The sequence below is a fragment of the Saccopteryx leptura genome, chromosome 10 (genome assembly GCF_036850995.1).
Source record: "Saccopteryx leptura isolate mSacLep1 chromosome 10, mSacLep1_pri_phased_curated, whole genome shotgun sequence".
In the NCBI taxonomy this organism is placed as follows: domain Eukaryota; kingdom Metazoa; phylum Chordata; class Mammalia; order Chiroptera; family Emballonuridae; genus Saccopteryx; species Saccopteryx leptura.
The window spans coordinates 34299001-34443179 of NC_089512.1; the positions used below are offsets into that span (position 1 = coordinate 34299001).

The following is a 144179-nucleotide window of genomic DNA, read 5'->3' on the forward strand; positions in this document are numbered from 1 at the left end:
CCTGGGGTGGCTATTGTTTTAACATAGTACTTATTAACACATCTCTTCTTCATTCACTGCTATTTTTTCCTTCTCTCCATCCACTGTCAGTAGGATTGCAGCCAGGGGTCCTGTCTGTGAACTGCCTTTCATTAGCATTGTCTCAGATGTGCTTTGTCTGTTGTGATTCCAACTACACGTGACCATTGATGGAAGGCCAATGATGTACACATGGATGACTAGGAAAAATAATTACAAAACACTATTAGCAACATTGGTTCATTTCCTTTGTGTGGGTCTAGGAACACATAGGTGTCTCTGCCTTTCTCTGAATGTCCTATGATACATATCAGAGAAGTGTGATCATTGCTTCTATTTGCTGGGACTTTCCACTTAGCCATTTCACTCAGTCCAATAATCATTCAACTCAGCTGTGAGCAATTCAGTCCTCCACAAATTGCCTTCCAAAGAAGTCACTAACAGATCTCACCAGCTGAATCATATTGACAAGAACTCAGCCTGAGAAATTTTTCTTGTCCAGAAGGCAAGCTCTTTTGGACTCATTTGTTCTAAGAACCAGCACCGGGGAAGCAGCTCAAAAAGCACCACAGAAACATGGGGAAGAACTGAATTGTCTCGCTTCCAGACAAGAGCTGGAGGGGTAGCTTCCTCCCAGTCAGAAGTTTTGCATTTATTATTACTATGTTTTAAAAACAACACTGGGTGGTCATGTTCAAAGAGTACTGCCTCCATCTCCCGCCAGCATTCTGCTTTTATTGGGTTGTATTGGTGTTTCTCTTTGGGGACTGGTGAAGGGGGTCATGTTTGTCAGTCAGAATATGTCTGGCGGGTGGTGCCAGGAACAGTGAATACTCACCTCCCCATTCCCCAACACACACACACACACACACACACACACACACACACACACATACCTGTGAGAGACGAGCCAGGTTTCTGTTCCGTGCAGAATATCCCATAATCCTAACTGTGCTAAGTGCATTCCAGCAGTTCAGGACGCATTTGGCTTAAAGCAAATATACCATTTTCTGAGGAAAACCACTTCCCCCCTTGTAATGCTGGAGGTTGAGGCCAGGCAGGTTCGCATTGAATTCAAACCAACAATAGAGGAACTGCAGAGCCTGAAAGCATTGGACCATACCTGTTTATTGGAGGCTCACAGAAACAGGCAGGTGAATGAACAAAGGAAAACCTGCTTTTCACAGAGGAGAGAAAGGGATCAGGAAAACTGCCCCTCATGGTGGCAGCTGAGGGTATAAGGCAGGGGTCCCCAAACTTTTTACACAGGGGGGCCAATTCACTGTCCCTCAGACTATAAAAAAAAAACTATGAACAAATCCCTATGCACACTGCACATATCTTATTTTAAAGTAAAAAAACAAAACGGGAACAAATACAATATTTAAAATAAAGAACAAGTAAATTTAAATCAACCAACTGACCAGTATTTCAATGGGAACTATGGGCCTGCTTTTGGCTAATGAGATGGTCAATGTGCTCCTCTCACTGACCACCAATGAAAGAGGTACCCCTTCCGGAAGTGCTGCGGGGGCTGGATAAATGGCCTCAGGGGGCCGCATGCGGCCCACGGGCCATAGTTTGGGGACTCCTGGTATAAGGGAACTGCACCTTGCAGTGGCAAGAAAGCAATCTAGGAGAACTGCCACTAAGGTAAAGCACCCATAGCTTTTCATAGAGACACACACGTGGCTTTCTGCCACATGCTCACGCACTAATTGTGCAATGTGCTTGCAGCTGGAAACCAGTGAGCTAGCCTAACACAGCTGTTTTCCCCACACCCCTTTATTAATGGATGGAAGGAAGAAAGGAAGGAAGGAAGGAAGGAAGGGAGGAAGAAAGGAAGGAAGGAAGGAAGGAAGGAAGGAAGGAAGGAAGGAAGGAAGGAAGGAAGGAAGGAAGAAAACCAGTTACTAGTTTAAACATTTGTTTCTCCTTGTTAAAAAATAATAATAATAATAATAAAAAGTCTGTCCTGCTGGTCCTCATTCAAATTCTTTTCATCCTTCCAACCCCTTTCCTTCTGAAACAAACATGGAAACTTTCTACTTAACTTAGGAAGCAGTTCCAGAATTAAGAGGCTTGGTGCCCCAGAAGTCCTTGCTGTTTCTTCTTGGTCTTTGAATACACTTCCATCAGTGTAAATAATTGCAGCTTGTCTCTTCATGGACAGCATGATGAAGCTGACAGGCTGAATTCAATGGCGCAAGCCAGGAACATGTTTACTCATAAAACCCCAACTGAATGCATGTCCCTGAAAAAATAAACAAGCCCACGTCTAAGAATAGGCAATGCTTTCCAAGTTTTTCATCGTGATCTCTGCTAAATCACATGTTCATTTCTGCGGCCTGCTCCATTTCCTGACCCGTCTTTCTTGGAAGTTGCTGGAGAGAACTCCTGCTCCCCTGAGCATAGGTGCTCTCTCTTCAAGCCCAGCTTCCCCCATACAACCTCCCATTGGGCATTTTCTCTGGTACTCAGCAGGCTGGCTCTCAGGAAACTGCTGAGTAAACCACTGGCACTAACTAGCGAGGCCTCAGCCCAAACAGCAGCAGTGATCTCAGCTCAGTGGCTGGCAGATTAAAGGTTGCCCTGGATTTCTGAGGAACTTCTCGTCAAGTTATTTTGGCAGCCCGCACTGTCCCCCAAACCGCGGCCAGCCTAGCCGCTGTGGACGAAGCCAACAGGCAGCTGGAGCATCTCTGGACGCTCACTGCAAAGCCCGCAAAGAGTTAAAAACTCCAGCCCGTAGGGGCCAGCCAGGCCAAGGTCGATGGGGTCAGCGCCGGCTTAAAAGGGCGGCCCCGCGCACTGGGCCTGCGCTCTGTACCCACCTGCCAGCGGCGCAGCGTGGACCCCGTCCCGCGCGCTCCCTCCTGCTGTCCGCCGAGAGCTTACAGCCCCGGGCGGGCGCGCTGCAGCCCTCTGGAGAGCTGGGGGCCGTCTCTAGGGTTCTGAGTGTCCCCGGACACCGGGAAAAGTTCGGTGAGTGTGGGGAGCGGGGTCTTAGGGCCTGACGTGAGTGGAGGAGGGCGCTGACGGCAGGGATGCTGGTGTGCTTAGCTATTACCCCTTTTGGTTGTTTTGCACCTGCTCTAAAAGTGAGGACTGAAAAGAGTTTTGCAAGAGGCTGACACTAGATTTAGATTCTCAGAGTGTTGAATTGGAAAGGACCTTAGGGCAGTGCTTATGGATGTGTAGTCCAAGGACTATTAGCATCTCCATCCCTTGGGACCTTATTAGAAATGCAAATTCACGGGACCTGTCCAAGGTGTGCTGAACCAGAACCTCTGGGTATGAGGCCCAGGAATGTGTGTTTTAGCGTGCCCTCCAGAACATTCTCCTGCAGCTAAAATTGGATAACCACTGAATTAATTAGAGGTTATTTAGTGTACCACTGGGGTCCCTCCTTCACTCCATGCGGGAACCCTCAAATAAACAGCAATGGGTACATAGACCTGGAGCATAAGGCATTAGATGCAGGGTCTATTTACATATAATAAGAACTTTGAAATGCTCACGATTTGTGGCAATTGCTCTTCTTTTTCTCACTGTGAACTGTGATCTGTAAAATTTCCTCAAAACTGCAGCCATAGTTTAACAAACATTTCTGAGTTTCTACTATGTGGAAGGCTCCAAGCAAGGTTCTTTTAAAGTGGAGGAGGGTGTTATGTACTCTTAAATCTCCAGCCTGGTGGCGGTATATCTTTACTTCAACCAAGATCTTTGTAATTTGGTGGGGTTAACCCAGAATGCCAGGTTTGATATTTTGAAAGAGATGGATTTTCTTTGTGAGTTCTAAACAAAAATCCTTAAGAAAAATTCACATTGGCAAGACATATTTTTTGATCTTGGTATTGATTTTCACATGATACATTTTACAAATTGAATGGAAAAGGATCCCGAGATTTCTTGTGAATCAAAGTGAGAAAGACAATTTGTCATCTTCTCTGACGAGTCCGGTGCCAAAGCTCATGCAAACTCTGAGAAAAATCAGTTGCTATGGTAAAGCCTCTTAGAAACAAAGATGGATGCCCGGTAGACCCCAATTATGTTGTTCCCTGTTTTCTGAGGTTCTGAACCATTCCTGAGGATGAGGTAGGTTCGTCATCACTGCTGAGAGTACCTCACTCATGAGATATCTGATGAGAAAGGGTCTGTGAATGGTTTACTATTGGTTATGATTTTTTGGTTCGTCTTCTTTGGTGGCTTAGCATAAATATTAAGTCTAACTCCACCATTGACTCATTCTGAGACTCTGGAGCAAATCTGCAGGCATTTCTCAGTGTTCTCCTCTTTTCAATGAGTGGAGGCAGGATGTATGATTTTGATGTAGCACTTGCTAGTATTATTCCAAAGTTTCTCACCAGAGTTCCCTACTTGTTATAGGGTTACAATGGTGAATCTTTATTAACACTTGAAAGGAGAGAAGATACTTAATACAATGATCACCTATTTAATTATGTTTTAAATAAAGTATCCAAAATATTTGTTTACAGATTTTGAAGACTAACTTCTGTTTGAAAACAACTTTGGAAATGTTGGTAAAATTGCAAGCCATTGCTAGGAATGTCATGAGCCTGTGAAAATAAACTTTGCCACTCTAAGGAGCCCCCCTCCTAAATTATGGCTGCCCACAAAGTTTGTTCATAAGTAATATAAGGGCATATAGTTAGTGTTCTTCTCTAATGAAATATAAGGTTTATAAATATGTCTTGTTTTCACAGTTATTTTATGTTGTGTTATTCCTCCTTCAAGTTCAAATCATTTTCCAAAAGGGAATAATTTTTTTTAACTCTGGAACGTTTACCCAGAACCTCTACCTCTGACAGTGGAGGACAGGAATTCACTAGAGATGTGACCCTTTCATGGCACTGCAGTTTGTTTTGAGGATGCCTTTGTCAATCTTGTAGGATCTCAGATCCAGGTCCTCTCTGAGCATGTGCAGAAGAGGAGGCAGTGGGTACTGACCACAGCTGGGGCCTAAGAAACAAATGAGATGCATGCCTACCTTATTATGAGGAAGGGCTAACTAGTAAGGCATTGGCATTTGCCTGCATTTTTGTCACCCCTGTCAATCCCCAGTGCCCTGTTATGCCTTAGATCCCTCTGACCGGTGTGAATTCTGATCCTTCAAGCCACTTTTTGGGTGCTACTGTCATTCAAGACTTGGTCTGAGAGACCATTGTAAAATTTCACTGTAAAGTTCCATTGTAAAATTTGACGGGCCCAGGTGACACCTTGAGCTTTCTACCTTAGCATGGTAAATTAATAATTATCCTGGACAATAATAAGACAAAGAGAGCAGAATAGTGGGATGTGACCTTTATAAAGTATAGCAGAAAGAACACCACCTGTGCAGTCAGATTGTAAGTTTTGGGGCCTCAGTTTCTTCATCGGTAATATGAACATAAAACAATCTACTTTTTCTGTGGGGTCATCCATCTTCTGAGTATATTTCAGTGACTAACTTTAGATACAGAGAAGGTTTGAAAATGAGCACATTGCCCTATCCATCAATATTAGAGGTTTTATTGATTAAAAAAGAGAAAATATTGTGTAATGAATAGGTGAGTCAAAAATCTCTGCAACATGGATGCAGGACAAGAATGGTTCTTTGGAAAATGGCAGGTGACAATGGTTGTGGTGGGTAGTGGTATGTACATGTGTGCGCACTGAGGAATAGAAAATGTGATAATAGGTTTCTGGGCAACTCAATGGCTCAAGGATGTTCAAGTCAAGCAGATAGGCTCCTGAAGTAGGCACCTAGGTGTGAAATTGTAGTAATATTCATATCTCTGTCTAGGTCTTGAAGCAGTTTATATAAATGGTTATATTTAAATCTGACAGTAATTCTTAGAGGTAAAAAGATGTGTTTATTACCACTTCGTTGATGAGAAAGTTGAGGCTCAGAATTATTAAACCCTTACCCAAGAACACATGCCGTTAGTACCGAGTTACTCTAAACCTTAGCTTTTTGGACACCCAAGCAATCTCCTTAACAAAGAGTGGGGAGGTTGTAGAAGAAATGAGAGGATAAAGATAATTTTGCAAACTTTATGTTAACCATTGCAATATAAGAAACATAATTTGGGAAGGGGGAGATAACAATCAAGTTTTGCCACCAGTATAATGATTTAAAGAGCCCACCTACCTGAGTTCAAATCAGAGTTTTATCCCTTACTTCCTGTGTGAACTTGGGTGAGATACTTAACATTACTTTTTTCCTTCTATCTCATGGGCTAGTAGTACTCACCTCATAGAGACTTTTCAAAGATAAAGAACAAAGTCTAGTGATAGGCATGTAATCAGAAATATGTAAGTGCTAGCTATTTCAGATAGATTGTAGTTAAGAGAAACAATAAAAAATTGAGTTGAGATAGCTGACTACAAAATAAAATTTTTAAAAATCAATAGCTTTTCTATAAAGTAGTGACATAGTGACAAGCAACTTAAAGTATAATGAGAGGAAAATGTCATTGTCAACAACAATGAAGTACAGAGCAGCTGAGAACTATAAAAGTGAAATGCGTAGGACCAACTGTTGCATCTCTGAGCCTGAACTTGACTCTCCCCACCGCCCCAAACACACATTCAACAGCTGCACAGAAATTCCAGCCCTGGCCGGTTGGCTCAGCGGTAGAGCGTCGGCCTAGTGTGCGGAGGACCCGGGTTCGATTCCCGGCCAGGGCACATAGGAGAAGCGCCCATTTGCTTCTCCACCCCTCCGCCGCGCTTTCCTCTCTGTCTCTCTCTTCCCCTCCCGCAGCCAAGGCTCCATTGGAGCAAAGATGGCCCGGGCGCTGGGGATGGCTCTGTGGCCTCTGCCTCAGGCGCTAGAGTGGCTCTGGTCGCAATATGGCGACGCCCAGGATGGGCAGAGCATCGCCCCCTGGTGGGCAGAGCGTCGCCCCATGGTGGGCGTGCCGGGTGGATCCCGGTCGGGCGCATGTGGGAGTCTGTCTGACTGTCTCTCCCTGTTTCCAGCTTCAGAAAAATGAAAAAAAAAGAAAAAAAAAAAAAAAGAAATCCCAGTGCATCAGTATGGGTCTTACGCAACAATACTTTTAATTGAACGGAAAGCATTTGTTGTATGTTAAACAAAGATTAAGAATTATTCCAGGAAACAGAAAACAATGACACCAAACTCGACAACATTAGAGAACCCAGGTTTTTTTTTTATAAAGCAGGGACTCAAAGAAATGCAAGGGATAACGGAAGGCAAAGCAAGGGAAGCAAAAACAGGAAAATAATAAAACTTTTAAAAAACCCAAACCCAAATTAGGAGCAGCTGGATGCCAGTCAAAATTGTAGAAAATTAAATTTTGACTTAGAGGACAACTTTGGGAAAAATCTAATAGAATGCAGAAAATCAAGACAAAGAAACAAAAATGATTAGAAAGAATAATAGTGATGAGAAACAGAGACACAGCATAGGACTATGTGGACTTCTGGTGGAAAAAGATGACAAGAGGAACTATAAAACATTGTATTTCTTTAATCCCAAATTATTAATTTCAAGATGCACCATTGATTTAAAAATAGCTCTTGGGAAATAAAAAGGAATGCTATTATATCAAATGAATGTGTCATTTATAAGACTTTTTTTTTTTAATTTGAGGAAGACTAAAATTTGAAAAAAAGATATCTTTTAATTGAAGAAATATGGAATTAGATGAAAGGCTTCCCAAAGTAAAAGAACAGGAGAACTGGCAGATCGGAAGTCTCATTATGTTTCAGAAAAATAAATTAAGATTAGTATGGTGTTATTTAAGGAGAAAGGATAAACTATTTGAGCAGTAAAATAAGAAATAAATTAAACTGGCCATGTATATTATCTCAGCACCATCAGATTCCAGAAGACAATGATAAAGAGCTTAGAGGGAAAGTGAAAGGAATGAGACCCCTGAATTCCACAGGCACCTCTCTATAGGACTCATACTGTATTTTTCTTAGGCAGCACTGACTTAGAGTGCTGTAGATGTCAAGTTGGAAAGCTATCAGAAAGACATTCTCAGTTATGCCAGACCTCAGTAAATGTAGACTGATCTGTTGCTATCTAGTGCTTTAGGAGCACCAGCATCCTCTCAGAGCTTGTTAAAAATGCAGGACCTCAGGTCTCACTCTAAGAGCGATAGTATACGGAGCCTGCGTTTTGACCAGAGGCACAGGTAATTTTTGCACACATTAAAGATTGAGAAACAATGTGTTAATTAACCAGCTCCTAAAAGTCATCCAGCCGAAGGCTTCCTAACTGCTGTGTGTTTTATGGAGTATAGATGTGCTTGAGATATTGATCTCTTTAGCCTGGGCTGCGGGGTGGAAGACATTGGTTCCAAAGACCTGAAGAAGATTGTCATTTTCTGTGTGTACAGTGATCTGTAGTTGTGCTGTCCATTATGGTAGCCACCCACCACTGGTGGCTACTGAGCAGTTAAAATGTACCGAGTCTGAATTAAGACGTGCTACAGGAGTAAAACATACACCGATATTGAAGACTTAGTAAGAAAGATGAATGTATAATGCTCAATATTTTTTTAATTGTTTACATATTAAAATTATAACATTTTGGATATATTGAGTTAAGGAAAGTATATTATTTAATTTCATCTATTTCTTTAGTAATGTGGCCACTAAAATTTTTTTAAATTACACATGTGTCTGGCATTATGTCTTAATTGGACAGTGGTAATCTGGTCACTTTAGGTGGCAAAAGGAAGAATCAAAATAAAGAACTGAAAGCCTGACCAGCGGCACTGTGGATAGAGAGTCGGCCTGGGATGCAGAGGACCCAGGTTTGAAACCCCTGAGGTTGTTGGCTTGAGCGCCGGCTCATCTGGCTTGAGCACAGGCTAACCAGCTTGAGTGCAGGGTCGCTGGTTTAAGCATGAGATTATAGCCATAATCCTGTGGTCGCTGGCTTGAGCCCAAAAGTTGCTGGCTTGAAGCCCAAGGTCACTGGCTTGAGCCCAAGGTTGCTGGCTTGAGCAAGGGGTCACTGGCTCAGCTGTAGCCCCCACCCCAACCCTGGCCAAGGCACATATTAAGAAAGGAATGAATGAACAACTAAGGTGCTGCAATGAAGAATTGATGCTTCTTTTTCTCTCTCCCCTTTTGTCTATCTGTCCCTCTCTCTGTCTCTCTCACTAAAAAAAATAAATAAATAAACTGAAGAATGTATATGGACTTATAGGGCACATTAATTCCATAAATTTAAAGAATTCTACAGTTCTTTAAACTTAGAAATAAAATGGAAATAACTGTGGTATTGTGATCACAAAGCAAAAAGTATAATTCTTGAGAGAAAAACTACAGTGTGAAACACCTAAAGTTTAAAAAAATATTTTTATGATAATAGATTGGGAGTCTCCCCTAGCCCCCATAAAATACAACAACAACAAAGAAACACAAAACAAAGAAGAGGAAGGGAATGTAAGCAGACTAATTTTCATATCTTTCATGGGTGGGGGTCATGAATATTATTGTTTCATTTCTTTTTGTTTGTTTTTTAATTTAGAAAATTAAATTTAATGAGGTAGCATTGATCAATAAGAGTACATAGGTTTCAGGTAAACATCTCTATAGCATTTGAATTGTTGATTGTTTTGTTTCTAAAGTTGATGAATGTAGTAATTGAAGTTGAAACATTTTATTTGCAAATAGTTTTACGTAGTTTGCTCTAAGTAAACAGCTGATATATAACCTTGCAAATTAATGGTTAATGAAGGAGAAATAGAATAAAATGAAAATAGATGACAAGTCAAAGAGATTAAACAAAAGAAACAGTAGGGAAAAGTAAAGGATAATATATAAAATAGAGATCACAGAAGTAAGCCCAAACATATACTGTATAATATAAAAATAAAAAATTTAAATTTTCTTCTTAAAAAAAAGATTTACATATTGGATCAAAAAGCTGAATCTAGCCAAATGTTCTTTTATGTTTTATTTTTTTTAAATTTTATTTAGAAAATGAAATTTAACAGGGTGACATTGATCAGTAAGAATACATAGGTTTTAGGGTAACATTTCTATAGCATTTGAACATTTGATTATGTTGTATACCCGTCACTCAAAGTCAAATCATTTTGTTACCTTATAATTGTCTTGCTTTACACCCTTCCCTCCCCTTCCCCCATTCCCTCCTCTTATACTTCCCTCCCCTCTGGTAACCACTTCATTTTTATCTATGTCCATGAGTCTGAGTTTTATATCCCACCTATCTGTGAAATCATATAATTCTTAGCTTTTTCTGAGTTACTTATTTCACTCAATATAATGTTCTCAAGGTCCATCCATGTTGCCATTAATGTCACTATGCCATCATTTCTATGGCTGAGTAGTATTCCATTATATATATGTACCACATCTTCTTTATCCAATACTCTATTGAGGGACACTTTGGTTTTTTCCGTGTCTTGGCCACTGTGGATAATACTGCAATGAACATACAGGTGCATATGTCTTTATATACCAGAGTTTTCAAGTTTGGGGAGTAGATACCCAGTAGAAGGAATGCTGGGTCATAAGGTAATTCTATTCTTAATTTTTTGTTTTCTTCCATAATGGTTGTACTAATTTGCATTCCCACCAGCAGTGAATGAGGGTTCCTTTTTTTGCCACAGCCTCTCCAACACTTGTTATTACCTGTTTGGTTGATAATAGCCAATGTAACTGGTGTAGGGTAGTATCTCATTGTAGTTTTGATTTGCATTTCTCAAATAGCTAGTGAAGATGAGCATCTTTTCATATATCTGTTGGCCATTTGTATGGCCTCTTGGGAGAAGTGTCTGTTCAGGTCTTCTCATTTTTGAATGGGGTTGTTTGTTTATTTGTTGCTGAGCTTTGTGAGTTCTTTGTATATTTTGAATATTAACCCCTTATCAGAGCTGTTGTTGTTCTTTACCAGAGATACATCTGAAATAAAGAGTTTTGGTAATTGACATTAGTGATTTGTAATCCAAGAGAAAGCAGGAATTATAATGTTATATCAGATAATGTTGTGATCGATAAAAAATGTATTAAGTGAGGAAATTGTACATGATTTTTTATGTCTTTCTTTTCCTTTCTTTGTGTTTCTTTCTTTTTTTCTTTTTTTTTCTTTTTGTATTTTTTTGAAGCTTGAAACGGGAAGAGACAGACTCCCGCATGCGCCCGACCGGATCCACCTGACACGCCCACCAGTGGGCCACGCTCTGCCCACCAGGGGGCGATGCTCTGCCCCTCCAGGGCGTCACTCTGTCGCGACCAGAGCCACTCTAGCGCCTGGGGCAGAGGCCAAGGAGCCATCCCCAGCGCCCGGGCCACCCTTGCTCCAATGGAGCCTTGGCTGCGGGAGGGGAAGAGAGAGACAGAGAGGAAGGAGAGGGGGAGGGGTGGAGAAGCAAATGGGCGCTTCTCCTGTGTGCCCTGGCCGGGAATCAAACCCGGGACCTCTGCACGCCAGGCCGATGCTCTACCACTGAGCCAACCGGCCAAGGCTCTTTCTTTTTTTTTTTAACCATTATGATTTGGGAGTTGACTATTGACCAAGCAACAGTGGAGACTGAAGAGACCTCAGTGATCCAAAGCAGGTAGCCTTCTCTGATCAAACTTATGATCCAGTGGTAGCTTAAACTACAGTCAAAGCTCACATAATAATGGCCAACAAATGATGATATAGTCCACAGTGACTATAAAACTGTCACAAACCTTATGAAATAACTAGCGTGGTATAGAAAACTATAAAGCAAAAACTGTAGGAAATAAGAGGGAATCAATAAAAATACAGTGTAGGGGAAATGTTGAGGCACTTATCCTAGCCCTTGAGAAATTTGATAGGTAAAAATAAATACTCATGACCTAATAGATTAATAAAGAGCTCTAATCATCAGTTTTAAAAAAAAGGTATTACCAAAAAACATGCACTTCCCAGCCACCAGTTGCAAACCAGCATCTGCTTAGTGTGGCATGAATGTAATGCAGTGGCCTCAGGAATTATCCAGCAAGTAGCAGTGCTGAGAATATTGTTCCTGAACTCTAATACCAGTTGTTTATAATTCTGCTATTCAAGTTTTAAGAAAATAATAATAGCTTACAAGTATGGCACAAAATTTTGGATTTATTCTTGGAGCCCTCAGATTTGTACTACGGTGGGGCTAGTTTAGCTCAGTCCTCAGGTTTGACTCATTTTAATTTTAAGACTCAGTTGACATTCAGCTAATATAGATTATAACTCACTGATGCATAGGAAATCTTCAAGAGGAATGTATGCCAGCAAACAGGTATGAGCTTTACCTCTAAGCAATGGGAATATAGGTCAGATGGTTTATCAACAAGGAGGTGTAATGGAGGAATTCATGCAGCTAGGAAGGAACAGATTGTTAATGACATTGGTTAGAATGGCCAGTTCATTGGGATAATAAAAAGCAGGACAAGTTGGTTTTATTATTGTTTTCAATGTCTCTGTGCACCTCTTCATGTCTATCTGTAGCCTAGACTACTCCCTCCACCTTCCCTGGTATACCAGTCTTATGACCACATAATTTATCATTCAAACTGGGTATTTAAAAATTATATATTTATTGAGGTATAATTTATATACTATATAATACATTCATTTTAACTGTACTATTAGAACTGTTTTGGCAAATGTATACTTCTGTGTAACCCTAATCAATACACAGAGTATTACCATCATCCTAAAAAAGGTCCCTCATGCCCAAACTAGGGCACTTTTTTTAGGTTCACAACAAAATTGAACACAAAGTAGTTCCCATATGTCTCTTGGACCCACACATGCACACACATAGCCTCACACCACCAAAGCTATGCATTGGTTACAGTTGGTCAATATACACTGACATATAATTATTATCCAAAGTCCATAGGGTACATAGTGTTCATTCTTGGTGTTGTGCTTTCTGTAGTTTGACAAATGTATAATGACATGTATCCACCATTGTAGTATCATGCAGAATAGTTTCATTGCCCTAAATTCTTCTGTGATCTGCCTGTTCATTGCTCTCCCCACATAAACTCCAACAACCACTGTTCTCTTTACTATTTACATTGTTTCCTTTGCCAGAATTTCATATAATTGTAATCAAACAGTACATAGCCTTTTCAGATTGGCTTCTTTCACTTACTAATATGCATTTAAGGTTCCTCCATGTCTATTCATGGTTGATAGTTCATTTCCTTTTAGCTCTTAATAATATCCCATTATGAACCACAGTTTATTTATCCATTCACCTACTGAAGGGCAGCTTGGTTGCTTCCCTTTGGTGATTATGAATAAAGCTGCTATAAACATCTGTTTTTGTGTTTGTGCATGGACGTAAGTTTTCAACTCACTTAGGTAAACACTAAAGAACATGATAGCTGGATTGCAAAGTAAGAATATGTTTTGTATTGTAAGGAAACGCCAAACTGTCTTCTAAAATGGCTATACTACTTTTGCATTCCTACCAGCAATAAATACAGTTACTGTTGCTTCATATCTTCGCTAACATTTTGGTTGTCAGTATTTTGGATTTTTATATTCTTATAGATGTGTGGTGTTATCTCATTCTTGTTTATTTTGACAGAGACAGAGAGAGACAGACAGGAAGGGAGAGAGATGAGAAGCATCAATTCTCTGTTGCGGCACCTTAGTTGTTCATTGATTGCTTTCTCATATGTGCCTTGACCGGGGACTGGGGGGTTGCTACAGCAGACCGAGTGACCCCTTGCTCAAGCCAGAGACCTAAGGATCAAGCTGGTGAACCTTGCTCAAACCAAAGGAGCCTGCACTCAAGCTGGAAACCTCAGGGTCTCAAACTTGGGTCCACCACATCCCAGTCTGACGCTTTATCCACTGCGCCACCACCTGGTCAGGCTATCTCATTTTTATAATTTGCAATTCCTTAATGACATGGTGTGGAGTATCTTTTTATATGCTTATTTGCCATTTAGTGTATTTTCTTTGATAAGGTTTCTGTTTAGATCTTTTGCCCATTTTTTAATTGGGTTGTTCATTTTTTTACTGTTGAGTTTTAAGAGGTTTTTGTATATTTTGGATAACAGTCTTTTATCGGATGTGTCTTTTGCAAATATTTTTCCCAGTCTGTGGCTTGTCTTCTTATTCTCTTGAAAGTGTTTTTTTATAGAACAGAAGTTTTAATTTTAATGCAGTAGTTTATCCATTATTTTTTATGTATCTTGTCTTTGGTGTTGTATCTAAAACGACATCATCAAACTCAATATCATATAGGTTTTCCTCTCTTTTACCTTCTAGGAGTTTCAGTTCTACATTTTACGTTTAGGGTTGTGCTCCATTTTGACTTAATTTTAGTGAAAGGTGTAAGGTCTGTGTCTAGATGAACTTTTTGCATATAGATATCCAGTTGTTCCAGCACAATTTGTTGAAAAGACTGTCATTTCTCTGTTGTATTGCTCTTGCTTCTTTGTCAAAGATCAGTTGACTCTATTTGTGTGGGTATATTTTTCTGTTCTGTTGCATTGATCTGTTGGTTTATTCTTTCACCAATACACTGTCTTGATTATTGTAGCTTTATAGGAAGTCTTGAAGTCAGGAATGTCAGAGCTCTGACTTTGTTCCTCTCCTTCAATATTGTGTTATCTATTTGGAGTCTATTACCTCTGTATACATTTTATAATTGGTTTCTCAATATCCACAAATACTTGCTGAGATTTTGATTGGGATTGTGTTGAATCTATATAAGTTGGGAATAATTGACATTTTGACAATATTGAGTCTTCCTGTCCATAAAAATGAAATATCTCTTCATGTATTTATTTATTTAACCAAAGTTTTATAGTTTTCCTCATTTAAATTTTGTACATATATTGTTAAATTTATTCCTAAGTGTTTAAGATTTGGTGATGCTAATGTTAAGTGGTATTATGTTTTTAATTTCAAATTCCAATTGTTCATTGCTGGAATATAGGAAAACAATTGACTTCTGTATATTAGCTGCAACCTTAGTCTCAGGAGGGTTTCTTTTTATTCTTTAGCATTTTCTAATAGATAATCATGCCATCAAAATACAAGGACAGTTACATTTCTTTCTTTCCAACTTGTATGTCTTTAATTCCCTTTCTTAATGCATTAACTAGGACTTCCAGTACAATGTTAGAAAGAGTGGTGAATAGCACCATTTTTGCCTTGTTCCTAGGCTTAGTGAGAAAGTGTCTAATTTCTCACCATTAAGTATGATTTTACCTATAGATTTTTTGTAGATGTTCTTTATCATGTTGAGAATGATCCCCTCTAAGAGTTCAGAGAGGTGTTTTTTTCCTTATAGATGAGTTTGGATTTTGTCAAATGCTTTTTCTGCCTCTATTCATATGATCATGTAACTTTTTTTAACCTGTTTAGATAATGAATTACATAAATGGATTTTTGAATGCTGAACCAGTCTTACAAACCTGAAATAAATTTCACTTCATCATTGTGTATAATTCTCTTTATATATTGTAGGCTTTGATTTGCTAACATACTTTTTAAAGTATATATTTAAAGGTCTATATTCATGAAAGTATATTTGGTCTATAGTTTTCTTTTCTTGTAATATCTTTATCTGGTTTTGATAGTAGAGTGATTCTGGCCTCATAGAATGATTTAAAAAGCATCCTCTCTCCTTCTAGCTCCCGGAAGAGATTGTAGGGAATTGGTATAATTTTTCCTTAAGTGTTTGGTATAATTCCCCAGTGAACCTAACTGGGCCTGCCTGGTGCATTCTGTTCTGCAAGATTATTATTTATTGATTTGATTACTTTAATAGATATAAACCTATTAAAATTGTCTATTTCTTCTTGTATGAGTTTTGGCAGATTGTATCTTTCAAAAAATTGGTCCATTTCATCTGGGATATCAAATTTGTGAGCATAGAGTTGTTCATACTATTTCTTAACCATTTTTTTGATGACCATGGGATCTATAATGATGTCCTCTCTTTAATTTCTTTCTTTCTTTCTTTCTCTTTCTTTCTTTCTCTTTCTTTCTTTCTTTCTTTCTTTCTTTCTTTCTTTCTTTCTTTCTTTCTTTCTTTCTTTCTTTCTTTCTTTCTTTCTTTTTATTAAGTGAGAGGAAGGGAGGCAGGGAGGCAGAGAGACAGACTCCTGCATGCGCCCAGACCAGGATCCACTTGGCAAGCCCCCTACAGGGCGATGCTCTGCCCTTCTGGGGCCACTGCACCATTGCTCAGCAACCAAGCTATTTCAGAGCCTGAGGTGAGACCATGGAGCCATCCTCAGCTTCCACATGCCAGGCTGCCAGGCTAATGCTCTACCACTGAGCCAGCTGGCCAGGGCCTCTCTTTAATTTCTGATATTAGTAATTTGTGTTCTCTCTCTTTTTTTCTTAGTTAGCCTGGCTAGAGGCTTATAGATCTTTTTTAAATTGCCTGACCGGTGATGGCGCAGTGGATAAAATGTTGACCTGGAAATGCTGAGGTCGCCGGTTCAAAACCCTGGGTTTGCCTGGTCAAGGCACATATGGGAGTTGATGCTTCCAGCTCCTCCCCCTTCTCTCTCTCCCTCTCTATCTCTCTCTCTCTTCCTCTCTCTCTCCTCTCTAAAAATGAATAGATAAAATAAGATGAAATTTAAAATTTTTATTTACTGATTTTAGTGAGAAGAAGTTGGGGAGAGAGAGAAAGATAGAGAGACAAAGAGACAGGAACATTGATCTATTCCTATATGTTCCCTGACTGGGGATTGAATTGGCAACCTCTGAGCTTTGGAACAATGCTCTAACCAACCAAGCTATTCAGCCAGGGCTAGAGGCTTATAGATTTTATTTATCTTTTCAAAGAACTGTTTTGGATTTTGCTGATTTTCTATTTTCAATGTTATAGATTTCTGTTCCATTTTTAAATGATTACCTTTCTTCTACTTACTTTGAATTTAATTTTCTTTTTTTCCCCTAAGGTGGATGTTTATATGATGTTTAAATGACTGATTTTAGATCTTCTTTTCTGATCTCTGCATTCAATACTTTAAATTTTCCTCTAAGAACTGCTCTTGATGCATCCCACAAATTTTGGTAACTTGTTTTTCTTCTTCTCGTGTTGTTCAAAATATTTTTAAATTTTTATTAAGGTTTCTTTTTTGACCTATGTAAAAAAAGCCATGTTAAGAAGTTATTTAGAAGGATATGGTTTGATCTTCAAGTATTTGGAATTTTCTGGGTATCATTCTGTTATTGACATCTAATTTAATACACTGTAGTCTGAAAGCAGGCATTGTATGATTTCTAGTTCTTTAAATTTATTAAAGAGTGTTCTGTGGCCTAGAATATAATGTATCTTGGTGAATGTTTCATATGAGCTTCAGAAGATTGTATATTTTGCTATTTTTGGATGAAATATTTGATAGATGTCAATTATATCCAGTTAATGATGATGCTTATTTTTTTATTTTATTTTTTTCAGAGATAGCGAGAGAGTCAGAGAGAGGGACAGATAGGGATAGACAGATAGGAACAGAGAGAGATGAGAAGTATCAATCATCAGTTTTTTGTTGCGACACCTTAGTTGTTCACTGATTGCTTTCTCATATGTGCCTTGACTGTGGGCCTTCAGTAGACTGAGTAACCCCTTGCTCAAGCCAGAGACCTTGGGTCCAAGCTGGTGAACTTTTTGCTCAAACCAGATGAGCCTGCGCTCAAGCTGGCGACCTCGGGGTCTCGAACCTGGGTCCTTCCACATCCCAGTCCGATGCTCTATCCACTGCGCCACTGCCTGGTCAGGCTGATGATGCTTATTAAGTTCAACTATGTCCTTACTGATTTTCTGTGTGCTGGATCTGCCCATTTCTGATGGAGGGATGTTGAAGTCTTCACCTCTAATAGTAGATTCATATACTTCTCCATCTAGTTCTATTGGTGTCTGATAGATAAATGGTTACTCAGCAGCCATCCCAAGAACAATGCAGGCCTGGAGGAGGAAGAAGGGCTTGAAACAGAACATTCTCATCTATCACTGTAAGGTTATAGTTAATTTGCTTGCTATATTTTCTTAAGGGTGTCCTGGCCTCCCCTTTGAAATGCAGCAAGATGTTTGTGTTCACAGCAGGACCTGGGAAATGTCCTTGGGAGTAAACGTTTGGGAGGAACCTGACCTTAAGGTTAGGAAAGGAGACAGCCAGTCTTGAAGGAGGCTAAATCAGGAATCTTAAATCTTTACTTTGTATCCTGAGAAAAGTTCACAGATAATTCCCAGAGGTGCCAGGACCTGGCTGTTCCTGAGAGACACCTGACCCTGGCTATCTTGAAGATTTACCAAGGATACTAGATAGGACCATGTTGATTAGGCCTGTGCTACATTGGAAGAACTTGCAGAGGAGGTTCTGAACCCCCACCTCCTACTCATCAAGTTAGTGATCAAGGCCATAAACCAAGATATGCTAATCTGTCCCTAGCCCTGATATCTAATGCTCCCTCCCACAGCTCAGGGAGGACACCCTTTGCTGGTCTCAGCCTGCTTGCACCCAGGGGCTTTTTAAATAAATTTTCTTTTTTGAACACACTAGCCTCATGTTTTCTGTTCAGCCCACATTTTCTGCCTTTGAGTGTCTGCCTCTCGTATTTTGATACTCTGCTTTTAGATGCATACACATTAAGGATTGCTATGTTGTCTCAGAAAATTCACCTTTTATGATTACATAAGGCCCCTCTTCATCACTGATAAATTTTCTAGCTCTGAAGTCAGCTCGTTTGAAATTAATGTAGCTACTAATATTTTGTTGTAATTAGTGTTAGCATGGTATATCTTTGCCTATTCATTTTCTTTTAATTTATATGTAATTTAGTACATATACTAAATTAAATTTAATATAAATTTTATTGAATTTATATTAAAGTGGGCTTCAACAACATAGAGCTGTCTATCCTTTTGATATACTCTAATAATATTTCTTAGTGGATATAGTTAGGCCACTGACATTTAAAATGATTATTGATATAGTTGGATTAATATATCTACTATATTTGTTAGTTTTCCATTTGTTGTTCTTGTACCATGTTTGTATTTTTGTCTCCCACTCTTTTTCTGCCTTTTGATGTTTTTATAATATTGCATTTTCTCTCCCTTTTTAGCATATCAATTATCCTTCTTTTTATTTTATTTTTATTTTTTGGTTATCCTTCTTTTAAAAAAAGTATTTTTTTTAGGGTTGTCCTAAAATTTGCAATGTACTTTTATAGCTAGTCTTAGTTCACTTTCAAATAATACTATTTCACTTCAAGGGTACTTCAAGCACCTTATAATAACCAATTATCCTTAATTTCTTCTTCCTGTCCCTTGTATCGTTGTTGTCATTCATTTCACATATATAAACTATAATCATCAAATGCATTGTTGTTATTGTTTTGAACAAACTATTATCTGTTATATCAATTAAGAATAAAAAAATAAAAGTTTTTCTTTTAATTTCATTTATTCCTTCTCTTGTGTTATTGTCTTCATTATAGTATTTTCTCATTTTCTGGCATCTGGGGTCTTACAGACTAGGAAGGACTGCCACTCTCCAGAATAAGCTAATTCCTAGGGATCCTTAAAGGATTTGTCTGCAAGCACTCCTTTGATATGCAAACCAATGAATCCTGAGTCCATACTCTCACCTGCTTCTTCTTAATTAGGTCTTGAATTCTGGGACACTCTCCCCCTATCCTAATTGTCCCAGTTCAAGGTGTTTGGCAACTAGGGATCACCTTTACAGCCCAGATCCTACTGAAATTACCCAAACTATCTATTCTAAGTCTGTTTAGCTTGCTTACCTTGCCTTACCCATTTCTTCCCAGGAAAACCACAATAAATGCTCCTGCCCACAATTCCTCTCTCTCTGTCTACTCATCAATCCTCAGTTCTTCCCAATGTGGCCCTGCATGATGTGCCTTGCTTCCTATTTCTAAGGGATTGTGAGTAAAATAAAAACTTCTTCCTTCATGATAATTATTTTGCATCTGGTACATCTTAGCCAATGAAAACAAATCCTAGGTACCATTAAAACATGAATCTTTATGTAGATCCGAGTTTCTGATCTATATTATTTTGCTTCTCTCTAAAGAGCTTCTTTTTTTAAAAAAATAATTTTATTTTTTTAATGGGGCGACATCAATAAATCAGGATACATATATTCAAAGATAACAAGTCCAGGTTATCATGTCGTTCAATTATGTTGCATACCCATCACCTAAAGTTAGATTGTCCTCTGTCACCTATCTAGTTTTCTTTGTGCCCCTCCCCCTCCCCCTTTCCCTTTCCCTTTCCCCCCTCCCCCTGTAACCACCACACTCTTATCAATGTCTCTTAGTTTCACTTTTATGTCACACCTACATATGGAATAATGCAGTTCCTGGTTTTTTCTGATTTACTTATTTCACTTCGTATCATGTTATCAAGATCCCACCATTTTGCCGTAAATGATCCGATGTCATCATTTCTTATGGCTGAGTAGTATTCCATAGTGTATATGTGCCACATCTTCTTTATCCAGTCATCTATTGATGGGCTTTTTGGTTGTTTCCATGTCCTGGCCACTGTGAACAATGCTGCAATGAACATGAGGCTGCATGTGTCTTTACGTATCAATGTTTCTGAGTTTTGGGGGTATATACCCAGTAGAGGGATTGCTGGGTCATAAGGTAGTTCTATTTTCAGTTTTTTGAGGAACCACCATACTTTCTTCCATAATGGTTGTACTACTTTACATTCCCACCAACAGTGTATGAGGGTTCCTTTTTCTCCACAGCCTCTCCAACATTTGCTATTACCTGTCTTGTTAATAATAGCTAATCTAACAGGTGTGAGGTGGTATCTCATTGCAGTTTTGATTTGCATTTCTCTAATAACTAAAGAAGATGAGTATCTTTTCATATATCTGTTGGCCATTTGTATTTCTTCCTGGGAGAAGTGTCTGTTCATGTCCTCTTCCCATTTTTTTATTGGATTGTTTGTTTGTTTGTTGTTGAGTTTTATGAGTTCTTTGTATATTTTGGATATTAGGCCCTTATCTGAGCTGTTGTTTGAAAAGATCATTTCCCATTTAGTTGGCTTTCTGTTTATTTTGTTATCATTTTCTCTTGCTGAGCAAAAACTTCTTAGTCTGATGTAGTCCCATTCATTAATTTTTGCCTTCACTTCTCTTGCCTTTGGAGTCAAATTCATAAAATGCTCTTTAAAACCCAGGTCCATGAGTTGAGTACCTATGTCTTCTTCTATGTACTTAATTGTTTCAGGTCTTATGTTTAGATCTTTGATCCATTTTGAGTTAATTTTAGTACAGGGGGACAAACTGTAGTCCAGTTTCATTCTTTTGCATGTGGCTTTCCAGTTTTCCCAGCACCATTTATTGAAGAGGCTTTCTTTTCTCCATTGTGTGTTGTTGGCCCCTTTATCAAAAATTATTTGACTATATATATGTGGTTTTATTTCTGGACTTTCTATTCTGTTCCATTGGTCTGAGTGTCTATTTTTCTGCCAATACCATGCTGTTTTGATTGTCGTGGCCCTATAATATAGTTTGAAGTCAGGTATTGTAATGCCCCCAGCTTCATTCTTTTTCTTTAGGATTGCTTTGGCTATTTGGGTTTTTTTATAATTCCATATAAATCTGATGATTTTTTGCTAAAGAGCTTCTTTTAACCTTTCTTGTAAGACAGGTCTACTAGTAACAAATTCTCTCAATTTTTGTTTGTTTGAGAAAGTCTATTTTTACTTTATCTTAAAGGATAATTTCACTGGGTGAAGAATTTCAGGTTGATAGTTTTGTTTCTTCTCTCAACCCTTTATTCCACTCCACTTTCTTTTTGCTTGCATAGTTACTGAGAAGTTTGATGTAATTCTTATCTTTGGTCCTCTATAGATAGGGTAGTTTTGTTTTGTTTTTTGTTTTGTTTTTGTTTTTGGTATTTATTTTGCTTGGTGTTCTCTGAGCTTTCTAGATCTGTGTTTTAGTGTCTGACAATAATTTTGGGGAAATGCTCAGTCATTATTGTTTAAATATTTCTTCCTTTCCTTTCTTTCTTCTCCTTCTGGTATTCCTATTACACATATCTTGCATTTTTTGTAGTTGTTCCACCATTTTTGCATATTCTGTTGTATCTCTGTGACCTCACTTTTGATGAACATAAGAAGAGTTGATGCTTCTCAGTTTCTTCCACTTTTTACCTGCTGTTAGGAGGACAGAAAATGACTTCCAAATCCTTACATGCAAGATAGAAAATTGGAAGTCCCAGGACAGTTTTAAGAGAGAAACAAGGTACTGTTTCATTACACCGAGATGGAAGTCATAAACTAGCATTCTCCTGGGAAACCACATTATATATTTGAGATGCTTAGCTCTTCAATTTTATGTTGCTTATCCTCCACCTCACATCCAAGAAATAAATGCATTTGACATTTTTTAATAATTGGAGCAACTCTATATACTCAACTGCATTTACCCCTAAGTTACTATATATATTTTATTGAATTTAGCAAGTGTTTACTTGCTTGGCATTGTATTAAGAGAATCCCAAATAGAAGGAAACATGGCCTATTCTCTTAAAACTTACACTAAAGCTGGATGACAAAACACATACACAGAAGTAAATAATATGGCTGAATAAAATATACACCCCAGCTCTTTGAAACATAGAGGTGTGGACTGAGTGTTGGGAGCAGACGGGAACCTGAAAAGTGGATGTGGCTACAGTAGTCAAGGTATAGTAGCCTGGGTAGGTCTTAAAGTGTAGTTGGGATTTGAAATTGTGCATGAGACAAGACTGTTCATGCTTGAGGCAGAGGAAAAACAGTGCGGATACCAGTGGTGGGATTCAGCTGGTTTGCACTGGTTCAGCAGAACCAATGCCTGATTTTTTGTTGAGTTCGGTGAACCGATGCTACAACGAAGAATTGATGCTTCTTATCTCTCTCCCTTCCTGTCTGTCTATTCCTGTCTAGCCCTCCTCCCCTCAAAGAAAATAAAAAGAAGCAAAATGGAAATATCTTAAATAAAAGTTTAACTGTATTTTGTCAGATATTAATATTTTTAATTAATATTTTAAAACTATTATAATATAGTCTTGTGTACCTCTTTTATTGTTCTTATTTAAATATTAAATGCATGAAATAGTGAACTACCTTTTGGTATATCTTTTTTTTATACTTAAAATGGTCATTAGGGCAGAAAACTGGTTGTTAGGTTATTTGAATACCACCACTGGTGGATACCATGGTGTTTGGTCAGCTCCAAAGTGAAGGGGAATTTGAAATTCCTCTAGTGAGTCTGGTTCTGGGGAGTTGCAGCAGGCACAAAGCATCATAGAGACCCCAATCTTGGATTTCCCAGTAGGCCTGGTATCCAAGCACTGTCATTCATTACCAAATGTATACTGTACAGGATTCTTTGGCATGGGAATCATCAAATGGGTCAAGTACAAATGGGAATTATTAGCTGAGGTACCTAAAAATGTCTAGGGGGTGGGCAGACTGATCAAGATGTTGATGTCGCCCTGGCCGGTTGGCTCAGCGGTAGAGCGTCGGCCTGGCGTGCGGGGGACCCGGGTTCGATTCCCGGCTAGGGCACATAGGAGAAGCGCCCATTTGCTTCTCCACCCCCTCCCCCTCCTTCCTCTCTGTCTCTCTCTTCCCCTCCTGCAGCCGAGGCTCCATTGGAGCAAAGATGGCCCAGGCGCTGGGGATGGCTCCTTGGCCTCTGCCCCAGGCGCTAGAGTGGCTCTGGTCGCGGCAGAGCGACGCCCCAGAGGGGCAGAGCATCGCCCCCTGGTGGGCAGAGCATCGCCCCTGGTGGGCGTGCTGGGTGGATCCTGGTCGGGCGCATGCGGGAGTCTGTCTGACTGTCTCTCCCCATTTCCAGCTTCAGAAAAATACAAAAAAAAAAAAAAAAAGATGTTGATGTCATCCCAAACATGTTTCTCTCAATCTTGGTGCTCTTCTTCATGGTAGCAAGATGACTCCAGACACTGTGAGCTTTTGTGGAGTTCACATGAGGAGATGACTTGACCTTTAGTTCTCACCATCTTTCATGGACCTCTTGCTCCTTTGGCTGCAAAAAGAGAGAAAGAGAAAAATTAAACTTTGTTGTTTTAGAATGTTATTTGTACCATGTTTGATTTAGGATTTAGCAGTGTAAACCTCTAAGAAACTGTTTACATACTTATTTCCAATCCAGCAGGCTCAAGACTTACACCAGTGCCTTTGATATGTTATAATAACTTACTAAATGATCACTTTTCTTTTAGTGTTTGAACCTGTAAACATGGCAAGCTTTGCAGTGCACCTTTGTAATTTCACTAAATTAAGCTTTTTTTGTTTTCCTACATTATCAAGTCACTTTTAGAGCTCACGTCTTATATTATGAAACAGACTGCCCCATAGAAAATACAGTTTCTCATTTGGAATGTGTGAGGTTTTTCTTCACAGATGTTTATGACCAAAGGAATGTAATCAAGAGAAAGGAGGTAATTCATCATTATTCCATTATTACTCTGATTTTGTCTCCTGGCACTGGCTGTGGAGTTCCATTCCCCAGCTCCATGTGGCTGGCCTACATGTGTGGACCATCCCCACAGGAAGTAGCGAGGCCGGCTGGGTGCTGCCCAGTGTGCAACGTGTGGAGCCTCCTCCTGAGATGTGCAGTTTGGCCACTGATTCCCTCTGAAGCAGGGTTGAGGTGCCCTCCCCTCTGAGATGATGCTACCTTTGAATTCTGATCAGCCTGTGAGAGTTTGAGTATTTGAGTATTTGGAAGTGTGAGAATGGGCAGGTTAGTTCACTTGGCAGCTACTTGAACTTGGAGCTTCTCTGTGCCCTGCGTCTGGTTTGGGGTATATGGTATATCCTCCAAAATGGCCAGTTAACTTCCCCAAGGTATCATTTGTTCATGCTACTCTCTGCTCCAGAACCTCCCATCATGGCATCAAAGAATGAGACTTTGGGGTTCGGATGAACCTTAGAGATGTGTTTCAACCCTCTCTTAAGTGCTGGGCCTCCCACTCTGCCGTCTTGGGACCTCTACACCCCCAATATTTCCTTCACTTTCCAATTTATTTTGGAAAAGTTGCTAATTTAGTACTGGCTGCTGGCTTCCTGTACTACTCTCAGTATGCCACAGGAGAGACACAGGGAAGTTGAGCCATCTAAGAACCAAGCACCATTGAAGGGTGACTGCAGGAGAATGAATACAGGGTCTGGGATAGATGTGCTGGGTGAGGGTGGGAGCCTAGATCCCAGCACTGCAAGTTTCCTGTTGTGGGGAGACTGCCCTCTTTCATCCCGTCTCATCTGGAGGGACACGAGCTGTCCGCCAGTCCTCGGGGATAGTGGTAGCCCAGGGAATAGACTCAAAAGTTAGATTTCTCTTTAAGGTACAAGCAATATGAAGGCTAGACAAATCAGAACAACATACACTGAAAGAAGCAGAAGTAATGGAAAAAGCAAATTAAAGGTTTAGTCCAAAATTTTAAAAAATAAAGGTTTAGTCCAGTGGTTTTTGTCCACTAGCCCGTGGACTGGTGCCAATCTGCCAGAAATTTTATGCCAATCTGCAAAAGAGTTAACAACCCTGATGTTGTCTGAAGATTAATGTCTTAACTTTTTTTTTTCCCACAGAGTAGAAGCAAGAGACCTCCACTAACAAAATGAAGAACCTGATCATTATATTTGTCCTAATCCTTTGGACTAAAACATTGGCATACCAGAGCCCAGGTACTGGTATATTTAATGCTTATTATTATTTAAGAAAATAAATACTTTTATGTCTCAACAAACCTTTAATAAATAGAGAGAAACAAGAAATTTATTCATTTACTATCAATCAAAATTTGTTGACAGCCGATATTTATTTCATATCAACTTACTATTTGATTTAAATCAGAGTAGACATTACTTAGTTGTCACTTGAGGTATACAATATTAAGATAACTTAACCTTTCAAAGATGACAGAAAACCAAGGGCAAAAGTAATGAATTATGCTGTACCTGGCTAGAAAAAACTTCAATTATTCATTGATTTGCTTAAGCCCCAGTGTTTCCTGTCTCTATGAATAGAGTCAACCCATTTGTTCTGTAGGTCAGTTTGCATCTTGGCCTCAATAAACCGAAGAAAAAATGCAAAATGAGTCCCACATAGGAAACACATTCTATCACCTTCTTTTTCTTTTACAATCATAAAATAGGGAAGGGACATGGGTTCTGTATACAGTATATATTCCATATATATATACATATATGTGGAGTCTGCCCTCTTTCCACACACACACACACACACACACACACACACAACGAGAGAGGATATAAAAACTAGGCTTTCTACTCTCCTGCTACCCTAGGATTTCCTGATGAATTTCTGAGTTACTTTGAAAGAAAGTTGTTAGACATTGACCAGAACATCAGTAATCTGGAGAATGGCGGCAGCTGACCATGACTGCTAACCTAGATGCTGGTGGTGCATCCCCTGGCCCTGGCCCTGGCCCTGGTGCTTTTTATCAGGCTGCTACACCGACCCCTGCCCCCACACCACCAGCTGCTGTGACCATTTTCCTACAACAACTCCCATCTGTACCTTACTTTCTCGGGAGAATTGCTCTCAGTTTTCCCAGAGCCGCCTTACTCAGGAGGTTACGTCCGTAACCCTCTGATCCTCCCCTCCAGTTCCTGACAGGAGAATCAGTGTGGCTGACAGGAGAGTCCAAAAGATGGTCTCTCTTTTCTCAAAGTGTAAGTAATAGTCCAGTACCCTTCGATCAGGACAAGGGTGGACCTCCTGCTTTACTCCCCTCCTGCTTCCCTCACCCTGTTTCTCCTCAACCTAGCCCTACTCCAAGTCCCCGACTCAGGTCTGCTTCTAAGCTTCCAACCCAAGACAGCTGCTTACTTGATCCCATTTCTAAAAGCTGCCATTACTCCACAGACCACATGCAGACTTTCTGGTATCATGTTTTTCCTTTAGTACAATATCAGAGGTTAGGGTTCGACAACCGAAAATAAAAAAAAAATAAACACGTCGATTGCTTCCAGCATAGAGTTGAGAAAGAAATTTATTGGCTAACTTTACTGAAGTCCTTTTGTTTGACATTTTAACAAAAACAAGTACATCCAGAAGATACTTTCCTTGGGGTTCTAAGTTACCCTTAACATCAACTAGGACGTAGTCTCAGATGAGTACTGTGGTATGAGATGTAAAGGCTGCATAATCACCTCGTTGGGGTTTGTCATTTTGTTTTGATAGACCCAGGACCTCAGTATGGAGATGTTGTGTTTCTGGTGGACAGCTCTGATCACCTGGGAATTAAGTATTTCCCTTTTGTGAAAACGTTCCTCAACAAAATGATCAACAGCCTCCCCATAGAGGCCAACAAATACCGCGTGGCCGTGGCCCAGTACAGCGACAGGCTCCACAGTGAGTTCCAGCTGAGCACCTATAAGAGCAGGAACCCCATGTTGAACCACCTCAAGAAGAACTTTGCGTTCATGGGCGGCTCCCTGCGGTTGGGAAACGCTCTCCGGGAGGCTCACAGCAGCTATTTCTCTGGCCCTGTGAACGGGAGGGACAAGAAGCTGTTTCCCCCGATTTTGGTGGTCCTGGCTTCGGCCGAGTCCGAGGATGACGTGGAAGAGGCTTCCCAGGCTCTGCGGAGAGACGGGGTGAGGATCATCTCCGTGGGGCTGCAGGCGGCTCCTGAGGAGAACCTGAAGGCCATGGCCACCGCTCAGCTTCATTTCCACCTCCGGACTGCCAGAGACCTCAGCACGTTCTCCCAGAACATGACGCAGGTCATCAAGGACGCGGCTCAGTACAAGGAAGGAGCCGTTGACACCGACCTAAGAGGTGAGAAAGCCTTTGGTTGAGCTGTGCCCAGGCCCCGTGTGATCAGATCTGCATCTCTCTCTACCCTCATCTCTTCCAGCTCCTATTCTGGTTTTCATAAAGAGCCAGACTGAAGAAGCACTGGAAATTCCTAACATCGTTGTCTACTCTTACTCGCTTCTGCTTTTTGCTTGTGCCCTTTTCTCTGGCTCAAATCGTCTTGTGCCCCTTTGTGTTCTTATAGCTTGGATCACTTGTCATCATTTCAACCTCAACCATACAGTCATATTCAAGTCTTGGAAGGCTTTCCTTTCAAATTTCTTTTTGGGTCCCACAGTTCCTTGTGCACATTTGATGACAGCAGCACTTCCTATGCTGTGTAAATTCCCATTTCTGTGTTCGTCCCCCAACCAATGGACTGGTAGCCCCTTGAGGGCAGAATTGGAAACTTATATGTATTTATCTCCACATTCTTTGGGCGTACACAATGCCTGACAGTGAGCTGGTGATATATTTCTTAATGAGTGAATACAAGAGTCTTACAGGTAAGAAAATAAGATGCTTCGTCTGTTCCCTTTCTCTCCTAGTCCTGGCAAGGTGTGAAGCATGCAGTAATTCTATAAACGCCTGTCAATTAACAGAGAGTGACACTAAATGGAAAGAGTATGATTAGAATGAGGCCAGGCAGAGAAGGAAATACCCTCAGCTATAGTGGTGCCACAGAAGGGCTGCAGTCATGACTCCTACATATGCTGTGCTGGCTCATCCCTTCCTTCACCATTTTTTCTCCGTTAGATGTAAAATTTCTCTAGCGAGTGTCAGGACTGGCTAACGCCAAATCCTGACTCATTCTCCATCTCAGCCATAGAGTCATTTTGTGCTTATATTTTTTGCATGTAAGACACACATTTCCTTAACATTCTCATATTTTTTTTTATATTAGGATATGTCTTTCAGTTGTGCATTAAAAAAAAAATCCCTAGCCCTGGCTGGTTGGCTCAGCGGTAGAGCGTCGGCCTGGCGTGCGGGGGACCCGGGTTCGATTCCCAGCCAGGGCACATAGGAAAAGCGCCCATTTGCCTCTCCACCCCCTCCCCTCCTTCCTTTCTGTCTCTCTCTTCCCCTCCCGCAGCCAAGGCTCCATTGGAGCAAAGATGGCCCGGGCGCCGGGGATGGCTCCTTGGCCTCTGCCCCAGGCGCTAGAGTGGCTCTGGTCGCAGCAGAGCGACGCCCGGAGGGGCAGAGCATCGCCCCCTGGTGGGCAGAGCGTCGCCCCCTGGTGGGCGTGCCGGGTAGATCCCGGTCGGGCGCATGCGGGAGTCTGTCTGTCTCTCCCCTTTTCCAGCTTCAGAAAAAAAATAAATAAATACAAAAAAAAAAAAAAACCATTAAAAAAAAATCCCTGAAGATCGGGCCTTCAATGATAATGTATCTTAATACAGTAGACAGGTTCTTTGAATTGAAGAATTATTGGAAATATTTCTGACAAGCTTATGGGTAAAAGAGGTCAATTAAAAGCAGCTCTGATTGAACTGACTCAGTACCCTCACTTGGATAATTTAAGCCCTCAGCTATCATATTTCCCAATGTAAATTCTCCTAAACTTATTTTCTGAGCACCATCAAGAACATCTCAACTGACAGCACAGACCTGTCCTCTCAGATACCATTATCCATGTTGATGCCTGTGTGTGCACATCCACTTGAGAGCAGCACTTACCCTGGCCATTGCAGCTGGCTTCCTTTGGGGGAATGCTGATTCCCAGGACAGACAGCCATCTTTTATTATTGCTAAGCTTCCACCCACCAGAACTTCCAGTTGCCACAACAGCCTTCCCTTCAGCCCCTCAGAAATCCCTGTATTTCATGCAGATAAGTAGATGACCCCTCATCTACTTTCATTCTTGATTTGTTAGGCCAAAAGGAGGACTTCTATGCCCCCGTGACTCACAACATCTCACTTGAAAAAATGCTTTATGTGTGTCTTAAGCACGTTCTCTATGAAGACCCCAACACAGAAGATTCTTGAGTCCAAGTAGTTTTCTTGGGAGGTGATCTCAGAGAGCATCAGTAAGTTAGGAATAGGTGAAATGAGACAGGAAGCTGCACATGTGGTATCGATGAGCAAGTGAAACAGGCCAGGACACAGCTCACAGGAGGTACTCAGTAAGAGTACTGTACCAATGAGAGGCTCTAGTCATTTGCTCCAGAGTAAGGTAGAAAGAGTCCCCAGCATAATGCATTTTTCTGGCTGCTTCTGTGCTCAGTTGGCCATGGTAGGCTATTCTGAACAGGTGTTCTTCTTTGAATTATAAGACTCAAAGAAGTCACCTTGTGTGGTACAAAGTGCCCTGAAAATAAGGTCAAAGATCCACACAATGCCACTAGCTGGCTAAGTGAACTTGGAATAGTGACATCATCTCTCCAAGCCTTGTATCAGCATCTTTATTTGTAAGATGTGGGAGTTGGGGTGACCTTGAAACTCCCTTCCTGCTCAATCATTCATTAATTTCATGACTCTAGCAATGGGCTGATTTTTTTTTTTTAAGTTATTTATTTATTTATTTATTTATTTATTTATTTATTTATTTTTACAGAGACAGAGAGTGAGTCAGAGAGAGGGATAGACAGGGACAGACAGACAGGAACAGAGAGAGATGAGAAGCATCAATCATTAGTTTTTTTGTTGTGCGTTGCGACACCTTAGTTGTTCATTGATTGCTTTCTCATATGTGCCTTGACCGCAGGCCTTCAGCAGACTGAGTAACCCCTTGCTGGAGCCAGTGACCTTGGGTTCAAGCTGGTGGGCTTTTCCTCAAACCAGATGAGCCCGCACTCAAGCTGGCGACCTCGGGGTCTCGAACCTGGGTCCTCTGCATCCTAGTCTGATGCTCTATCCACTGCGCCACCGCCTGGTCAGGCAATGGGCTGATTTTGTAGTCAGACCAGGCTAGGCCTTAATAACAAAATAGACTTCCTGAATAATATGAAGTTTATTTATTTCCCTTGTAATGTCATAGGGCTCCGGTTGTCCAATTGTCTTTCCTCTATTCAGATACTTAGATTGGTGGTGGCTCTTATATATTCAAATATGTCTTCCAAGGTGCCCTAGGAATTGGTGTACAACTTCTAGAATGGAAAAAAGATGGCAGATCACTCATGGGAAGATTTTATGAACTAAGCTTTGAAGAGACAAACACTAACTACTTCTGCTTCCATTTCATTGGCCAGATCTTAGTCCCATGGTCATACCTAACTGCTAGTGAGGCTAGGAGATCAGGTCTAGCTCTAAGCCCCAAAAGAGAAAATGGATTTTAGTCAGTATCTAGAAGGTTCTGCTGTAGTTAGTATTGTCCCCGAGGCACCAGGGTGTCCCTTCCCCTCCACTCTCCTCATCCCTCAATCCTCCTCTCTTGGGGAAAATAGAAAGTTCTCATGGCAGCTGTGCATCCTCTGCCAGAGAAAAGAGCCTTCTGGGCCCTGGCCGGTTGGCTCAGTGGTAGAGCGTCGGCCTGGCGTGCGGGGGACCCGGGTTCGATTCCTGGCCAGGGCACACAGGAGAAGCGCCCATTTGCTTCTCCACCCCCCCCCCTTCCTCTCTGTCTCTCTCTTCCCCTCCCGCAGCCAAGGCTCCATTGGAGCAAATATGGCCCGGGCACTGGGGATGGCTCCTTGGCCTCTGCCTCAGGCGCTAGAGTGGCTCTGATCGCGGCAGAGCGACGCCCCGGAGGGGCAGAGCATCGCCCCCTGGTGGGCAGAGCGTCGCCCACGTGCCGGGTGGATCCTGGTCGGGCGCATGCGGGAGTCTGTCTGACTGTCTCGCCCTGTTTCCAGCTTTAGAAAAATACAAAAAAAAAAAAAAAAAAAAAAAGAACCTTCTGTCACCCTCCACCTTGGGGACCTCGCTGATTTCCCAACCCTGCAGACAGTTGCTTAGCCTGAGCTCTCCAGGATAATAGAACTTGGACACTTTCTTAGAGGGCTCTGTGTGCTGAATGTGCTTTTCTTACCTCTCCTAATTTACTTTGCAGCAGTATAGAACACAAGGTTTCTCTTGACAGAACCCTATCCTTGCCTTAGGAGTTAGTAATAGGGCTTTGCTTTGGAGTCAGGGAGGCTTGGGTCAAATCCTGGCTTGACCCTTCAGAGCCTTGAGTAAGTTAGTTAACCTATGCGCTTCAATTTCCTTACCTACAAAGTGAGGATAATAGCGACTACCTTAGGATATGAGTGAGATGACTTGTATGGCATTTGGCACACAGGTTACTATTATTAATAATTTACAAAGAAGCACTAACCTGGGGAGTCACGCTAAGGGTTTGTTTTAGCCAACTGTATAGGGTTTAGAGTCCTTTGGCAGATTTATGAGAATTATTTTTTTTTAACTTCAAAAATATTTCTGGGTCCCCACCAAGCACCAGGTATGGTAGTGACAGATAAGTAAGACATGCCACCTGGCTTTCAGAGCTCACAATCCTCATGGGTAGTTCTTGGCAAGATTGAGCTTATCTGTTGGCTACCCCTTCCTGAGCTGTGGTTCCTCCACCTGTGCTTAGAGTAGGAGTTTTATGTGCATACGGTGTACTCTCCCCTTGATTCCAGATTCATATAACCAAATGTTTACCTGGCATCTGTAATAGTCTCCCAAGCTTAGCATATCTGAAATGGAATTGAATTGTTCCTGCAACTTGTTTTTCCCACTATCTTTCTTAGCTTGGAAAAAGACACCACCAACATCCATTCAGCTGTTCAGGTCAAGAAACTAGGAATTTCCCCCCTTCCTCTCTGTCTCTCAACATGAACATTCAATTTATCAAGTCCTCTCTGTTCTTTTTCAAGTTCATGTATCAAAACTACCCTTGTTTAATCTTATCTACTGTTATTCTTGTGTAAGAACCATTATCTCTTTTCTTGACCAGGGCAGTTGTTTCTTAATTGAGATCCCTGAATTTATTATTTCCCCTCAGTGACTGGATGATATTCAAAATATTTCAATAAGATCATGGGATGCACTTACAATTTGGTCCTTACCTCCCTCTGATCTCATTCATCATTGTTCCCCTCACCCACTGGCTCCAGCCACTCGGGGCTTCTTGCTTTGTTCCACCTTCTAGTGTTTGTTAGCCAGAATTATTCTTCCCTCAGAACAATATGTGGTGCCTGACCAGGTGGTGGTGCAGTGGATGGAGTGTCAGCTTGGGACACTGAGGACCCAGGATCGAAACCCTGAGGTTGCCAGCTTGAGCACAGGCTCACCAGCTTGAGCATGGGGTCTCTGGCTTGAGTGTGGGATCATAGACATGACCCCATAGTCATTGGCTTGAGCCCAAGGTCCTTGAGCAAAAAATCACTGACTCAACTGGAGCCCCTTGGTTAAGGCACATATGAGAAAGCATCAGTGAACATCTAAGGTGCCACAACTGAGTTGATGCTTCTCATCTCTCCCTTTCTATCTGTCTGTTCCTGTTTGTCTCTCTCTCTCTCTTGCAAAAAAAAAAAAAAGAAAGAAAGAAAAAAGAAAAAAATAAGAAGAGGCTGACCCTCCTTGTCATTTATTTATCTACCCAAATGGTATACTCTCAGAGAAGCCTTCTCTGACTTCTTTATGTCTCTGAGAAGTTAGTCCCCTACACCCCCAGCATGCGAACTGACTTGAGTTACTAGCTAGCACTTATTACTGTCTGAAATATTATAATCTAGTTATCTGCCCTCCTCATACAATGTGAGCTCCCTGAGGTCAGAAATACTCCTAACTCAGTCCCTGTATTACAGTGCTTGAGGATGGTCATGGCGGTGGATGTGGAGGTGGCGGTCATGGTAAAGGTGGTGGTGATGGTTTTGGTGGTGGAGGTGGTGGTTGGTTGGTTGTTCTAGTTGATGGTGGTTGTTGGTGGTTATTGGCAGCAATGGAGGTGGAGGCGATGTAGTCACCTTGGTAGTTCATGAAGATCATGGTGGCAGTGGTGGGGTGTGATAGGAAAATCAGTAAGAAATTCTTCAGCTAGAGGGGACAGCATTGCAAAGCCTCTGAAGTCTGTGACCTTGTAAATCTTGTTCCAAATTTTTGTCTTTTGTTTATTGAAAGAAAATAGTGCTCACTTCATCTGTCATGGCTACCTCTGTTTTCACTATTGTCTTTGGGCAGTCTGTAAGTTCAAGTGCCTTTCTCACTCTGGGCCAGTGGTCTATACTAATTCTCATACTTGTTCTCTCCCCATAGTTCCTGTCCCCAGGACCTGTCAGAAGGATTCGCTGGCTGATCTCGTGTTCCTGGTGGATGAGTCACTTGGGACCAGACAGAATCTAAGGAACCTGCAGAGCTTCCTGAGGAGTGTCACCACCTCCCTGGACGTGAAGGGCAACTGCATACGGCTCGGACTTATGAGTTACAGTGATGAAGCCAGGACGATTACTTCTCTGAAGTCAAGCACAGATCAGTTCGTATTTCAGGAGCAAATCCAGGAGCTCTCTGTCCGGGCTGGGAAATCCAATGCTGGGGCTGCCATTGAGAGTCTGAGGAGACAAGTCTTCTTAGAGTCCAGTGGCAGCAGAAGGGCCCAGGGCGTGCCTCAGATCGTGGTCCTGGTCACTCACAGACCCTCTGATGACGACGTGCGTGAGGCTGCGATGAAACTTCGTCTGGAGGGCGCGACTGTGCTTGCCGTGGGCATCCGTGGGGCGAACTCTACCCAGTTAGAGGAAATAGTATCTTATCCTCCGGAACAGACGGCTTCCATGCTGAACTCCTATGCAGACTTGGAAACTTACAGTAGGAACTTCCTGAAAAAGGTCCAGAATAAAATATGGTCCCAGATTTCTATTCGTGCTGAACAAATGGATCTTGACAAAACTGGTATGTTTTTAAAAAATAATTTTCTTATTATAAAAGTAACATGAGTAATTGCCTAGGGATGGAACAGGAGCGAGGACTGAAATCATTGAATGATTACAGTGGTTGAATTTCTTTAGCATGTAAATAAATCCTACCGCAATAAAATGTAAAAAAAAATTAAACTGTTCATTATAAAATAGTTTAGTAGTATTGATGAACATAAGACATGAAATAGTCTGTAATCCAATCTTTCAGCTAAAACCATTCTTAACATCAATTTCTCTTGTCTTTTAGGTTACCTGTTACAATTCCGTTTAGATGTAACAAAAGAAAAAAAAATAACAATGATTTAAACAAAATAAAACTAGTTTTCTGTTTCATAAATAAGTCGAGAGATAAGCAGACCGAGCTGGTATAGTACACCACAGTGTCAGGGACCCTGTCTCTCCCCACCCACCCCCACCCCTTATTTTTTTTGCTATTTATGGCTTTATTCCCAGAATCATAGTCCCAGTTAACCACTCCAAGTATCACATTCATATCCAGCAGGTGAGAAAAATGAAAGGTGAAAGAGAGGGCAGGCTTCCACCTCCATTTCTTCAAGAATGTTCTCATATTACGTATGCCATTTCTGTTTACATTCCACTGGCCAGAACTTAGTCATGTTTTACACTGCGGTAAAAATGGAAGCTGGAAAATGTAGTCTTTATTTGGGGCAGCCAAGAGAAAATCTTTTACCGAGGTAAAAATTGGGGGTTCAATGTTAAGGACACTACTCTTTTATGGATTCTTGCTGTATTGGCCAAGAGTTTGCTTAAAGGCTTTTAATCACTGTAAAAAAAATAGAGGACTGGATGAAGAAGATGGGGCACATATACACCATGGTATACTATTCAGCTAGGAGAAATGAGGACATCGGATCACTTACAGCGGAATGGTGGAGTCTTGGTAGCATTGTGCGGGGTGAAATAAGCGAATCAGAAAAAAACAGGAACTGCAGGATTCCATACATTGGTGGGACATAAAAGCGAGACTAAGAGGCATGGACAGGAGTGTGGTGGTTACGGGGGGTGGGGGGAGGGAAGGAGGGAGAGGAGGAGGGGGAGGGGTACAGAGAGAACTGGATGGAGGGTGGCGGAGGGCAATCTCTCTTCGGGTGATGGGTATGCAACAGAACTAAATGACAAGATAACCTGGAAATGTTTTCTTTGAATGTATGTACCCTGATTTATTGATGTCACCCCATTAAAATAAAAAAAAATTGGGGGTTCAATCAGTTTAGAAGAAGGAGAGAATAGATTTTGGGGATAACCACTATTATCTGACTTAACATTTCCTATCAGCCTATGTTATGCACTTTTGTCCTTTTCCTTATATAATCTTTTGTGACATTTCTTTGAAGTTGGGAATAATATTCCCATCCTATGGATAAAACATAATTTGTTTAACAAATCTTAAATTTTTGGATATATAGGTCATTGCCAATATTTTACTCTCATAAAAGTTTTGCAGGGATCATCCTTATGCACAACCATGGTTATTTTCTTGCTTTTTAAACTTTTTTATTGTTTTTTCTTCCACCATCCTGGTGAAGGATATCTAGTTAAGATGCTTGTGAATCTGCTGTAGTTTCATTGAGCTCTCTTCAAAGGTATGTGCCAAGAGGTAATTTGATATGACTGTGAGTTTAGCTAATTCTGGGATATCTGCCATCTTCACACATTTACTGGGCAGATAAAATGCTTCCAAAAAATTGGAACTGGAATTTGTCAGCACTCAAGTGGAATAGAATTTTAATCTTCCAATGATATTAAAGGCTAATTTTAAGCTCAGAGCAGTCAATGGAAGGTTTAAGGATGCATTCTGAGTCAGGCCTGGGTTTTTCTGGCATGTATAAATAACAAGGCAGCAGCAAGAAACAAGTCCGCTATTACCTCCTGAGTGACTTATAGAGGACTCTCTCAGAGCGGCAGCCACCTCAGTCTAGTTCCAACCATTAGGGCAAGGGGGGATGTGTAGTGCAGTCTCAGGGAGTATGCAAGGATATGACAAAAAAACTACTATTGTCATTATAGAATTTCTAAATGGAAAGATATGGGTCAAGCCTAGGGCAAGGGTCACCCAAGGGAATGGCTATCTTTTCTGAAACCTCAGTAGGTAACTTCTTATTAATTCAGTGGCTCTCAAATGTTAGTACCTTAGATTGAGTTCCTCAGAAGTCAGACAAAAACTGGAGAGTGGTAGGGAAGTGAGGACAGGGGACCAGGGAGGAAGGATTATAAGCAAAGCCTCATAGAGGGTCAATTCCATGGGACCATCCCAGAAGCAGTGTTGGTTAAACTTTAGAGTTGTCAAAGTTCAGAGGGCAATGTGGCTAGAGAATTTTTGTTCTAGCTCACATGAGGGAATACAAATTTCCAGACACACTTCTGGTTCAAGTGCCAAAAGCAGCCTGCCTTCAAGCAGACATTGCTGCTGCTAGCTGATGGAATGAAATCATGGGGAACCGGTGTGTATGAAAATGGTAAAGAATTTGAGGGGTGACAGGCAGAGCACCAACAGTATCTGCTGTAAATTAATCAGTTTCCCAATGAGCCTGTAAATAATTCAGTGACCTATATCCTACCTTTAATGAATCAGCCTCAGGGTAGGGCCTGAGCACCCACATTTTAGCAAGCTCCCCAACCCCAACAAACTTGTGCTAGCAGCGTATTTTTTAAAACTTATTGTGTTCACATGGTTTCAAGTATTCTACTCAATAGAACATCCTCTGCAGTATTTGAGAACCACTGCTTTAGTGATTTTGCCTTGGACTAGAGGGTAGTGGCCAGCTCTGTCATTTCAGAACGGTCAAACCCAGGGAAGCAATCTAGATCAACTTAGTCACTGTTCTATCTACCACATCTGGCCTATAGTAACATCCAATTTATTAAATATAACTTCATTAAATCAAGGAGAGACTCACATTAGTGAAACCAAGAGACTAATGTATAGAGAAAGAACGATAAATACCTTTATGGTGCCCTGGCCGGTTGGCTCACTGGTAGAGCATCAGCCTGGCGTGCGGAAGTCCCAGGTTCCATTCCCGGCCAGGGCACACAGGAGAGGCGCCCATCTGCTTCTCCACCCCTCCCCCTCTCCTTCCTCTCTGTCTCTCTCTTCCCCTCCCGCAGCCGAGGCTCCATTGGAGCAAAAGATGGCCCGGGCACTGAGGATGGCTCTGTGGCCTCTGCCCCAGGTGCTAGAGTGGCTCTGGTCGCGAAAGAGCAATGCCCCGGAGGGGCAGAGCATCGCCCCCTGGTGGGCGTGCCGGGTGGATCCCGGTCCGGCGCATGCGGGAGTCTGTCTGACTGCTTCCCCGTTTCCAGCTTCAGAAAAATACAAAAAAAAATAAAATACCTTTATGGTGACAACTGTCAATGCCAAGGGCCTGGACATTCGTGTCCTCTGAGAAGTACATTCTCTCCCTGTAGTCACGCCAAATGAGAAGCTGACTGTAATCAAGACAGCCGGAGGTTGTGGGAGTACAACAAGGGAGGTGGTTTTATCGTTGAAATGTCTAGTGGCATCCAATTGGGTGGCTGACTATTTTAAAATCAAATATGTAGATCCATATTTTTATCTATCACTCCATATAACTGTATAGGTGAGTCCCAGGGTCAGGGGATATATTCTTCTTCAACACTGTCCAATCGCGTGTTTTCTGATGATGGAAATGTTCCATGTTGCACTGTCTAACATGATGACTGCTAGGGGGGCCACATGGGGCCTTTAGCACCTGAAATGTGGCTAGTGTGACTGAAGAGCTGATTTTTAAACTTTTATTTAATTTTAAAATAGTTTAGTATCAAGTTGAATTTTTTTTTTTTTTTTTTTTTTGGTATTTTTCTGCAGCTAGAAACGGGGAGAGACAGTCAAACAGACTCCCACATGTGCCCGACCAGGATCCACCAGGCACGCCCACCAGGGGCGACGCTCTGCCCACCAGGAGGCGATGCTCTGCCCCTCCGGGGCGTCGCTCTGCCTCGACCAGAGCCACTCTAGCGCCTGGGGCAGAGGCCAAGGAGCCATCTCCAGCGCCCGGGCCATCTTTGCTCCAATGGAGCCTTGGCTGCGGGAGGGGAAGAGAGAGACAGTGAGGAAGGAGGGGGGGTGGAGAAGCAAATGGGCACTTCTCCTATGTGCCCTGGCCGGGAATCGAACCCAGGTCCCCCGCACGCCAGGCAGACACTCTACCGCTGAGCCAACTGGCCAGGGGAGGGCCTCAAGTTGACATTTTTTTTTAAATTTTATTTATTCATTTTTAGAGAGGAGAGAGAGAGGGGGAGAGAGAGACAGAGAGAGAGAAAGGGGGAGGAGCTGGAAGCATCAACTCCCATATGTGCCTTGACCAGGCAAGCCCAGGGTTTCGAACCAGCGACCTCAGCATTTCCAGGTTGATGCTTTATCCACTGCGCCACCACAGGTCAGGCTCAAGTTGACATTTTAATAGCAACGGGTGACTACTGGCTAGTGTGTTGGACAGCCCAGCTCTAGGCACAGTTAGATGGGTATTGCCATGATTACCCACTGTGACCCATATTTTCTCTCCTTCATTGCTGAGCACCACTATCTTCTTTCTGAAAAAATACCTAATTCTTCTTTATAAGGTACATAAATCAATGCATTCTGGTGCTGTCAAGTTTTTCTGGCCTGAGATCAACCCTGTTTTGTTTTGTTTGTTTGTTTGTTTTTCTTTTTGCAGATAAGTGCTTATCTTTTCTCTAATGCTTTATGTGTTAATATCGTAGTTTAATTTTCAGGGTCCAACTTATTTTCAGTATTTCTGATTTCTTAAGGACCAACTCCTCATAGCTTGAAGTGTTGTCAATAGCTATAAATTCCCCAAAGGCTGTCAAGATATAAAATATTTCTGAAATGACTAACTTGTCCTGTATTTTAAAAATCTTTTCATATACTCAAACAGATAATTGCATAAATAACCAAAAAATTAAAAGTATGCTCTTTCTCCAACTTGATTATAATGAATGACTAGATAGAGTTGTAAATAGGCGATTAGGAAAGTTAAAGTGCTTTTCCATAGAATCTGCTCAACAAAAGAAGAAACATTGAGAGCTCTTTTATTTAAAAATCTCTGTTGAAATCTTGAGATATCCCAGGCCTACTAGGCAGAAGCAGAGAACTAGGCAAAGCCTCTGCTTTGATGGAGCTGGTCCTCAGTGGCGGAAAACAGGCTGTGCTCATGAACAAATGAATAAGAAATTTTCAGAAAGAAATGGGTATCATCAAGAAAACAGGCAGGGTCTTAGGATAGACAATGATCGATGTACTTTAGCTGGAGAGGAAGAGAGGGACTTTTTGCAGAACAGACATTTGAGTTGGCATATTCATGATGAGATGAAAAAGAACTGGCCATGTGAATCTTTGGGGGAAGAATATCCCAAGAAGAGAGAAGGGCAAGTGCAAAAGCCCTGGGGCACAGAGTGCAGAAAGAAGCCCAGTGTGATTGGAGCACAGAAAGTAAGATGAAGAATTGTTAGAAATAGGCTCAGAGAGGAAAGTAGGGAAAAAGAGCAGGCCAATTTTTTATTTTTAAATTCTAAATTTTATTTTTAAATTCTAAGTTATTTAAATAGGAAGGTAATATGATCTGGTTCTAGTTTTAGATATATTGTCCTAATTGCTCTGGAAAGAGGAGGTTATTGGGGAATTAAGAACAGGAGGTCATCTGTCCCACCCTATTTCTCAATAAATGATAAGGCATTACTATCTAAAAAGGCAGATGTCAATCCTAGAAAAAACAATCTGACTTAGAGCCTGGAGACTTGGGGATCTGGTTCTTCCTTTTTAATTTACCAGCTGTGTGTCCTTTTAGCCTTAGACCAGTGGTTCTCAAACTTTTTGAAGTTGGGGCACATTTAAAATCCTACAAATAATTGTAGGCGCACTGTATACAAATTTCTGAGAAATATGTTATAATAATTAAGTCAAATATTAAAGAAAAAAATGTAAGCCCAAGTGTGTTTACATGGTAATTAAACAAAACAAATATGACAAAATTAAATTTATTCTGCCATTAAAAAACATTTTTATGTTACATTTTTTGAGTTGTGCTTTTTAGAATTTGTAAAAAAAAAAGAGGGGTTAAAAAATTAAAAGAAATGACAAAAAAGTTATCTTTTTATATATATAGATACATTCTTAGTGAGATTTAGTAAATTTGGCAGGTCCCAGTGTGAATGTGTTTTTTCATTCTTGTGTTTATGAGAAATATGAGCCTGATATGTCCTAGTGATTTCTTCAGTGTTTGGGCATATATTTGAAAGGCAAACTCATTTTCTCATCAATACATTGAAGAATTCCTCTCTTTTTACTCTTAATTGTGTTGAGTGCAGAAAACCCCCACCATACATATCATCTTAACTTTACACCAAACAAAGGATAGAAGAAACTTGCCTCCAGTCTTTCTGGGGAACACGGGGTGGGGGGTAGTGTAAACAATCCAGCACCACCACAGTTTAAGAGGCAAGTGAGGTGGGGGGTTGAGCACACTGTCAGTTTACAGCCAATTCCCCACACCTCTGTCCCCCAAACATCTAAACTCCAAAAGCTCTGTTGGTTTTTTGGTCCCCAACAGGCACATATTTCTCTGGAATACCATAGGACACACCTGAAAACCTTCTAGGATGCACCAGTGCACCCTGGCACACACTCTGAGAACCACTGCCTTAGACAAACCACTGGGGATCACTGTCTTAATTTTCTTACAAGGTTGTTGCAAATTTTAAAGGAGAAAGTGGGCATGAATGGGCTCGATGAGATACAGAGGCTCTGTGCCAACCTGAACTATCCCCATTGTTTAGACCAGGGGTCCCCAAACTTTTTACACGGGGCCAGTTCACTGTCCCTCAGACCATTGGAGGGCCGGACTATAAAAAAAACTATGAACAAATCCCTATGCACACTGCACATATCTTATTTTAAAGTAAAAAAACCAAAACGGGAACAAATACAATATTTAAAATAAAGAACAAGTAAATTTAAATCAACAAACTGACCAGTATTTCAATGGGAACTATGCTCCTCTCACTGACCACCAATGAAAGAGGTGCTCCTTCCGGAAGTGCGGTGGGGGTTGGATAAATGGCCTCAGGGGGCTGCATGCGGCCCGCGGGCCGTAGTTTGGGGACCCCTGGTTTAGACCCTTCCCAGCCTCATGTTCCTCTACAAAACCTGCTTGCAAATTTCTCTCCAGATTCTTTATAATTAACAAAGAACGCACCTTCACTTTTTATTTTCTGTTTTGTTTTGCAGGCTGTGTGGATACAAAAGAGGCCGATTTGTATTTCCTCATTGATGGTTCAACCAGCATCCAGAAAGAGCACTTTGAGCAAATCCAGGAATTTATGTTGGGGGTGATAGACCTGTTTAGCATTGGCCCAGACAAAGTCCGAGTTGGGGCTGTGCAGTATTCGCATGAGAAGAGAGTGGAATTTGATATCCATGTTTATACTAATAGTGCGAACTTAAGACAGGCTGTTTTGAACCTTAAGCAACTCAGAGGCAGAACGGCTACTGGGGCAGCCCTGGATTTCATGCAGCAGAGAATAAGGGAGGGAAGGAAGCAGAGGTCAAGCGAGGTTCCCTGCCACCTCATTGTGCTGACTGACGGGAGGTCTCAGGACAGCGTCCTGGAGCCTGCAGAGCGACTGAGGGCCGAACACGTCATCATTCATGCCATTGGCATCGGGGAGGCTAACAAAGCACAGCTGCTCCAGATCGCTGGGAAAGAGGACAGGGTTAACTTCGGGCAGAACTTCGATTCTTTAAAAGGCATAAAAAATGACGTTGTTCACAGCATCTGCACTGAGAAAGGTATGCAAAACCGAAACGGCTTTATTTTCTCTACTTCATTAGTTTCTTCACTCAGACTGTTTGTTAGGCTGAGACATGGGGTGATGTGACCACTTGTCTGGCTAATGTTTTGCTAACTTCCCTTATCACCATGGAGGGATCCAGCCCCTCACTTTAAACCAATTGCCAAGATTGGAGAATCTCTGTATAATAGCTGCCTTGGGGCCATCTTGAAAATCAGAAGTAGAAAGGTTGCTGCAACTGTTGTGGCCTTGACAAAGCCCACTGGGGGGCATGTGAGAGACCACTGTGTGTGTGTGTGTGTGTGTGTGTGTGTGTGTGTGTGTGTGCATGTGTATGTACGATGCATGCACTAATTGAGGCAGATTAATACAGTGGAAAGAAAATGGTCTCTGGCTTTAGGGAGATTAGGGTTCCACTCCTTTTCTACTTGAACTTTAAACTTCCTGCTCTGTGAGGATAATACCTACACCAGAGACTTCTTCTAGGTTCAGCCTAATACACCCCAACCATTATTTCTCTATTATGAATGCATGTCCTAGTATACATGTAACTTATTATTTATTTTTATTTATAATGATTTGCATTTTTTGAACTACAAATTAAGCAACAAAAGTTAGGAAGAACAAATTTTCAACTTCTTGTAACTGATGATTATTTATTTTTAAAATAATAGCCACCTACTAACTGAAGGTGATATGGGCTAATTGCTGGTATTAGCACATGAAAATGTTGTCTACTGAGAAGCATGGTAACTTGCTGGTTAGGAGAAAGGATGCTGGAATAAAAGAGTCAAAGTTCAAAGCCCAGCTTTATCACTTAGCTGTGGACCTAGAATAGGTTACTTACTGTTACCTGCCTTGGTCCCTTACGTATAGCCTTATTGTGAAGCTTAAAGGTGATAATGCCTATGGAGCACTTGCAGGAATGCCTGGCACATAGTAAGTGCTACATAAAAGTTGGCTATTGCAGGCCCTGGCCAGTGGCTCAGTGGATAGAGTGTCAACCCAGCGCACCAGGGTCACTGGTTCAATCTTGGGGTCTCTGGTTTAAGCCTTGGTCAGGGCACATATGAAAAGTAATCAATGTCATAAGTGGAACAATGAGAGTTGATGCTTCCCTCTCTCTCTCCCTTCCTCCTCCTCTCTACACAAGTTAGCTATTGTAGAAGTTGGTTAAGGTGTTCACTGATGGGGAAAGGAAAAGAAATCTCACTTATTTGAACTTACAAAAGTAAAAAATATGTTGGAATTTTTTCTGAGTTTTCAAATCAAAAGTAAAATAAATAAGCAAATAAATATCCTACATCACAATTTTATTCATTGTTCTCTCTGTTGTGGATAGTAATGTAAGGGCCAGAGTTCAGTTTTAAAGTACAAGAGTGAAAGGTCCCCAACATTTTGGGGGGTTGATGTCAAGAGAAGCAAAAGGTTTTCAGAAAACATAAAGTAGATTGCATCTCCGATCCTCTCAAAGGAGAAGGGCCTGGGCCAATCTGAGGAGCTGCTGCTGTACATCTCTCATAGGTCAGGGAGTTGCAATTCAGGGGCTGAAGACTGGCACACTTGAAGAATGAGACAAGCTGTGGATAAGGAAATGAGCCATAAGATGATAAACAGAGAGGCAGGAAAACAAAGGGGCCCGAGGCCAAGGGCCTAGAAAAAACACTGGTTAGTCTCAAAGTAGATGTGGATGGAGTGAGACCCCAAACGGCACAACACAGATCATTATTTCTTCCTTGATTAAGAGTCTAATGTATGCAGTCTAAGCAGTCCAGGTCTGGTAGACCGGCTGTTCCATGCTTAATACATAGCTTCCATCTTTAGGTCAAAGTGAAGTTCTATTTCTCATGACCTTGCATTTGTGAAAAGGGAGAAAGGGCCAGGGGAGCCCACCACATTGAATTGTTTTCATGTTAAGACTCAGAAGTGATCAAATTACTCTTGCTTGTCTATTGGCCCAAACTTAGTCACAGGACCACTCTCACCTCAAGGAAGGCTGGGAAATATAATCTTTACTTGGACAACCATCTACCTAGCTGAAACTTTATTGTCATAGAAGAGTGGGGGAACAGATATTAGAAGGCAGGAAATAGTCTCTGTGACAAATAGATACAAGGAAGTAGAGACTGTGAATAGTAAACCACATGTAAAAGTCTACTGTGTAGAAAGCAGTGAGAGAGACTTCCATACTGCACAGCAGTGGGACTGCGCCCAGGCCACAAACATCATCCACCTTCCTATTTATAACTTTCAAGATGGCCCCAGGGAGATACATATATATATATGAGTGTGTGTGTATGCCAATTTCTGTCAGAGCATCTACAAATTTTATGTATAAATAAAGGAACAGTCCATATAGAATTGCTATGTGCTTACTAATGCGCTTATCTTTAGTAAAAACTTTTTATCACGATTTCTAATATTGATTTATACTGTTTATCAAATAACTTGCAGTTATTCCAGAAAGTAATTCTATGCAAAGATTACTTAAAATTTTGAAAGAATATACATAAAACATTGGAATATCTGTTCTATGAGTGCAGGGAATTGATTGCTTTTTCTCTGATTCCTCTTTTTTTTTTTTTTTGATCACTGTTGCATCCTTAACACATAGCTTGACAATTGGCATTTTATACACTTCAAGAATTATGAATGAATAAATGATGAATAAATGAATTATGCATATATGCGTGAATAAGTGATATACACTTTGAAAGTTACATTTTTTCTTTAAAACTTCTTGGATAGTTCTCAATGAATTTCTCATTTAAGGTTCTAGTCAGCAGACTTTTAGTAAAAAAATGAATAAACTTTTAAATGCAATAGCAGTTGCTTGAATTAATTTTTGATGTTTTCTAATTAATACATTTTTTTTCTGCTTTACTGTTTCTACATATTCTGAGCGCCTTGCCAACCTTGTTTGTTTCTGATCGTTTTGACAACATGCAGGATGTGAAGACATGAAAGCTGACATTATGTTTCTGGTGGACAGTTCTGGCAGTATAGGATCTGAAAATTTTGGGAAAATGAAAGCCTTCATGAAAAACCTGTTAACTAAGATTCAAATTGGTCCGGACAAAACTCAGATTGGCGTTGTTCAGTTCAGCGGTTATACTAAGGAAGAGTTCCAGCTTAATCAATACTCTACACAAAAACAATGTTCTGATGCAATAGACAGAATGTCTCCCATTGGCCAAAACACTCTGACCGGAGAAGCACTAACCTCTATAGATGAATATTTCACCCATCCCAAGGGAGCCCGTCCTGGGATCAAAAAGTTTCTCATTCTTATCACGGATGGAGAAGCACAGGATGATGTGAGAGGCCCCGCGCTAGCTCTTCGGGGCAAAGGTGTGACCATCTTCTCTGTGGGGGTGTATGGTGCCAACAGGACTCAGCTGGAGGAGATCAGTGGGGATGGCAGCCTGGTCTTCCACGTTGAGAAATTTGATCATCTAAAGGCAATAGAAAGAAAACTCATCTTTCAGGTGTGCGCTCTTTATGGTAAGTGACCCTGTTTTCCTTCAGGTCTCAAGGATGTGAGCTAGGCATGACTTGATGATATTTATGATTCAGTTTCTATAGCTGTAGGAATCTACATAGTTAGTTAGCCTCCGGTGGAGATAAGGACACAAATGTCCTTGGAATAGTGAGCTGGGCAAGTTGTACATCTCTGAGCCTCAGCTTCTTTCCCTGTAAGATGGCAACAGCCACCTCTAAGAACTAAGTGAGGCTCCATGTTTGGCACATGGTAGGCTCATGGCAAAGGTTAGTTTGCTTCCCTTCTCTACTGTCTGTGTAGAATGCCCTGTGGAAAGTTTGTGATGCTGGCTTCATTCTTCTTCCAGATTGTAAAAGCATCAGACGGTTAGACATTGTGTTCGTGCTGGATCATTCCGGTAGCATCAACCCAGAACAGCAAGAAAGTATGATTAACCTGACTGTCCATTTGGTGAATAAAGCAGACGTTGGCAGGGACCGAGTTCAGTTCGGAGCTGTCAAATACTCTGACCAGCCTGAAGTTCTTTTCTACCTCAACACATACTCAGACCGATCAGCAATTGTTCAGAATCTGAGGCGGCTCAGGGCCACGGGTGGGAGAACTTACACTGCCAGGGCTCTCGATTACACAAATGACCTGTTCACGGAGAAACATGGCAGTCGCATCAAGCAAAACGTGAATCAGATGTTGATCATCATCACTGACGGGAAATCCCATGACCGAAGTCAGCTCAATGACACAGCACTGAAATTAAGGGATAAAGGCATCATCATCTATGCAGTGGGTGTAGAAGAGGCTGACCAAAATGAACTTGAGGCTATGGCGGGGAATAAGAAGAACGCTATCCACGTAGGTCATTTTGACAAACTGAAAGAAATTTACCTGCCTCTACAGGAAAGAGTGTGTACCAATGCACAAGAGGGTAAGTTGTAATTTTTAAACTTTTTTTTATGGGGGTAGCAATAAAAGTTTAAGCAAAACGTAAATTATGTATTGGCTTTCAATTACCAGGGGTGTCATGGGCTGAACACTCTTCTACTTGGGCTACGTGTTTTTCTCATCTCTAAAAAAAATGCGTTGGTTGAGCAAGACTCTAAAGGTCTCCTCCCACCACAGTATGCATTGAAGAGATGATAGAAGAAGGTTTCAGAGGCATTCCTTGCTGTTTTGCCATCTCATTGCCTTTGTCTTGGCAGAAGGGAACTCTCCTTTAGGCTGTGTTCACCTTACCTCATTTGCTGGCTATTGTGTGCCACTCCATTTGCTTAAAGGTCTCAATGCAGCCCCTGGGCATTGGTTTCAGGCCAAACTCAAGTGGAGAGTTTCATGATTTAAACCAGGCGTCGGGAACCTATGGCTCGTGAGCCAGATGTGGCTCTTTTGATGGCTACATCTGGCTCGCAGACAAATCTTTCATTAAAAAAATAATATTAAAAATATAAAACATTCTCATGTATTACAATCCATTCATTTCCTACCGCTCATGTTCATGGTTGCAGGTGGCTGGAGCCAATCACAGCTGTCCTCTGGGGACAACACCAGATTTTTATTGGATAATACATAACGTACATGGGTCATTGTATGGCTGTCACGGAATTACATTTTAAAATATGTGGCGTTCATGGCTCTCTCAGCCAAAAAGTTTCCCGACCCCTGATTTAAACAGATAAACGTTTGTCTTCAAGGATCCAGGGCCCTTTAAAATGGATTATAAGCATTCTTCAGGTCCATAGGATATTCAAGTGGTCTACTGTGCTTTTTCTGGTTGAGAGCCACTAGTACAGAGGGAAGAATATGGGAGTTCAATGCGGGATTGTGGAGACTGGCTGCTAGGGACAAGGAGGGCAGGGGCCTGAGCTGATTCCAGGAGGTTAGAGTAGGCTGGAGACAGCACAGCTGAATGAGCAGAGGGTGAGATTTGCCATTTGAACTCAAAGCAGCAGAGATTGACAAGTTATCAAGGAAGGCCTCCTTGGAAGGTAAGAAGTCTGGTCATGTACTGGCCCAGTCCATCAAACCTGGCAAATGAAGCAATCAACTAATTTCCTTTCTTCTTTTCTTCTTCACTCCATTCCTGCAGACTCCCTTCTCGTCTTCCCTTTCTCCTTTCTTCTTTACCCTCTGCCAGTTTGAAATCTATTTTTGAACTCAACACAAATCATGTTTCTAAGACTGACATTAACCCACTTCCCATCTTGGTAAGCAGTCCAACAACCTCAAACGAAACCTTCCGCCCAGTCCTGTGACAGATCAGCACTTGCTGTGCAGAATGAAACTATGCCTGACTGCGATAGCTCTACCTTACTTAAGTAAGCAATAAATTCATCTTCTGGTATCACACATTGAATGATGGTATTATCTTTAACCGAGGAAAAAAGTATGACTTTTTCCAAGGCACTGGGACTATCTCAATTATTTGCCTGTTCTGGCCTTGTCCTATCCTGAAACCTGTTCTAGAACTACCATTTATATCGCCACCTCCCAGCCTATTCTCAGCACTAGGTGATCTTTCTAATACGCACTGGACTGTCACTGCTCTGCTAACAGTTTACAAGTTCTAAACTCCTGAGTTCCACCTGGCACCTACCCACCTCTCTAATTTATTGATTGCCCTTCCCCTCTTCAGAATCTCTCCTCTCATTTTAATAATCGTGCCTCGGATAAACCTCATTGGCTACTCTCCTCTCATTTTGAAATTCCTCTACATCTTTGCATGCACTATTCTACCCACCATGAACATGTCAGCCCACCACTTCCCCTGGCTACCTCTAGTTTGTCTTGTATGTTTCAGCCTTTGTTTGCTAGTTTCTGACTCAACACCCAACAGTGTCCCCACTATGTCCTCCAACTCCTGTACCTTCTATTTTTCCTGAGGGTAGCATGTAACACATATTTACTATTTCCTTATCTGTATCTGTCAGAAGACTAGGAGCTCCTTGGACAGGCTTGGCCTCTTGTTTATCCTTGGGTCCCCAGCAAATCTAGTAATTACAAGGATGACAGTATTTCCCTAGCAGTAGGGGAGTTCTTTTATTCTCATCTTCCCGGCCTACCTTTTGGAGGTGGTTGCTGAAGTTGAGTGGAGGATGCAAGACGTTTATTAGGAATCTGCATTTGTAAAAGAAAAGGGGAAGGAAGGATGGGCGAAAGTCAAACAGAGATACCTGCTTGACAAAGCTCCACATCTGACAGGAAGCTCCCGAGTAAGTATTGCCCATCAGAGTTGCATCAGACTAGAACACCTAGGTCTTTATATGCCCTTCTCGTTTAGTGCTTAGATGTGGGATGCCCTGGTAAGGGTGTGGCCACTGGCAAGGCATCACTCTGCATTGAGGATGACCATGAAGGAGCTGGAAGCTTAGAGGCTGTCTGCTGACCATACTTCCACAGCTGAACAGCAGGGCCTTCCTTGAAGGTCTATCCAGGCAGCCCAATCACTGAGTCTGTTATACTGCCATTATAAGGAATTGTGTGACACTGTGCATTCTGTTATCTCAATTACCTTTAGTAATTACTTTAGTGCTGCCTCTACCCCAGCCATTGCATTTGATTGGAACTGAGTATAGCAAATCATTTATTGGCTATGGGTCCTTTTCACATTGAACTTCAGGAAGATGCCCTCATGCCCTGTTTACTGGCCATTAGCACTTGTCCCATAACGTTTTAGTATTTCTGTGATGATATTATTTTTAAAAACTTATAGTAGAAAAAAGTGCTGAATTTAAGCATAAAGAGGATCAAGAGGTCCAAGAACCAGCTTCACTACGTAGTAATGGTATAATCTTAGGCAGGTCACTTAATCTCAGAATTCCATTTCTGTATCTATAAAATTACAATAATTGTTCACAAGGGGGTCATAAATATTCACTGTTATTGTATGACAGAAATATTTTAGACTTTCTTTTTCTGAGTAGCTTTTATTGTCAAATGAATCATATAAATAAAAAATTTGAAACAAAGCCTCTTACCTTTCTCCTTCTTGCTGTTTTTCTTTCTCTTTGAGAACCAATTGGTGATTCTCTCTTCTATTAACTTATCTCAATTTGCTGCTAATGTGGGTATTTACTGAAGCAATTTGAGTATTTGAGTAAAGGGAATTTTTAGAATGATCTATGAGTAGAATAATTGATATATATTTTTCCAATTGCAGCCTGCAAAATTCAAGAAGCTGACGTGATTTTCCTTTGTGATAGCTCTGACCTGGTATCTGATTTTGACTTTGCTACCCTGACAACTTTCTTGTCAGACCTAATTGATAATTTTGACGTGCAGTCGCAAAGAATGAAAATTGGGATGGCTCACTTTGGAAGCCTCTACCAAGAAATTATTGAGCTGAAAAGCTCTCTGACAAAAACCCAGTGGAAGACTCGAATTCAAACTATCAATAGGACCAAGGGGATGCCAGAAATCAACCTGGCCCTTAGCAAAGTGAGCTTTATGTTTTATCCATCTGTTGGTGGGAGAAGAAATGCTGGCGTCCCTCAGACTTTGGTTGTGATTACATCTGGGGATCCCCATGAGAGTGTGGAAGATTCAGTGAAAATCCTGAAAAAACTTGGAATTTGTGTCCTGGTTTTGGGCATAGGACAACATGTCCATAAGGAACAGCTTTTGCCGATCACAGGCAGTTCTGAAAAAATAATCACCTTTCCATACTTTGACAAATTAAAGGATGTGGAGGTGAAGAAAAGGATTGTCCGGGAAATCTGCCAGAGCTGTGGGAAAACCAGTAAGTGTTCCCTTGCTCTTTGTTTTTATTTAATTGCATCTTCGCAGTTCTCCATTTCCCAAGGTGACTTACGGTCTTGCTCTAGCAGAAGGTCTTTCTAGAATAGTGTGCAGTGAGAACAGACCTATTCTCCACTTTCAGGAAATGTGGGGTCAGGCGGCCTCCCTCAGAGACAAGAAAAACGGTCAGAGGCTAGAGGAGGCCCTGGTGCGCCCCAGTCAGCCCTGTCCACTCACTGCAATCCAGTATTTATTATGCTCCTCAGATGTCTAAAGCCAGTATTTATGTTCCTCTTAGCACCTGGAATTCAATCTCCTATTTCTATCTCTCCACTTCCAGAAGTCCTAGAAAAATGCCTTGCATCCAGTTGGAACTAAGTAAAATAAATACTTGCTGATGGAATGTTTTACTATTTTAACTTTGTTAAACTATCTCGTAAAGGTTTTTATGTATGTGTGTGTATATGTGGGTGAGAGAGAGAGAGTGTGTGTGCATATTTTCTTTTAATGGTGACATATTATGATTTATATAATCCTAACATAGTGAAGATTTGAACGGTCCTTAGGGATTAATTTTCATAGGTTACAAACACAAATGACCACAAAGTCCAGGTGGGTAATGTGGATGAGTCAAGGGGGCAGGAAGTGAAGATAATGAATGGAGAACAATGACCCATTGGTAGGAATGTCACTATTCAGCTCCAGCTGAGCGCAGCCCTGTGGGATTCGGGCTCCATACTCAGGGCTGGGAGCTAGGAGAATAGTGCACTAGCAAGCAGCAGTGAATAACATTTTGTGGAATTTGCACAACTTGCAGATAGTCCTCAGAGTGCTTCTATTTCTAGAGTTGGTATGATTGAAGCCACTTTTTCCCTCAACATGTGCTGTCTTTGCAAGCTCTCCAGATCTTTTATGTCCCATTCGGGGTGCTCAACCGGAAGCAGATTACAGTGGTGCGGAGAGCCTCGGGCCTGGGACCAGAAAGCCAGTGCTCTAACTTTGGTTAGTTGCAGTAACCTCCACAAATTGCTGTCTTCCTCGTGTGGAAAATGAGCAAATGGACCGGGTCAGAGGTGGCCAAATGGCAACTTGCATCTGAATTGTGTTTGTTCTGTCCAGTGCCAATAACTTGTTAAATTAGTTCACAGCTTTTAGAAACTGAAGGTTTTAAATTAAAAATGTAGATTTCAGGCTTTTCTTTGAAAAATCAGATGATCTGACAACATCGAGTCTCCTTTCCCTCATGGCTACTCTCAGCTGGAGCTCAACAGTGAACAGATGGATCATTGCTCTCCATTCATTTTCTTTATTCTCTGCCCACGTGACTCACATTACATCACCTACTTGGCTTTTGAGTTTGTGACACCTGTAATAAATAATCCCTAAGGACAATTCAAATATTTAATACATTATAGTTATATGACTCATAATATAACATCATTAATAGAAGAAAATATGCACACACCCATAGAGAGAGAGGGGGAAAGCCAGCCACTGAGAATAAGACTAAACCATAATTGGAACTTCAGATAGCTATTGGAACTTGTGTTAGAGGAAATACCTGTTTTACATGTTGATCGAGCAGCTCATATCCTCCTTCTTGGACACTTTGTAGGCACTAGGGCTCCCCTAGTCCTGGGTCACGACCATTCTCCTTTTTCTGCCTTATCTGCTCTTCCTTGCTTCTTTCTACTCAGTAATCTGGTCTCGTTTCCATTGATCTCCAGATTGCTTTGTGAACATAGTGATCGGGTTCGACATTTCCACTCACCAGCCTGGGCAGTTGTTGTTCCATGGCCACCCCCGGCTGCAGTCGTACCTCCCAGGCATCTTAGACGACATCATCTCCATCAGGGGGGTGAGCTGTGGGGCAGGCTCAGACACACACGTGAATGTGGCCTTTAAGGTGAACAATGATCAAGAATTCCCTGCCAAGTTCCAAATCTACCAGAAAACAATATTTGACAGCCTGCAGCAAGTCACCGTCAATGGGCCAACTCATCTGAATGCACAGTTCTTACAGGGGCTTTGGGACACATTTGAGGATAGATCTGCCTCCCAGGGACAGGTATCCATGTCACATTCTATCTCCCATCTCTGCATGCTTTTATATATGTTTCCCCTCCCAATTACAGATTTCATTTTCACATATCCTATGCTCTGCTTTCTTCCTTCTCTAGGTGCTGCTCATCTTTTCAGATGGTCTTGGGGATGAAAGCATCACAATGCTTGAAAATCAATCAGACAGGCTCAGAGAAGCAGGTATGTACTGAGTTGAAAATTTCAGTGATGAAGCATGGAATGTGCTAAACAAATCTCTACTCTATTTAGATGCTTAGTCTTGGGATCTCTCCGGCCATTGGTAGCGGATGCTGTTGTATTGGTGTCTTGCCCCAACCCTCTTGACCAGCCTACACACTCACCCCCAAATGCTGCAGATGCTATGACCAAGTGCTTACACCTGTGACCTTCCAAAGACATGGGCCCTTGACTGACCTGAACCATGACCTGCTTGGATGCGGTGGTACCCCATCCCACACTGGGCGGAAGGGGGCAATCACTGATACAGGGATACAAAAGCCCAGGGTCAACGTGGATATAATTTATTCCCTCGGCTATCAGGCCAAGGTTAAGACTTTAGTGAGACACATCCTTGCTTACAACTTTCCCTTTCTTTTCTTTATTCTCTCTCTCTCCTTAGTAAACCACATACACACACACATTCCTCTTTCAAATTCTGCTTCTAGAGAACCTTCCCTAAGACATTTGCTATAATTTTTTATTTTCCACATGAAAGATAACAACATGGATTTTGAAAAGCATGTCTCACTGTATATTCCCTGTCCATATGTCCCTGTTACAGGCTGAGCTGGAAGCTAAGTGCAGAGTAATATGCAGTGGCAGGAGGGAGGCCCCATGGATTGTCAGATGGGTTACATCATTTGAGACTTCCTGGGTGTAGACCCACACTGGCTTCTGGGGTTCAGCTTCTGTGGGCAACCTCCCTAGAGGCCATAAAATGCCCTACGTTATTGCTGTTTCACCCTCCCTTCTCAGATCCCTTCAACACCTTTCCCACTGATCTTGGGATATCAACGTCCTTAGTATGGTCCATGATGCTTTGCAGGATCTGCCCTGCTCCCTACTCCAGCTTTCCCTCACTCCCCACGCTCAGTGTTCCAAGCATACTGGCCCCTTTCCATTTTTCCTCCAATGCGCTTCACAGCCCCATCCTCCAGTCCTGGCCTCTTCTCTTTTGTCTAGAACTTGTCTCGTTCTCAGCACCACCCCCATCTCTGTTTTTTGTTTGTTTGTTTTGCTTGACCAACTTCCATTCATTCTTAAAAATCAGCTTAGATATCATTTCTTTGCAGATACTTTCCATGACCTTCCAAAACCGAGTGAGGAGCTTCTCGTTTAGGCTTTCATAGTACCCTGATGTTCCCTCTCTGGGCACTTACCACTTCTCAGAGCAACTATCTGGTTCTTGTCTACCTCTTCCAGTAGACCATGCCTCTGTACAGGGAAGGAGCATGTCTGTCCTATTCATCTTGTATCACTAATAACTAATCATTATTAGTACATAATAGGCTTCCAATAAGCAAGTGTTTGTTTAATGAAACTATGGATAGAGTAAATGAACTAGTGAATGAATCAATAAGTGAATGTGTGAATAAATGAACCCCTGGGTATACCCAGGAGTTCTGCAGAGACTGAAATTACCCTGGGCCTGGGTGCCCAGGGGTGTTTGGCAGTGGAGATGACTTGAGAACTAGCATGAATTTACATTCAGTTAATTTAGAAAAACTCTGAAGACGAACAAGAACAATGCCCTTTCTTAAAAATTGCTTTCAAATGCCCAAGAATTGCATTAAAACTGGTAGTTAGATATTAAACAGTTTTCTGTTGGTGTTTTTCTGTAAGATTTGTAAAGATTTTCTCTTAAATATGTGTGGTTGGGAGATTTCAGGCTAGAATCCGGATCAGTGAGTGTTTAGTGTGTGTGTTGACCATGCGGGCAGACCTGCTGTTGTGTTCTTCATTTGTCAAGAGTACTGCTTCCTCTTGTGAGCACCCCACTTCTCATTCTTTGAGTAAGAGTCACTGACTGGCGTTTCTTCTTTTATTGTGAACAATTCCTTTGGTTTTTTATTGTCATTTTTACTGCATAGGACTTGATGCATTGCTGGTAGTGTCCCTGAACACAACTGCTCATCACGAGTTTTCCAGCTTTGAATTTGGAAAAGGATTTGATTACAGGACTCACCTGACCATTGGAAAGAGGGACCTGGGCAAACTGCTATCACAGTATCTGGTGTGTTTCTGAACAAAAAAATCCAATTATTCAAAATGCCATGGGAACAAAATTGGAAGCTTGATGAGTATTTCCAAAGACTGCCTTGTCTGCCCTAAATTCAGTACATGATCTTTAGTATATAAAAAAGTGTGAAAGACCAGAACACCAATCTTTGTTTTTGCATGCCCTTTCATCCTTAGTCATTTCCCCAAATGAATGCATAGGGAACTAGAAAACCAACCAATCCCTAATTAAATAAGAAAAGCCACCAACAGTTTATGTTACAGAAATCCCAGGAAACAAGAAACTGTCAATTACAAACCAACCAGTCTTGTGCAAACTTGGCCTGTGACCATCTGTCTATAGGCGGGCATCCTTCCTATAAATAGAGATCATTTCTTTGGAGAGGGGATGTAGCCAATGCAGTTACTAACCTGGCACCCTCTTTAAAGTGTTCTTTCAAAGAGCACCTGTTATTCTCCTCACCTAAAGGGAGAGCATGAACTTGTAGGTAGTAGATTATGATGGGTGTGAATCCAGTTCTTAAGTAATGAAGTTCCTGACAACTGTTGCTCACTCAGGTATGCTTTTTTTCAGGGAAACATTGCAGAGAGGACATGCTGCTGTACATTTTGCAAGTGTCCAGGGACTCCAGGACCTCCTGGGACCCTAGGACTACATGGCTTGAAGGTATCATTCGGTTGAAATTATTTTACTTAATGGGTCTTGGTTTGATGTGGGTGGGATTGAAACTGAGTGGTTGAATGTACAACCTTTATTTGATGCTGATATAATTGCCTTGGGCATTTTGTGTGACTTCTGTGGGGCAGGAGCCAGTTCCAAAGGGCTGACTTCTGATGCTGCTATTAAGAATAAGTCTATTTTTTCTTATATCTCCTTGGTGATATTGCTTCTTGATTTTTACAATTTATACTTTTTTACCCACGTTAGACAGTTTGAAAGGTGGCCATGAGTAGCCCTTTTAGGACTCAGTCCTCTGCCCATTTTTTGATTGGGTTGTTTGATTTTTGTTGTTGTTGAATGTATGAATTCTTCATGTATTTTGGATATTAGCCTCTATCGGAGGTATTGTTTGCAAATATCTTCTACCATTCAGTTATAAGAACCATATGATTTGACTCATATCTGGCATATAAAATAAAAAGCAGCAAATGAACAAATAAATAAAAGGCTCATAAACACAGGCAACAGTATGGTGGTCACAGGAGGGGTAGAAGATAAGGGTAGGATGTAGCAGGTAAAGAGGGTCAAATACAGTGTGTCCGTAAAGTCATGGTGCACTTTTGACCAGTACAGGAAAGCAACAAAAGATGATAGAAATGTGAAATCTGCACCAAATAAAAGGAAAACTCTCCCAGTTTCATACCTATTCAGTGCAGTTTGATATGGGCTCAAGCACAGATTTTTTAGGGCTCCTTAGGTAGCTATCCCGTATAGCCTCTACAGACTCGTCACTGACTGATGGCCTACCAGAACAGGGTTTCTCCACCAAACTGCCGGTTTCCTTCAACTGCTTATCCCACCGAGTAATGTTATTCCTATGTGGTGGCGCTTTGTTATAAACGCGCCAATATTCATGTTGCACTTTGGTCGCGGATTCAAATTTAGCGAGCCACAGAACACACTGAACTTTCCTCTGTACCATCCACATCTCGACTGGCATGGCCATGGGCTGCTCCGCTGTATACACGGTGGTATGTCATCATCTGCATGTGTGCACATGCTGCCACATCATCCTACAGAAACTGGGAGGGTTTTTCTTTTATTTGGTGCAGATTTCACATTTCTATCATGTTTTGTTGCTTTCCTGTGACCGGTCAAAAGTGCACCATGACTTTACGGACATACTGTATATCAGGGGTCCCCAAACTATGGCCCGCGGGCCACATGCGGCTCCCTGAGGCCATTTATCCAGCCCCTGCTGCACTTCCGGAAGAGGCACCTCTTTCATTGGTGGTCAATGAAAGGAGCACATTGACCATCTCATTAGCCAAAAGCAGGCCCATAGTTCCCATTGAAATACTGGTCAGTTTCTTGATTTAAATTTACTTGTTTTTTATTTTAAATATTGTATTTGTTCCCGTTTTGTTTTTTTACTTTAAAATAAGATATGTGCAGTGTGCATAGGGATTTGTTCATAGTTTTTTTTATAGTCCAGCCCTCCAACGGTCTGAGGGACAGTGAACTGGCCCCCTGTGTAAAAAGTTTGGGGACCCCTGCTGTATATGATGATGGAAGAAGACTTGAACTTGGGTGGTAAACACACAATGCAATACATTGATGATGTATTATAGAATAAACAAATCAGAAAAAGCTAAGAACTGTATGATTTCCCTCATCGGTGGAATATGAAACAGACCAATGAACAAAGATAAAAGAGAAGTGGTTACCAGGGGGAAGGGGGTGTGGGGAAGGGGGAAGAGAGAGGGAATGGGGTGAGGGTATAAAGAGGGACAAATATAAGGAGACAGAAAATGATTTGACTTTGGGTGATGGGTATACAACATAATCAACAGTTCAAATGCTATAAAAATGTTTACCTGAAACCTATGTATTCTTACTGATCAATGTCACCGTGTTAATTTTCTAAATAAAATTTAAAAATTAAAAAAAAAGAATTATACACTTGAAGCTTACATAATCTTAGTAACCAGTGTCACTCCAATCAATTTAATAAAAATTTTTAAAAAGGTGTCAAGAGGTGTTAAAAATAGTAGGTAAAGTTGTACTTCATCAGCAATGGAATCTTACTGAACTGCAAAAAGAGCGTAGCAGTGCAAATTAATAGCACTTTAAAAATGAATTATAAAAGATCCATTGCACAGAAATAGCATAGATAAGGATATCATGGTATTTTCATTCAATGGAGTGCTCTAAGGTTGAAAATGAGTGCGCTGCAGCTACTCATAATATGAATAAATTTTATAAACACAGTAATGGCCAAAGAAAGTGAAACACAGAAGAATACATATGGTATGATTCTATATATAAAAAATTTTGAAGAAGGTAAAACGAACTTATAGTGTCTAGGGATGAATATTTAAATAATGGGGTATTTAAAAAGGCAAGGAAGTATTTTCATAAGTCGGGAGGGTTCACCCTAGGATGGGGGAGGAGTAGCTTGTGATTGGGGTGAACAGTACATCTGGGGACCGTCTATGTCCTCTTTCTTGGCCTGGGTGGCGGCTGCACAGATGCTCTCCTTATAATAATGAAGCTGTATCTTGATATTTTATTTACTTTCATGCATTTTTTGAAATGGGTTTTAATTTATCACAATCAAAAGAGACTGGTTTCTTTTATTTTAAGAGATCACATACAATACTTGTTCTTGAGTCCAGTACTGTCCATGCTCGTAGAAGGATAATTTATCTTGGATATTTTCCTGAGTTGTAATATTTTGTTTAGCATGGTTTTCTCTCATCGCTTTGCTCAGGTCAGTTATATTCCAAGAGCACAATTCCCCTGGTATACTGAGCAGGAGGAAGAAAGAGAACCTTAACTGAAATCCTTGCCACAATGAAGCCATGAGACAGTTAAGCCACATAGAGCAGAGGAAGCAACGGTTGCCATTAAAATATACGTAACCTCATTGTTGGAAGAGGTGCTTGTTCTTCCTTGAGCTCTCAGAAAAGCAGAAGATAGTAAAATGATCTCTTTGGAAATATTATTGCTTTGGCTGTTTAAAGAGTGTGGTGGTCACCGCTGTCCTTAGAGCAGCTCTCTGAGGCGGGAGACTGGCGCTGATGCCCTGAGGTGCAAGGTGGATTCCAAAGGTCAGTCTCCTGTAGGTTTCAGGAGGGCCACCTTCTGAGATGGGTGTAGGGACAAAACCCAGCTCCAGAGGTTGCCAGACCCTCCCCAAACTCAGAGCCACACCTGCAAACATGACAACCACGTGGAAGGGAGGGACTTAACTACAATGCCCAGTGAATGTCACAAGTTTGAACTGATGGAAGATGCCTAAATTTATTTTTCTTTCTTTCCTCTCAGGGGTCCCCAGGTCTGAAAGGCATCAGAGGACACAGGGGAGAGGACGGAGACCCTGTAAGTTTTTGTGACTCACTCCTCCGCCCCCGACAAAACTTACTGATTTTCCTTTTTTTATAGAAAGCTTTATTTTCCTAAAGAACAGGTGGTAGGTTTTGTTTATATATATTCTTTGTAGTTTGGGGGGAATGGGTTGCTGTTCTTTTCCTTTCTCCTTGTCTAAATCACAAAGGGCAAGCTTGCCTGTTTTCTGGCACGTTTTTATCATGGCAGGGAGCTGGGTGTGCTGCTCTTCTCCACCTCCACACAGGGTCTAACAGGACTGTCTGAAGCCCAGTGCTTAGCCCATGGAAAGGGGTGCAGAATTGTGGTTACATGGTTCACAGAGGTTTTCTAATCTCAATCTTTGACCCTAAACGCAGAATTCTCATTTGGTTCATCAATCAAATTTTGAAAATGGGTTTGGAGGAACTGAAGCCACATGGGGTGGGAAAAGTTCAAGAAGCACCCAGCCTGCGTCTCTTTCCCCTTGGAATCGAGGCCAGCTCCTCATCTGAGCAGCAAGTTATGATTAAAAACCCAGTCTCCTGAGTCAGGCAGTCAAGGGCAGACCTAGATGTGAAACCTTAACAAGATACTTAACTTCTTGACCTTCAGTCTCCTCATCTATAAACATTTATAAATTCCTCTAAGATTGCAGTTTATAAAATGAACACTCAGAGGAGTGCTGTAAATCACCCCCCCCCCACCCTGTACCTGCAGAGAGGTCTTGGAGCCCACCCCTGGGGACTCACACCACACTACTGCCTGGCACGGAGCCCGCAGCTGGCTGGTGGTCCAGTCAATGGGAAGCTGGAATGTTTCAGCGCTTCCCAGCAACCTGTGGCGGTGGGCCAGGCCTCCTACTTTCCTGAGAGTAATCCTCAGAATAAAGAAAGCAAAGCAGGGGAAAGGAAAATCATTTTTTCTCTTCCCTACCAGGGAGGAGAGAATTAAGCTCAATGCTAAAAAATTATTTATCCATACAGCAAACCTTTAGCACCTGCTCCGTACCCAGATTTGAACCAGGCAAAAGGGACACAATGGGAAGAGACAGTCAGGTGATCCTGCCTGCAAAGAGCACAACACTGTTCCCACGGGAGTCATTGCATTCTAGCATTTACCTGGATTTAGGTATTTCCTGGGAGAAGCAGCACTGGTGGGAGATGCACATGTCATTGACCGTGAGGGTTCTTCCTGCGTGGCTCATCAGACTTTGAGGATCTTTAACCTGGTGGGCCTTCCCATGAGCACTGGCTTAGAGTCGTGTCATTGCTCAACTCAGCTTCAGTCCCCTGGCACTGACTTGTTTCTATACCATCAGCCGTGCTAACTTCTATAGGGTAGCGTTTAGGCCCTGGACCAGAGGTCAAGGTCAATAAGTCTTACCAGAGTCAGCGAAGAGCTCATCCTGCACCTCTGTGTGATCTTGGATCTGAAAGGGATCCCTGAAGGTTGATCAGAAGAATGTTTGACTAAAGGGGAAAACAGAGTTAAATAAATGAGTTTATGGGAGGATCTGTTTGTCTAAAGCAGGGGTTGGGAACCTATGGCTTGTGAGCCAGATGTGGCTCTTTTGATGGCTGCATCTGGCTTGCAGACAAATCTTTAATAAAAAAAAATAACGTTAAAAATATAAACATTCTCATGTATTATAATCCATTCATTTCCTACCACTCATGTTCATGGTTGCGGGTGGCTGGAGCCAATCACAGCTGTCCTCCGGGACAACACCAAATTTTTATTGGATAATGCATAATGTACACGGGCAGTTGTATGGCTGTCATGGAATTACATTTTAAAATATGTGGCGTTCATGGCTCTCTCAGCCAAAAAGGTTCCCGACCCCTGGTTTAAAGCTTGGAGTGACTTCCCGCTCTAGCGTCACTCTTAAACACTAAATGGCTGGTGGCTTCTGGAAAAAGAATCACTTTGGATACTTGTTTGGGTCTCTTCTCTTAGGGAACACGAGGAGAAACTGGACCCCCAGGAGAAAAAGGGATTACAGGATGTTCAGGGCAGTGGGGTCAAAAGGTAAGCCTCTTCTGGAAGTGTTATTTTAAATTCTCCACACATCCTCATACTCTGTCCTCCATTCCTTCCCTCCCTCATTTTCTGTTGTCCATCTCCTCTCCCTCTTTGCCTGTCTCCAAATACATGTTAGTTTCCTCATCTGCCAATTAGGGAGTTTCAAGCATTAATTAAATCTACACTGCTCACAAAAATTAGGGGATTAGGAAACATACGGATACTCCAGTACTTTCAGCCTTTTGTATATAGCGCTTTTTCACCAATGAAATAAAAGCTAATTTTGCATCTTATTTGCATAATCAAACAACTTTCTTTGACTTGTCGTTTGCTTTTCTGATGTTCTTGTTTAATTAAAAAAAAAATCAAATGCTTTTTTTTTTTTTACCGCTTCATACTCATTTTGAAATATCCCCTAATTTTTGTGAGCACTATATCTATAACTTCTCTGTGGCTATAGGAGCCAAAAGCGACTAAAGAAACACACACTCACAGTCTTCTGGGAGGCAGCCCTTCCCTACTCCAACAGTTGAGGAAACCACATTCTCTTTGATGTGTCATTGAGAGATGTTTTATCTTTTGCAGGGAGCCAAAGGATTTTCTGGATATGAGGTACTGTAGTTTCTTCCCAAATTGTATCTCCTCATGGGATGAGTTTCCCGATAAGCGGGTGGCAGAGATCGCCTTTGGCTGATTGCTGTCCACTGTTGTCTCTTAGGGGGAACAAGGAGAAGACGGGATTGATGGACTCAATGGGGAAGACGTGAGCCATTTTTCTTCAATACCTTATAATCAGCAGAATGTTGAAATGCGCGCGCACGTGTGTGTGTGTGTGTGTGTGTGCGCGCGCGCTCACGCGCGCGCACGCGCACACACACGCTTTAATGGGGATTTTGTTTTCCTGGTCTTCTTTTAGGGCTTTCATGGATTTCCTGGAAAAAAGGGAGAAAAAGGTGATCCAGGATCTCAGGTAACACTTTTTAGTACATCAGAGCAGAAGGGCTTGGTGATAGAGACAATCCTTATTGCTGTGTGTCAGTAGTTATTAGGGATGAAATTGACAGCTGACTGAACTACCTAAGGAAGGCCTATTACCACTGAATAGGTGCTGCAGTCTAGTTTAGAGCAAGTGGTAACTGTAATTTTCAAGAATTTCTAGCTAGAAATTTCAAGGCATGAAAGGACCCTCTATGGGCGTGTTTATCAGAAGGCTAAGGATGAATGCTTTCACCTGTCGGCAGCTGTCATGTTCTCTTTATTGTATCAGAGGGGGAAAAAAAAACAAGAGAAAGAGACAAAATTTTTTGGTGGTCTTGGTATAACAAATCACAGTAAAACATATTTTTATTTTACATTCATTTCAATACTCATTAATTAATATGTACCTACCTTGTTCTAAACAGCTCTGCTTTTATGTTCTGATACAGTTACTTATCAAATATTTTGGAATATCTGGGGTGTGCCAGGCACTGAGTTATGTACCAAAGAATCAGAAATGAAACCCCACTGTCCTGGTCCTTAAGGATTCTACCGTAAAGCTGGGGAGACAGACAGACATATAGCTAATGGCAACACGGAATGTGATTGGGACCATGTTGTAGGCATCCACATGGGAGCCCAGAGAAGAGTCCTAACTCAGCAGGGTGGGAGAGGAGTTCAGGAAATCTCCCTGGAAAAAAATGGTCTCTGTGCTGAAGACGAATAGGAATTAGCAAGACGTGGAGGAAGGGCATTCCAGACAGAGGGAACAGCATACACAAAGACACGGAGGCCTGAGGACACGGCAGTTATTCCGCCTGGGAGGAGTATTAGAGAAGCGGTAGAGCAGGGGTCCCCAAACTTTTTACACAGGGGGCCAGTTCACTGTCCCTCAGACCGTTGGAGGGCCGGACTATAAAAAAAAACTATGAACAAATTCCTATGCACACTGCACATATCTTATTTTAAAATAAAAAAACAAAACGGAACAAATACAATATTTAAAATAAAGAACAAGTAAATTTAAATCAACAAACTGATCAGTATTTCAATGGGAACTATGCTCCTCTCACTGACCACCAATGAAAGAGGTGCCCCTTCCAGAAGTGCGGTGGGGGCTGGATAAATGGCCTCAGGGGGCCGCATGCGGCCCGCGGGGCCGTAGTTTGGGGACCCCTGCGGTAGAGGGAGGTCAAGTTCAAGAGATGGTGGGGAGAGATTGGGAAGGCACTGATGAGCCACGCAGAGGAGCTGGGCTTTTAACCATTAGAGAATAGGGAGACTTATAAGATTTTGAGCGGGGGAAGTCCAATTGTTAGAAATATTTCTTGGCAGTAGTGTGGAGGATGCATTGGAGATGACACAGATGCAAGACAAAGGGGAGAGGAGAGTGTAGCAATCAAGGTGAGAAGGGATGAAGCCTTCAGGAAAAGCATGGCAGTGAGGACAGAAACAGAACACATTAAGGACATGGTAGAGCATGGACTGGGGTGAATAGCTAAGGTGCAACATTTAGGGAAGCCCTCATTATGTACAGAGTGAATGCTTACCTAAATTTTGCACCATAGGTGACTTGCTTATTTCATCCTAGTCTTGGCTCTGGGACATAAGATCTCCAGATCTAGGTGACTTAGAGGAGAAAGAAATTGGGCGTCAGGCTAGATGCCTATAAGGATCCTGGCTTAGGAGAGTTGAGTTGGAAAAAAAAAATGAGTTTGAGGCAAGAGTGGAACATCCCTGTAGAGGTTTTCAGTGGGGAATTTAATTATAGAAGTTGCTAGACTGGCTGAAATGTCCAATCCAGTACCCAGTAGCAATATGTGACTATTAAGTTTGGCTTAATTCAGGGGTCCCCAAACTACGGCCCGCGGGCTGCATGCGGCCCCCTGAGGCCATTTATCCGGCCCCCGCCACACTTCTTGAAGGGGCACCTCTTTCATTGGTGGTCAGTGAGAGGAGCACATTGACCATCTCATTAGCCAAAAGGAGGCCCATAGTTCCCATTGAAATATTAGTCAGTTTGTTGATTTAAATTTACTTGTTCTTTATTTTAAATATTGTATTTGTTCCCGTTTTGTTTTGTTTTGTTTTTACTTTAAAATAAGATATGTGCAGTGTGCATAGGGATTTGTTCATAGTTTTTTTTTATAGTCTGGCCCTCCAACGGTCTGAGAGACAGTGAACTGGCCTCCTGTGTAAAAAGTTTGGGGACCCCTGGCTTAATTGAAGTGACAGATTCTGCTCTTTGGTTACACTAGCCACATTTCCCAGGCTCAGTAGCCACATATGGCTAGCGGCTACCATATTGGACAGCGCAGATCTAGAACATTTCCATCACAGCTGAAAGTTCTGTTGGACAGCATTATGCTAGAGTATGAGAATATTTCCCATTTCTCAGTCTCACCACAGCTTAAAAATTGATTTAGTTCTGCTTGAGAAATCTGAGGGAACCTGGTTGGGAACGTGGATCATTTGATCCAAATGATATCCTCCCCTCCAAATGCACATAGTGCTTGACATTAGAATATCATTTTAAAAAGCCTCTTACAAATTAACTCAGAAACTCATTTTATTTTTTCAGGGCAGCCCAGGTCCCAGAGGCCCCCGTGGGGGTCATGGACAGAAAGGCTTTCCAGGGGATGCTGTAAGTTACTAGGGTCCATTTGGCTCTGAATTTCTTTTTTTTAATTTTATTTATTTATTATTTTTTTTATTTTTCTGAAGCTAGAAACGGGGAGAGACAGTCAGACTCCTGCATGCGCCCGACCAGGATCCACCCGGCACGCCCACCAGGGGCAACGCTCTGCCCACCAGGGGGCGATGCTCTGCCCCTCCAGGGCGTCGCTCTGCCGCGACCAGAGCCACTCTAGCGCCTGGGGCAAAGGCCAAGGAGCCATCCCCAGCGCCCGGGCCATCTTTGCTCCAATGGAGCCTTGGCTGCGGGAGGGGAAGAGAGAGACAGAGAGGAAGGAGAGGGGGAGGGGTGGAGAAGCAGATGGATGCTTCTCCTGTGTGCCCTGGCCGGGAACTGAACCCGGGACTTCTGCACGCCAGGCCGACGCTCTACCACTGAGCCAACCGGCCAGGGCCTGGCTCTGAATTTCTTATTGTTCCACAGTTCTTATTTCCTTTCCCTTGTGTCTCCTGCTAACCTGTAGGCAAAGGCTTATTTTGAGAGTGGAGGGGGGAGGTAGATTGACCAAGACTTATTTGTTTGCGAAAAATATGTCTATGTCTGATTTGGGCTGATTATGTACAAAATTCAGAACTGGGAACTAAAGTTCCATCTTATTTATTCTATGTTATGTTGGGACTTTCAAGTTCTTCTGGAGGGGAAATTTCCATAGTTTTGCTTATCAGGCTTCTAGTCTCGCAGATTCCCTATCTGTAGACTTGATTACAGGGGAATCTTATTACACGTTCAAGAGACTGGCATACACATGGTTGGACTGGTGCCTCAGTGAAGCTGCCAGTGCAGAGAGAGAATTCACCATGGCTTCAGCATGCTCTCTAATCACTTGTCATTTATCACCACACACCCCCTCCCAAACTTGGACAACTATTACTTTCATTTTTTTAAAAAAAATCTATGAGTTTCAAACATGGCGGATTTTCTCACATCCCTCATCACTTAGTCCAAGTACCTTAGTACTTGAACATTGTACTATTTTGCAAAAAAAAAAAAAAAAAAAAAAGCTGGTATTTTTTTTGATTCTGCAATTCTTTTTAAATCTTCCTCTAGGGTAATCCAGGACAAAACAATAACGTCAAAGGACAGAAAGGCTCCAAAGGCGAACAAGGAGGACAAGTAATTGGATCTTGCATATATGAGTTGATTCTGTTACTGAGCTGAGGCTTTTGTAAAGTCTAAATTAATGATTTAATAACATATGTAATCCATCTATAATTGAACAAACACCCGTAAGTTCACATTGAAAAAAGAGCCTTTTGTTTATAGTAGGTTACAAGTCTACGGGCAAAATAATTATGTTTGTGACAGGTGATATATGGGGAAACTGATAGTAGCAATGCATGTTGCTTTACCATTTTTCTCCTTGAATGGATATATACCCAATAGCGTTCCTATGCAGAAAGAGTCTAGTATGATACTTCTGTTCTGCTCTTTTAATAGTGCTTGAGGTTTTGATGCTGATGCCTTTGTAATTTATTTAGAATCTTCTTGCTTTATGATCTCGGTGCACTGTTGCATTTCTAGGGTAGAACTGGACCAAAAGGGACGAAAGGCAGTCCTAATTCCAGAGGAAGCAGGGTAAGTATTTTTGTGGACATTTATGTCCCCTCCTTATCACCTGAAGATGCCACAGAGGCATTCAGGATATTTGTTGCTGCAGAGTGGGTTGATCCAGGGTGGACACTTGACACTACTGACATTTTGGGCCAGATAGTTTGTTAAGAGGGGCTGTCCTGTGCATTAGAGAACATTTCACAGCATCCCCGATCTCTCCCCACTAGACGCCAGTAGCACCTTCTCCCCTCAGTTGTGACATCCAAAAATGCATGCAGATATTGCCAAATGTCGGTGGTGGATGGTGGGGTGGGGGCAAATCGCCCCCTGTTTGAGAACCACTGTGTCAATTTGCTTGTCCCTTTCTACCTCCCAGAAGCTTTTGAATGTCTTTTGAGAGCGTCAATGACTTTAACACAAAAGCCCTCCTCTAGTAACTTAGCATCTTTAAGCTTATATACAAATATCAGAAACTGGGTAAACGCTCTTCATATATAGCCAGGGGGGAGGAAGAAACACAGATACATTCTTCCCAAATGAACCCAAACAATGATGATCAGTGGCAACCTCAAGATCCAAGGATAACTTTATAGCATCTCATGTGATATCAAGCCCAAAACAACGATATTAGATCTTCCCTTCTTTTTCAGGAACAACCAAGAAATCACTTTTCTCATTGGGGACTAATAAAACTTAGAGATGATATTTATCATGTGTGAGAAACCTCTTTATCACACACTCCGCATGGAGATCATAAATAGAGAATAAATTTCAACATCCTAGATCTGGCCCTGAATTTTGTTCAAAAGGGAATGGAAAATACTTAGCTTTTTTTTTTTTTTTTCTTACTACAATCTTGGAATCTTCTTATCACTTAGAAGGCTGTGGCATATTGCCTTTCTCTCTGGGATAGAACATGGATAAATGTGTTTTAATTTCCTCTTGCTTCTGTTTATCTTGAATCCTAGTTCTTCAGGGAAAGGATCTACAGTAGGTTGGCTTAGGCTTGCCAGTGCTTCTGGTAAGATTCTTTGAGACCTCTTTTCCACACGAGATCAGTAAAATTAATCAGAAGAAGCAAGAGGGCAGCATGATGAACTAAATGCTATAAACTTGAAAGCTAAGCATGGATTTCTGTTGGTTTAAGAGAAAACAGTTTTAGTTTGAAATAACTTTATACCTGTCACTATAGATCAGGCACTTTTTAAAAAGAGATGCTAGGGGTGGGACAGGGGATTACTACTTGGAAGCACCAGTGATTACTCTAAGTCAGCAATTTTCAACCAGTATGCCACAAGAATTTTTTTAAAACATGCAATATGTGACCAGTCAGGGGAACTGACCTCTTTTCCCTTAGGTTGTCAAATAAAAGAAAAATTACAACATCTAACATGATAGCCATCTGGTGTGAATGCCCTGTCTTGAACCATAAATATATAGGTCATATAGCAGAGTTGCATCTTATTGGTCACATTGCATAATAAAGTTGCATTAATTGGTGAATTCTTGGCCCCAGAAATCTTTATATACAAGTCTAACACCTGATTTTTTTTAAAAGTCACTTTGAGTAAAAAGGGTAGATAATAATTATTTTTCTTTTTGTAAATCAAAATTATACCTATTTTTTGTCAGATAGGTAAAATATTTTTTGTTGTTATGCCGCAGAATTTTAGTAATTAGTTTATATGCGCAATGAGAGAAAATGGTTGAAAATTGCTGCTTTAAGTCACTCTGAGGACGGGTGGTTCTTAGCCGCCCTCCCCCATCTTTTTCCTCTTCCCCACCCATTTCCTCCTTTGTAACCTCTTTTTTCCCGAATTATGTAAGGCAGCGGTGGATATAAAACAACACCAAATGTTTCTACTCTCTCCTCCACTTTTCCTGTGAAGGTCAGAATTCTCTATGAGGGTCAGAAGATCTGAAGTGGGTGATAAATTCTAAAAACACAAACAAATGTAAGGCATTACCTCCTCCTGACACAATTTCAACTTATGTAAATTAATTGCTGCACTAGCTGTTGCACCCCTCCCCCCCCCCACAAATGGATGGATATACTGAGAACCAAGCATTTAAAATCACGTTCCAAGTCCACTGCCTTTTGCCTGTCACACACATAGAATACTTACAATAATAACAGTATGTATTTACACTTCTATAGCACCTATTTTATGCCAGATCCTGATCAAATTACTTTCAAGATTAATTCATTGAATCCTTACAAAAATCCATGTAGTAGATACTATTATTGTATTCAGTTTACAGATGAGAAAAATCAAGGAACCTTGAGCAACCTGCCCAGGACCAAGATAGGTACTAAGTGGTAGACTGACTTTTGGGCCGAGATTGTCGCACCGCCGTCTGGGCTCCTACCCACCCTGACTGAAGTTTATTGTGCAAATGCTCTGTGCCACAGAGGCTTTAGAGGGCAGGGTTGAACTCCAGACTGCCTGACTTCTAAGGGCACATCCCTAACCATTGTGTAATACTGTCCGAACAGAGAACCAATGCTATTATAGCCTTCCTCTTTAATGGAGACAGAATTAGACATCATGGAAACAGTGGCCTCAACTTTTCTTTACTGTTTCTTCTTTGCTTTCATATGTCGGGAACACTAGTAGTCACATCAAGGTACAAACAGCTGACATTTTAACAAGGAGGAACTTCTCCCCCAAAGTATTTGCATTTTAAAAGCGAACAGAACCTGAATTAAGGGACACAAACTCAATGGAGGAATTCTAATCATCAGCCAAACTGGTGGAGGTGATATTTGGTCAGGTAGTTTATTCTAAGGAACTTCAGAAGGTGGGCAGTGCTCTGAAATAATTTCCATGGTTACCTTTCTGGATGAATGAATGAATGAATGAATGAAGAAAGAAAGAAATGAATGAATGAATAATTTAAAAGTATTGTTTTGTACCAAAACTAATCATAGTTGTTTATCCCAACACAAAGTAAATTGGTGGTTGAGCTCTTCCACAGCTCTCTCAGAAAGGCAGGGATGGTAGGGGGGGAGGTGAGGGCACACACCTTATTGTTGCTGTTTAGGGAAAAACAGGATCTGGGTCCTGAATCGTCGTTTAGCTTGGCTACTGTATGGAATAAACAAAGACAGCCACTAGGTGGAGAGCCTGAGCTGGCAACGGGAAGTCGATTCTGGATAGACGCAGACTGATTCCAGCTTCGAAGATCAAGCTGGCTTTTCTCAGATGAGCCTGGAGATGCCATTTGGACCACAACATGATTGAACAGACTCCATCGGTCATTTCCTTCTTGTATGATTTCATGGAAATGAATCCCAGTGGTCCCATAGGAAGTACTGCATCTAACAATTTTTTTATTCTCCCCCAAGACACAACCAGGGGCTCAGGACAGAGATGTGGGTGTGCACAGGGGTTTGTACACAGGAAGCCTCTGATTAACAGACAGCGCTCTGTGGGACTTGTAGGAGAGGAAAGCTAGAAGACAGGTTCTTCAGGACGGTTTGATTCTCCAACCAGCCTCCTGGATAACTGTCAAAGGTTTTCAGAGTGGAGCTGGGTCTATAATGACTTTTAGATGTGTTTGCAATCAATCCCCCAAATGTTAATTCATAATTAAGTGCCTAGTGTGAAAACTCATCTTTAGAAGGTGCCTCAAGGAAGCTATTGCTTAGAGCTGCTTGTTACTTATGTCTGTTGGAAAATGAGGCAGGCTGATACGCCTCCAAGGAACCTCCACCCAGACACCCATACCTTAACTCTTTGCTTTTTTCTCTTCCAGGGAAGAGAAGGCCACAGGGGCCACCGAGGTGCGCCCGTGAGTATCCTTTGCTTCCTGTCCTCTGTGGTAGGTGATGCCAAGGAAATTCTCACATGCAAATGCACTGGGAATTGAGGGAGCATTTGACAAGGATGTGGTAGGAAGTGCCGAGCATTGGACATGATCCCCACTGATGGGGACGGGGATCAGGTCAGCTACCGGGGACAGGACAGACCTGACCGAAGGCAAAGCCTTCTTCATAGACACTCCATAGAAAAGAGAAACCATGAAATCTCCAATGCTATGCACTTGAATGCTTTTCATATGCACTGGGAATTGACTGCAGTGGAGTGAACTTTACTAGAATAAGGAACTTTTGTGTACCATAGTACTAGGTGCTATAAAGAGAAGATCTGTATGGAGATCTATGTGGAGAAAACCTTTACACTAAAAACTCTCATTCATCAGGGGGAGCCGGGAAACCCTGGACCTCCGGGTACACAGGGAGCTGGAGGATCACAAGGCCCACAGGTGTGTTGAAACATTTCATGAACACTGCTAAATAATGCTGAGTGGTTCCGGTGGGAAGATGGCAGGTTTTTCTGTATAAAAATAAATACAGTAACTGAGAAATTTGTAACCAAGCCCTGCCCTCCCCCATGGTACCTGTCTCTAGAATTCTACATTTCTCCTCATGGTGGGGGGTGTTTCTCCATCTAACCTGTTTCTGCTTTTGCAGCTCACTTTTAAAGGCATGCGCTTGTGCCCACCTGGTATTATGTCTGCATGTTGGATTATTAAGACCTTAATATTATATTAGTAATCAATATCAGGATCAACAAGTTGATTTTCCTTAACTGAAGTCCTGTAGTCAGACTCTCATGAAAGAAAGTTAGGAATTGGAAGGTGTTACTCAACTCACCTACAGCTCACCCCATGGGGGGTGACAGTGCTTCTGGAATATCAGATAGGCCTCTCGGTGGGCCGTTTGTATTCTTTCTTAGTCGTATCACTAGTGAGACGGGCACTGGAGTCAGGGCGTGTTTGTCTCCCTTCCGTGTCAGGAAAATGCTAGGGTCATTCCTAGAGAATGGCTTTGTACCAGGTAAATATTCAGTCACCCCACGGAGTCCGCTTTAAGCCGAAACTGGTCTGGAAGGGCCTGTGTCTATGTGTGCGTTCTGAGACCTTCCCAAGAGTTTATTCTTTTCTTTTTGAAAGTTCTAGATTTTAATGCTAAACTGGAATTTAGTATTCTTCTGCATGGTTCTGGGGTTCCTGAACCAAGCCACCAGGAAGCAGATCCTCTAGATTAAATGACCACAGGACCAACCCAGATCCACCCCCAGGCTCTGTGAGGAGAGGGGTGACACAGCCTCAGCTGCTCCCTGGGCCTTTGATGCTCAGGCAGTGAACCAAGGCTGGCCCAGTGGCTCCAGCCACCCTTTGCCCAGAGCAGCCAGGGCCATTGTGTATCAGGCGTCCCCAAACTACGGCCCCGCGGGCCGCATGTGGCCCCCTGAGGCCATTTATCTGGCCCCTGCCGCACTTCCGGAAGGGGCACCTCTTTCATTGGTGGTCAGTGAGAGGAGCACTGTATGTGGCGGCCCTCCAACGGTCTGAGGGACAGTGAACTGGCCCCCTGTGTAAAAAGTTTGGGGACCTCTGGACTAGCTGGTGCTTTGATAGTGAGAAACATTATCATCACTTCCAGTTTCCCTGCTGATAAGAACCATCTGAGAACCACACATTTGATGGAAATGTGGCGCAAAACATGATTTAATTCCTCTGATGGGGTCTGCTGCTGAAATGTCCTCTTATGCTGACTTGAAACAACCTTGCTTTCTATTTTACACATGAAAAGCACTTTGACCCAGGGAACCTGCCCCATAAAAGGAGCCGTCTGACCATTGTGTGTGTCTTACTTCTTCTATGGATTTTATCTCTCTCTTCAGTCTCTTCTCCATTTCTCCTTGTCGGAGAGGGATGAAGGTGTTACACCCAAGCTGGGAATTAACTCCCCAGTCAGATCTGTACCATTGAGGCTTGGTCTCCCCTCTATTCCTCTTCTAAGTGATCATTAATCTCAGGGTCAAAAGGCTGCTTGGAGGGTTAGACGGTTGCTTTTCCAGGCTTTACCATAGGAGTGCTTCAAAAACACACTGGAATAAAGTAAGTTCTCATTGACTTCATTGCCCTCCGTTTCTCTTGTTACCACAATAGGGGATCAGAGGAGCTCCGGGCAGGGAAGGACAGAAGGGGAGCCAGGGGAATAAAGGTCCTCAGGTGAGTGATTCCGGAACGTCAGTCAACTGTCTCCACTCTTCATGGTCCTATTACTTCAGAAACATCTTCCTATATATACTATATTTTATATTATCTACGTAGGGAGTGTTCCATTCCTTAATGAAGTTGGAACAGATTTTTAGCACATCTCAGATCCTTGTACGTAGCTCAAGCACCCTTTTCTCCTTCCCTGGACTGTTCCTCAGAAAGCACGGACCCACGGATCCAGCCTAAAGAAATCATTCAGAAGAGGGCTAATCTTGCTGACTCGTGAACATTTCAAAACCTAATACAGGCTCTGGCCGGTTGGCTCAGCAGTAGAGCATCGGCCTGGCGTGTGGGGGACCCGGGTTCAATTCCCGGCCAGGGCACATAAGGAGAAGCGCCCATTTGCTTCTCCACCCCCCCTCCTTCCTCTCTGTCTCTCTCTTCCCCTCCCGCAGCCAAGGCTCTGTTGGAGCAAAGATGGCCCGGGCGCTGGGGATGGCTCCTTGGCCTCTGCCCCAGGCACTGGAGTGGCTCTGGTCGCGGCAGAGCGTCGCCCCTTGTGGGCGTGCCGGGTGGATCCCGGTCGGGCGCATGCGGGAGTCTGACTGTCTCTCCCCGTTTCCAGCTTCAGAAAAATACAAAAACAAACCTAAAACCTAATACATTATTTTGGTTGTTCTAACTCTTAAAAATGATCTGAGCCATGCATATCTCCATTGACTGTAGCTGTTTGAAATTGCTTCTCCGAAGATCCTTCCTACTGAAATTTATTTCGTTCCCAAGTTCGGCTTTGAATTCACCCTCTGAGTCTCTTTGGTTCTTGAGTTTCTGACAGTGAGTAATGAGTTTGGGCGGTGAGGGATTCATGTGGGAAATGTTCGGCTCCGCTGGTGAGAGTTCAGAAGGCTAGGGAGACCCGGGTCTGCTCAGTTAGCTTCCAAGCCTGTTTGCCAAAAGACGTTTTGTGTCCGTTTGCAGATTGGGTAACTGGAACACATTCAGACATTGTTTCGTATGTGTGCGTGGTGCAGCGACAATATAATGTCACAAATAGTGCGCCAATGACAGCACAGTCTCTTGTTCTAACGAAATCAGGGCGTTACAACAAATTTGCCACATTCAGAAAGAATGTGTGTCGAGTCAAAGGCACCTTTTCTGGTTCTAGGCCCCATGTGGACATGGTGTCCTTGCCGATGAAGGCTGTGGTCTTCTCACCAGGACTGGAGCCCGAGTCCTCAGGTTGCAGCCCAGATGCCTCCCTCCCTGCGTGGCTGGGTTTCCTGTTAAGAAAGCATCAAGGAGTTGTGGGCAACGGCAGGAAGAAAAGCAGAACTAGTCTCATAGGTCTTCTATGAATTGATGCGATGCCAGTATTTCCATTTCCCCTTTTCTTTCAGGGTTCTCCTGGGCCCACGGGACCGAAAGGAAGTGTTGGAAGACCTGGACTTACGGGGCGGAAAGTACGTGTTATTTCTTCTAGATTTCAAGTCCTGAGAAGAAAATTATCTCCATTCTGTTCTTGATTTTTATGTTAATTCCTCAGGTGTTTGAATCCAGGCACTATCGAACACCCAAGAGCTTTCTGCTAACATATCAACGGGATTTTATTTCTTTATTTCTTCACTTATTTCTAGCTTTATTGGGGGTAATGTTGGTTAATAGCATTATATAAGCTTCCAGTTCACAATTCTATAATATATTGCATTGTGCACATCCCAAAGTTTAGCCTCCTTACATCACCATGTACTTGACCCCCTTACCCCTCTTCTCCTCTGGTAACAAACAAAACAAACAAACAGAAAATCCCATTGCCACAGACAGTAGCACCATGCTAACACATTCCTTCCCTCCCATGGAGAGGTAACTGCTTACCTCTCCAAGAAACTGCCTGATTTCAGTAGGAGAGACACAGTGATCTCACTCATTCTAACATAACAACTCTGAAAAAAAATCCCAACCTCCTGATTCCCTGAATGTGTACATGGTGGCCTGCTTGGGCCGAAAGGGGCGTGGGGCGGGGGAGCATGAGAACTCAAATCTACTTGTGCATGTGGCTTCCTGCTCTCTGTCTAACTCAACTTACCTTCTGTGGCTCTTCTGGAGATTGTCAGAGAGCAAACTGTTCAGAATCTCACCCTCCTGCTTAAGACCTTTCAGCAGCTCCCTCCCTCAGGGCCAGCTCCTGGGCCTGAAACCTGTGTGGTCACTCAGGGGACCTAGTTTAGAAGGGCCCCATGATAGGTTTAATGCGTGGTGTCACCATCTGGAAAGTAAATATTTGAACAAGAGGCCTCTGCTGTCATTTTACACTGAGCTCACAAATGATGTAGCCAGTCTTAACCTCCCCTTGGCCCGTAGGAAAATCTCCAGGCTTTAAAGTAGCATAGGAGGCCTCTTGCTGATTGAACCTGTTCAATTCTCAGGCTTCAAGTACCTCTCCCTCCTGCGTGCCTGCCCCAGGCTTCTCACCAATGCCTTCCCTCTACCGGGTTTTTCTCACTTCTCCCTCGACCCTTTTTTCAGCTCACACAACTCAACCTTCGAGCCTCAGCTTCCGTGTGCCCAGTTTTCAGGCAACCAATTTCCCAGCCCCACCGAATCCAATTTAGACTCCCCTTATCTTTTCTGCCATAGCACACCGAACTTCATCGGCCAGGTTTAGAATTGCCTGTCTGTCTCCCTTTCCAACCAAAATCACACCTATCGTGTTCTACGGTTTACTTCCCACAACAATAAATCACTGTTGGAGGAGCAAATGAGCAGCTCTCCCCAGAGTAAATTTCCCACTCTGCGCCTGCCTTCTCCTTCAGTCCTGCTGGAACACTGAGTAAGCAGTCCTTGAGCATGGCCCTGTGTTCTGCTGATGTTTTCTGCTTGTCTTTGGGAAGATCATGATTTGTTTTCTGCACCTCATCACCTCACTAAGCATTGAACGCTTACTGAGAACCCTGTCTCCCCACTTGGCAGACGGAACTTCCTTGTGGTGGGAGCTAGGTTTGCTTTCACCAATCTGAAACTCTTCTGGTCCCATTTCCTAGGGAGAACCTGGACTCCCCGGAGGCCCTGGGCCAGTGGGGCAAGCTGGACAGCGAGGACAACAGGTACGAGGTTTTAGGACCCTTACTCTTTCTCAGCTCCAAGACCTCAGTTGGAGGCAAAGAGAAGGGAGCTGACCCCACCTGGGGTGAAGGTATTTCAGCACCCCCTAGGAAGATGTGGGGGCATATCTCCCACCCGCTGCAGTTCTCACTCTATAGCTAGTCTGTTAAAGTGAGAGAGACCATCCGAAGGAAAGCAGGATGCAGAGAGGATAATGGATAAGTCAGAACAGGCCTTTCAATATTTTAACAACAACATGGCCATATAGACACATGTCGGTTGAAAAATAACACTACCCATTTTTCTTCCCTTCTTGCAAAACTCCAGGGCAACAAGAAGAAGAGGGGAATAGGGCCAAGAAATGGGCATCTGTTCTAGTGGCTCTGGCTCTACCAGGGGCTCAAAGCGCAGCCAATATAGGAATAATATCTTTTATTCCCTTCTAAAAATAATGTTTATTACCATTGTTACAAATAGAGATTATAGAAAGCTTACCAAGCATAAAAGAGGGGACATGGGTAAGAAAGTTACTTATAATCCCACCATTTTGAAATATTTATTAACATTCTAGAAATACAAAGAAAATCACTCTATTTTTCCCTGTTAACAAAGTATCAGGAGCCTATTTCCATGTGATTATACTTTCCCCTCAACATCACTTTTCCTAACTTCAGAATATTTTATTGAATGCGTGTACCTTAATTCATTTTACCAATATCTTATTAAATATTTTGTTTGTTTTTAGTCTTTTACTCTTTTTTTGTATTTTTTTCTTAAGTGAGAAGCTGGGAGGCAGAGAGACAGACTCTCGCATGTGCCCAACCAGGATCCACCAAGCATGCCCACTAGGGGGCGATGCTCTGCCCGTCTGGGGTGTTGCTCTGTGCAACCAGAGCCATTCTAGCACCAGAGGCAGAGGTCATGGAGCCATCCTCAGTGCCAGGGCCAACTTTGCTCTTGGCTGAGGAAGGGGAAGAAAGAGATAGAGAGAAAGAAGAGGGGGAAGGGTGGAGAAGCAGATGGGCACTTCTCCTGTGTGCCCTGGCCGGGAATCGAACCGGGGATTTTCAGACGGCAGGCCAACACTTTACCACTGAGCCAACCGGCCAGGGCCTAGTTTTTTACTATCATAAATGGCGCAGAAATAAACATTCTTGTACCTAAGTTTGTGGAACAAAACTATCATTCATTTATGCATAGCAATTTCTAGAAGTAGCACAGCTAGGTCAAAGATTATGTACACATCTAAATAAGATTTGAACTCTATTGCAAAAAGCCCTTAGAAAAATTCAAATGATGTCTGCGCCCACTGGTTATTCAGGACAGAGCTTGCGTCAGGGCACCCATGCCCACAATGGATATTGCCACTTCCTTATTTTTATTTTTATCAATTTTATTGACAAAAAAAAATGGTATCTCATTAATGTTTCAACTTGCATTCTTTCAGTTGCTAGTGATGATGACATTTTCCCATATGTGTATTGGCCATTTATAATTCTTTTGGGGCAGGATTGCCCAGTCATGTCCTAATTTGGACCAACTCCTAATTTTCTAGGCAATTAATAGCCACTGACTCTGAAAGTTCTGAATGACCACTCCTCTGCCTCTTGCGGTGTTTGCAGAGTGGAGCTGGCCAAAGAAATATCAGGCACATACCAGAAAGTGATGAAAATCCAACAGCATGCATGTTCCTAGAGTTCAAGGTCACTGATTAAGCCCCTTCCACCTGCAAGTCTCCATTACTTCTCTCCTCATATTATAATCTCCCTGGAATAGACTACGGTTAATTGTCAATTTTGAAGAAATTGAAATGAACTGATTTATTCACAGGGAGATTATGGCATCCCAGGCTCTGGTCAGATGGGACGAAAAGGAGTAAAGGTAAATATAGAAAACAATTATTTCTCTCATTGAGGAACCAAACTTAAATAACACAAGAAAAACTGATCAGACCATAGAAGCATTGTGTTGATTTACTTCTGTTTTCTGCTGAAAATTATAGGGCCTACGAGGATTCCCTGGAGATATGGGGCTAAAGGTACTTGCACACTTGACCTTTTGAAATTACTGTGATCTTAACCTTTTGTTTGGGAATTGAGATAAGCTTGAAGATCTCAACAAAGAGCAGCTGGTGGCTTTGCTTGGGCTTCATGAGAAAAGGACCATACTTAACCCTATGAATCTTTACATTGGGAAAGATGGTCCTGTTCTTCATTGCTGGATGTCTCTCATCTTCAAACCCTAACTTGGCGATATTCTCTCAAGTGTAGTCCTCTGTCCTCCTCTTGATTTTCCTGCCTCAGTGATCTCATTCGAAACTTTTGTCTTCCCCTATTGCTATTTGTCCTTCACTTTTGTGGCCTTTGTTTCTTCTCACCTGAAAGATGACAGTATTCTCCTCACTGGTCTCCTACTTCCAACTTCTCCCTGCTTCAGTTAATCCCAAACACTGCTGTCACTTGATTTTCTACCCCAAAGCATAGCCTTAGTTTTGTTACTCTCCTGATGAAACACTTTCCAGAATTCCTCATTATCTACTTGATTGAAATCCATCTCCGCGCTCTCCCATTTGAACCAGAGTAGATCATGTTATATGTTTAATACACTGAAATTATGTAATAAGATTTTCTTTTTTTTTTTTAATTTTTATTTATTATTTTTTTTACAGGGACAGAGAGAGTCAGAGAGAGGGATAGATAGGGACAGACAGACAGGAATGGAGAGAGATGAGAAGCATCAATCATCAGTTTTTCGTTGGGACTCCTTAGTTGTTCATTGATTGCTTTCTCGTATGTGCCTTAACCGCGGGCCTTCAGCAGACTGAGTAACCCCTTGCTCAAGCCAGTGACCTTGGGTCCAAGCTGGTGAGCTTTTTTTGGCTCAAGCCAGATGAGCCCGCGCTCAAGCTGGCAACCTTGGGGTCTCGAACCTGGGTCCTTCCGCATCCCAGTCCGACACTCTATTCACTGCGCCACCACCTGGTCAGGCAAGATTTTCTTTTTTTAAGTGTCCTGTCTAGAAGAGTGTCTCCCACATAGTTGATGCTCAAATTAAAATTTTAAACATGGATTTCAAAAAGTGTCTAATTAGGCAAATTAAATCAACTATAGAAAAAGAGACAATATTTGAATCTTTTTAAAAGTACTTCTAATTGATGAATTACTAAAAGAGATTCTTTCCCAGGGTGGAGAAGGGTACAATAAAGGACTGAATAAATAACTGTTAGGACAAGACTTCTCATTGTAGAGGACCGATTTTCTAACTTATAAAGGGAGAAAAATAGCCTACTTCAATTAAGGCATATGTGTGAAATTAGCATACTGATAAATAAGTGCTAAAATTAATCCTACTAAAGCCAGAGTACATTTTCTTTTTTTTTTTTTTTTTTTTTTGTATTTTTCCGAACCTGGAAACGGGGAGAGACAGTCAGACAGACTCCCGCATGCGCCTGACTGGGATCCACCCGGCACGCCCACCAGGGGGCAACGCTCTGCCCACCAGGGGGCGATGCTCTGCCCCTCTGGGGCGTCGCTCTGTTGCGACCAGAGCCACTCCAGCGCCTGGGGCAGAGGCCAAGGAGCCATCCCCAGCGCCCGGGCCATCTTGCTCCAGTGGAGCCTCGGCTGCGGGAGGGGAAGAGAGAGACAGAGAGGAAGGAGAGGGGGAGGGGTGGAGAAGCAGATGGGCGCCTCTCCTGTGTGCCCTGGCCGGGAATCGAACCCAGGACTTCTGCACGCCAGGCCGACGCTCTACCACTGAGCCAACCGGCCAGGGCTCAGAGTACATTTTCTTCACCTTCAACTTTTTCAGATATGATTCACAAATTTAGAAAATAATACACTATTTAGTATTTTATGTAGTCAAATGTTCTATATATTTTCCCAGATTTTCAAACACTTTTTTAGATATTTTTATAATTGACTAGATAGCCATTGCACACATTTATACATAAACATTTGTATTTTTAGAAAATTTGAAATAGTTCATAGACTATATAAGCATATCAATGACTTAGTTCCAAATGATAGAAGATGACTTTTAGTGTTTAATATAACATATCAATATTTGGTATAGTTATAAGATCAGTTAGGTTTTAGATTGAAGAGAATTATTTTTATTCTTTTATAGAAACTACTTTAATATTTGATTAAATATTGATTTCCGATATCTGAATCTTCAGGGTGAAGCTGGCAATCCTGGAACTCCTGGGGGGCCTGGACCCAAAGGATTTAGGGGGCTAAGTGTAAGTAGCCTATCAGTCCAGGAATAAAACATGTTCCTTTGAAAGACTCTGGCTTTTATGTTGTAATAATAAATGTGGACTACTGATCCATCCCAAGGACATCGGAAATGTCACTTTCTAGCTGTGTGATCTTCAACAAACCTTTTCAGGGTTGAATTTAATGACACCAAAGGCCCTTTTCAGCTCGAAAAGCTGATGGTTCCATGCCTCTGAACTGTTATAAATATTTACAGATGCGTAACTGGCTGTTCCAAGGATTGCCAGTTGTCTTCCAGTGTTTTCTAAGGCACACATCACAGGCCAGAATATTAATCCTATGAGTGGAAGTAAAGCTGACATCTTTCTCTACTCTGTCCCTGAGGGTTTTCTGACAATTTCATTATGCATGACCAAGGTCATCTGGGGTATTCATTTTAGGGAAGGCTGTTGAAATCCTCTGTTTAGTGAAGCACAGAGGAGAATGTCATACTTATTTTTAAAAAAACCAAAATGCTGAGACAAGCGTCCTTTCCATTTAAGTTTGAGTGTAATATCAGTAGTCATTATCAACATGAAAAAGATGCAATTCAACAGATACTTTCCATCTGGCTGGATATATTTCATTAGCATCCATATCCACCACCTGGAGGTATGGGAGTGACACAGCCCTCCCATGTCCTCTTATGTATTTTTTTATTTTTATTATGTAATTTTTTTTTGGATTTAATCTTTTACAGATGGGAGATTGTTGTTTTTTTTATTAGATCTCTGGGTGCCCTAGTATATTTGCTTTTTTGTTTTGTTTTGTTTTGTTTTGTTTTGTATTTTTAAGCCCCAAGCCTAGCTTATGACTAATTTAGATTTAAATGCACCACCAGAGCCAGAGCAAAGTAGGTCACTAAAGGAAGAGGCAAAGAGGGAAGTGGATGTTTACCAGTGATTAAGAATGGTTCTTTATGTTACAAGCAAGGAATGTACTGGACTTGAATTAACAGTTGCTTTCTTTAAAAAATTACTTTTCATTGTAAAATCTCATTAAAACCGAGGTAGCCTGATGGCTCGATGGTAAGGAAAGTAACACGTATTTCTCTCTGCAGCTCACTGTAGGGTTGAAAGGTGTGAAGGGATCTCGGGGACCTCCCGGCCCTCCCGGATGGAGAGTAAGTATCATATATCCATGAGAACTAAGCCACAGATATCATGCTGGTTTCTAGTGTGTTTAATGAAGAGGGTGCAGAATTTTTTTTTCTTTTCTTTTCTGAAGCTGGAAACGGGGACAGTCAGACAGACTCCCGCATGCGCCCGACCGGGATCCACCCGGCACACCCACCAGGGGCGACGCTCTGCCCACCAGGGGGCGATGCTCTGCCCCTCCGGGGCGTCGCTCTGCCGCGACCAGAGCCACTCTAGCGCCTGGGGCAGAGGCCAAGGAGCCATCCCCAGCGCCCAGGCCATCTTTGCTCCAATGGAGCCTCGGCTGCGGGAGAGGAAGAGAGAGAGAGAGAGAGGAAGGAGGGGGGGGGGTGGAGAAGCAAATGGATGCTTCTCCTATGTGCCCTGGCCAGGAATCGAACCCGGGACTTCTGCACGCCAGGCCGACGCTCTACCGCTGAGCCAAACGGCCAGGGCGAAAAGGGTGCAGAATTTAAAGTCAGAAGCTCTAGATTCAAATCCAGGTTCTATCTCTTACTGGCTGTGTCCCCTTGGGCCAGTCAGTTTACCTCTAAAATGGAGGTGACGTATCCTGTGCTAACCCCCTCAGAAGGTAGCTGAGAGGATCAGGTAATGCAAAGTGAACACGCCTTGTAAACTGTAAAGTTCAATGCAAATATTAGCTGTCACTGTCAGTTTTTTACTAAAGTTTTAAAAATAGGGATGGGATTGCATAAGCTTCCTAAAAGTATCCTGGCAAAGTTCCATCATGCTAGGCAAGTTGATAAAAGTTTCCCAAAACCATTAATATTGCCTTCCTAGCCTCAACATTTAAACTCGAGAGATAGTTGGGAATATAACTGCAGCTTTCCACTATGACAGTGGTTTTCAACCTTTTTACACCTGGGGACCTATGAAAAGAGGAGACTTATTTTGGGGACTGCTAAGGCAGAAATCACTCTAAGCATAAGTGAATTCAACTAAGATCATTGGATCTGTAATCTTCCTACAACATCAGGGTGGTTAACTTTTGCGGATTTGCAAGAAATTTCTGGCAGACGGGTCCACGGACCAGCGGTTGCAAACCACTGATTTAGAACGAAGATTCTTGCACTGACATTCTTGGTGGAGCAGCTGGGGAGTCAGTGGATGTACAAGTATGAGCGTGTCATACGATTTCTGAAGCCGGCATCCTAGCCTTCACCAGGTGCCCAAGGGGGTCCATGTGCGCAAACGTGCTAAGAACCAGCTGCCAAGGAAAGGCCTGATCCTGATGGAAGGAAGGAAGGAAGGAGGAAAGAGGAAAGCTTAAACTGTCAAGAAAGAAGGACTGCCTTTTCTCAGAAATCTTCCCGATTCACCTCACTAATTACTCGTACTCCTTTCTCTGCATTTATGAGCTCAGTGTGTCTGCGCTTCTTTTGCGTCATGCTCATTTTCTTATGTAATTGTCTTCGGTTCTTTCACATATACAGAGGTTGTAGGCTGCCACCTGCATTGCAAACTTTTTGATTTGTAATGAACCTGTACTTCTGAATTCTCAAGAAATTCCTCTCCTTCCTGCCGTTCTTTGGAAAGCCTGCTGCGTACAGCTTTCCGTATTCTAACGAGAAATGCCTTCTAAGTGTTCTATCTCTAGTACAAATATCTTTAAGAAATGTAATTCAGTTCACTCTGGGGAGACTTTAGCTTTATTGCTCTAGCACAGAAACAAAAAACTTGACACTCTCGATTTAAGTGGAAAAAGGGCATTGTAATTCATGAGTTCAGGAGTACTTGAGTTGTTCTCTGCCAGCTGTGTTTTTAAGAAAGAAGGTTTTCCGTCACCGTGTAGTTAACCCCATTTACCCTCTTCCCTCTGTTGTCTGTGTCCACAAGTTTTTGTTTATTTATTTGAATTGTTTGTTGCTTTCAGTTTTACATCCCATATACAAGTGAAATCATATGGTTCTTGACTTTTTTCTTTCTCATTTTCCTTAGCATGATACTCTCAAGATCTACTCATGTTATTGCAAATGGCAGTATATCATCTTTTCTGTGGCTGAGTGGTGTTCCATTGTATACATGTACCACATCTTCTTTACCCAGCCATCTATCGAAGGACACTGGGTTGTTTCCATGTCTTGGCCACTGTGAATAATACATGTTGACAAACATTCATACTCCTTCACTATTTTGGCTATTTTCCAGAAATACCCAGTTGGGGTCATTCAAATTCAGAGATTTCTGTCTTTCTGAAATTAAATAAATGCACCCCCAAAACATCATTTTTAACTAAAAAAAGTGAAGGGATTCCCCCCCCCCTCTGCTTTTGTATTGACATTAAAGACTCCAATTTACATACCAATAACTCACTCTGCTTTTTTTTCCCCTAGGGCCCAAAAGGCATGGCAGGGAAGCCTGTATATTCTGTATGTATCTTCTTACTCACAGAAAAATACCCTGCCAGTACACTGGCAAATAAATATGGCCACTCAAAGGTCCCTGTGCTCATGTTTCTATTCTCTCTCTCTCTCTCTCTCTCTATTTATAGCAATGTGATCTGATCCGGTTCGTGCGGGACCACAGCCGTGAGTATCTGTGTGCCAGGGACCAAGAGCATCAGTGATTGGTGAGAGCACATAGGCAAGGTGGGCATGCAGGGACAGTACCCTGAATTCACTGGTGCAGAAGGCAGACGTCCTCTGCAACAGGCTTGTCATGAGCTCCTGCTGTGGGAACAGCTCACATCAAAGGTGGAAGAAACGGGTATAAGTAAATGACATGTATGTTACTTTAACTTAGCTCACGAGGCGCAATGTACATATAGGAGAGAAAACGTGCCCGTGGGAAACAGAGGCCAATTCAAGTGATGTGTGAATTAACTCACACTTTCATATAAAAAATTATGTATAAAGGCCCGAGAGAACATGTTGTTAAAGGGATGAACATAGGAGTTTGGGGTTGGTTGGTTAGTAATTTGGATGGGGGTAACTGAATCCCACTATGGGGACGTGATGGCAAGTGTCATGATGGTAGTTTCAGCAAAGAAATAAAGCAGAAATCAACAAAGAGAGAGCTTGTCTTTGGTTATGAAGAAGAGAGAAGTAAGGTAGAAAACACCCAGTAATCTCATCTTTGCAAATTTGTCCTAAGGAAATAAAGCAAAACAAGGAAAAAATTATAGGACAGATGAATGTTGAAATATTTATTAGAGCAGAATAACTCTACACTTAGACTCTTTACACTTATAGAATAATTGCATTATAGAGCCTCATCTTCTGATAAAATATTCAGCAGATATGGTTTGTATGAAAGCAATCAGAATATAAAAAATATTGCCATTAAAAAGCAGAAAATTAAATTGGATCCTCATTATTTTCACATATATATATATTCACATAGAAATAAGTACTGGAGACAAAGGTAGAAAAGTGTAACAACTTTATTGGGTTAGGGATAGAAATTTTAGGTGATTTGTCTTCATGTTTGTGGTCTATAATCATGCTTACACAATCCCAATCAGAAAAATGTAAAATGGGAAAATTGGAGAGACTTTACGGAAGGAGACTGGATGAAAATGTAGCCATGGCAAGCATGTGGCAAGGACACAACTACAACTAAAGTTTAGAGTCACTGCAAAGCGAGATGAGGAGAGAGGCTCAGCATCACTGTGGGGCAAGAGGCAGAGGAGGGGTGACGGGGAATCAATTGGTAGGAAAGCATGATGACTTTAAACAATTTAGAGGTAGAAGAATGGTGTGTGGGCCCTAAATTGACAGAAAGTACAGGTAGCTGATGAAATGGGGCTGTAATAAAGGGGAGGGCCAGGGAAGGAGACTCAGATGTTGAAGGCACTTAAGCGTCGGTGGTTCTTAGAGCCACATGGATGGATGAGGTTCTAAGGAATGGGACTCCAGAGAGACGGAAACAGAACTCCAAGGGAAGTCACTTTAGCAGAAAGAGGGAGACCAAAGGGCTGAGAATGGCGCTGCAGAGATGAGAAAGGACTGCCGAATGTGGGCAACTCGAAAAGGAGCAAGAAGAGACCAGTGGAGAGAGGGTTCAATGGGAGGGGACCTTAGGAAGGGCACGGCATGAGAGGTAGAAAGGCTCTCCAGGACAGGGAGGAGGTGAGACTCAGGCCTGCGGCCACAGGGACAGAACAGAGGGGGGCCTTGGTAGGGAGGTGAGTGTGGTATCAGACTCGTTGAAGGTACTGCTGGTTCTCCTGAGTCAAATCTGCCTTCCCAAGGAAGAACGGCGGAGGTAGAAGGAACGGGCTAGGTGGATGCGTGCCCTTGGAGGGTTCAGGATTTGAAGGCAGTTTTCCAACACTGAATGAAAGGGGTTAGCCAAGAAATTAGGGGGCAGGGGAGAGTGGGGGGTCCTAGAACTGAATGGGGTGCTGATCAGTGAGCATGGAAGTCTAGAATTTGGATCTTAGATGAGGATTTGGGTGACAGGTCTTTAGAGCTCACTCAGATAACCTCACTTTTATAGATGACATCACCGAGGCCCTACAAGGTTGGATTCCTGGTCTAATGTGTTTGCCCTTCAACCTCTGAAGCAGCTCTCTGTCACACAGGAATGAGGGCCTGGTTCCTAAGCTGGTGGCTGAGACCCGAACCCCAGAATAAAATAAGACTTCTACAAGATTGTATGGGGTAGGGAGAGAAGAGAGTAGTTGAGAATAAAACAGAAAGACCCACAGGACTAGCTTTGGAGAGAGAGGCATAATTAAAGAGGATTTTTTAGAAAAAATAAATTTAAAAAGAAACGCACTGAAAGAGGTCAACCAGTTTCTCCAAAGTCACCCAGACAGGTGCATCTGTTTCCAGTGCCTGGGCCTCTAGCCTCACAGCTGGGTTGGCGTTAACAAATAATAAAGTTCTCCGTCAGAAAACAGGGATCTGTTTCAGACTTTGAGAGGCAGAAGCGGCTGTGGGTTATGTGTGCTGTCTGCCAGCAGAGGCTGAAGGCAGAGGATGTGGACAGGGTTGATGTGAGGGAGCAGGCGTCCCCAAACTACGGCCTGTGGGCCGCATGTGGCCCCCTGAGGCCATTTATCCGGCCACCCACCGCACTTCCGGAAGGGGCACCTCTTTTATTGGTGGTCAGTGAGAGGAGCACTGTATGTGGTGGCCCTCCAATGGTCTGAGGGACAGTGAACTGGCCCCCTGTGTAAAAAGTTTGGGGACCCCTGGAGGGGAGCATGCACTGGCACTATGGGAAAGCAGGATGGAAGGCTAGTTTGTCATCAGTGCTAATAAAATCTTTCATTATGTTGGAGTGACTAATTTACTCCCTAGGAATTGAGTAAAATGAGCATGAAATTTGTCAGGTCTGTGCTTACCTAAAGATGGACATTTCCCCGCTCCATCCGACAGAATAAATCACTTAGAAAAACTAGACGCTGTTTTGCTAAGGAGAAACCCTTGGGCGCGCAGGGGGGGGGGGGGGGGGTTCTTCCTCTCTCTAGTTATGGAGATCACTCAGACACAGGAGCTCTGTTTTTTCCCAGAGACAAAGTTCATTTGGAAATCCTCACAGTTCTGCAGGAAAATAGAGATTCCCAAGGTGTTTATCTGGGAAGAAAATAAAACTCCATATTTTTTAGCCTGGCCTTGCTGAATGACTCTCAGAAGGCTATCGGAAGAGATAAAAAACAAATTGAGTTTTAGCTGTCTTGCCATTTCATCAGAGGCTCATGTATTCTGCTTCCAAGACAAATGATCAGTGTTGCTGATTTCAACCCAAATTCTCCTAAAATCTGCTGGCTATAACTCACAAGGAGAGAGGGCCAGGAAGGTTCACAAATTAATAAAATTCTGGGTCTGCATCCTGTTGTCTTGGCTTCCTGTAGCTTAGGCATTAGCCTCATGTGCAATTAGGGTCAAATAAAGTGCTAAACTTTGTTGAAATTTTGTTGTTCTGGATTATTTTCAGACTGTGTTCTAAACATGTAATTGACTCTTCTTTCTCTCTCTCATTTTTATAGCTTGTTGGAAAAGTAAGTATTCATGCCATACTATGTTTCTTGCTGAAATTCTTCCTGTGTTCTGACAAGACCAATTTGGAAGAAATGCTCACCCCTGTGGGAAAAAGGATGTCTTCCTTCTATGCAGACACATCTATCTTTTGATTTGGATTATTACTGTCAATGTCCTGTTTGACCTGCTTGTAAAATGGTGACATGCCCCCACCCCCACCCCCAGATCCCAGACCCTTCATGCTATTGTTCTTTTAGATCCTGTCACAATTTACAACTGAATCTGTTCATAGTGTAGGCCCTGTGACAGGCCTCTCTGACTGGCCATATTCTATTGCTCTGTTTTCTACTTGACCCAGTGGACACCAGCTTCTTGGAGAGGCGGTGTCTCCTTTCTCCCCTCTTTCATCTCACCAAGTACCCACCACTTCTCAACCTGACCCTGCCATGAATGGTCTTCCCAGAGCCTACACTGCAATCAGTGTTGCAGGTTCTGAGATCCCTTGGATGACATTGCCCTGAAGCCAGTAAGATCAACTTCAAAGGCTCCTGGTCTTCCCAGAAGGCTACTGAAGCACATCCACAGGGTCTTTGCACTTACTGTAAAGTCTGGTACCACTCACTTCATTTTGAAACAAAACAAAAACTTTGTACATGAAAGTACCCTATAAAACCTTATGAATTAGAATGAAATCTACCAGGTTCCCTGCTGGGTACGAGGAAATGGAGGCTATGAAGTCTGTACTTTAAACAGTCAAATATTAATGCTCTACCTTTATGCAACACCTTCAAGCTAGCAGAGCAGATTCCGTTCCTTCCTTTCCATGTAGGTACCTCCAGGTCTAGAGCTGTATGTAACCCTTGTGTTTTCCTAGACCTCAGTGTGAACCAGACTTATTGGAGTAAAGGGATTGGGAAAGGCCTTTGACCCAAGAAGATAACTTAATACTTCTGTTTTTCATTTTTGTAGAAACGTGTCCAGTGTATCCAACAGAGCTGGTGTTTGCCCTGGACCAGTCCTATGGTATCACAGAACAGAGATTTAATGAAATGAGGGAGGTCATCATTTCTATTGTCAATGACCTTAGCATCAGGGAAAACAATTGCCCTGTGGGAGCAAGAGTTGTTGTGGTTTCCTATGACTCAGGTATCAGCTATCTCATCCGGTGGTCTGACTACCGTACCAAGAAGCAACTCCTCCAGCATCTTTCCCAAATAAAATATCAAGTCCCCACAGAAGCCCGAGACATTGGTAATGCGATGAGGTTTGTGGCCCGGAATGTTTTCAAGAGGACCCATGCGGGAGCCAACGTGAGGAGAGTTGCTTTGTTTTTTAGCAACGGACAAGCATCCAGCAGGACAAGTGTCATCACGGCCACCATGGAGCTCAATGCCCTGGATATCAGTCCAACGGTCTTTGCTTTTAATGAGAGGCTTTTCTTCGATGAGGCTTTCGGGGTAAGAGCTTCTCTTGGCAATTTCATTTATAAGGTAGTAGGACTAGCAAGTTGGGAATGGTGGGGAGTAGGGGGAGACAGGTGGCTTCTTGAGTCCCTCTGCAGTTTACACAGCTGTATTGTTTCCAGGGTCCATGAAATCTAGTATCAAATAATAACAGCAGTCAATAAAAATAGCAGTCACATTTGCTCAGCTCTTGCTGTGTTCCAGGCACTGTCCCTAGGGATGCCTATACATACTCATACAGTGTCACAACCCTCTGAAGTCAACGCAGTTGTCATCTCCATCTTACAATGAGAAAACTGAGGCCCAGAGTTTGAATGACTTCTCCAATTTGGCACAGTTACTAAATGGCTAAAACAAGATTAGAACTCAGGTCTGTCTCATTGAAAGGGTTGTGAATATGGTGCCCCACCAGCCCTCTGCTGATCTGTTTCTCAAATCTGCCATCTGCTCCCTGTCTCCCATTGAACAGCTGGTCTTAACCTGTAATGGATGAAGTTTAGGGGGATCTCTGAACCCCTAATGTTGTATAAAACATCTAATTTGTATTAACATTTTCCCCAAGAGAGGTTCTTTCCTTTTTGAATCCAGATTCTTATGGGAATCTATGCTTACTTTTCCCTCCCCTCAAAACTGAAGAACGTCTCCATCTACTGTTCTTCTATTTTTAAAAAAATTGAAATTATCCAAGAAATTCATGTTTCTGGAGTTGTGTGAAATCATCGTGTCATCCAAGAGATTATAAAGGTCTATTTTCATACAAATACTCATATTTCTTCTGCAAAAAGAAAAATAAAGAGAATCAGTCTGCTCAAAGCACAGCCAAGAAATTTTTTTTGGAAATCAGAGCCACTGGGAGAGTCACAATAAATCCTGACAGAAAGGATTGTAGGAAGTCAAAGGTTTTCTTCTCTAAAAATAATTTTCTCCCTACATAGTAGGTAATTTGGTTGTTATCTTATTGTATATGCCCCCCCTACAAATATGTAAGGTGGAGATTTTATTTATTTCTGTATCTCCAGCATGTAAAATAGTACCTATAACATTATAAGCCTATAGTAAATATTGAATGAATAAATGAATGAATGGATGAAGAACATGTGGTTTACTCCTATGAATAAACTTTCTTTTTTTTTTTTTTAAATAATTTTATTTTTTTAATGGGGTGACATCAATAAATCAGGATACATATATTCAAAGATAACAAGTCCAGGTTATCTTGTCATTCAATTATGTTGCATACCCATCACCCAAAGTCAGATTGTCCTCTGTCACCTTCTATGAATAAACTTTCTTGATTTACCAAGGCAGCATTTACTCTTTACATGGGGGGCCAACAAGGTCAAATGCAAAGTAACACCAAAAGCATCCAGTTTCATAAAAGGTAGAGAGTAGGAATGTAGTAAATACTTTCTAACCATAAGGCTGGAATGATCATAAATATCTCCAAATGCTCACTTTGCACTTTACAGAAAAACAGAGGTTGTAGCTTTCTTTCTTTCTTTCTTTTTTTTTTTTTTTTTTTTTTTGGTTTTTTTTTTTTTGTATTTTTCTGAAGCTGGAAACGGGGAGGCAGACAGACTCCCACATGCACCCGACCGGGATCCACCTGGCACGCCCACCAGGGGGCGATGCTCTGCCCATCCAGGGCGTTGCTCTGTAGCGACCAGAGCCACTCTAGCACCTGGGGCAGAGGCCAAGGAGCCATCCTCAGTGCCCGGGCCATTTTTGCTCCAATGGAGCCTTGGCTGCGGGAGGGGAAGAGAGAGACAGAGAGGAAGGAGAGGGGGAGGGGTGGAGAAGCAAATGAGCGCCTTTCCTGTGTGCCCTGGCCGGGAATCAAACCCGGGACTTCCGCACGCCAGGCCGACACTCTACCACTGAGCCAACCTGCCAGGGCCAAGATGTAGCTTTCCTAACCTTTTAATTTCCCAACGGAAATGGAGTAAAAGCATGAGCATCTTTGTGGGTTGAGAGATAGACCTTCATCACTACCTGGGAATGATAGCTTTATTTCATTGTAGTAAAAGCCTCTGCCTGGCATGGTACCTCACACAGTAAATGCCCAATAAATAGTTATTGATTTAATGAATGAGTGAATTAATTAATGCTACATATTGCCTATTTCAGTGAGTATTAAAGTAAAAAATGTAATCAAGAAACATAAAATCAGGCAGTGTACTAACCAAAATTTTGCATAGATTTAGTGTCTTCTATCTGCTGCCTTTTGAAATAGACTTTTAATTAGAATTTGTGGACTGGGCATCTGAAAGATGTGCTGTCTTGTAGTTAGTGTGATCAGAGTGGAAATCATTGGGGTCACGACTTAAAGAGGCCAAAGAAAACTCATGAGTGTAAAATCTCTGCAGGACCCCACTTCAGAAGCTGATTGTGTGGTTCATAATCAGCTGTTGCGTAGTCAGAAGCACGTAAAAATTCAGTGCAGAATCGCAGCCTTGGAAATAAGACAAAGATTTTAATACCTGTCCCACTGGATGAATCTGGTGATTATCTTGTGGCGGTTTTCTCATCATAAAATAGGGATGCTGATACCTGTTCTATATTCTTTGGGTTATATTTAGGATAAAAGATGTTCTGAATAGAGCAATAATACAAAGTAATGATAATTATGTATTTTTTCAAACTAATCCTTAAGGTGGGTGCACAAAATGGCTTCCTGATAATGACTAAAGAAAATGAGCTAATAAGCATATGTATTTTTTTTTAATACAGTTTGACAACACTGGAACATTTCAGGTGATTCCAGCTCCTTCAAATGGGGACTATGAACCATTAGAAAGGCTTCAGCGCTGTACACTTTGCTATGGTAAGACCAATGAGAAGCATTTATTGTGCTGAATCACTTAAATGCCCTCTGGATGTGTAATTAAATCTGTCTTTGTCAGAGATTTCTATTTTCGATTGGAAATTTTGTTCTGAGTTTTCGTTTTTCAACATCGTATGTCAGGGTTCCAATCTCTGTAATGTTTGCAGTTTTTATAGAATGTGAAAACTGGCCCTGGCTGGTTGGCTCAGCTGTAGAGCGTCGGCCTGGCGTGCGGGGGACCCAGGTTCGATTCCCGGCCAGGGCACACAGGAGAAGCGCCCATTTGCTTCTCCACTCCCCCCCCCCTCCTTCCTCTCTGTCTCTCTCTTCCCCTCCCGCAGCCAAGGCTCCATTGGAGCAAGGATGGCCCGGGCGCTGGGGATGGCTACTTGGCCTCTGCCCCAGGCACTGGAGTGGCTCTGGTCGCGGCAGAGTGACGCCCAGGAGGGGCAGAGCATCGCCCCCTGGTGGGCAGAGCGTCGCCCCTGGTGGGCGTGCCTGGTGGATCCCGGTCGGGCGCATGCGGGAGTCTGTCTGACTGTCTCTCCCTGTTTCCAGCTTCAGAAAAATACAAAAAAAGAAAAGAAAAAAAAAAGAATGTGAAAACTGACTTAGATGATTTCAATTGACATGTTTTTTCTTGGGGGCAATTTGGTAGTTTGTATCAAAAGCCTATAAAATTTTGAAAATATTTTTTGAGTTTGGACATAACTCATAGATTTCAAATACATATGCTACCCATGTCTGCTTTGAACAAAGATCTTCCCAAATTGTCTGCTAGTTGCTATAGAAATGCTGGGACATTGAAAATTCCTCATTGATTAATTTAAATGATGTGATATTGAAGGAGTGCTGGTTGGACGATTAATTCTTGGTTAATCGGTCACTTGAAGATCTCAAACAACAGTTTTATACCAACATTGAACCAATAATGAGTCTCTCTATGTATTTTCAGATAAATGTTTTCCAAATGATTGCATCAAAGAGATACTTTTACCTGAAAATTCACACATGGATGTAGCCTTTCTCTTAGACAATTCCCGAAATATAGCAAATGATGATTTTAAGGCCATGAAAGAGTTGGTGACCTCAATGCTTGACAATTTCGACATTGCTTCAGAGCCTTTGATCTCAGACTCTGGTGACAGAATTGCCTTGTTGAGCTATTCTCCTTGGGATAGTTCTAGGACAAAGAAGGGTACAGTAAAAACTGAGTTTGCATTCACAACTTATAACAACCAAGTCCTAATGAAGAGACACATCCAGAATTCCCTCCAACAGCTAAATGGAGAGGCCACCATTGGCCAAGCCCTACTGTGGACCATCGAGAATCTCTTCCCAGGAGCACCCAACCTGAGAAAACATAAGGTCATCTTTGTGGTCTCAGCTGGAGAGAATTATGAGAAGAAGGAACTATTAAAGAAGATAGCTCTGAGGGCCGCATGTCGAGGCTATGTCATATTTGTGATTTCCCTGGGCTCTCCACATAAGGACAACATGGAGGAGTTAGCCAGCTACCCACTTGATCACCACCTGATACAGCTTGGGAAAATTCATAAACCAGATCTGGATTATATTGTGAAGTTTTTAAAACCATTTGTATATGCAATCAGACGTAAGTCATTATTTTGTTTTTCAGGTTTAACAAATTAGTCTGTTAATAGTATTGATAACCTAACTTTTGTTTGCATCTATAACCAACCCAAATATATAAATTAGACTTTCGGTGAGTTGTAGAAAGGGATAGGATGTATATGATTATACCCTGTTTATACTTCAGTCAAAATGCGGTGAGACCTTCCTTTTTCATGATAGAATGTCTCTTGGCCAAAATGCCAGCACTTGAGAAAGCAAAGGGTTGCTGGAGGTCTCCTGAGTCACACTTGCTCAACTAAAGAAATTTTAGCCATTCTTAGATGGTCTCCAGGATGAGTATTTAAATAAAAGTTTTCTCTGCTACATAGGTTTATTTCTAACCTTGGCCCACCCTGGAGGCTTATATGAAGGTGTAAAGACAGCACAATCCTGTGCTGCTCCCAAGAGGGTGAGCATATAATGCACAGTTGTTGAAATGCAGGTTCTGATTCAAGATGTCTAGGGTGGAGGTGAGATTCTGCATTTCTAACAATTGCCCCCGTGATGTCAAATCTTCTGGTCCAAGAATGACACTTTGAGTAGCAAGTATCTAGGCCAATGCACTACAGTGTCACCGTTGGGTGGGTGCAAGCTCACAAACTGAGCTGTGAAGAGAGAAATAAAGGAAGTGAGATTAAGCATCTAGAAACTTTTAAAGCAATTTAACATTGCCTAGTCATACAGATGCATGAACAATGGACCCTTGTCTTACTGAATGAGATAACCAAAAATATCAGTCTGCAAAGGATTAGAAATAGAAATGCCTTGTCCTTCACCACAAATGGTTTGACAAACACTCTCTCTACAGCAGTGCTTCTCAACTGGGGATAATATCATCTGTTGGGGCACATTTGTAAACGTCTGTAGACATTTTTGGTTGTCACAGCTGAAGAAGAGGATACTACCAGTATCTAGTGGGTTGTGGCCAGGGATCTGCTAAATATCCTACAATGCACAAGTCACCCTCCCGGCCCCCAGAGCAATGAATGGTCCAGCCCCAAATGGCAATAGCACTGAGGTTGAGAACCCTGCCAGGGAGGGTCCCAAAGAATCAAAGCTAAACCAGTTTTTTTCCAGGAACCTGGCAGATTTAACATTAGGGCCTGCTGAAACCAATCCTACCACCCTAAAATTCCAAAGTTGCCCTGGATTCCTGCACCCCAAAGTGACAGTAGCTTGAGAGTTCACTCTTCATTGTAGAGAAAGTTCCACCTTTCTCTTTTGGCTTATATTTGATCTAAGAAGCAAATAATTGCCCACTTGGGAATACAGAATCATGTTATTTCGTTAGCTCTCTATACCTTCAGTTGTATGATGCATCATTATATTATGTAAAAAGAAAAAATGCTTTCAATTTAATGTTGATACTAACTTTCCTTTTAGAGTTTTTTATTTTATAATAATTAGAAGAATTCTTTTAGACAGACTATCAGATATCACTCGTGTGGTGGAATAGGCTGTTTCAGGCATCCCTAAAACTTCTTATTATTCAATATTTGATCCTTGTGAGCTATTTTCTTGACTCAGAGTTATTGATATCTACCTTCTTCCATTCAGTATTGTTCTTGCATCCACCAAGATTGATGATGACGCAGCATCTTAAAAAGACTATAAAATAACTCAGAGCTGGCCTTGCTGGGCTCTTAAGTGGCTTTGCAATTACGTAGAGCTCCCTTACTTTTGATTCTCACCTGAGCAATGTTGTTAAAACATCCAGTTCACCGCCTTCCCAAAACCACTTGGTTTGTAGTGGTTAAAAGACTTCTCTCCTAATACTTATGGGAATTCTTTTAAACTACTGACCCCTTTCCTGGGCTGTGGTGGCACAGTGGATAAAGCATCAACCTGTAATGCTAAGGTCGCTGGTTCAAAACCCCGGGCATGCCTGGTCAAGGCACACATGAGAAGCAACTACCGCAAGTTGATGCTTCTTGCTCCTTCTCCCCTTTCTCTCCTCTCTCTAAAAATCAATAAATAAAAAATTTTAAAAATAAATAAATAAACTACTGATGCCAGTTTTACAAGTTTGGATGCTGACATGTCTGCTGTTCCCACATGCACAGACAATACTGCTCCTCAGCCCTACCCCACCAACACCACTGTCCAATGCAATTGATTAGAAGATGCAGTCTCATTTCGGAAAACTAGAAAAAACTGCTCACCTTAGAACCAGAGAAATATGATTACTATAAAGCCATAAATATTCTTAGATATTTTTAAGGAGTCTTGGATCATTCAATGGCCAAAGACCTCCTTTAACTGAAAATTGTTTGTTTTTCTGAATAGGGGGGGGGAAATGACCTGTTCCTCAATATTTTACTGCATACAGAACAACAATGGGAAGGGAGTGAAGAGACTATTTAAGTCAGTAAGCTAAAATCACTTCTGTGATTCTTCCTAGAAATTGGTGTTAATTGGTGCAGAAGCACAGAAATAGCATCACGTAATAAAATAGTACCTTTTATGTATTCGATGCATTAGCTTACGTGTGAGTGAAAAAACTTTATAGAGTCAGAATAAATTTTTCCCTAGATTAGGCTCACCTGCACATATGAAAATCATGGGTCTCTGCATCAAAATTTAACCCTTAAATGAACCTTGAGAAGATGTCTGTTTTCTTGACCTTGGTAATTCTTTGGGGGCAGAACACCCAGATATCATGGTTTGGATGCTATTTCTAGTTGCTACTATTTTATGTCTTCACCCCAGGCAAATTTTGCTGAAATATTTTAGTGACATTAATCACTTTAACACGATTCCTGTTGGGGTTCTTTTGACCAGGCATACACAGTTTCTAGTTTAAAATATATATATATATATATAATATATATATATATTATATATATATATATATATATATATATATATATATAACTAGAACTTTGCTCTCTCTAAAGGAGGATTCAATCAATACCCGCCGCCCATGCTCGAGAATGACTGCAGACTCAACAACTTACGAGAAGAGGATATTCAAAACAGTGGCCTCTTGTGAGTGAGAAAGCTCTTATATTGACAAGCGACTGTTAATGGACTAATGAGGGTGCAAAGGGCTGATGGCAGGTTATTAGGTTGAGGAAGCAAATGAATAAGGTCTCTGAAGGAAAGGCTCTCCACGCATTTACTTTTCTGTAGCAGATGTTATGCATCGAGCATGCTTCTGGGATGGATGTTTTAGAACAGCCTCATAAGCTTTATTACAATTTTTGCCTTTAAAGCGGTGGTGGGATTCAGCCAGATTGCACAAGTTTAGCAGAACCGCTATGTAATTTTTGTTGAGTTTGGTGAACCAGTTAAAATGGCACTTGTAGTCAGGGTTCTATCTAAGGTGGGCGCATGGGCAGCCACCTAATGTGGAAATCACAAATATACATTCCTTATTCTTTATTAACATTTATCTGCACAACAGTGTATATTCTAAGCACCTGTTAATTCTGTCTGTAGGTAAAAAAATTTTGATGCAACTATACTTGTAATATTTATTTATTCATTTCATAAAATGTATATACCTGTGATAAAATACTACATTTTAATTCCCTCGCGTTTGTTACCTCAGTAAATAAACATATAACGTAAAGAGAAAAAGTGCCAAACAACCAGGGAGTGACAACTTGTGTTGTTGTTTGTCAGGAATTATTTAATATTTTTTCATTAACATTTTAAAACTCTTTCTTAGAACATAATCTAGTTTTGTGTACTTCTTTTATTGTTCTTACTTAAATATTAAATGCATGAAATAATAAACTACCTTTTGATATATTATTTTTTATACTTAAAACGGTCATTAGGGCAGAGAACCGGTTGTTAAATTATTTAAATCACACCACTGCTTTAAAGTCATGGTTTCCTCAGAAATTCCCACATTGAAATTTATCCCAGCATAGACGCCACAGTTCAGTCTCAACTCACTCAACTTCACTTCCCATCTCTCTCCCATAAGCGCTGAGTCCTAGCCACAGTGGACTCTTCCCTGCCTTGTGTGGGAACTGTGTATTCACCCTCCTACCCATCTTTAATGGCCCTATTAGAAGCTGTCTTTGCTTGGAAGCCTAGCTTTACTTTCAGTCAAAATCCATATTCCTCATTTGTACCTTTTTGTACATCTGCTGAGGCACTAATTACAGTTTATCCCAATGTCTTCTCTCACTAAATTTTGAGGCTGAGTGATTCATGAATTTATCACAACGCATAGCATGAAAGGCCTCACAATACAGTTGTATACATAAATAATTTTCCTTAAAATTGTATCCTAAATAAAAATATAAAGAATTAACCTGAATGAATCTTGAACCTCAAACAGAGAGTGGCCCATTTGGTTGCTCTCTACTCTCTCTACACCCCTGAGCTTGGGTCCCTAGCTACAGCCCTATGAAAGCCCACATTGAGGGCCATACTTACTCCAAACTCTCAGACAGCAGTTATATAAGAGCTTCTCAGAACAGCTGAGGTCTCTTATAGACATCTGGAATCAAAATGGCAAGATGAAGGTTCCCTAGGATCCATGCAAGCACATAGTCCTCTAATGTTAATTTCGTTTCCTTGGTAGTTTAGCAAGGAAGTGTCCAACAGCCAACACCTTCTGAAGGACAATAGAACATTGATGTCATACGTAGCTGTGTTTCCCAGCATTAAATAAGTCCTAAATTCATTTAAAGGGCAATCAAGTCTTACAGAATTTCTGACAAAATGTTATAATGTTATTTAAACATCCACAAACCTACATAAATCTAGCTGCAAACACCTTATGCTTATAGTTCTTTTGCAACTATTGGACCAAAACTCATCTGTGCACCGAATCTAAGCAAACTCAGCAAGACACACATGTAAAATACTAGCTTAATGTAATGGATAATTCTACTCTGCCAAAGTAGAATTCTGAAAACTAAAAAAATGTAATACATGTTGGTCACATGCAAAATTTGATGCATGCTCTGGAGGTCCACCGGCTTTCAGCTTGCCCACTCTGTCGCGGGAGGGCCTGATTGTCAGTCCTTGTCCACCTGCACAATGGTCATTTATACTGTGCATCATGATATCATTGAGATTTTACTTGATGTCGATGTATTATTCATGTATTATGTCTCATGTTTTTATCCCTTTCTTTGTTAATTCTCAACAGTTAAATTAATACTAGTGGGTACCAAACACCAAACCCTAGTATCAAATACAAATGTCAACTTGGACAATGGAATGGCATAACATACTTACATGAATAAAATATGAATACATTTATATGGAATGTGTTTTCTATCATTATTTAACTAAAAACTATTCTCAAATTATCATTGGGAACTCTTAAATGCCTAAGAATATAAATGTAAAGACTATTTTAAGAGGCATGATATCAATGAGATATGTTTTATACAGTCTTTTTCTTCTCAGAGCAGTTCTTGGTAAATTGAATGACTTTTTTTATATATTTTCTCTGGTGATGGATAGCAATCTGAGACATTATTTGGTTGTTACAAATAACCTATGATTGACTTTCTTGTCATTTATCTAAAACTCTGTGGCAAATCAGACTTGGTTTATTCAAAAGCAGTATTTCATAGGCTATAAGCAGATAGGGGAAAAGGAAAGATAAGTGGGAATTTTAAAGTTTACCAGTTTATATAATACATTCTTAAATAATAAGTATAATGAATCATCACGAACTATTTGATTGAAACTTCTACCACTCATTTTTCTAGGATATAATTAAATAGCTATGTTAAATGCTGTAGTATTTTATTTGCATTCCCCAAAGTTATCTAGGTTTACCTAAAGCTTTCCTCTTTATCTTCTAGGGTTACTCCTGAGCCGTATGAGATTCCTTCAGGAGAGAACAGCTTCCTCAGCCAGGAATTAAGTGCTGGGAGAGACTCATCTTTCGTGTTGGATGGCAATGGAAATGGCCATTTGGTTCACATTCCAAGCTGGATGTTTATGCCACAAAAATTAATGATTAAATATGAAAAAGGTCAGAATTCTGAAGGAATTGCCAGTCTCACTTCTGGTAAGGATATGACAAGTCATGATGGAAATTCTTAGATAACTGGGTCCTTGTCTTTTAGCCCTAGTAGAGAATCAAATACTTGAAGGCTGGTATCTAAAGCACCTTTATTCAAGTTCAAAGTGGTAGCTATAACCACTCCTTCTATTCAAAGTGAAGGTGTAAATGGTCACAGGCACCAAAGAGATCACTAATACAAGCTCTAAGTAACGACCCCCCCCCCCCACATTCTTATCAAATTTAAGATTTCTCTGGATTCCACAACTTAGAAGGTTAGTGTGATATAGAAGGAGGTAGTATAGAGAACATCAAAGCAAAGAGGGATTAAAATGACTTTCAAAGTTGGCCTGGCAAGGGCCTCAGAATTTGTGATTGTGTGACTTTGTATGAGTGACTTTTGAGAGACATGATAAAGTATAAACTCTCCTACTGCCTCCTTTATATGTTTGAATGTCAAAGCAGTAATACCTCCTGTTAGGATTTAATAGTTTAAAATAAATCAGGTACATAGGATAGTATTTCCATTAAAAAGGATGCCATCCTAAACAGACTATTCAGCCATTCCATCTATGCAACTAGAATTTCCCAAAATGCTCCCTTGACCAGAATATCAGAATGTAAAGCATTATGTCATAAATATCATATGTGCCATTAGAATATTTAAGTTTAAAAGAAATAGGGGCCAATTTTATGCCAATTATACATAAAAATAAGTAATATTTATTCTTAGTAGCTTCCTTAGATAAATTTTCTTTTGCTTGGGCTCAACACTAATGTCCCTACCTTGTGCCCCTATTTCTGAGAGATAAATATTTGAACTTTATCTTTAAAACAGTTGAAATTTCCATAAAGGAATACATTTTTATAAAAATAGCTAGAATTAAGAATAAAAGGTCAATTGATCATTAGTTGAAAAATAAGATGTCAAAAAAGAGGTAATGCAGTAAAACTGAATGGCATTAAGGTACTCAAGTGTGTATATTTTTAGTTAAAACCACATTTAATGTCTATGTAGCTTTAAGAAGAGAATAAAGTATTTGTTCTTTTTAATGGATGTAGTTAACGAATGAGGGGTATTTGTTTTGATGATATGGGTATAATGACAGCCCTCAAGGCACAAGAATTTATTATTGTTTGGTTTACAAAGAAAAGAAGAAGAAAACATTTTTGGCAGTGTTAGAATAACAAGCTGTCATTTGCTATAGTTTTGTTAGAGGTAAGCATTCTAAAGTCCAATAATTCAGACATGTGAATCTTTTTAGGAAACACAGATATGACTGGATATTTTAAAAGGAAAAAAAAACCCCTCAGCTTACCAGCCATCTTTAATCACCATTGTTCAGTAATGATAGAAAGACTGTTCGTTTGGTGTTTCAGATATCTGGGAATCCAGATACTCGTAGCTAGCTTAGGATCCAATTTGGCTGAAGAAATAATTTTACATGGCTCTAGTAAGAAAGAATGTCAAGTGTTGGTTACCCCCATCCAGTTTCTTCTGAGTTGAAGGGTGCTGGGAGTTCCGTGAGGACTATGTCAGGTCGTGACAGCCTGGAAACAGTGAGTCTCAGACCTAAGGATAATATATATTTTTTTCATCCTTTAAAATAAATCTCAGTCTCAGATCATAAGTGTTATCTAGGGACTTTGTGATATTCCTTTTTTATTACTATTTTTAAACACTTTTAGCAGGTTGCCAAAATCCACTGAGAACCTTCTGTATAATCTGCCATCTTCATGGAGAGCAAATTGTGGCTCAAATATTTTATTCAATCACTAAGAGTTGAACGTTGATAAGTTCCAAATGTATTGCACAAATAAAAGGCTGATAATTTTCAGAAGCGTCTCCACATGCTGTGCTTGTCACTCATTTATAATGTGATTCATACGGCTGATCTATCTGCCCCTGAACTGAGAGTCTTGAGGGAAAGTCAGGAATCGTAACCATTTAAGAAATTTATCGAGTTGTTGGAGTCCTGGGGGCTGGCGATGAGTTGTGTATCAACAACCTCTTTCACAAGAAACACAACCACTATCTTTCTACCTATGCCTCTCTCTTTCTGCTTCTTATCTGCTCTGATCTCCAAGTTCCTCTTCAATGCCACCACCTTTCCTGCCCCTTTCCACTCCTTACAGTGGCTCAAGGACAATCTGTATCAAAAATCACTTGGATCCAATGAAGCACAGATTTCTAAGCCTTCCTCAAAACTGCTCCTTCATATTTAGAAGTGTGTGGCAAGGAGAAAACTACAAGCTTCAAAACAACTATAGGTGATTTTTTATGTCCCCAAGTTCGAGATCCACTATCCCAGGGATTTGCAAAGTGTGGTTCTTAAACCATCAGCATCAGTGTCACCTGGGAACTCATTATAAATGCAGAATCACAGTACTTATCCTAGACTAGACCTACTGAATCAGAAACACAGGCTGGGACCAACAATCTGGGGTTGTATTTATTTATTTATTTTTTAAAGTGGCACATGGGATTCTAATCCAGGCTCAGTTTTAGGAGCCACTACCCTCCTCCCACTTCGGTGTGTCAAATTTGCTCTGTGTTCTCACTGGAGATGAAAGCATTTGGGTATCTATAATCACAGAACAGAAGGGAGAATTTGTTTCCAAAGGGTTCCAGGTACACTGGATTATATTATTTTACTCATACTATTGAACAAACATCCATCCACCCACCCACCCACCCACCCAAATACCTAACAAAACACTTTTTAATATTCAAATATAGAGAGATTATCTAGAAATACCATCATACATTTTAACCACAACATCTGTAGTATAAAAATTCCTTGGAAAATTCAGCCCCTTCTATAGTAAATTACTAACCAATGGCATACACATAGTTCTTTGGAATTACATAATGAAAATGGGTGGTTTAATTCTAATTAAATTACAACTTGACCCAGTGGCGAGCAAGCACTTTCATCAAAGATATTATATTAAACAGTATTTAAAATACATTTAGTGTAGTTTCATTTAGTGTATCCTGTCCTTAAAGAAGAATTTAAGGACAGGATAATTTGTAATGAATGTTAAATACTACACCAAACAGCCTCAGGCTCACTCATAGCTTTAAGCAGTCTCAGGCCTTAGGGTAACTTCAGCTGGTGTTCTTTTTAATGAATTTCATTGAGAAATTTAAAGCAATACTTCCCGCTTTGAATGAGGCTGGAATTGAGCTCAAGGGAATTTGCAAGGGTTCTACTCTGATTACGATCTACAAATTAGCTCTTTTTTTAAAAGCTAATGTCTTTTGTGTGTGTGTGTGAGAGAGAGAGGGGGGGGGGAGAGAGAGAGACAGACAGACAAAAAGGGAGAGAGATGAGAAGCATCAACTCATCGTTGTGGCACTTTAGTTGTTCATTGATTGCTTTCTCATACATGCTTTGACGGGGGCGGGGGGGTCCAGCTGAACCAGTGACCCCTTGCTCAAGCCAGCGACCTTGGGCTTCAAGCCAGTGAACTTTGGGCTCAAGCCAGTGACTATGGGGTCATGTCTATGATCCCACACTCAAGCCATCAACCTCTTAGTATTTTTGCTCTATGTATCCATTTCAGGAACACTTCTCTGTTTGCTAATCTAAAATTTTTCAAACCTGGGTCCTCAGCATCCCAGGTTGACATTTTATCCACTGTGTCACTGCCTGGTCAGGCAAACCAATATGTCTTTTGACTTTGAATCAATGATAGAGTATTAGAGTTGAAAAGGTATTTAGTGATCACCTCTTGCAGATTCACAGGGCAAGGGAGCTGGAGGGCACTTGCCCTAGGAGACACATTGCAGTGGATAGACATTTTTGTTGTGCCAATGAGAGGGTGCTGCTGGCATCTAGTGAGTAGAGGCCGTAGATTCTGCTAAGCTTTAACAATGCATAGGACAACCCCTCATGACAAAGATTTATCCAATCAAACCATCAATAGTGAGAGAAACCCTACTTTTTTTTTTTTTTTTTTTTCTTTTATTTATTTTTAATGGGGTGACATCAGTAAATCAAGATACATATATTCAAAGACAACATGTCCAGGTTATCTTAAAGTTCAATTATGTTGCATACCCATCACCCAAAGTCAGATTGACCTGTCACCCTCTATCTAGTTCTCTCTGTGCCCCTCCCCCTCCCCCTTCCCTCTCCCTCTCCTCCCTCCCCCCCGTAACCACCACACTCTTATCAATGTCTCTTGGTTTCACTTTTATGTCCCATCTATGTATGGAAAAATGCAGTTCCTGGTTTTTTCTGATTTACTTATTTCACTCCGTATAATGTTGTCAAGGTCCCACCATTTTGCTATAAATGATCCGATGTCATCATTTCTTATGGCTGAGTAGTATTCCATGGTGTATATGTGCCACATCTTCTTTATCCAGTCATCTATTGATGGGCTTTTTGGTTGTTTCCATGTCCTGGCCACTGTGAACAATGCTGCAATGAACATGGGGCTGCATGTGTCTTTACAAGTCAATGTTTCTGAGTTTTGGGGGTATATACCCAGTAGAGGGATTGCTGGGTCATAAGGTAGTTCTATTTTCAGTTTTTTGAGGAACCACCATACTTTCTTCCATAATGGTTGTACTACTTTACATTCCCACCAACAGTGGATGAGGGTTCCTTTTTCTCCACAACCTCTCCAACATTTGCTATTACCTGTCTTGTTAATAATAGCTAATCTAACAGGTGTGAGGTGGTATCTCATTGCAGTTTTGATTTGCATTTCTCTAATAACTAAAGAAGATGAGCATCTTTTCATATATCTGTTGGCCATCTGTATTTCTTCCTGGGAGAAGTGTCTGTTCATATCCTCTTCCCATTTTTTTATTGGATTGTTTGTTTGTTTGTCGTTGAGTTTTATGAGTTCTTTGTATATTTTGGATATTAGGCCCTTATCTGAGCAGGTGCTTAAAAATATCATTTCCCAATTAGTTGGCTGTCTGTTTATCTTGTTATCAATTTCTCTTGCTGAACAAAAACTTCTTAGTCTGATGTAGTCCCATTCATTAATTTTTGCTTTCACTTCTCTTGCCTGTGGAGTTAAATTCATAAAATGCTCTTTAAAGCCCAGGTCCATGAGTTTGGTACCTATGTCTTCTTCTATGTACTTTATTGTTTCAGGTCTTATGTTTAGATCTTTGATCCATTTTGAGTTAATTTTAGTACAGGGGGACAAACTGTAGTCCAGCTTCATTCTTTTGCATGTGGCTTTCCAGTTTTCCCAGCACCATTTGTTGAAGAGGCTTTCTTTTCTCCATTGTGTGTTGTTGGCCCCTTTGTCAAAAATTATTTGACTATATATATGTGATTTTATTTCTGGGCTTTCTATTCTGTTCCATTGGTCCGAGTGTCTATTTTTATGCCAATACCATGCTGTTTTGATTGTCGTGGCCCTATAATAGAGTTTGAAGTCAGGTATTGTAATGCCCCCAGCTTCGTTCTTTTTCTTTAGGATTGCTTTGGCTATTCGGGGCTTTTTATAGTTCCATATAAATCTGATGATTTTTTGCTCCATTTCTTTAAAAAATGTCATTGGAATTTTGATGGGAATTGCATTAAATTTGTATATAGCTTTGGGTAATATGGCCATCTTAATTATATTTATTCTACCTAACCAAGAACAAGGAATATTCTTCCATCTCATAATGTCTTTTTCGATTTCCCTTAACAATGGTTTATAGTTTTCATTGTATAAGTCTTTTACATTCTTTGTTATGTTTATTCCTAGGTATTTTATTTTTTTTTGTTGCAATCGTGAAGGGGATTATTCTTTTGAGTTCATTCTCAAATGTTTCATTGTTGGCATATAGAAAGGCTGTTGACTTCTGTATGTTGATTTTGTATCCTGCGACCTTACTGTATTGGCTTATTTTTTCTAGAAGTATTTTTGTGGATTCTTTGGGGTTTTCGATGTATAGGATCATATCATCTGCAAAAAGTGATACCTTTACTTCTTCTTTTCCGATATGGATGCCTTTTATTTCTTTGTCTTGTCTGATTGCTGTGGCAAGAACCTCTAGTACCACATTAAATAAGAGTGGAGAGAGTGGACAACCCTGTCTTGTTCCTGATTTAAGGGGGAAAGCCTTCAGTTTTGTGCCATTTAGTATGATGTTAGCTGATGGAAACCCTACTTTTTTAGAAGAAATTTCATGCCCTCTCAGTCATGGATTAGAAAGTTCAATTGAGGGGCTGGTGGTTCCTACACCCTGTGGACTGTCTCTCCGTTACATCCTCAGGACTCTGCTAATTATTATTATTTTTTAAATTTATTATTATTATTTTATTTTGTATTTTTCTTAAGTTGGAAACGGGGAGGCAGTCAGACAGACTCCCGCATGCGCCCAACCAGGATTCACCTGGCATGCCCACCAGGGGGCGATGCTCTGCCCATCTGGGGTGTCGCTCTGCCGCAGTCAGAGCCATTCTAGCACCTGAGGCAGAGGCCACAGAGCCATCCTCAGCACCTGGGCAAACTCTGCTCCAGTGGAGCCTTGGCTGTGGGAGGGGAAGAGAGAGACAGAGAGGAAGGAGAGGGGGAGGGGTGGAGAAGCAGATGGACGCTTCTCCTGTGTGCCCTGGCCGAGAATTGAACTCGGGACTCCCTCACGCCAGGCCGACGCTCTACCACTGAGCCAACCGGCCAGGGCAGGACTCTGCTAATTTTTAAAAAATTATTAAAATACTGTTCTACCATATAAAATTTTAATACAGAGTCTCAAATCAAACAACTTAACAAGCTGAGTTACTTGTAGTGTGGAATATATACTTTGGTTTTTCCAGAGGCATTGAGATTTGCATAGTTTTATTCAATTGCATATCCTGCTTTTCACATAATATTGTCATACATTTGACTATGACTTCAAGCTTCATACTAATTTTTCTGTGTCCTTATAACGTTATTTTTTAATAAATGAGTGCATTTTACTCTTTATCTCTTGTTGAACTTGTAGCTTGCTTCTAATTTCACTGTCAAGTGTGAACTTGAATATATACCTTTACAGTTGCTGCATTTAAATCTGTACTGGACTTAAGTGCAGCAGAACTGGCTTCCGAGTCACCCATGGAGCAGGAGCTAAGTGTCCTATCAGCTCATCAGTGCACATTCTAAAGAGGAGGTTGACAATTGAATTGTGGCCACATCTCAAATTTAATGACATGTTTCATAAGCTCTTTGGGGAATAAACTAAGCCTCCTGTTCATTTTAAACTGTGGACTGAGGTTGTTGCATTTACTTTTGCTTGGGAATTTATTGTATTGGGTGTTAGGGGGGCACAATCTTAGTATTTTTGCTCTACGTATCCATGTCAGTAACACTTCTCTGTTTGCTAATTAAAAAATAAGATAGTGATAGGAATAGAACCTAAAGCTTTAATGAAAGTGACATTTTGTCACATTCTTAATATTTTTCTACTTTACTTTTCAAAGTATGTGGTTAGCTCTTGGAGGAGAGTACATAGAAAGCACAACCTTAGCCCCCGTTGACCTCAAGCCTCTGAAAATATTGACTGCTCAATATAGTAAGAATTCATAGCCCAGAGTTTATTTGTAACAATTGGAGTCACATGCATGGTCCTTCCAGAATTGTTACATATTTATAGTGTACAGATTATATGATGTAGTTCTAATTTAATAGCAAGCACAGTGTTCATTCCACAAAAGGCTGTTAAAATCACAGGAATCATGAAAATCAGATTTATCTGGGCTTCCGCAACTGCCTGAATTCCTTGTGGCATAATAAATGTCAGGTCATTTTTTATTTCTGGACTCCATACTTAGGGAAGCCATAAAAACTTGGAATGTCCTAAAAACCTGTCACAGAGATACAGCTCAATTCTGACTCTAAAAATGCATTATGCAGTTTCCTCTCCCTGCCCAAACACTGCTGTGCTTTTCTTTTCTTTCCTTCCCTCCACACCCCGCTCTCCTGCCACGCCGCTCAGATTTTATTGGCTTTGTATTTGACATAAAATTCTGAAAAGATGATGCCGGTAGATTACAAGTTTTATTATCAAATCAAACTCATAGCTAAATTTTATCATCTTAATAGTCCGTTAGTGTCTGAGTTAGATTCTTTTTGATTTGTTGCTGCTCATTAATACACCGTTATTTATTTATTTGTTTGTGTATTTACCTTATGACCCTTGCCACCCATTTTTCCCAACCCTACCTCCCACCTTTGGCAACCACCATTCTGTTCTCTGCATCTAGGAGCTTGTTTGTACATAGCGTAATGCCCCTTGGTTCATTCATACTGTTATCTCAAATGGCAAAATTGCATTTGTTTTTATGGCCAAATGTGGACATATATTGTTTCCATATCTTGGCTGTTGTGAATAATATTGCAACAGATGTGGGGATGCAGATATTTTTTTGAGTTTGTGTTTTTGTCTTCTCTGGATACATATCTAGAAGTGTAATTGCTGTATCATATGGTAGTTCTATTTTTAATTTATTGAGAATTTTATTATATCATTATTACTGTTCTGGTTGTCTTCCTTGAACGTTTTGTATGTTGATAAAACTAATACAAACTTAGAGTTCTGGGTATTAAACTACTTGAATGTTTCTGATTGTCTCATGCAATTACTTGTTGCAATAAAAGCAATGTTAGTGACATTTTATCATGTGGACCTTCTTATAATGGGATAAAACTTGGATACTTTTTGTTTGTTTGTTTGTTTTGTTTGTTTGTTTGTTTTTTGGGTTTTTTTTTACAGAGACAGAGAGAGAGTCAGAGAGAGGGACATATAGGGACAGACAGACAGGAAGGGAGAGAGATGAGAGCATCAATCATTAGTTTTTCGTTGCAACACCTTAGTTGTTCATTGATTGCTTTCTCATATGTGCCTTGACCGTGGGCCTCCAGCAGACTGAGTAGCCCCTTGCTCGAGCCAGTGACCTTGGGTGCAAGCTGGTGAGCTTTGCTCAAACCAGATGAGCCCCCACTCACGCCAGCGACCTTGGAGTCCTGAACCTGGGTCCTCCACATCCCAGTCTGATGCTCTATCTACTGCGCCACCACCTGGTCAGGCCTTTTTTTTTTTTTTTTACAGAGACAGAGAGAGAGTCAGAGTCAGAGAGAGGGACAGACAGTGACAGACAGGAAGGGAGAGAGATGAGAAGCATCAGTTCTTTGTTGTGGCACCTTAGTTGTTCATTGATTGCTTTCTCATATATATATCCCTTGACCGGCATGGCTACAGCAGAGTGAGTAACCCCTTGCTCAAGCCAGTGACCTTGGGCTCAAGCTAGCAACCATGGGGTCATGTCTATGATCCCATGCTCAAGCCAGCGACCCCATGCTCAAGCTGGTGAGCCCATGTTCAAGCTGGATGCCACGCTCAAGCCAGCAACCTTAGGATTTCAAACCTGGGTCCTCTGCATCCCAGTCTGACACTCTGTCCACTGCACCACCACCTGGTCAGGCAAAACTTGGATAATTAAGATCATAGTTCAGTGATAGTTGCAGTGGTGATGGTGGTAGAGGTGGTGGTGCTGATAATGTTGATGCTGGTCACTGTAGCACTGAGAACAATGGCAGTGAGGTGTCTGCTGTTGCTGGTGGTGGCAGTAGAGATGTGGGTAGCAGTGATATTATTGATGATGAAGATGGTGGTGGAGGTGACAGTGACAGTGCTCACTGAGCATTTATTATATGAAGGGACTCTGCTAAACATTTACATGGAGTTCCCCATTATTGTTCCAATACCCTTTTGTGTAGGAAATATGAGTTTGACTCCTGTTCTGAGTTAAACCCTAAGCTGATCTCTTGGCGGGGGGGCGGGGGGCTGGAGAAGTTTTTTTTTTTTTTTTTAAAAGACTAGAGTCCCTGTTTTCAGGGAGCTTTTATTTTGACAAGAGTATATTTTGTATGAACAACAAAAATGAATCTAATACAAGTTAGAAAGTATTCAGTTCAATAAAAAGCACGGACAGACAGAATGCTTTGGGGGCCAGTAAATTATTCCATGTAGTCTAATTGTCAAAGCATTTTATCCATTATGTTGTTTGATGATTGAACAATGCATGAGGAATAACAGTGACCACAGAAGCTATTGCTTGTTTAGTGCAGCTATGTGCCAGGCACAATGATAAGCACTTTAGATACATGATTTCATTTCATCTTTATCCCCTAATCTATTATTATTACATGTACATTTTACAGATGAGGACACTGATGCAAAGGGTAAGAACTGCAAGCAAAGCCACACAGCTTGTAAGTGGCAGAGCCAGGATTCAAACCCATGCCCATCCACACAAAAATACTCACTTTTAAGTATATGCCATGGTGCCTAGTGATGGCATTGGCTGCATTTACAAATGAGGGAATATACTCAATTGTCCAATTTGAAAATCACTTGAGAGAGTTATTTTAAAATAATTTTGGTGGTACAATTCTATTTTGGAAATTTTATTTCATTTTAAAAGTCCCTGCTTATAGTGGATAGAGCGTCAGTGATCATTTCACCCTCACGGTGCTGATTGGAAAACTAAAGGAGAGAAGACATGCATGGAGCTGAGCATAAGATCTAAAGGGAACGGAATGCTCAATTCAAAACAAAGTGTAAAAGTGAAAGAAGAAAGCATTTCCAACCTCTTGAGAAGTCTTGTAAAAAAGTTTAACTTGACAAATATCTACCACAATTCATGTGGACAGAAACATACACATAACGTAGCCTCGGTTGTACATGTGGCTTGCCTGTGGAGACCACACGGCTAATTTTGGCCCATGGACAAATTCCAAGGGAGACTGCTGCATAGCTCCTGTGTTTCTTGAGATGTCCCACCCATGCCATGAAAGGCAACATAGCTCCTTCACAGTATGCTTCATAGGCTTCACCCCAATCCAGATGGCTTCGGTCCCACAGGTTCTCCCTTCTCCCCAAATTCCCTTTCCACCTCCACTTCTCCTAAAGTGACTGGAATGCACTTGGCATTGCGGCTTAAATCTTAGCCGGAGTTAGGCTAATCTCCGGGGCGCTTCCCAGGAAATTCAGCTGGATTCTTCATTCTATCCAAGTCTTGTCAATAATAAAATGAGCCAGCCCTTTTTTTCCTCTGCCATTCTGAGGAAATTCTTCCTTAGGTTTAAAGGCCACATTTTGGCTTGATTATATTTCCAGAAAATTCACAGGATTGCTATGAGCTACGTGTGTACTTTATCCACACCTCTGCCAGGTTTTCTTGAAGGAAAGCATTTTTGAAGGCCTGGTCTCCCTAAATAAGATGAATTTAGACTCAACATAAAATAATCCATACCTTATGTTTGACTCAATTTTAGAGTTTTCAAGAAATAACCATCGACATTTAGCTTCTTAGATTCTCATGCTAATCCTATCAGTAGGGAACCGATATTTAGAGATTTTGCAGGTGAAATACCTCTCTAGAAAATAGTTCTGCTGGGTGCTTTGGAAGAGAATTGAGATTTTTTATAAATATAAAGAAAAATGGGAAAAACAATAATATTTCTGGTATGGGCATTCTTGAAAAACTATTTCACTAACATAGCAACTCAACCCTTCCTCTTCTACCAGAACATTTATGAAATACTTCTGTTTAAACAAAGTGTGTTGTTGATCACCTTTTTAAAGAAAGCTGAAACGTAATTGGAACACAGAGATCACTTTGCAGAGCAGGTAATGACTAGTCAACTCCAGGGTGATTAACTGGGCGGGGGGGGGGGGGGGGCTGCACTGTCCCCGCCTTCCAGCAGCTCTGCCCCAGTGCCCGCCGGGCCCGTGCACCTTGCGCCTTTCTGCAGCCTTCTTAGTAGCCCTGCCAGCTGACGTCACAGGTGGGGGCCTGTTCCGGACAGGGAGAGCTGGGGGAACTAGGTGCAGTCGGAAGATGCAGAGCATGCGGGGGCGGGGGGACACCAGTTGTGCTATAGCGCCCACCCACTGAACTGCATGGGAAGCAGGGCGGTAGGGCTCCAGGCCCCGGTAGGGCTCCAGGCCCCGGTAGGGCAGGGTGCCCTGACTTCTCCAGGGAGCCCAATCCCGGGGCGCATACAGAGCGCGGGCCCGTAACAGCATCTGACTTTGCACTCAATAGTAATAATTATGTTACAATTGAACTCAGTGAAATAGAAAAGAGAAAAACAATAAAAGCAAAACCGTTTTTTTCAAGAATATAGGTAAAACTGATAAACCTATAGTCAAACTCACCAGGAAAAAAAAGAGGACACTAGCAATGTCAGGAATGAGAGAGGAGATACATCATACAGATATTAAAATAATAATCAGGAAATATAAACATTCTTATGGCCTATAAATTAGTGAAATAGATTTCTCACAGTGCACAAACTACCAACTCTCACTCAGGAAGATGTAATCTAAATAGCCTTAAAACCTATTAAAGAAACTGAATTTGTAGTTCAAATCTTTCCATAAAGTCAACTCCAAGCCAAGTTGACTTTACTGGTGAAGTCAATAAAACCTTTAAGGAAGAAATAATACCAATTCTATACAAACTCTTACAGAAAATTAAAGAGGTAGGAATACTTCTCAACTAATTCTTTGAGGCAATATTTTTCGAGAATATCAATAACCAAGCCAGATGATACCAAAATAAGACAATTACATGAAAAGGAAACTACACACCAACATTCCTTGTATGTATAAATTCAAAAATTCTAAACAAAATCTTAGCAAATCAAATCCAACAATATTAGTTTGATTGTGGTAACCATTACACAAGATATACTGATAGAAAAACACCTCATTGTACACCTACAATTTTTATTTGTCAAAAAGCAAACAAGGCCTGACCAGGCGGTGGCGCAATGGATAGAACGTTGGACTGGGATGCAGAGGACCCAGGTTTGAGACCCCGAGGTCGCCAGCTTGAGCACGGGCTCATCTGGTTTGAGCAAAAGCCCACCAGCTTGGATCCAAGGTTGCTGGCTCCAACAAGAGGCTACTCGGTCTGCTGAAGGCCCGTGGTCAAGGCACATATGAGAAAGCAATCAATGAACAACTAAGGTGTTGCAACGAGCAATGAAAAACTAATGATTGATGCTCTCATCTCTCTCTGTTCCTGTCTGTCTGTCCCTGTCTATCCCTCTCTCTCACTCACTCTCTGTTTCTGTAAAAAAAAAAAAAAAGCAAACAAGTCCAACAATAGGTAAAAAGAATGCTGAGTTCTTTGAGCATTCAGACATCTAATAGTGCATTTGTTCTGTTATAAACAACTCATGGTGTTGTTTTTTGCCTTCTATTTCAATATTAAGCTTCTATAGCATTAACACAGGTTAATTGATTCATTTGTGAGGATTGTTACTGTGAGGATTAAATAAAGTATTAAATATAAAGCATTAATAACAGGTGTCAGTAAAGGTTTTCCAGTTAGAAATCCACTTCTTGATTAAGTTCACAAACACACTTCTTTAATGGGAAAAAATAAAATAAAAGAACATTGGCCACCTACTTCCTGTCATTCTGAGCTGGCATTTCCTATTTTGCCCTCACCAACCAGCTGTCATCCACATAATTGTAGACATGACTTCATGATCCTTTAGCCTTAGTGCTGTGCTACTTGAAGTACTGGTCTATAACAAGATAAGAAGTTAGTATTACACTATAAATTGAGGCACTATTTCTTCCATTGAGAAAGTCTTGCTACAAAAAAATAGCTGAACTCATTAGTGCGCTTAGTAATATGTTTAACTTATTATCATGGTATAAGCTTATCTTATCATGGGCAATAAACTGTAGCTTGGCACTTGGAATAGCAATGTCACTCTTAGAGTATGTCATGTCTTGCACAGGGATTGGATTCTAGAGTCAGCATTTATACTTGCTGTTATGACATCACAGTATGGCACATATTTTGAAATATGTGTGTAAAAAAGTATATGTGTTTGTAAAATCAATAAATGTGACTTTGCCATATCTACTTTCTCTTGGGGTCATTACATATAACTACATCTTATGCAAATGTGTACTCCAAATTTTTAACCATATGAAATGCGGTAAAAATAGCTGTACATTTCTTATCTTACATAGGAAAATAGCCAGAGGATCCATCAATCCTTTGACAAAGATCTGGGATGAGATAGCAAATAAGTACTTTTTTTTTTTCCATGTGACAGCACCTGTCAAGCAGTAACGGCTCTCCAAGCACCGTGTGAAGACATAATTGGAGGATGAATCTGAGAACAAATTCTGTAACTGATCAGTGATACCTGCCATGGGTGTGGGAGTGAAGCATGGCAACACCCCATGCTGTGTATTTGTTTTCCTTGGCTAGGAGTTCTGAGTTTATTCTTCTACTAAAAAGAATGACTTGAGTTACTCTGTTGCAGGACATGAAAACCATGACCGAGGAGAAGAAGCAGGTCTTTCTGACAAACCTAGAGATGCCTTTCTTCAAGAATATTACATGGATGTAGCTTTCCTTGTTGATGCTTCCCAAAGAGTAGGAAATGATGAATTTAAGGAAGTGAAAGATTTCATAACCTCAGTGCTTGATTACTTTTACATTGCCCCAGATCCACTGACTTCTACCTTAGGAGATAGAGTGGCAGTCCTTAGCTACTCTCCTCCAGGCTATATGCCTGACACTGAAGAATGCCCTGTCCACCTGGAATTTGATTTGGTTACTTATAATAGTAAATACCAAATGAAACATCATCTCCAAGACTCTCTTCAACAGCTCAATGGAAATGGTTTTATTGGCCATGCCCTGCAGTGGACAATTGACAATGTCTTTGCAGGTACCCCCAACCTGCGTAAAAACAAAGTTATCTTTGTTATATCTGCTGGAGAAACCAACCCCTTAGATAAGGAAGTCTTAAGAAATGTGTCTCTGAGTGCCAAGTGTCAGGGCTACTCCATATTTGTGTTTTCATTTGGTCCTATACACAATTACAAGGAATTAGAAGAATTGGCCAGCCACCCACTGGATCATCACTTAGTCCAGCTTGGCCGAACCCACAAGCCAGATTTAAACTATATCATCAAGTTTATCAAGCCATTTGTCTATTCAATCAGACGTAAGTCATTAAACCTTTTCTCTTCTTTTGCTTTTTTTTTTCTTGAACTTATTGGGGTGACATTGAGCCATTGTTTAACATAGGTTCAGGTGTACAATTTTATAATATATCATCTGTATAATATATTGTGTGTTCACCACCCCAACTTAAGTTTCCTTCCATCAGTATTTATCCCTTTTTTATCCTCTTCTACTTCCCCCACCCCTCCTTTCCTTTTTTCTTTCTTTTTTTTCCTATTTAAGCGAGAGGAGGGGAGATAGACTCCCATATGCGCTCCTACCAGGATCCACCCAACAACCTCCATCTTGGACCAATGCTCTACCTATCTAGGGACCATGATCACAACCAAGCTATTTTTAGCACCTGAGGCAGAGGCTCCATGGAGCCATCCTCAGTGCCTGGGACCAACACACTCAAATCTATCAAGCCATGGCCGTGGGAGGGGAAGAAGGAGAAAGAGAGAGGAAAGGTGAGGGGAGAAAGAACAGATGGTCACTTCTCCTGTGTGCCCTGACCAGGAATTGAACCCAGGGCATTCATATGCTGGGCTGACGTTCTACCACTGAGCCAACTGCGCAGGGCCTTTCCCTTCTTGTAATCACCATACTATTGTCTGTGTATGAGTCGCTTTTTCTTTTTTTGTTTAATCCCTTCACCTTTTTCACCAAGTCCCCCCAATCCCCTCCCCTCTGACAGCTGTCAGTCTGTTCTCTGTATCTATGAGTCTGTTTCTATTTTCTTTGTTATTTTATTCATTAGATTCCACATATAAGTGAAATCATACAGTATTTGTCTTTCTCTGACTGGCTTATTTCACTTAGCATAATGTTCTCCAGGTCCATCTATGCTGTGGCAAAAGATAAGATTTTCTTCTTTTTTACAGTCGACTAATAGTCCATTGTATATATGTACCACAGATGTTTTATCATTCGTCTACTGATGGGCACTTGGGCTGCTTCCTTCTATGCTTTACTAATACATTTAATATCTCTGTGTACAGTCTACCAGGTGATTTACTAACATGATCCTCACTTCAGTCAAGATTGGTAGAGTCTAAGACATGAGTGGGAAGCAGTGAGAAAACCATGGGGGAAAAGATCTCAGCTCTTACTGACCTTGAACTTTACTGCTACACTGTCAAGCTCTTTGTCAAAAAGAAAAGGGGAGGGAGTAAAAAATGTCTTTTAACCCTAAGCTGTGAGTATTTACTATGTACCATGTTCTTTCAATGGATTGTATCCTTAGGACAGCCTTCAAAGAAAAATACCAGTGTAGGGCGGGTTCATGGCCATGCAGGTTCACACTGATTCGGGCAGACGGGAAAGGAACTGTGGAGCCGGAGGATGATGGACCATTCTGTTTATTAGAGTCTCCCAATGGCGGATGAGTAAGCAGGCAGGGAAGACCGCTTCTGTCTCTCTCCCTAAACTCACTAGCAAACAGACCTCGGCTGGGGGGGCGGACCCCTTCTCAGACTAACAATAATAACAAATGGCCCCTCCCAATGGCTGCAGGCAATCTGCGATCTACAGTGTGTAGTACAGGGGTCCCCAAACTTTTTACACAGGGGGCCAGTTCACTGTCCCTCAGACCGTTGGAGGGCCGGACTATAAAAAAAACTATGAACAAATCCCTATGCACACTGCACATATCTTATTTTAAAGTAAAAAAACAAAATGGGAACAAATACAATATTTAAAATAAAGAACAAGTAAATTTAAATCAACAAACTGACCAGTATTTAAATGGGAACTATGGGCCTGACCTGTGGTGGCACAGTGGATAAAGTGTCGACCTGGAAATGCTGAGGTCGCCGGTTCAAAACCCTGGGCTTGCCTGGTCAAGGCACATATGGGAGTTGATGCTTCCAGCTCCTCCCCCTTTCTCTCTCTGTCTCTCTCTCCTCTCTGTCTCTCTCTCTCCCTCTCTCTCTCCTCTCTAAAAATGAATAAATAAAATAATTTTTAAAAAAGTTTAAAAAAAAAAAAAGGGAACTATGCTCCTTTCACTGACCACCAATGAAAGAGGTGCCCCTTCCAGAAGTGCGGCAGGGGCCGGATAAATGGCCTCAGAGGGCCGCATGTGGCCCGCGGGCCGTAGTTTGGGGACCTCTGCTGTAGTCTACAGTCTGCAGCCCTGAGGGCAAGTAACTGCAGCCTTACACAGACTATCCAAGTGCTGCCCCGTGCTCATGCACCAATCAGGCAAAGTACAAACAAGCAAGCCTAACACACGTTGTCAAGGATCAGTATCCCCATTATACAAGGTGAAAACTAAGGTTTGAAGACATTAAATAAATTGCTCAAAAGCTCACAGTTAGTAGCTGGCAAATTCTAGACTCAAACCCATGCATCTGACCCCAGACTTGTGCTCAATTGTTAAACTGTACTTCAATCCCTAAACCGTTAACAAGAGATTCTACCGTAGTAAGTAATATCGCATTATCGCCACCTTCCACCTACTCCAAGGACTTCTATTTTATCTTGTCATTATAAATTATCTTTGGTTCTGACTTGAATTTTTATGAGACATGGGAATAAATCTCTTCTACAGCCTCTGCCCCAGACAGCTGGCTTGGGCACAGCCAGACAGGAGAGTTACAGATGTCTTTTCACAGTGAGGCTTGGAGAGTGGCTGTCCAAGCCTCTGTCCATGTGTTGTGGGGTATAGTAGCCTATTTAAGAGCTTGAAGCAGCAAGAAAGTCCTGGCCTGTGCCGAGGATTAAGAGTGGGTCAGAGGCCACGTTGAATGGTTATCTGCAGCTCCTGCTGGTATACTAGGGAATCTTAGGGATGCAGATTTTCTGGCCCACATAAAAGCCCCAGGAATCTTCGCACACAGAATTTACATTTAATAGCAGGCTTCACACTCATAAGATGCTTTCTTCTAACCCCAAGATAAATAGGCCAGGCAATATCAATAGCTAATGGTGTCTTGTAGAAAGATTCTCCTTTTATAGAAAGAGAAACAGATGACAGAAGAGATGAAGAGATGTGACATACCGACAGGAGGATTTTTGACTCAATCACTGCCGTAGCTTGTTGACTTTGCCGATGAGGTACTGCAAGGTCAGGGTGCCCCCTTGGCTGAGTCCTTTAGAAAATTCATTTGCTCTCGGCCCTGGCCGGTTGGCTCAGTGGTAGAGCGTCGGCCTGGCGTGCAGAAGTCCCGGGTTCGATTCCCGGCCAGGGCACACAAGAGAAGCGCCCATCTGCTTCTCCACCCCTCCCCCTTTCCTTCCTCTCTGTCTCTCTCTTCCCCTCCCGCAGCAAGGCTCCATTGGAGCAAAGATGGCCCGGGCGCTGGGGATGGCTCCTTGGCCTCTGCCCCAGGCACTAGAGTGGCTCTGGTTGCAACAGAGCGATGCCCCGGAGGGGCAGAGCATTGCCCCCTGGTGGGCAGAGCTTCGCCCCTGGTGGGCGTGCTGGGTGGATCCCGGTCGGGCGCATGTGGGAGTCTGACTGTCTCTCCCCGTTTCCAGCTTCAGAAAAATACAAAAATAAAAAAAAATAAAAAAAAAAAAAGAAAATTTATTTGCTCTTGAAAACATGTCCAACCACAGGAAAAGATGAACTGACTTTGGGGGATACTCGGAATGTGAAAGGGTAAAATTTAAACTAACCCTCCCACTCTCTCCCCAGGTGCCATCAACAAGTATCCTCCTGCCGCTCTGAGACCCAAGTGTGTGAACGTCACCTCTCCCAGCTCAGAGAACACTGGCCTAGAAAACCCTGTGTTGTGAGTTCACAAATTCACAGTTTGGTTAATACCGCAGCTGGAAATACTCCTTAAGAAAATGACTTGAGTGCTTATGTTGGCACACATACCCTGCTCAAGGATAACAAGCAGATTCCTGACATGTTCCATATTTCTCTCTCTCCCTTCCTCTCTCTCTGAAATCAATTTTTTTTTTAATAATTTTATTTTTTTAATGGGGTGACATCAATAAATCAGGATACATATATTCAAAGATAACAAGTCCAGGTTATCTTGTCGTTCAATTTATGTTGCATACCCACCACCCAAAGTCAGATTGTCCTCTGTCACCTTCTATCTTGTTTGCTTTGTGCCCCTCCCCACCCCCTTTCCCTCTCCCATTCCCCCCTCCCCCCCCCCCCCCCCCGTAACCACCACACTCTTATCAATGTCTCTTAGTTTCACTATTATGTCCCACCTACGTATGGAATAATACAGTTCCTGGTTTTTTCTGATTTACTTATTTCGCTTCATATCATGTTATCAAGATCCCACCATTTTGCTGTAAATGTTCCGATGTCATCATTTCTTATGGCTGAGTAGTATTCCATAGTGTATATGTGCCACATCTTCTTTATCCAGTCATCTATTGATGGGCTTTTTGGTTGTTTCCATGTCCTGGCCACTGTGAACAATGCTGCAATAAACATGGGGCTGCATGTGTCTTTACGTATCAATGTTTCTGAGTTTTTGGGATATATACCCAGTAGAGGGATTGCTGGGTCATAAGGTAGTTCTATTTTCGGTTTTTTGAGGAACCACCATACTTTCTTCCATAATGGTTGTACTACTTTACATTCCCACCAACAGTGTATGAGGGTTCCTTTTTCTCCACAGCCTCTCCAACATTTGCTATTACCTGTCTTGCTAATGACAGCTAATCGAACAGGTGTGAGGTGGTATCTCATTGCCCTTTTGATTTGCATTTCTCTAATAGCTAAAGAAGATGAGCATCTTTTCATATATCTGTTGGCCATTTGTATTTCTTCCTGGGAGAAGTGTCTATTCATATCCTCTTCCCATTTTTTTATTGGATTGTTTGTTTGTTTGTTGTTGAGTTTTATGAGTTCTTTGTATATTTTGGATATTAGGCCCTTATCTGAGCTGTTGTTTGAAAATATCATTTCCCATTTAGTTGGCTTTCTGTTTATTCTGTTATCAGTTTCTCTTGCTGAGCAAAAACTTCTTAGTCTGATGTAGTCCCATTCATTAATTTTTGCCTTCACTTCTCTTGCCATTGGAGTCAAATTCATAAAATGCTCTTTAAAACCCAGGTCCCTGAGTTGAGTACCTATGTCTTCTTCTATGTACTTAATTGTTTCAGGTCTTATGTTTTGATCTTTGATCCAATTTGAGTTAATTTTTGTACAGGGGGACAAACTGTAGTCCAGTTTCATTCTTTTGCATGTGGCTTTCCAGTATTCCCAGCACCATTTATTGAAGAGGCTTTCTTTTCTCCATTGTGTGTTGTTGGCCCCTTTATCAAAAATTATTTGACTATATATATGTGGTTTTATTTCTGGACTTTCTATTCTGTTCCATTGGTCTGAGTGTCTATTTTTCTGCCAATACCATGCTGTTTTGATTGTCGTGGCCCTATAATATAGTTTGAAGTCAGGTATTGTAATGCTCCCAGCTTCATTCTTTTTCTTTAGGATTGCTTTGGCTATTCGGGGTTTTTTATAGTTCCATATAAATCTGATGATTTTTTGCTCTATTTCTTTAAAAAACGTCATTGGAAGTTTGATGGGAATTGCATTAAATTTGTATATTGCTTTGGGTAATATAGCCATCTTGATTATATTTATTCTTCCTAGCCAAGAACAAGGTATATTCTTCCATCTCATTATATCTTTTTCGATTTCCCTTAACAATGGTTTATAGTTTTCATTATATAAGTCCTTTACATTCTTTGTTATGTTTATTCCTAAGTATTTTATTTTTTTTGTTGCAATCGTGAAGGGGATTATTCTTTTGAGTTCCTTCTCAGTTGTTTCATTGTTGGCATATAGAAAGGCTATTGACTTCTCTATGTTAATTTTGTATCCTGCGACCTTACTGTATTGGCTTATTGTTTCTAGTAGTCTTTTTGTGGATTCTTTGGGGTTTTTTGATGTATAGGATCATATCATCTTCAAAAAGTGATACCTTTACTTCTTCTTTTCCGATATGGATGCCTTTTATTTCTTTGTCTTGTCTGATTGCTCTGGCTAGAACCTCTAGTACCACATTAAATAAGAGTGGAGAGAGTGGACAACCCTGTCTTGTTCCTGATTTAAGGGGGAAAGCCTTCAGTTTAGTGCCATTTAATATGATGTTAGCTGATGGTTTATCATATATGGCCTTTATCATGTTGATATATTTTCCTTCTATACCCATTTTGTTGAGAGTCTTAAACATAAAATTGTGTTGTATTTTATCGAAAGCCTTTTCTGCATCTATTGATAAGATCATGTGGTTTTTGTTCTTTGTTTTGTTGATATGGTGTATTACGTTAACCGTTTTACGTATGTTGAACCATCCTTGAGATTCTGGGATGAATCCCACTTGATCATGATGTATTATTTTTTTAATATGTTGTTGTATTCGATTTGCTAGTATTTTGTTTAGTATTTTAGAATCTGTATTTATTAGAGATATTGGTCTGTAGTTTTCTTTTTTTTGTGCCATCCTTGCCTGGTTTTGGTATGAGGGTTATGTTGGCCTCATAAAATGTGTTTGGAAGTATTGCTTTTTCTTCAATTTTTTGGAAGACTTTGAGTAGAATAGGAACCAAGTCTTCTTTGAATGTTTGATAAAATTCGCTGGTATAGCCGTCAGGACCTGGACTTTTATTTTTGGGGAGGTTTTTAATGTTTTTTTCTATTTCTTCTCTACTAATAGGTCTGTGTAGGCTTTCTGCTTCTTCTTGACTCAGTCTAGGAAGGTTGTATTGTTCTAGGAATTTATCCATTTCTTCTAGGTTGTTGAATTTAGTGGCATAAAGTTTTTCATAGTATTCTACAATAATTCTTTGTATATCTACGGTGTCCGTGGTGATTTCTCCTCTTTCATTTTGGATTTTGTTTATATGAGTTCTTTCTCTTTTTTCCTTGGTAAGTCTTGCCAAGGGTTTGTCAATTTTGTTGATCTTTTCAAAGAACCAGCTCCTTGTTCTATTAATTTTTTCTATAGTTTTTCTGTTCTCTAATTCATTTATTTCTGCTCTGATTTTTATTATCTCCTTTCTTCGGCTGGTTTTGGGTTGTCTTTGTTCTTCTTTTTCTAGTTCCTTAAGGTGTGAAGTTAAGTGGTTCACTTGGGCTCTCTCTTGTTTGTTCATATATGCCTGAAGTGATATGAACTTCCCTCTTATCACTGCTTTTGCTGCATCCCATAGATTCTGATATGTCGTATTGTCATTTTCATTAGCCTGTATATATCTTTTGATCTCTGCACTTATTTCTTCTTAGACCCATTCATTTTTTAAAAGTATGTTGTTTAGTTTCCACATTTTTGTGGGATTTTTTTCCTCTTTTTTGCAGTTGAATTCTAGTTTCAAGGCTTTATGATCAGAAAATATGCTTGGTACAACTTCAATTTTTCTGAATTTGCTGATGTTGTTTTTGTGGCCCAACATATGGTCAATTCTTGAGAATGATCCATGTACACTGGAGAAAAATGCATACTCAGTCACTTTAGATGAAATGTCCTGTAGATTTCTATCATATCCAGGTGCTCTAGTGTTTTGTTTAAGGCCACTATGTCTTTGTTGATTCTCTGTTTGGATGACCGATCTAGAGCTTTCAGCGGTGTATTGAGGTCTCCAAGTATGATTGTGTTTTTGTCAGTTTTTGTTTTAAGATCAATAAGTAGCTGTCTTATATATTTTGGTGCTCCTTGGTTTGGTGCATATATATTAAGAATTGTTATGTCTTCTTGATTCAGTGTCCCCTTAGCCATTATGAAATGGCCATTTTTGTCTCTGAGTACTTTTCCTGTTTTGTAGTCAGCATTATCCGATATGAGTATTGCTACACCTGCTTTTTTTTATGTTATTTGCTTGGAGTATTGTTTTCCAGCCTTTCACTTTGAATTTGTTTTTATCCTTGTTACTTAGATGAGTTTCCTGTAGGCAGCATACAGTTGGATTTTCTTTTTTAATCCATTCTGCTACTCTGTGCCTTTTTATTGGTGAGTTTAATCCGTTTACATTTAGTGTAATTATTGATACTTGTGAGTTCCCTATTGCCATTTTATATCTTGCTTTCTGTTAGTTTTGTGTCTTGTTTGATCCTTCTCTTTCGTTTTTCTATCTTTTGTTTTTATTTGGTTGTATTCCATACATCTTTCCTCTGTTGCTATCTTTTTTATCTCATGTGCTTCTGTGGTGGTTTTTTCAATGGTGGTTACCGCAGCTGGAAATACTCCTTAAGAAAATGACTTGAGTGCTTAGGTTGGCACACATACCCTGCTCAAGGATAACAAGCAGATTCCTGACATGTTCCATATTTCTCTCTCTCCCTTCCTCTCTCTCTGAAATCAATTTTTAAAAAAGAAAGAAAATAGTTTCAAATGAGTGGCATTTTAGATTTCAGGATGCAAGACGTTGGTTGTGGTATGTGTGTCTGTGTGTATATGCAAGCACTTGTGTGTTAAGTGGTCCTGGTTTGTGATGACAGCACAGGTCTGGTGTGATTAAAAACTCAAATATGACCCATATTAGCAAGAACCACGTTTCCATTTATTTTGCTTTTACCAAAAAAAAAAAAGACCCTTAAAATACCTTACTAGTAACTCTCTAACACCATTTCAATATTGCATACTGCCAAACAGAAAACTAACAGAATATCAAGTTTAGATGTAACAATTTTAGAGCAGAAGAAAAACATGAAAAATTTGCAAAAACATTTGCCATTTAGTAAACAGAACCCATGTCAAGACTGTCAGGAAAGAGTTGGGTTTTTTTAAAAATTTTATTTATTGATTGTATAGAGGGGAGGGGGCAGAGCGAGAAGTATCAACTTATAGTTGCTTCACTTTAGTTGTTCGTTGCTTGTTGTGTGTGCCTTGACCAGGCAAGCCCCGAGTTTTGAACCGGCGGTCTCAGCGTTCCAAGTTGCCGCCTTATCTACTGCGCCACCACAGGTCAGGTGGAAAAGAGTCTTTTAAATTTGATTTTGCAGACTACCACCTTAAGTACGCAATAAAAATTCAGTGATACAAATAATACTGGTTTGAAGTTCTCAACCACTGACACGAATGTCTAATTTCCCTTCGGAATATTAAAAAATTGCCCCTCGGTCAAATTTCATCCATGAAACCGCATCGGGACCATTACAACCACATGCATTGAATTGATTCTTGTTGTATTAGCTGGCTGTATTGGCATTTAATCCAGCAAGGGACCTGGCTAACATACTTTTCATCTCTTTTCCCTGTCACTTCAGCCTTCTCCCCGAGGTGTATGAGATAGAGACTGAGAACGGTGAGCCATTTGGTGCATTTGATTCCCAGGAGCAGCACGTTTTTGCGTTAGGGAGCAACCAGAGTAATGGTTCTGAGATCACTGCTGATTTGAAGGTATACATGCTTCTGTCAGCTGGGGAACTGATGATGAAAGACAAGGACGAGGTCCATACAGAAGAAATTACAGCTCCAGCAGATGATGAACAACAAGATAAAAAAGGTAACCTTGAATACAATAGAACTGAAGACCCTGAAGTATCTTCTTGGTTTGGATTTTTCCCTGGTGGAAAGATGAGCAATTAAACTCACTGACGGATAGAGGTGATAGGCTGGAGGGTTTTGTCGTCTGGGATTACCAGGGGTTTTTCCAAGATAAGGGGGCAAGGAAGACAAAACCCCAGAAAGGCAAACAGGGAGGCAGTGGTATTGACAAAACCGGAACTAAAATAGGTCGAGATGCTTGGTGGGGGTCAGGGTGTGAGAGGAGCAAGTCAAGGACCACAGGTCCCAAGGGAGCAGGAGGAGCCCTGTGCCCTGTGCAGGATGGAGGTGCAGAGGAACTGGGCAACAGGCTTCCAGCGTTTGAACGCTCAGGGTTTGCCTTCTACCTTAGCAGCCAGGGCTTTCCGGGTCTGAGATGCAGTCCCCTAGCTGAGCCCCAGTCTAGGCGGCACTGGAGAGAACAGGCTGCTGTGGTTCTCAGTGTCTGTGGCCGCTGAGGGTGTCACCTTGGGCAGCGTGAAGAAATGGTTACGGACCTACTGCTAAAGAGAAAATAGGAGCTGGAGAACAGGAAGCTATCGGAAGTTCTAGGGCAGCTATTCACAAGCTTTGCTGTGTACCAAGATTGTGTGGGAAATTATTTTAAATCATTATTCCTACTAAAGCTGAAAATATGCATAGCCTGTGACCCAGCAATTATACCCCAGTATATACTCTACCTGAAATATATATACTCACTAAAATTTATGTACTAGAATGTTCATGGCCCTGGCTGGTTGGCTCAGCAGTAGAGTGTTGGCCTGGCGTGTGGATGTCCCGGGTTCAATTACTGATCAGGGCACACAGGAGAAGTGCCCATCTGCTTCTCCACTCCTCCCCCACTCCTTTCTCTCTCTCTCTCTCCCTCCCCCCCTCCTCCTCTCTTTCTCTCCTTCTCTCTCTTTCTCTCTCTCTCTCTCTCTCTCTCTCTCTCTCTCTTCCCCTTCCACAGCCATGGCTCAGTTGGAACAAGTCACCCCACACAGTGAGGATGGCTCCATAGCCTTGCGATGGTGCTAAAATAGCTTGGTTGCCAACCAATGGCCCCAGATGGGCAGAGCATCACCCCATAGGGGGCTTGGCAGGTGTATCCTGGTTGAGCACATGTGGGAGTCTGTCTTCTCACTTCCTTTTTAATTAATTAATTAATTAATTTTTTTAGAGAGGGGGAGAGAGAGAGAGAGAGAGAGAGAGAGAGAGAGAGAGAGAGAGAGAAAGAAAGGGGTGAGGAGCAGGAAGCATCAACTTCCATATGTGCCTTGATCAGATAAGTGCAGGGTTTTGAACGGCAACCTCAGTGTTCCAGGTCGAAGCTTTATCCACTGCGCCACCACAGGTTAGGCTTCCCCAGTTCTTAAGAAAAAAAAAGCCTGACCAGGCAGTGGCGCAGTGGATTGAGTGTAGGACTGTGACACAGATGACCTATGTTCAAAACCCCGAGGTTGCTGGCTTGAGTGCAGGCTCATTCAGATAGAGCATGGGCTCACCAGCTTGAGCATGGGTTGCTGGCTTGAGTGTGGGATCATAGACATGACTCATGGTTGCTAACTTGAGCCCAAAGGTCACTAGCTTGAAGCCCAAGGTCACTGGCTTGAACCCAAGGTTGCTGGCTTGAGCAAGGGATCACTCACTCTGCTATAGTCAAGGCACACATGAGAAAGTAATCAGTGAACAACTAAGGTGCCACAACGAAGAATTGATGCTTCTCATCTCTCTCCCTTCCTGTCTGTTTGTTCCTATCTGTCCCTCTGTCTGACTTTCTGTCTCTGTCAGAAAAATAAATAAAAATTTAAAAAAATGAATCTTCATAACAGCATTATTTGTAGTAGCCCCAAAGTGGGAACAAAATTACCCAACAGCAGATATGATAAATAAATGTTGGTGTAGTTATATAACACTGTGAATGTATATAAAATACGATATATGTATGTGTATTTTATATATATATATACTTTATTATATATACATATTACATGTGGGTATAATTGTAGATATAGAAAAAATCAGCCAAATGATGAAAAATAAGAGAGCTGAGAAGAAATATGAAAAATAAAGACAGAAAATTGAGAAAAGATAAGATGTAAGGAAAGTAAAATCAAAGGTAAATATGGTGAAATATCTGGTTCCAGTCAACATGTACTAAGCCCAATTTATTCTTAAAATAGAGTAAGCTCACACTGCTTGTTTCCCCCACAGATTAATTACAACTGAAAACTCTGGACAAAACACAAAAAAGCAACTACCTGAGAACTCTGGAAATTAAACAAAAGCAGATGCATTGTGAAGGGGCATGAGTTTCCCACTTTCTTTTTTCTTTTGTGGCTTTGTGCTGAGGGAGCCCCCAGCAAAATTCACAAGAGTCCCCTGAGTGTCTAAGAGGATGGGAAAATTTCCTATATTTTTGTGTTTCAAAAATTGGCGCTGTTTGAAGCTGAGTGAAAAGCCAGACAGCTGAAATGAAAGAGGAAACCCTGTCTTTCTGGCCAGAGGAAGCAGAAAGAGAGGCCATGCTGGCCAGCACGTGGGAGTAACCTCTGAGAGGAGAGACCTTGCGAAGGGGACCCTCCAATTCTAATTATGGGAACTGCATAAGTCCTGGGTTTCCCCTGAGTTGTACATGGTTGGAAAAGACCCAAAACAGGACAGTAAACTGAGAGGGAACCCCTGCCCACAGAGGTTCCACCTACAGTCTGAATCTACCTGGTGGATTGCCTGCTTTAAAAAAATAATTTTTAATTCTACAGGGAACTATAATAAGACTTAGAGCAGTGGTTCTCAACCTTTCTAATGCCGTGACCCCGTAATACAGTTCCTCATGTTGCGGTGACCCCAAACCAAAAAATAATTTTGGTGGCTACTTCATAACTGTAATTTTGCTACAGTTATGATTCGGAATGTAAATACCTGATATGCATTATGTATTTTCCAATGGCTTTAGGTGACCCCGCTGGGGTCGCGACCCACAGGTTGAGAACCGCTGACTTAGAGTCTATACAACATAATATTCAAATGTTTAGGATAGAATCCAAAATTATGCAGCATACAGTGAAGCAGGTATATGAACTATTTTCAAAGAAAATGACAATCAACAGATGCCAACCTCAGGCTGACTCAGATGTTGCAATTATCAAAGACATTAAAGCAGCCATTTAACTATTCTCCGTGAGATAAAAATAAACAACTGGAATTGAACAGAGAGATAGACATCCTTAGCAGAGAAACAGAGATAACAATAAAGAATAAAAAGGAAATTTTAGAAGTTTAAAAAAAATACAATATCTGAAATTTAAAATTTCATTGGATGGGTTCAGTGGCAGAATGACAATGACAGAGGAAAGAGTCATGAACTTAAAGATAGACTAGTTATATATAGAGAAGAAAGTTTATTTTTATGTTTTTAATTTTTAAAATTAATTTTAGAGAGGAAGGGAGAGGGAGGGAGAGAGAGAGAGAGAGAGAGAGAGAGAGAGAGAGAGAGAGAGAAACATTGATTTGTTGTTCCACTTGTTATGCATTCATTGATTGGTTCTTGTCTGTGTCCTGACTGGGGTTCAAACTTGCAACCTGGTGTATCAGGGAAACACTCTAACCAACTGAGCTACCTGGCCAGGGGAAGAGATTTTTAAAAAATTAATAGAGTCACAGAAACTTGTGAAACAACATCAAAAAGTCTTAACAGTTGTTTCATAGCATTCTAGAATGAAAATAAAAGATTTATTCAGAAAGCAAAAGTATTTAAGTAAATAGCGATCATTGAACCAAATTAGTAAAAGATATAACTTTACATATCTTAAACCTCAAAGAAAACCCCACTCATACATGTCATACATAAATTGCTGAAAACAAAAGATGAAGAAAAATATGGAAGTATCTAGAGAAAAATTACATGTTACAGAAGAAGGGAATAACTATTCAAATGACTGTAGACTTATCATTTGAAACCATGCAAGCTAGAAGCCAGTGAAACAATATATATTTTTTAGTGCTGAAAGCAAAGAACTATGAACATAGAATTTTATATCCAGTGAAAATAGCCCTCTGGAATAAAGGCAAAGTGAAGACATTCTCAGATAAAGGAAAATTCAGAGAATGTGTTGCCAATAGATATATTCTGAATAATTATGATGGACAACCAGGGAATTGGATTGAGGGAGGTCAAATGACTGGTGACTGGGAGGGTGAGAGAACTGAGGAAGGGACTCAAATGAGAAATCAAGTAGGAAATTGGAAGTGAGGCTGGTCTAGTAGGAGAAAGTGGCAGATATCGGGTGCAGCTCACCCATGTGCAGAGCTATACTGTTTGTTCGGTCATTCCATACACATTGAAATTGGGTTCCCTCCAAAACCCTGTGTGGGAGACAGAAATTGATATCCCTCATATGCAGACAGAAAAACAAGCTCAAAGAGGTTTAGTGCCTTACTGAAACTTGACCCAATCTGGAAACTTCTAATTCAGTGTGCTTCCCCAGCACTGTAGGAAGGAGTTGCAGTAGATCAGAGATAGAGCAATGGGTGTAAGAGAAGGATGTCTTAGTGAGCTCAGGTGCTATAACAAATGCTATAGACTGAGTAGTAATTAATTTCCCCAAAGTTCTGAAGGCTGGGAAGCCCAAGACCAGGGCACTAGTCTTCCTGGCTTGCAGACGGCCACCTTCTTGCTGTATCCTTCATGGTAGAGAGTTCTTGTGTTTCTTTTTTTATGTAATGGCACCACTTTTATTAGGTTAGGACTCCATCTTTATAACTTCATTTAACTTTAATCACCTCCTTAAAGGGCCTGTTTCCAATACAATCACATGGGGTTTAGGGCTTCAACATAGGATTGGGGGGCACAATTCAGTCCAAAGTGAGGGGATGTAATTAACAATGTAATTATAGGAAAAAACGTTATAAATCAGCAGTTCTCAAACTTGTTTATCCATTATAATCGCCTGAATGTTTGTTGACAGTTCTATAGTCCACATCAATTAAATCACATTCTCTGGGGGTGAGACACAGGCATCCATATTTTTTTAAGCTCTACAGGTGATTCTAATGAGCACACAGGTTTGGAAAACTGCTATAAATCCTGCTTGAATCAGTCCTCTGTGATACCTCAAGGCAGTTTGCTACTGAAATGATAAGATTGGTACAATCAAAGGACTTTAATCAAGTGAGCATTACCAATACTCTTCTTATTATTCTTCATAATCTTTCCTTCCAAAGTTTTCTCTATTTTTCTATTCTATATAACATACATCTTGAAGTAGATGATGTCTTTAATTATTTCCCCCAGAGAGCTCTAGCCAGCTCCTTGATTTGGTGACATTTGGTTAGCCCTGCTCCATAAAGGCAGTCTGAATCTCTTCAGGAAATGTCAGTGTGGCTTTTTTCTTAGAATCATGGAAGGTTAGAATTGAAATATTGGAATGGCTTTAGAAATCAATGAGTTTTACTGTATCTTTTTAAGCAGGGGTCCCCAAACTACGGCCCGTGGGCCACATGCAGCCCCCTGAGGCCATTTATCCGGCCCCCGCCGCACTTCTGGAAGGGCACCTCTTTCATTGGTGGTCAGTGAGAGGAGCATAGTTCCCATTGAAATATTGGTCAGTTTGTTGATTTAAATTTACTTGTTCTTTATTTTAAATATTGTATTTGTTCCCATTTTGTTTTTTTACTTTAAAATAAGATATGTGCAGTGTGCATAGGAATTTGTTCATAGTTTTTTTTATAGTCCGGCCCTCCAATGGTCTGAGGGACAGTGAACTGGCCCCCTGTGTAAAAAGTTTGGGGACCCCTGTTTTTAAGGAAATGGAAGCTACAGCCACCTGAAGTGTTTTACCAAAGAATATTCACATCACCTAGTTCATTACTGTTTTGTCACAGTGATTCATACTCTATAATTATGTTTATAGAACACAAGTTCACCTTCAAGTTCATCCATGATAAGGTGATAATAAAACCCATCTCTGGGTTGTTGAACGGTTGACGATGATACATTTGAAACTTGGAATATGCACTGTGCCTAGCATATAATCAACTGGTATTATTTCTAAACAAATTTTCTAAGTCTGGTAATTTATCTGACAATTAAAAATAAAAATATAGCCCTGGATAGTTAGCTAAGTTGGATGGAGCATCGTCCCCATACACCAAGGTCGTGGGTTCGATCTCTGGTCAGGGGACATACAAGAATCTACCAATGAATGTGTGAACAAGTGGAAAAACAAATTGATGTTTCTCTCTCTCTTCCTCCAACCCTGCCTCCTTCTTTCCTCTTTCTCTCCCTTCCCCCTTCCTCTCTCTCTAAAAAATCAATAAAAATTTAAAAAATAAATATAAATAAAAATAAAATAAAAAAACATAAACCTTCATATCATCTTGCTTATCTTTTCCCAAAGATAGTGGACTTTTCACCTGCTCATTTTTCTGATATTTTCACTTCATCCATCTACTTAATATGAAGATTCTCTCTTTGGTTATTATAACATACATTTGTAAGATTTTAATGTAGAGTTTTAAGTTTATTTTCCCATATGTCAACCCAGGACTTGTTTCTTAATCTTTATTTTTCCAACATCAAATGCATTGTATTTCAAAGTATGGTCCCTGGACCAGCAAAATCAGCATCAGCTAGAGATTCATTAGAAACACAGATTCTTACTCATACAGTCAAAATATATATTAGATTTAAAGGATATTTGTAAAATTCTACTATGTAAATAAACAGATATTGCCTAATACCAAGAAATTTTATAAATAAATATCAGAAGCTAGAATGTATGTTTGGAATAATGTATATCTGTCAGATATGTATAAACATGTCCATTGGTGACATCCTTCAAAAAGGCTTTCTGTTTTGTTTTTTGTTTTTTTTCTGAAGTGAAAAGTGATAAGTCAGAAAGACAGACTCCCGCATGTGCCCGACCGGGATCCACCTGACAAGCCCACTAGGGGGCAATGCTCTGCCCATCTGGGTGGTTGCTCCATTGCAACCAGAGCCATTCTAGCACCTGAGGTGGAGGCCATGGAGCCATCCCCAGAGCCCAGGCTAACTTTGCTCCAATGGAGCCTTGGCTACAGGAGGGAAAGAGAGAGATAGCAAGGAGAGGGGGAAGGGTGGAGAAGCAGATGGGCACTTCTCCTGTGTGCCCTGAGCGGGAATCGAACCTGTGACTTCCACACACTGGGCCGATGCTCTATCACTGAGTCAACCTGCCAGGGCCATGTTGTTGTTTTAAATGTTATACATACATGTAAGAACAACTGCACTAAGCTATTGAATAAGAAAGTTAGATCTGATTTTCTCTCTAGCTTCACTAACTAAATTAAAACTATAGATAGTAAATAGAAAAAAAAAAAAAAGGAAACACAGATTCTTGGATCCCACTGAAGACCCAATGAATCAGAAACTCTGGGGTTGGCACCTTCCAGATGGTTCTGATACAGGCTAGGTAGTTTGAGAACTACCAACCAAGCATTATAGATATTGAGCCTAAATTAGTTTTATTTAATGGGGGTCCTTATCTTGATATTAATAGGTATTTGGGAAAATATCACTTTCCTGTAAAATACTAATAAGTATGTATACTTTTTACAGGATATCTCAATTCTTTTGATGAGCTAATGTGCATTGATTCTGAGGGAGAAACTATAGTCAAACCAATTTGACTGCGAAATACTGTATCAGGGAGCATCTTATTGGGCTAGTGTTTTATAGAAACCACTTTGAGAACAATCGTTAAAAGAGTGAACCCGGGGTGGATTTGAATCCTATGTCTGCAGTTACTGATCATGTGATCTTGGACACATCACTTTGCCTCTCTGAATTTCCATTTCCCCATCTGTAAGATGAGGATAATAATAAGGTCTACTTCATAGGCTAATGTGAGTTTCAAATCAATGTAAAGTGCTTCAAACAGCACTTTGAATAGAGTAGAAGCTTCATAGATGTTAGGTATTATTTAAGATGATGATGATGATGATGATGATGGCAGTAATGGTGACAAATGATATATTAGAACTGACGGCCATGGTGGAAAAAAACGCCAAACTGGAATGAGATCAGGTGCTGGTTTTGATTATGTCACTGACTATGTGATCTCCAGAAGTCATCAGATTGCCCTAGTCCTCAACTTTCTTATTTGTATAGTGAGGAGCTTGGACAAAATCAGTGATATTTATACTGGGGTGCACTGAGGGTGCCATGAAGACTTTCCAATGCGTGGATTTCTAAAAACCAATCTTAAAGGAATCTATCCACCTGAGAATATTTGTGTCTGAGGAATCCTGGAGGGTTTCCTTTCCTGCATGCCCTTGTCCAAATGCCCCCCATTTCACACCAAAACTGGCATAGTCTCAATTATTCTGAATCTAATAATGATACTTTGCCCAGAGGTAAATCCCCCTAGAAAGGCACAGGGTGGGGGATTGGGGGCCAGGTAAGGCTTCAGTCTTTCCCATTCCATACATGTTTCTGTTAAGGAAGTGTGTTGCTAGAAATGGGGTATCTGAATTTATGTTTGAATGTTGTAAATTCAGATATATCATAGAGTGAGGATGATAGGAGTGATGATATACTTCACTTAGTCATCTGGCCTGTGCTGTCGTCTACTTCCCAACTCCTGTCAAAGGCTGCATATCTCCTGAGTGAGAATTCCATGAGAACAAAGCAAAAAGCATATAGGAGAAATACTGATGGAGAGCAAGCATTGGTTCATGAGGCCTCAGAAAACCATAGCAAGAGCCTTAATCACATCCCTATCTTGGAATGGAATCATAAGGAAGCTGTCATCACAGAGACCCTCAAAAACATACTGATTTCAGTTGGAAGATGAACTCAGAGTATTTCTAAGGCACAGGTGTTGATTGGTTTTAGAATAAGTTCTAGTTCTGCCAATTAGGCTGTAGGGGGGTTATGAGCTAAATTTCAGCTTCAAAATTCTGAAGGAAAAAAAAATAAAACATAATAAATATTATTTTATCAAAAAAGATGATAGTGTACATGGCAAGTATGCTTAATTTAGCAATATTAAATTTTTCCAACCATATTTTAGTTTCTAAAGTTGAACACTATATCTCTAAGTGAAAGAGTAATTGGTATAATTAATAGTCACTTGATAAGGCTAGTAAAGCATTTTTGGGTACATTTCTGAGAAATGGAAAAATATCATCTAATTCCTGGGTAACAAATTCTTTTGTAAAACCTTTTGGAAAGTTCCTGGGTGACTTTTTACACATAATTTAGAAAGAATTCAAAGAATTGTTTGATATTTCTATAATAAAATTACTTCAAAACCATCCATCTGCACTAAGCAATTATTTGTCAGTGTTTAAATCTGTGACAATGTTTATTAATAGAATTGATAATAAACTTTGCCTCACTCTAAAAATAATAAGTAAAAATAATAGAAGAAAAACTACCCATCTCATTAAAAAATGCATTTCCAAAAAAAATTAACTTTTTGTTTTGATATAATTATCAATGGAAAAATACTATATTTTTTGCTTCATACGATGCACAGGCATTTTCCCCTCCATGTTTGGGGGGAAAAAAAGTGCATCTTATGGAGTGAAAAATATGGGATGCCGTTTTGATAAAATTTAATGGTAATTCATCTAAAAAAAATCTTTAACACCTAGAAGCTTATAATGATAGGAAATAAAAAACATACATTCAAGATTTTATTTTTTGCTTCAGAGAATTATGATTAGGCAAACAATATAAGATTTTAAAGTGTATAAAATGATTACAGTTAGAATGAAATTCCATGGAAATAGATGTTTAAGGAAAGAAATGATTACTACAAAATGTCTCAGTTTTAACAATGAGCATGTTTACATATATTTTAAATGGATGATAACAGTATCAAATCTCTATATTTAGATTCCATTGGGTAAATCAAAAGACAAAGGTGGCAGTTTTATATTTACATGTCACTTTTTACTATATGTCACAAATTACATCCTTTCCAACTACTTCAATTCATAATGGAAAACATTTTCAATGTTGACTTTGAAATATGCAAGGCAAAGGGCATGATTTATTTTCCCTCTTGAGGTCTGTAACGGAAGGAAAAGTGTTTGAAGTCTATAGGTGGGAGCATCCCTAAGAGCCTGTCTAGGCCAGCTTCCCCGAGGTCAAACCTGAAGTGAGGATTCATGTGCCTGTAACTTACAGAGGAGATGCTCCTCAGAAACCAGGAAGGGAGTGGAGGAAGCAAGACGGGGAAGGAGTGCGAGCCAAACAAGGTGTTATCTGGGGCCAAGTGCCATTGAAGGCAGCTTTAGATGGCCCCTTTCAGTACCAGGCATTTGAGTTTTGCTGAAGCATCATCCTGCCCCAAGGCAGGAAAGTTGGGGAGGGCTGTGCTCTCCCAGGGACTCCTGCTGCCTGTGGTTCAAGCTGTTCCAGCGGCTGACAGCAGTCCTGCAAAGAACAGTACGTGTTGAGGCTGGAAGGTAAAGCTCACAGGGGAGTGGGGTGGAGAGCAGGGACGAAAGAGGGAGAAGGGGAGAAGGAAGGTTTTCTAGAAGTTAATGCTAAAAACATAAAAATAAAAAGCAGAGGGATTCTGGGCAAAGCCCTGCCATTTTCCAAAGGACTGCACAATCCTTCCAGCTTTGATTCAATGATACCAACTGTTAAATGTGCTCAGCATGAAATTTCAGATCATAAGCATACCAATGTTCCCCCAGGAGAAAGTTTATCTATATTAGTTGTATTTATATGTTGCTCATTTATATCTATTATCACATTACCCTGAATTGGGCTTTTATTTTGAGTGTTGAGAATGGCAAAAACCTTTTGTATGTGTTTCTTGTGTGGCAATATAAAGGAACAGTCTCTAGAGATAACCTTTTATGCAAATCTAGTGACATTAAGAGCAATCATATTTTTATGTTTTGCAGATGGTAAGGACTCAAGATGGCCATAGCATGAAAGAAGATAGCTCCATTGGCATGTGTATTTCCCTGTGGGTCTATCCAGAAAGCATAGATACATTTATCTACTAAAGGTAAAGGGGTAAGTTTCAGGAATTTTTATATTTTCACAGTTGGCTAATAGAATGCTAAATTTGTTCTCTTTCAAAATCTGTGGGAAAGACTTTTCTGAGTGAAGACATACATGAGCAGAACTGAGAAATGAGGGATGACTTAATTTCTCTGAGCACTGAGACAATTGACCTTGAAGAGTTAACTGAATCTTTTCTTTGACAACATCTGTAATGTTCAGACATCAATTCTGAGGACATATCTGCCTAAAGAAGATTTTTGTCATCATTTTCATCACATCTATATCTCAAATTGAACTCGAGTAAAAAGCAGAATTAGAATTTCCTAGGAACGTCTTCCATTTATTCATGAATGGGAAACCTATGTTTATGTCTTCAGTTCTGCTGTAACCCTCTCGTCCAGTCTCTTGCTGGTTGCCCAGTGAAATCGGCCCACCTCAGTCAATGCTTGCTTGCTTGCCCTCTACCAGGACATTTGCAAAAGAATGGAATTTGTGAGCAACCAGAAGTGAGATGAGGCTAATTGGATGAAATCCTCATTTGTGCTCCGATCATTTGTTTTACATTTTTGCATGCTTTGCTTGGTGTGTACTTGATTTTACTGCAATAAAATGAAACATTATGGAAAAGCATGACTAATCTAGAGCTGTTCTTGGGTATTATGATGTAGCAAGAGACAGGTTCTGAAATAAAAGCAAAATCTGACCTGGAAGCTTGGTTCTATTCACTTTTATTTAACTGTCATGTAACTCAGACCCATTGGAACACCAGTGCAAGATTAAACATAGTTGGAAAATAATATATAAATGTAAAATAAGCGAATAGTGAATTCATTTTAAAAATCATTTCATTTGGGTAAGGCAGCAAGTAATCACCAAATTAATGAGTATATATTGCATATTTAAAAAGTAACTATATTAATGGGATAATGCTGTAAGCAATTTTAGCAATTTTGTACTTTTTCCAAGTAGTTACTCTTGTTTAAATAATTTAGAATAATCTAATCAACCATTTATAGGCTGTCTAAATTTTTAAAGTAGTTGTTAATTGCTCTCTCTGGGAAGTTCCAAAGGAAAGAATACTCATTTAATAAATTAAAGTTCTGTTTTTCACTGAGATTTTTGGTGTATGTGTGTATGTGTGTGAATGTATGCATGAAAAATTACATCAGCTCTCTAAATCTGAAATTACCATGGATTATCAAGAACGTGAAGCTAAAACTCACACTCTGTTGATGGAGTTGTAAATTGTTCCACTTTGAACAGCATTTTAGCAATAGCTAGTTAGGTTGATGATGCACATACCCTACAACCCAGCAATCCACTACAGATCTACATGCCTGTTAAAGCTCTCACACGTACATAAGAAACCAAATGTAGACACATTGACCTCAGCATTGTGTGTTTTAGTGAAGATTTGAAACCAACTAAAATGTGCTAAATGTGGTATATTTATACCATGGAACACAATACAGCAGTCAAATTGATCAACTAGAGCTGCATCTATAAACATGGACAGATCCCAAAGATAATCTTGCTCAAGGATAATTCTGAACTAAAAACAGTTGCAGAAGGATACTTTATGCCATCATTTATACAACATTTTAAAACGTGAGACGCAATACCCTGTGTTGTCTGTAAGTACCCACAACTGTAGTAAAAATATATTTTGTGTCAATAATACAAAATTCATGGCACTGGTAATGTTTCAGTGGGGAGGGGTACGGTGAGGGTCTAACTGTCATTAAAATGTTGTATTTCATGCACTGGATGAATAAAAAAAATAGATGTTCCTTATTTTTAATTTAATTTTTAACACATTTTTGGATGCTTAAACGTATTTCATAATTTAAAAAAAATAAATGAAAAGTTCAAGTAAATCCTTATGCTACATCAAGAACCATGCTAAGAATTGCAAAGAATTAAAAAATGTGTATATAACTATTCTTGCCCTTGAGTTTTCATTAAATCAAGGTCATAAGAGATAGGTAACATTCTAGAACAATGGTTCTCCTTGGACCCACACCAGGGAAACTTGTCCCCTACACTGGTATACCACATCATTTTGATCAATGTATAAAATTAGATTATGTTACCATTGAGTGTACATTCTCTTTTGATGTGAATTTTGTGTCTCAGAGGTCACTTGAAGTTGTACAGAAGTTTCATACATAAAAGTTATGTTTCACTGAAGGAATAATGATGCTGTAAATATAAGGAAATGTTAAATAAATGTATTCTGCATTTTGGACATTCAAGCCAAAAATATAATGCTTGAATTTTTTAATGTTTGCTGTGGCACAAGAAAGTTGAGAACAATGGCAGAGAGTGTCCATAGGATGATAGAAACACTGCATGAATTCAGGGTGAGGCTGCTAAGCAGAGCCCACAATTGCTTTGGAAATCTAAGAAGGGGGGAGCACTTGGCCTTTAAATAATTAGAGACGACTTCAAGGAATAAATGGGATTCATACCAGGTCCCTCCTTACAGGTCTTTAATGCCTTCCTTCCAGTCCCTGTAAAATAACTCCTTCCAGCCCTTAAAAGACTCTTCAAAATCTGACCTTTGTTCACTTTTCCAGCCTAATCTCTTCCCACTACAAGGAACCTTTTCCACTCCCTACCTCATTCATTCTTGTGGATTGGCTCTCACCTGCTTGGAAACTCCTTCTGTAAACTTCCCTAATCTGGGCAAGGTGTAACCCTCAGCCCCCTGTACGTTCTCTTACTATTGGATCTCTTCCTTGAGGTCCTCGTGAGAGAGGCTTATAATGGCCTTGTCTCTGTCCCCAGTGGCACTGAAGTGAGCATCCCTACTCGTTCATCACTGTACCTCTAGTGCCCAGGATGGTACCTGGCACTTACAAATCCTTCAATAAAAACTTGATAAATGAATGAACAATCTCACCATGAAAGATTAATGTGGTTTGGTCTGATTGAGAAGAAAGGAACTAGCATGAGCAATGACAAGGAAACAAAAGCTAGCAAGACCTGTGTGCATATTTGTGCACGGAGGTGAGTGGGGAAATCAAGAGTGTGTGAACAGGGCTTGGAAGGCCAGTGTGACTGGGTTGGAAAGCTGAGGATTAGGGGAAGCCAAGGCCGCGGCAAGCGTGGTAAGTTGCTAACCTTCCACCTTTTTTTAAAGCTTAAAAAAAAAAACCCAGCAAACTCTAAAAATAATCTTGAACCATTCTACAATAGCCGATTTATTGAGTGTGGAGTGATGATTTCTGAGTAAAACTGCACGTCCTCAGAAGAGAGCCAGGGTAGAGTCATGAAGCATACATTTTCCCCCAAGGGTTCTGTGCAGAAATGAGCCATGCTTGAGCTACGCAGTTTTACAGAACTTGGACAACGCGCTTCAGAACAGCTGGGAGAAATTACAGATGACTAAGAATCCTGTGATATCTCTGAAAAACGTCTGACATTTTAAAGCCGATTACTAAATCTTTAATCTGAATGTGAGTGGAGAAGTTTTGAAAATTTGAATAGTGACAGCTGAAAATTTGTGCAACCCGTATTCGAATCCCTAAATTGGAACCTCTTTTTATCTCTGACTCAGAACTTTACAATATTCTTTTGACTAAATTTCTTTTCTATCCCCTCCTTGTCCAGCTTGACTAACCCTAGTGCCTCTCACCTATAGTACACTAGGTGCTCAATAACTACTTTTCTTTGTGCAGGAAGAGATGAATAAATAAACCCTATCTTGCTGAGCCTGGCTATTATTTTATTGATCTCCCTCTCTTCTCCCCAGACTGAATTTGGATTCTGTATTGAGAAAAAGTCCTATGACAGCTAAAAGTTGTCCTCTATACACATGCTGCTGATCAGGAAGTTCTCGCCTCCTGTGATGAGTATAACAGCTGTGTGAAGACCTGGTTCACCAAACAACTGTTTGCAAATCTCTTATGAAAGAAGACAATATACAGATGATGTGTTATAGAATTGAATACCTGAGACTTATACAGTTTTATTAATGTTACCCCAATAAATTCAATTAAAACTTTTAAAATCTCTTTTTTTATAAAAAAAAAAAGAATATATTCAACTCCAAGATGATAGACTCTATGAGACGAGTCTGGTAAGCAGCCTAAATCATCTCCTATCCTCTCGGTTGCTAGCACTTCTGCAAAGTAAACATGTTTCTTCTAGTGTAATAAAATTGATCTACGAGTGCCCTGTGTTTCATGGCTTTGGAGGGAAGGCCACAAGCCTAAGTACTCCATGTGTAGCTGACAGGCCATAAACCAGCAGCAACGGCGATACCCAGGAGCTTGTTACAAATGCAGAATGTCTGGGCTCCCCCCTCTCCCAAGTCACTTGGATCGGAATCTACATTTGATCATCTCCAGGTGATTTGTGTGCACATCTAGGTTTGAGAAATGCCTACAATTCACTTGTCTGAAGCTCTGCAAATGAGCAGATGCATTTTGCAGGTTTTTGGTTCAGCCTGGCACCGTGTATTGAGTGTCTGCCACGCAGCACGCATTATGCCTGAGAGAGGGAACGCAGAGATAAAAGGTGACCTTTACCTTGAGTTCATGGTCTAGCTGGGAAGACTGACTCATTCCAGTTGACTGTGTCATGCTAAAGGGAAGGCATCCAGAGAGCCCTGTGGGAGCATGGAACAGCACTCCTCCGAGACTGGGGCTCAGAGAAGGTTTATTCAAGAAGAGGTCCTTTGATCTCAATGGAAATGACTGGATTCAATTTAGCCAGGTAAAAATTGGGTAAGTAATCCAGCAAAAAGTAATTGCCATGTCTGGTTCTTTGTCCTTAAAGTGAATTTTTTGTTGAAACCATAAGTCCCATTGTGTTCCTGGGGTGGGGGTGGGGGTGGGGGTGGGGGTGGGTAACTATATGGCTCTGTATTGCTAAACTGAGTCTAGGAGTGCTGAGAGTGAGCACAGAGAGGGTCGTACATACTGAGATAGAAGAGTTTAGATTCTATCCCAGAGGCACCAGCAGAGGACTGCGGTCAGCCATTTATTATGGCTACTATGGCTGCGGAGGGAAGAGCGAACTGGAGAAGAGAACTGGTCCAACAGGATAATCACCCATTGCCCAGGCAAGAATGGACAGTGAGTGGTGCTCAGGTTGAGATGAGTGGCCATATAAGGGATATGTCTAAAAGGTAAAATAAACAGGATGTGATTGATTAGTTTGGACTGAGGATAAGGGAGAGGACTGGATATTTAGAACAGTGATTCTTAAACTTGTAAGTGCTTAAGAATCTCCTGGAGGACCCCGGCCCCAGAATTACTGATCCAGAAGATCTGCCGTGAGGCTTGAGAATGTGCCTTTCTAACAGGTTTCCAGTTGATGCTGATGCTGATGGTCCCGGGGTCACACTTTGAGAACCCCTGCTCTGTGTAGTTCGATGGTTCTCAATGCTGATGGCTCATAGGGACCACCTGAGGAGGTTTTTGAACTACTGATGCCTGACCCTCACCCCCAGGAATTCTGATCGGATTGGTACGAGATACAGCCTGGATGCTGGGCACTTTTTAAATTCCAGGTGATTTTTATTGTGCAGCTGAGTATCAGCTAAATGCCACTTAATTAGAAACATGGGAAAAGGAGCCATTTGAGTGTTTCTTGCATTTGTAAAGAATTATTTCTTAATATTCTTATTTTCTTATTTCATCCAAACACTTCGTTATGTGTGTCCTCAAATGTGTGCAAATATATAGTTGCTCCACTTGGAAGATTATTATGATATTTGGTGATTATTATCTAAAAGGGGAAAATATTGAAAAGACCAAATAGAGTAGACACTACAGTGTCCGTAAAGTCATGGTGCACTTTTGACCGGTCACAGGAAAGCAACAAAAGATGATAGAAATGTGAAATCTGCACCAAATAAAAGGAAAACCCTCCCAGTTTCTGTAGGATGATGTGGCAGCATGTGCGCATGTGCAGATGATGACGTAACACTGTATACAGCGGAGCAGCTCATGGCCATGCCAGTCGAGATGTGGATGGTACAGAGGAAAGTTCAGTGTGTTCTGTGGCTCGCTAAATTTGAATCCGTGACCAAAGTGCAATGTGAATATCGGCGAGTTTATAAGGAAGCACCACCACATAGGAATAACATTACTCGGTGGGTTAAGCAGTTGAAGGAAACCGGCAGTTTGGTGGAGAAACCCGTTCTGGTAGGCCATCAGTCAGTGACGAGTCTGTAGAGGCTATACGGGACAGCTACCTAAGGAGCCCTAAAAAATCTGCGCGTGAGCCCACATCGAACTGCACTGAATAGGTATGAAACTGGGAGAGTTTTCCTTTTATTTGGTGTAGATTTCACATTTCTGTCATCTTTTGTTGCTTTCCTGTGACCGGTCAAAAGTGCACCATGACTTTACAGACACACTGTATTTTCACACCTGAGGCAGGAGGAAGTGGGGGCAGGAACATTTTTTGAGTTTTACTGTGTACCAGATGCTGTAGTACATGTGTGTGTGTGTGTGTGTGTGTGTGTGTGTGTGTGTGTGTGTGTGTGTGTGTGTGTAATTTCACTTAATGTTGACAGCAAAAGGAAGAGTAAGATATCATTATCTCCATTTTATAAATAAGGGATGCAGGACTCAGAGAAGGTCATACAGCCCAAGGTACAGAGGGTTTTAGATCTGGATTTCTCTGGTTCTTCCAAAGCCCGTATTCTTCACACGCATTCTCATGTGAATAGAAATTGGCTACAAGACAAAGACACAGAAAAATAGCCAGAATTAAGTGTCAGGTGCTTGAATTCTAGTCCTAATTCTACCTTTAACTAGTTGTGCCACCTTGAGCCAATCACCCTGTTTCTGGATCCTGATTTTCTCATCAATGACACAGGAATACAAATTGTATCTAGTTCATTAAAGGAAATAATACTTAGCACAATGCCTGACATATGAAAGATAAATAATGTGAACTCTTATTCTCTTCCTCCTCTACATCATCATGATTAGTAAAACACCCCTGTTTTACTAATTGGGATAACCTTCCCTAAAATGCCCTCAGTTTATAAATTCTGTGATAAAGAATTTGCTATTTTCTTTGGTATTGGGAGCGTTTTTCTAAAACCCTTCAACCAGTGACCTCATCTTAAGAATTGGTCTTGGCTTAAAGTCAACCACTCCCTTCCTGTAACCCTCTTGCTCCGCCTCATCCCTGGGATGTTCAGTCCACTGTGGGTTTCATTCATAGCTGTGACAGAGCTGTGTCTGTAATTTGCTGACTCTTGCAGGATCTCCATTGGGTCTCTCCTGCTGTGTAGCTGTGTTCAGCTCCCTTTGCACCACCTGTGTGACGGTCCTCAAGCCAGACCAGCAGATTTTCTGTCCAGTGAATACATTTGTAGTGATAAACGGATCACCCTCCTCAGCTTCAACGCTACTGACCTTGTTATCTGGTATCCTGTGGGCTATTAGATGGTCCCGGATGCAATTTGGAGTCATGGCAATAGTAAGACTAGCTCTACCATATACTGGTTATATGATGCTGGATTTGTGGCTTAACTTCTGGAAGCTCCATTTTTCTCAGCTGTGAAATTGGTTTTGGTGAGACATAGCATGTGTATGTGGTGTCTGGCCTGTAGCAGCTACTCAGTAAAAATTAAAGACCTTCCCTAATGACTCTATTTGGGAAGCTGGATAATTCTCAAGGTAAACCAAGGAACAGGTTGTGTAGAACTTTCAAGAGGGCTGATCATGGCTCTATAAGCCTTTGAAAGCAGATTTGCCATCACTGAGACACAGCTGTCACTGTTTAAGTATCAGATTTTGCAACAGTTCTTCCTTCAGCATGTCCACTGGATACATTTGTAAGATTCTCCTTGACACGGTCCCGATATGACCTCAGACACCTTCATACTCCAAGCTACTTTGTAGCAATGGGCTGAGTGCATGGTGGGACAGAACTGATGGCATTCCTTTCTGCATACGCCTTCCAATCCCAAGCAGGCTGAGTCAGCCTCTCTAAACACAGGAGTGACTGCGCTCAGAGCTTCTGCCGATGTTTACAGCTGCCTGATTGGAAGACTCTTTTCATCTGCCTGAAAACATTTCTGACTTCAGCATCTAGGTCTTTCATTTCTTTACTTAATCTGAGTTAGGATAATTTTTCACTAAGAAGGGTTTTAACGTGCATCATAGTTTTACCCCGATGCCTATAGGGAATGGACACAACTAATGTAAGATCACTTGGTTTTTACGAGAAACCACTTAGAGCTGTTGTTCCAGCAATATTGTGACTGTGTATCAGACAAGTGTTTCTCAAAGTAGGATCCAGGGACCACTTCCATAAGAATTCCCCAGGCCCTGTTAAAATGCAGAGCTCCAAGCCCCCCAATCCTACTAAATTAAAATCTCTGGGCATAAACACAGAAGCTTCATTTTTACAACCCCTTTCGACAATTTTTATACATATTGTATTATACTTTTAATTTTTCAATTGCTATAAAAGTGTTGCTCAAATTTCTTTCCCCTCCTTTCCCTACCTCTCCCCTCCCACCTCTCCCCTCCCCTCCCCTCATTTCCCTTCCATTTTCTTCCCTTCCCTTCCCTTCCCTTCTTCCTCACTTGCTCTTAATTAATTGAGATGGGCACACAGAGAGCCTTTTTAGTCTGGCAAGTCAAGCCCCCCAATTCTGGGGATATTTTTGTTTGGTTTTTCTTGAAAATTTTTTCCTCTTCTCTATTTGTTGAAAGTAAAAATTTCCCAGATTAACATTCCTAAATTTCTTATCCTGTTTTTTATTCTCTTTGAGGGATTTCCCTCTTTAAAAAAAATGTATGTTACTGACCAGGTGGTGGCACAGTAGATAGAGCATCGACCTGGGATGCTGAGGACCCAGGTTCAAAACCCTGAGTTCACTGGTTTGAAGCACAGGTTCAGCAGCTTGAGTGCGCAGTGGCCAGCTTGAGCATGGGATCATAGACATGACCCCATTGTCACTGGCTTTGGCCCAAGGTCTCTGGCTTGTGTAAGGGGTAACTGGTTCAACTGGAGCCCCACGGTCATAGCATATGTGAGAAACTAATCAATGAACAACTAAGGTGCTGCAACAACAAGTTGATGCTTCTCATCTCTCGCCCTTCCTGTCTCTCTGTCCCTGTCTTTCAGTCTCTCTCTCTCTCTCTCTCATTAAATGAAAACATGTATATTAATTCTCATTTGTGGCTCTGTGTTTGCTAATTCTTTTTGTCCTTATATATTAATTTCTCTCTTTATGTTATTTTAAAGTGTTTTCAAGACAAAGGAATAGATGCACATGGTCATTTACCATGTTGAACAGGAAGTTTCCTTTATTTTCTAATGTACAACACAGCAAACATTTCCTTTTTATTTTTTTATTTAAAAAACATTTAATTAAATTTATTGAGGTGACATTGTTTTCCAGTGTACAGTTCTATAACATGACATCTGTATATTGCATTGTGTGTTCACCACCCCTAAAATATTTCTATTATAACCTTTTGTTTAGTGAGAACCCTTCAGTTAAACAAGAACACGGACATTGAAATTACAGAGAAATAAGTAGACCCCAGTTCTGACATTTATTACACACTCAATGTTTCTGAAACTCAGCTTCCTGTTTTTAAAGAAAAGTGGAAATACCCACCTAGTCAGATCTAGTCCATAGAGGTTCATGATTTTCACTTTGGAGATTTCTTTGAGTTAACTGGATCACAAGTAGGAAGTAATCCACAAAGAGTTTAGGCTAATTCCTGCAATCCCTCCAGAACCTCAACACTTTGCCCCATGGTATAGAATAAAAGTGGCAATAAGTAGTGATCATTTAATTAATTTAACAGAATCATTTTGATTCAGAAATTTTCTGATAGAGTACCATCCTCAAAGATAATTCACACACAGTTACATTGCAAAGGAAAGCAAGAAAATTGTTGGAAATTGCAAGCTCTCTCTTCCTTTGGTCGAAGAGTGACTTCATGAGAATAGGGCTAATTTGAAAGTAGTCATTTAAAGTTTCCAAAGTCAGTTTCTCTTTTAAAATCTAAC

At 41.1% G+C, this 144179-nt stretch overlaps 1 protein-coding gene and 1 non-coding gene across 2 annotated transcripts; both read left to right on the forward strand.

Moving 5' to 3' along the window:
* Positions 1 to 2700: 2700 nt before the first annotated feature.
* On the forward strand, positions 2701 to 117455 carry COL6A5 (collagen type VI alpha 5 chain). Its single transcript, XM_066351842.1, has 39 exons — positions 2701 to 3003; positions 25617 to 25712; positions 27235 to 27834; positions 34033 to 34665; positions 41959 to 42519; positions 45471 to 46025; positions 46370 to 46945; positions 50174 to 50752; positions 52479 to 52819; positions 52932 to 53013; positions 54924 to 55066; positions 55646 to 55738; positions 59063 to 59116; positions 61061 to 61132; positions 61712 to 61738; positions 61845 to 61889; positions 62043 to 62096; positions 64686 to 64748; positions 65847 to 65912; positions 66321 to 66374; positions 70110 to 70145; positions 70557 to 70619; positions 72312 to 72374; positions 73760 to 73822; positions 75401 to 75463; positions 77292 to 77342; positions 77464 to 77499; positions 79642 to 79704; positions 80781 to 80843; positions 83211 to 83246; positions 83369 to 83405; positions 86816 to 86827; positions 87777 to 88264; positions 91001 to 91094; positions 92050 to 92709; positions 95627 to 95717; positions 98513 to 98721; positions 113023 to 113712; positions 117355 to 117455. The coding sequence occupies exons 2-39, from the start codon at positions 25646 to 25648 to the stop codon at positions 117453 to 117455; spliced, it is 7584 nt and encodes a 2527-aa protein (XP_066207939.1). The 5' UTR covers positions 2701 to 3003; positions 25617 to 25645.
* Positions 6636 to 6711, forward strand: TRNAT-AGU (transfer RNA threonine (anticodon AGU)). The gene has a single exon. It is a non-coding gene; the product is annotated as a tRNA-Thr (tRNA).
* Positions 117456 to 144179: the final 26724 nt, after the last annotated feature.

What these genes read in the sequence shown, in the direction of transcription:
- COL6A5 (XM_066351842.1), top strand. Translation starts at nt 25,646, where the DNA reads ATGAAGAACCTGATCATTATATTTGTCCTAATCCTTTGGACTAAAACA. An exon ending in AATGGATCTTGACAAAACTG is followed by an intron (nt 34,666 to 41,958) that starts GTATGTTTTTAA and finishes TTTGTTTTGCAG; the next exon opens with GCTGTGTGGATACAAAAGAG. An exon ending in ATGGACTCAATGGGGAAGAC is followed by an intron (nt 61,890 to 62,042) that starts GTGAGCCATTTT and finishes GTCTTCTTTTAG; the next exon opens with GGCTTTCATGGATTTCCTGG.